The sequence below is a fragment of the Blennius ocellaris genome (assembly GCF_963422515.1).
Source record: "Blennius ocellaris genome assembly, chromosome: 3".
Classification (NCBI taxonomy): Eukaryota; Metazoa; Chordata; class Actinopteri; order Blenniiformes; family Blenniidae; genus Blennius; species Blennius ocellaris.
Window position 1 is genome coordinate 16,423,059 of NC_137652.1, and position 142,967 is coordinate 16,566,025.

The window sequence follows — 142,967 nt, forward strand, 5'->3', positions numbered from 1 at the left end:
GTTTCACAACTCCAGTCCTTTAACCTCTTCAGTGCACATCTTTTAAAAGTACCATCATAAACGCGTCCATCCGTCTGCAGTCGGATTCTGAAACATGGTGCTGTGCCCGAGAGGTTCCCAACCAACTACGGAGGAGGTCACAGGATTATTGTGAGATGTAAAGGTGGAGGGGGAAAAAAAAAAAAAAGTGCTCCATGTGGCTATAGGAAATAAAAGAGTCTCAATGAAGGAGTCCCATCCAGCAGGTTGAGGATCACTGCAGGGAGATCCTTAGATTTCTCACTGTGCTTTGAAGACGAGCACACAAACACACTGGTGCTGAGCTGGCTCAAACTTTTTAGTGGCGCAAAACTTTTTTCTTTCTTTTTTTTTGCCTCACGCAGCAGGGATACTGTCCTATTAGGTGTTTTTGTGCACCTGCCTCAAAACACTGGTGACTTTCAGTATTGGTCGAAACGGAAAGACCTGGAGAACAACAGGCAGTGAAGTCAGGAAAGAGGACCAAGCTTTAACTGAGTTTCTATATTGGGTAGAAAAAAATGTGCAGGGCTGATTGGTTAATGTAATTCTGCTTTAAATTATATGAAGGGGAGAAGTAGAAGGAAAGTGGAATGATTTTCCACCCAATGTCCCGTCAGTTAGCAAAAAACTAAACAACCCTCAAACATATGAATACTTAAATAAAAAGCTTCTTTTAGGCCTGTTAATTTGAATCGACAGACAAGTGTGATTTATGTGAATGAGTTCATCACATCTCGAATGATTTAAAGTTTAGTGCTGCACAGAAATTGACACTGAAATCTTTTTTTTTTTTAACGGTAAATGAGAGATCACTTTTAGTGCGCCTGGAATACTTGAATATTTTTAACCCTGGGATGATATTGAAGGATGTCCTGCTTAGTTATTACTTTCACCCATCTCCTGTTATTTATATATGACGAAACATTACCTATAAGGTAGATCCTTCTGTGGATTTCTGTGTGTGTGTGTGTGTGTGTGCATGCGTGCGTGCGTGCGTGCATCAGGTCCAGGAAGGGAAAAAAAAACAGTTTTTATAATTGTCAGCATTTTCACGAACTACAAATCCAGCAAGGACACCACTCCTCATTCAGCATATCTATTTGTTGGCTGGATAAGTTTACGGTTAGTTTTGGACAAAAAGAAATGCAGAATTTACCAAGTACACTTTCGCCATGAAATTACAGTTGATACTTAACGTTATATCCTTCGATGACCTATTTCATGCAGCCTGGTGGTGCAGTGGTTTGCACCGTCAGCTCGCAGCAGGAACCTGGATCCAACCTGCCCATGAGCTTTTTTCTTTGTAGCGTTTCCATGTTATTCCTGAGCCTGAAAGCTTTTCTTCAGGTTTAGTCCCACATTAATGTATTATTATGATTATTATCAGCACCGTGGAAGTGGATGATATTCAGACTTGGATCTCCTATCTTCCACAGAAACACGGCACCCACCAACGGCGCCGAAACTGTGCGCCTGCCTTACTTCACGCTCGCCACACGACACCACATCAGGCTTCACGCTCTTGTAAACCACGCGACTGCTCACAGCAAGTCCCATGATGCTTTGCTGTTCCGTCTCTTGTCACGCACAAACCCGCGGTGCCAAACAGCCGACGTCGCTCCAGGCCGAGCGGCCGCGCCCCTCCAATATGAACCCGTCGGACTGAAGCCATTCCCGTTTGTTTCTACACGTTTACACATCATCATTGTTCAGAGGCTGAACATGGAGAAAGAAAAAGTGTGTTGCACTTAAATCCTGCAAGTATTGTAGTTTTTATCATGAAATTTGGTGAATTTTGAGGCCTAGATTTTTTTTTTTTTTTCAAACCCACTTTGTCATTTATGTGCAAAGTGAAGAGAAAACAAATGGAGCTGATCTCAGTCTGCCGTGTGGATCTCTACCAAAGTTCTCCCTCACCACTGACCTGTGTTTCCCTTTCGAACACTGGATTTCGCCACTGAAGGGAAGAGAACTGGTTGGTATTTAAATTAAATACTGCTGAAGGGGTATTGTTTTTTATTTTGTTGTTGTTGTTGTTGTTAGTCCCTGATCTGTAGCTCAACATTTACGTTTCAGTAGATAGAGAAAAGTTCCTTCACTGTATTTCTCGAGGACGACCACGAACTCTGGGTTGAACTGAAACTGCTGTGAAGGTTCAGGGGTCACTTTTTTACCGTGTCACAAGATGTTCTGTTTTACTAAAGCGGGGCTATAATGCTGGGTTGATTTGTTATCGGGATTATTCAAGGTATTGATGGTGTAATTGTTGATACTGCGAGTATGAACAGTGTGTTTGTCGCCGGTGGTAAATGTCCATAGCTGTGCTGTGTGTCGATCTGTATCTGGATCCTGTGTGTGTGTGTTTGACACTGCTGTCGAGTCATAATGAACTACTGGTGCAACCTGGAGAGAGAAATGTTGGTTTTTCACCAGGCCACCGACTGTTATTTAGCCTTTAAATCCGTTCGTGGAGTGTTTTCATCTCAAGATGATTGGCCTCTGGCATTCCAACATGTGAAAAAAAACCATCAAAGTTATGGAAACGAAAATAAATTTGCACAATAGTTCAGTTTACAATGTTGTTTTAATGAAGTCCGTGTGTTGAGCATAAAAAAAAAAGGTGGCAAATAACATTTTTAGAGGGAAAAGAATTTCAAAAAGTTGGAACAAGTTCAAATACAACTTAAATATAAAGTGAAAATGGTGAATATACAATGCAAGACTCCATGTAGTGAAGTAAAATGGAACTTTCAAGTCCCACATTTACAAATAGAAGTGAAAAAAACCCAAAATTTTTTCCAAAAAATGCAATGTTAAAGTGAAACATTAAGTATTTATCATTCTGATTTTCTAAAATCGGGACTTTCTTCAATCAAGATACAAAATCACATACAAATATTTTTTTCCCCACACTAACCGATGTTCATTTCTTCCTCGCACTGCGTCAATATTTGTTTTTTTGTCCAGCTGGGAATAAACCAGCCGTGTGCGGTTTTAAAACGCGTCCCTCGCAGCACAGTTTTAACCGAGTTCTGTTTTAAAGACTGATCACTGTTAATGGAAGGAAACTTTACTTTTGTACCGCAGAGTTTTAGGAGTATTGTAGCCCAATCTAAGGGTTCTATCTATCTAGATTTTTATTGAGTAGAACCTGACGGATGTCTGGTGTAAATGGTTCATTTCTATTGAACCGCCTTTCTTGATGTCCAGTAAACAGAATTGATGTTTAACGGTTACAAGTTTTGATTTGGGTTTTTTGTTTTTTTGGTAGTCGTTGCTTCCCTCGTGTGGATGTTAATTTATTTGAAGTAAAGCCTCCGTGTGTGATTCTTTCCTGTCTTGTCTCTATGAAATGAAGTCAAAACTTGCTCTCGGGGCCCGAATCATGGCAGCTCATTCATTGAACGTTGTTTATTTTTTACTCCCGTCGACAAATCTGTGATCGTCTGTCATTTCTTCTATGTAAATAAAACAATTTTCTTTTGTTTTTTAACGAGTCTGAACTTCTTGACGCGACGGCAAACGGCTCGAACAGATCTGTCAAGTGCAATTCAACTTTTCTTATATAATCGTCAAATGTAAAAATGCGAACGAACACTTGCATGAAACTTTTGAGCAAAACAAAGCTCTTCTAGTAAAAACACGAGCGACGGGTCATGTGCAAAACGCAACAAACCTGAGAACCTCACGCCAGCGGAATACGCGTGCAAAGACATCGGTCTTCGTGAAGTCAGGAGGGACATCCCGGGTCCTCCTTTCCTCCTGCTCAACATCACTTCCTTGCCAGCTGCGACAAGCAGCAGCTGGTGCATGTGGTCTGTGGCGATGGAGCTGGACGGCTCGTCTCCGCCCAGGTCCAGCAGTTTGAGATATTCCCCCCGGGGGACGTCGCAAATGACCCTGAATGCGTCAAAAAGACAAGAAAGTGAAGAGCGCTGGAGTTTCGTGGCGTGCCGGGCGAGACATTTTCATATACGCGGCCTACCAGTCCAGTAAGCTCTCCGTGTCGGGGTCCGGGAACACCTGCACCCACCGGCCGATGGACCACAGTCCCGCCATCTTCCCCCGAGAGGCTTCTTTCCTTTTCTCTTCATTCGGAATCTCGTAACACAGGAAGTAGCTTAGAGAGACACAGAGGCACCAGTGAGACGCAGGACAGTGTTTTACGTGAAACGTAAGAGACGTGTAAACACTCACTACTCCGTCTTTTCCGGCTGCTGCTCGTCACTGTCCAAAGGGGGCAGCTGCAGTTCATCGTCCCTGCTGCTGCTGCTGCTGCCTGTCCCGGTCCTGCATGTCCCTGTCCTGCTGCTGCTGCTGCCTGTCCCTGTCCTGTTGCTGCTTGCTGCCTGTCCCTGTCCTGCTGCTGCTGCTGCCTGTCCCTGTCCTGCTGCTGCTGCTGCCTGTCCCTGTCCTGCTGCTGCTGCTGCCTGTCCCTGTCCTGTTGCTGCTGCTGCCTGTCCCTGTCCTGCTGCTGCTGCTGCCTGTCCCTGTCCTGCTGCTGCTGCTGCCTGTCCCTGTCCTGCTGGCTGCTGCTGCTGTCCCTGTCCTGTTGCTGCTGCTGCCTGTCCCTGTCCTGCTGCTGCTGCTGCCTGTCCCCGGTCCTGCTGCTGCTGCTGCCTGTCACTGTCCTGTTGCTGCTGCTGCCTGTCCCTGTCCTGCTGCTGCTGCTGCCTGTCCCTGTCCTGCTGCTGCTGCTGCCTGTCCCTGTCCTGTTGCTGCTGCTGCCTGTCCCTGTCCTGCTGCTGTTGCTGCATGTCCCGGTCCTGCTGCTGCTGCTGCCTGTCACTGTCCTGCTGCTGCTGCTGGTCAATATCCCTGTCCTGTTGTTGCTGCTGGCCAATGTCTCCATCCTGCTGCTGTGGCTGCTGTTGGTCAATGTCCACGTCCTGCTGCTGCTGGTGGTCGCTGTCCCCATCCTTCTTCTCCTGACCGATGTCCCCATCCTTCTGCAGCTGGTCGTGGTCCCCGTCCTTCTGCTGTTGCTCTTGACTCTCCCCATCCTTCTCCTGCTGGGGACGGTCTGGAAGCCTGGCTACGTTCCAGCGCATGCGTTTGAACAGCCCAATGTCGAACTGGACCAAGTATGGAGACAACCTGCAGTAGCGGTAGGCGGTGACCGTCAGCTGGCCCAGCTGACTGCTGCCGATGCAGAAATGAGATATGCTGGTATATTTAAGGGGAAAAAAAACAAAACCCAGAAAAACAAATAGACAGATCAATGTCAATTACTTCATGTGTTTGTAAGAAAAAAACAGTACAGGAGCTTCTATCTATTGCATGCTGACTAGTTTCTTACCAATTTTGCAAAAAAATATTTGGAGAATTTTGTTGGGGACCAAAAAAAACCTTTTTGGTTCACCTTGTTTCTACTCTACTCTAAAATGTTGGTTTTTCTTGCACTTAAAATTGACAGTCGTGTCCAGAATGAATGAATGAATGAGGGATTAAATGCAGTTCGTAGTGTTTACCCCAGCGGGTTGCCCTCGTCCACACTGATGAGGTTTTGTAGGCGCAGGCCAGCAGCAGCTGCTCCATGCTGTCACACAGCTGCTGAGAGAACTGCAGAAGCTGCACACAAAGACACAAACATGATCCAGTTTACATGCAGTGGACACAACCCCCCCCCCCCCCCCCCCCCTCACATTCAGCAACACATGCAGAAAGTTTGAGCACTTCAGATCCTCTTACAGACACTTGAATTTGTGCACACGTGGAAGTATTATTAAGAAAACTACAAAGGTTCAAAGTGATCAGATTTTGTGCAAAAACATTAGTATGAATGTTGAATTTTCAAGAATGTACTTGTGCATTACAAAATTTGTTATCACCCATTAATTTACCTGTGCCGGCCATTAAAAAAACAACAACAACAAACATATATGGCCTCTGCAGTCAAATGTGTTTGAAAAGCCCAGCTTTAATCCTTAGTGCTGAGATAAAATAAACACGTACATGTTTGAATTATATCCCACTTAAAACCTGTAAATTTGACTTTTTTTTCCCCTTGGAAAAACATTCCAGCTGGTCTTTATTTTGTTGTATACAAAACACGCTTCATATTATCAGGAATAAGTGATCAGGAGAGCGTGTACCTTGTTGCAGACCTCCAAGGGCAGATGTTGGGATGTGGTGCTCCTGGCTGAGGACTCCAGGTTGTTGAAGAAGGGCTTAGTGTTGCTGAGCAGCTTCCTGGTGGCCCTGACGAGAAGATCCCTGTTTAACCTTGAATTTGAATCACTGCAAGAAAGAGCACAACAATATAATCATAATCAAAATAAAATACCCACCCGCAGACAAAACAGGTGCATTCATGACTGATCCGCGTGGCTTACCTCCTGATGCCGTTGTACAAGGCACTGGAATGACGGAGGAACGCGCAGAGTCTCCCGTTGACGGTCTGAACTTTTCCTCGCCAGCTGGTCCTCGTACGCCCAGCTGCAGTACGCCCTCTGAACGGGAGATGGCGACCTACTCCCTGGAGACGGCACCGGGGACGCCGCCATCGCTGAGACAAAAATTCACAAATTACAGATTATAATCAAGTTATATCGGGCATGTTTGTGGGGGGGGGGGGGGTGAAGTGGATCACACAGCAAGTCAGAGCAGACACCATGATAATTGTTAAGCCTTCTTTTCTGACCTGTCACATCAGAGAGCATCAGGGTGGCCTCGCTGCTGTAGGAGTCCGCGGCCTCCTGCGGCTCGTTCCCAGGTGAAGAGGGTCCCATGTTTACCTCGTTCCCCGGTGAGCTTTCTTCGCTCATCATCGCAGAAGCCATGCGGTTTGCAGTGGATTGGCCGATATTAGCTAAAAAACTAAAAAAAAAAAATGTTTTTTTTTAAAGTCTCACGCGTGATGCTGGTGACCGAAAGTTTACTTACTGACCGCCTCGATTAATTAAAGATAAAACGAACCAGTGTGACAATATATATGTGTATATTTATAAATAACACCCCCTTTATCAAAACAAGAGTAAACATGTAAAGAAAAAAAAAAAAACCCGTGCAGAAAGAGGCCAGCTCGCGGTGAACGTGTGTCCGGATTCAGCTCATGGTCATCCGACGTGTGGTCCGTTAGCAGTTAGCATTAGCCACCTGGACGGTTCTGCCCCGATGAAGTACGCTTTAAAAAAAAATAGAGTCGTTTTTTACATACATGTATTTTTTTTTATTAACATACATTATTCTACGATAAATAATACAATAAGAAGTTTTGGAAAAGTTACTTAAAAAAAAAAAAAAAAAAAAAAAAAAACCTCCAGGGGTGGATCCGGAGAGTTTTCAGTTGAGGGGCACTGGGGGGGACGAGAGGAAGTTATAGGGGCACCCAAAGTGGTAAACACCTCTCTTTGATATTTAGACTACTGAGATTATAATTTTTTTTATTCAGTAAGTATATTTTTTTATTTTTTATTTTGCTTGTGTTGGCTAAAATGAGTCCTTTCTTTTCCGAACAAGACTCAGACAAACTTGTTCATACAATTACTGCTGTTGTGGATGAGTTTAAGGGATAGAAAGAGAGTAAAGGATAGGACAGAGATAAAGAGCAAGGAGCAAACAGACATGAATCCACTCACTGAAGACTTCCAGTTCCACTGTCAGATCCTGCAGGAAGATACAGCGATAGCACAGGAGAGAGACAGAATGTTAGTGACATGTCATAGTGAAACAAGGTGAGCGACAAAGGAAAGAAGCTCAGTGTAGGTCTGGGACCTGGTTCCACATTAGAGGAGCCTGATAGCTTAAAGCTAAATGTCCTCTAAGTGTGCATTTGATTCCCTCTGTGATTTTCCCAGGGTGCATCCTTCCTTGGCACATGGTCAACCGTGAACAACTCCTGCCCCCGTGACCTTAAGATGGATGGACGAATGTCCCCTTGGATCCATTGTTCTCTTCTCTATCTGCTGCTTCATTGCAATTAATATGCTGTTCAGCAGAAAGCCAGACAGCTTAAGCGGTGCAGAATAACAACACTTTTACCTTTGGCTATCATACAGTTTAAGATTTATGTCAGTTTTTCACAATTTAAAAGTAAATGGACTTAAGTTTTGTCCTACAGTTTCTATTTGAATTAAGTAACACACACACACTTGCTGTCTGTGTCCCCTTTTTCCCTTTTCTTCATTTAGTTATGTCCTATGTGTCTCTTTTTCTTCTTTGTCGTCTTCTTGTTTGTCTCACCTGCTTCAGGATAAATGTATGGATTATATGCTTAGATAGTGCGTGTGCGTGTGTGTGTCGCTCTGTTTTAGGGTTATAGGATTGATAAATGGATGAAAGGGGGAAACTTTACACAACGGGTGACATCACTGGATGTCAGATTGAGTTTGAGGGAGACAAGTGATCATTTTTCAATATATATGTATCGGTGACAAAACTGTTGTACCTTTGCTGTTTGTTTGTGATTATCCATCCATTCATCCCTCTTATTTGCTTTATTCAACCCAGTTTTGCATTGTGTTGTTGGAGCTCATCCCTGCTGACGATGGGCGGAAGATTATACCCTGGACAGTCCATCACAGGTCAAACGCAGAATGACACACGCTTATATTCACTTCCATGGTATGGTGAATGTCGTGGATGTGAATGGTTTGATGCATGTAAAGGTATTCAAAATGGAAAAACTGGCTTACTCTTTCAAGATTCAAAGAGCTCAATTCTGGCAGGTTTGAGGAAATTGATCATTTATGTAACTTTAAATGACTCCAAAGTCTCAAAGCTCTGTCTTTGGATATTGTGGAAATTATTTTGAGGTGCGGATAGGCGTTACCCTCCCTACTTCCCATTTGTTGTCTTTGTGTAAAAATATAAAACACTCAGGATTGATGTTTGTGGATGCAATTGTTATACTCCAACCTGAAAAATAAATATGTACACAAGGAGAATGGAATTCAAAGGAGTTTGACTGGAGACGAATTGGGAACATCTTTCATTAAACTTTACATATTGCACCAGGATGTTAACATTTTTGGTCACCGACACTTCCTGAGAGGTATTTGAAGAGTCATTCCATTTTTATTATGGTTAGCTGATTCAAATATTTCATTTCTTTGAAGAAGTCAAAACGGTTTCTTTACCTTCAGTTTTAACTAACTCCTGACCTTCAATTTGCTCTTTTTCAGTCATTACCATAATGATTACTTTGCTTTTTCCTGCAGCACTATGAATATTTAATGGATTGGTCCAATAGACAAATACATTCATGTCAAGCTAATAGGAAGATTGGCTTTTTATTTTCAAACTGAAACACTGGATGAAGGAGCTCAGGCTGCACAGATTTTCATATCATACATGCACAGGATGTATGGTGCCTATCCTGGAGTGTCACATCAGTCAGTTCCTGCTTCTGTCTTTTCTTTCCACTGGAATATTTTCATTTTGCAAATCACTTATGCAAATGTACTGCAGTTCACCTATCAAATCTGCGGGAGGCTCCCACGCACACCACTGTGACATCAGCTGCAACTGTAATGACTTTCCCCCTCTTTCTCCCACACAGACGCACACAAACTTTGAAATGATCCTTTGTTGACTGTCCAATTGAATGAGATGAAAGTAAGTTGGTTCTGCAGTATTTACACAGGCTGTCAACAAATGAATGAAAGTAAATACAAGGCCCTGGCGAAGGGGAAACGCGTCGATGAAAGAGGAGCAGGATACTGACTGCATTTTAAATCATGGTAGAATCTGTTGCATATATACTGTCTGTTCCTGCTGGTGGACAAGGCGCAGACACTATTGGCTGTTTTCAGTGGATGTATGGTAAAGTCTTCTGTGCACAAACGGACCATTTGCATTTGTGCTTGCTGGGCAGTGTGCTTTCATGTGTTCAGTGATCAGAACCTTCCCACTGTCCTAACAGGAAGTTCCAAGTATGACAGGTCTCAGGGGTATTTTCTGCACTCAAAAGCTGGAACTTCCCCGATCAGTAAAGAATGTACCATCAATCTCAACGTACCTGCCAACCCACTAATATTACCTCAGAGTACAAACATGCAGCGTGTTATTAGCTGTCACTTTAAAAGGTGATGCAGTTTGCACCCATAGGCACAGGCTCCACCGGAAGATAAGACATTGCAGGAAAAGGTCATTGAACAAGATGAATAAATCAAACTTTATTTATGTAGAACTTTTCATACCAGAAAAAAAATCATTTAAAGCCATGCGTGTGCATATGTGAGAATGTGTGTATAACAATTTAGAGCAAAAGAAAACCTATCTGTGACTCTAACCTCTATCTATCTATCTATCTATCTGTCTATCTGTCTATCTGTCTATCTGTCTGTCTGTCTTTAGACTTTGCCTCAACAGTTGGTTAATTAGAAGTTACTCTTGGCAACGGTCGTGGGTCACGTGACTGTTCCTGGCGCGCCCCCGCCGCGCCGCTGACCAATGAGCGGCCGGGCGGCTCGGCTCCGGTGTCGGGCGCGCGCGGCTGGCTCTCTGTACTACAGTGGTGTGATACGCGGTTCCACCGTCAGTTCGCCGCTGTCTGGATGCGTCCGCGTGTCTTTGATTCTGCGGAGCACAAACAAAAAACAAAAAAACAAAAAACAAAAGAAAGGCGTCTTTTCGGATGCGCGTGGAGCTCGGAGGCGCTCGAACGGACAGGCGATCCGTCCTTTGTCCCTGGTTGAAGACTGTGAGCGGCTTTTAGGACCGGCTGACTGACAGGCGGCTGTGTATTTTTTTTTAATTTCCCCCCCTTGGTGGGGCATGTGATACTGACGAGAGGCTGAGGCGTGTTCCGAGTCTCACGGATGTTACCGGGAGAAGAGGAGAGGGATTTCTCTGGTTCTCCCCTGGATGTGAGCGGCGTCACACTGGCTTCTGCTTTCAGCGGGACGTGACGGAGGAGCGAAGCCGCCGGTGCGTTGTTTCAATGGGCTTTTTTTTTTTTTCTTCTTTTTTCTGGCGAGCTGTTGAATGGCAATGGAGAAGAAGAGGATGAACAATGACTCCGGAGCTCACTAGTTTAATTCAATCGCTTTGTTCTAACAAGTTGCGGGCTTTAAAAAAAAAAAAATTGGATATAAATCCTGATCGCATCTTGTATTTTTATTTTATTTTTTATTTTTAGCTTTAGACACCGACACACACAGGGGAGATCGTCGGTTTCAGGCGCGGCCAACAATGCGGATTACCTCTTTGACTGTTTGCCTTTGTGTCAGTTGACCGTTTGCATAAAGTTGAGACAAGAATTCGGTGGACTTACAGAAATAGATCATCGCTCTTAATTACCTCGTGCCATCACAATAAAATAAAAAATAAAAAAAGACGTCTCGTTGACCGGAAGAACAAACCCCGCATGTGCGCCGCACGGTGTGTGTGACCATCACGCACTGAAACGGCAACCGGGACCATCATGGCCAACGACTCTGTTCAAGTAAGTTCATACAGAGTTGGTGACCTGTAACCTGCATGCACACTGTAATCTGACCCATTGTTTAATGACTGCAATCCCAAATAACCTCTTGCTTCTGAGTCATTAAAGTTGACTTGTGTCGTCAGTAATTTGCTTATTTGCATCCCAGTGGTCCACATTTCACACCACAGGTCACCCACCATAAGTATTTTTGTTTTGTTTTGTTTTGCTCCTGGTTGTCTTGTGACCCCTGATCCCCCTAATCCTCATTATAGGGACCAGAAATAATGTAGACCACAGTTCAATAGAGTTGACATTTCTTCCATTTAAGAATATGGTTTAAGCCATTTACATTGTGTTAATCCATATGTCAACTGAGTAACTTCCTGCTTAAATTGCCTCTGATTTGATGTTTAATGTTGATATTTGGCAAATAGCACTGACATTGGATAACTTTGGTTTAGCTAATGTTTGTTTTGGTCACAAAAAAGCTATTGATTCTTAACGAGAATCCACTGGGTGCTGGGGAGTGAAATATTATGAGGGTTTTGGTAGATCCCTGCTGACTTCGCCAACTACCACTCAGCTGGATTGGAAATGGATAGTTGGGCTTTACTTAATAATGTACGAGTGTCCAGGCGGAGGCTTTGCACAGAGCTCCAGCAGCTCTTGTCACCTCTGTTGTTCAGTGTTGTGATGGCTCGGCTGTGATGTGGGTCTCAGTCTACTTGCTGCCTAATGCTTGTGTGTACAGAGTAAAGGCAGGTGCACACTGGCATAATACAGGTGTTTGGTGTAAAACAACCAGAGGTGGCAGAAGTGTACGAGTGTTCAAAGTAAACATACCCATTAATGGGATTGCCTGAAAAAGATGACATGATCTGACACAGTTGGGAGTGTAAAGGTACGACATAGTATTAAGGTTAATATTGCAAAAGTCTTTCTGTTTCCGGGGATGATTAAAGTATTCAAATATCTTCAGAAATGGGAAGTGTGTTAATGGTCTTGCTCTCCACCGTTATTGTGTTGCTAATTTCCAGCTATTCCGCATTCTTACCTCTTTTCCTCCCATGCCACATTCAACAGATGCCCGTTTTCCCATTCTCCCTGTATTATCTAATCTAGTTGGGTATTTTTCATTATTTAAGCCCTTCCCCATATTTTGCATGCATGGCCTGCAACAATGGACACCCAAGTGGATTATCTTTTGTGTTTATAATCCCATTCAATTAGGCTGAAATCAGTGTTGTATATAACAAAGCCAGAAAAATCTTCTCAACTGCAAATTAAAATGAATGTAATGACCTGCTTTGAAATACGTTGAAGTGCAGATCTTTGTGTTAATAGCTGTCTAGTAAAAGTAAATGTATATCACGATGATGATTGTAATGTGTAGTAAATGAAAATCCTGATGACAGACTGCTATGATCGGATGTTGACCAGCTGTGGGGGGAAAAAAATTCATTTTGCGACTGTCTAAGAGCATTAGCATGAAGGAAAAACTGTAAAACATAATTTCCTGATGTTGCAGTAGTTAAGGTAATGTGGTTAGCATGCTGCTCTGCCCTTAAGAGCCGCCTCACACTGAATACAAGTTTCAACTAAAACAAGTAGACTATTATTTAGCTCTTTTTAAGTAGAAGAGGGGAAAAAAATTAGGCGACAGGCACGCTTAGTGAAATTTTGCACCACAGGACTTACGAGGCCATTGTTCTGAGGCCGGCACACTGACATTTAAGTCTGAGCTGGCATTGTGTATCAGCTGACATGCAAGTGTGGAGCTGTGCACAGTTCTTAAACACTGTGTGCAGGTGATGCGGTTTATCGGGTTCTCTCAGTTATAATTCCTATTGGTACTTTTTTTTTTTATGTAGGTGAAATGATGACTAGAGGTTCACAGGGTCGTGTCCCTGATGAGAAGTAGTCAGTTAACAGCGACAAACGTTTGATAACTTGGGTTAGGTTCCTGACAAGGAGTCTTTGAAAGGGCTGGCTGTAATATTGATCGGTGCAAAAATGTTGACGAAACACAACAGTTGTTACTTAGCTCTTTCAGCCCCCCCCCCCCCCCCCCCCCCCCCCACACACACACACACACACACGATCCTCTTCATTCCTGTGTCATTTCCAGATACAGGCAGCCGTATTCTGTTTCCATTACATCTGCATTCCTGTCTGTCTACTGGAAGCTTACAAACACTGGCCAAACATTGCAGTAGCCACCCGAAGTTGTGGGGGCAGCGTTGAAATTAAAAGTGAATCCCAAATGGTGGGATTTTTCAAAGGGCACAAGTGGAAGCGGCCGTCAGTGCTCACACTCAAGGTGCCGCAAAGATGTTGGTTGGTGAGGCTTCACAGACCAGCACTGCCTTCAATCCTCCCCCAGATCGTCTTTTTTTTTTTTCTCTCCATGCCAACACCTAAGCTATCTCCTTCACATTGGTTGCCATTAACTTTGTCTTCTGGCCTTTAGGAAAGAACTCCACTCTTCTTGGCCAATTATGTTCATTTGTAGTGGCAGTCTGGTAAATTGAGTGCCAAATGTTCATTTCATTGACTCATGAAAGTATAAAGAGATGATATTTACACTTAGAAGGGCAAGTTTCTGTTTTTTGTGATGTTGGTACCGCTTAAAGGAGCCATTACCTGGCGACGCAGCTTGCCTTCTTCATGTTTTGTAGCTTGGTGTGACTGAATCAGTGCTGGGGGAAAAAATGTTATTTATTAAAAATAATTTTCACAAGTCTTCGTTGTTGATCGGACAAAACTTGACAGTGATGGGAAATGGCTTCAAACTATGATACTCAATCAAGAGAGTAATTTGCAGACTGTCAGCTGCCTCCCATCATTGACTGCTCCTTTTAATTTCTGCGAGGAAGTCATGAACTCCGGCATGTGTCGGCAGCAAATTTGAGCCGCAGTCTGAGTTTAATTACTCTGCTTCAACAGCAGCGTGGAGTCTGACTGCTATTTTAGAAGCATGCACTTGTTAGGTTTACCACTTCAACCAAGTTTAATTCTAGCTTTAGTGCCTTGATGTTGAAGAGTTGGGAGGCTTGGTCGGAGCCAGAAGTCATCGTATTGTGAGAAACAAGACGTTGTAGGAAAAGGTTTCTGCCAAAATAAATGCAGCTCCATTTGCTTCTTGGACCAGTTTTGGGGAATGTACCATAAAGTCTGAGACGGCTCACACTGTGAATGAGAAGGATTTTTCAGCCCAGTGAATACGTGCTGTACTGGGGCGTCACATGCTCGTTTGGCTCGTGTTGAACCCGCGTCCTCTTATAGGTTCTAAGAAAGATGTTGTTTGTTTTAAAGAAGACTTATTAAGAGTCTCGGTGCATTCATCTGACATGTAACATCAACACTGGGTGTTTTACATGAGCTAGTGTCAGCCCCATCGGCATGTTCAAGGAACAGATGCAGCTGGGAGAAGCACGAGGCGGGTGTCAAATTACAAGGGGTGCGATATGCTTCTGATGGATAAGCAAAATATATCACTTTATCTCAGTAATAAAAAATAAAAAAAAAGCAGATAAAGAGCGGAACGTCTTGCAACTTTGAGTCATCGCTGTGGTCGGTTGGCGTTGTGGTCTGGAAGCAGATTTCAAGATTAGAATATAGAGTTGGAGGAAGTTAGCCTTGTTTTAACTCAACCGATACTTAATGACGGAACTTCAAGAAGACGGTATTAAACAGACGACCCCAACAGGAGCTTGAATGCCGCTGCGTCACACTTCCTCCTGAAGGTTAAAGGGGTGACAAGAATGGATTTGGGGGGGTGGGGGTGGGGGGGGTCTGTACAGCATGTGGCGGGATCTGTGATGTGTCGTGCTTTTTTTTGGCCACGTTTAAAACAGAAGGCAACGTGTTCCGACAAAGAACCCAAACCAGAGGCAAACACTATTTGTCACATATAATATACATAAAAAGATATGCTCATGTTCGCAGTCGCATAGATCTAACAAGTGACACACACATACAGAGTCCAGCCCTCTAGGGAATGCAGGGGAGTACTTCCCATAAGCCCTGCCATGACGTAAGGAGACAGTTATGCACACAAAGTGGGATTTTCTCAGCGCTGCCCCGTGGCCATGTAAGCAGACAGAATCCGCAATAAGGCATCAAGGAGCTGCTGAGCAGCCAGACGTTCGCAAAGCCGATATCCTCATTCACTCAGCCAACCGTCTGTTTTCTGAAAACAATGCGGTCCAACAGGACCGTGTCCTCCGCATCATGTGATGCTGTGTCAAGCACAAATATTTCCCAAACGTAGGTTTGTAACGCGTGACGAGAACCTTCGATTGACTGTTCGCTCTCAACGCTTTGACCCCCGATGACGTCCTGATCCCCTTACTACTTCTGTTTTGTAGATTTAGGTATGATGAGAAGAATTCATCAAAGAATGGTAATGCTAAAATTAGTGTCATATGTTTGGGGGGGGGGGGGGAATCAGCACATTCTTTACAGGATACAAGTACGATGTCATGATTAGGATGAGACGACCTGTGAAAGCCAACGCATCCAGTGAGAGATTAATCATATTTAGAGATTACACTTTTTACACTTTGACGCGTTTTTATTACATATGAATATTTGTGTGCATTTTTGAGATTGACTTTAAAAAGTCACAAAGTTAAACAAAAAAAAAAAAAGCCTAGAACTTGTCCATTTATAAACCTTTCAATGAGTGCCATATATATATATATATATGTCTCAAAACACTGAGGCTTTTAATAACAACAACATGCTGAAGTCGGAGAAGAAAGCGAACCTTTGTTACTGTAGTTTTACGTGTTCATCAGTTGGGAAGATTTTCTTTTCGAATTGTTAAAATTGTATTAATCCCAAACAAGGTTGGATGAATCGGTGTGAAAACACAAAATCCCCCAAAAATATAACTTTACTCTGAGGCCTGAAACTTGAGCAAAATGTCTTCAAATAGGCTGTGTTCACTTTTTCTATCACTGGGACTAAATAAATACCCTCAAATCTTAGTTCATTTTCATTGCAAATCAAAACTTATTTGTCACCCTCTCTATAAAGCGTGGTCAAAAAAGTAGATTTTGTCATCGGCTGTTAAACTAATATCACGGCGAACTTGAACAGATCTGTCATGTTTGTTCACTTTGCTTTTTGGAACTAATGTAGTTCATGTAGTTCACGTGTCTTGTCGTCAAATGACTTTCTGCAGCTTTGGTTCAGAGTGAGCGAGCCGCCGCTTTGAACAATCACCGAATTGTTTGGAGCTGAAAGAGACATTTGACTGTTTCATCCTCTCAAAAGGAGGAAGTTGTCAGCTTTGCCATCTCTTACAAGAAGTCACTACTGCGGATAGAGGTCATCTTTCACCGCTTTCTGTGTTCCGTTTCAAAACATTTCGATTTCATGAAAGTGACACAGTCTATGCGCCACCGTCAAAACGCTTCAAGACGAGTATGAAGGCATTGTGCAATTTAAAAAAACAAATAAACAAATGTTTACTTTTGAAGACCATCTGGTGTAAAAACTAGCCAAGTCTGCGGTGCAGGTTCCAATGACTTGTTGTGGCGATCCCTGTGAAGAGCCTGCAGCTGAACAGATTACTGTACCTTCTAGATTTCGGGAATCTGTACTTTTATACTTTCACTGAAGTGAAGGAGTTGAGGCAACACTCTTGAATCTTAAATTTTTTTTTTTATCAGTACTGCTGTTTATCAATGTCAGTACTTTTGCCGCTTATGGTTTGAAGCTTGTTTTAACATTCTCAATTTTGCATCGACGCATCAATTCAAGTGAGCCAAAAATTCATGTGGAATTCGAGCGATTACATTATTCCTACATTTTGATCATGTCTGGTCAATGCTGCTCGGCGAGAAACGGCTTCGCATTTGGAGGAAGGCTCTGCTTGAGCATTAATGGAGGGGGGGGGGGAGGGCTGAGGGGCGTTATGCTGATGATGAAGCTCTACAGCCAATGCAGCACAATAGGTGGTATTGTCTGACACCAGCAGTCCGGATCGCATTCAGTTCACTCCGAGTTCATTTTCCTCATCCTGACTGCAACACGTGAGCGAACCACACCTTTCCCAACCGTCCCATTCTACCCACAATGCTTGCCCGCCCTCCTCTAACAGTGTCATGGGCTTCTTTTTGTCAATGTTGCGTTGACTCCCTCCGCGTGTTTAAACTGGTTGGGCTTTCTGGTTGGTTTGAGCCTCGCCAGCTGTCGCGATCGTCTCCCCGCGTCTTTATCTGCCTTTCACATCTCGCCTTCCCTCTGTGCAAACTTTCCGTAATTCACATGACCTCATAGCCATGTACCCCTGCATTCCAGCTTCGGATGGACTCCTCCTTCTCCCTTGACACACACACACACACACACACACACACACACACACACACACACACGGGCCAACAACGCTGAGCTCACACACAGTCATGACACCAGCGATCACCCCTGGTCATTAAAACCCAGTTTTTGTTTGTGTGAGCACATGGAGGGTTGGAAAAAGCAACAGTGACGTGACTGATGGACGGAAGCAAGTAGGTCAGGTCAGAGAGTCTGTAACACATTCAACTGCTCGTGTCTGTTTTTCATCCCATAATACTATAATAAATGACAGGCTGAAGTGTTGTCTTCATGTCGACACCAAGTACACTTGTGGTACGGTCGGTTCTCTAATCTACTGGCAGGCATTTCTCATGGATTGCTCTTGGGTCAATGGCGTGACATGTCAACACCAACAACCTTACACTCTGACATACCTTGACCATTGACCCGTCTCTCATAGCACTGTGCACGCCGCCCCCCCCCCCACCCCCCCGAGCCACATAGATTGGCGCATTGATCCCAGCTTCATCATTCAGCAGTGAACTGATGTGCCGTTTAAACAGCCACTCACTTCGGTTCTCGTTCTCTGTTTAACTGTCCGTCAGAGGACCGACGGCCAAACAAAATGCATGTTTTGGAAATGGAGAGCGTGTAAAAGGAGTGAGGGCGTATTCCTTTTTATAAAATATACTGTATGCTCTTAACTGTTGAGACTAATTCTGCAGGGGTAAATGGACTCATGACGTCGACCAGCAAATAAACAAAACTGTTGGACTTGATTCAAAATGTGAAACTCAACACGGAGTTCATGTCAGAAGTTTAGAGACATTTTTAGAGGAAATAAATCCACTGAAAGTAATATGTTTTAATCTCCTGGTTTGAGGAAATGCACTCTTCCCCTTAATAGGACAAGGCATTTCAGAATGTAAGTGGATGCATTTTTAAGCCTAAGATGAGAAATTGGGACGAGAAGGATTCAGCTGAAAGTATGTGGATCGTATTCAAAGTATTCATTGTTCAGACTGATGGAACGCTGGTTCTTATTTTTCATCTTTCGTGCTCACATTTCGACTACCTCCTTTCCCTGCTAGTGTGTTTGGGGGGGGGTTCCATGTTCTCATTCTGCAGAACACACAATGGCGATTCAGTCATGGTGATTTCCCTCACAGCCGGGGGTCTGCTGGTAAACAGTCTACAAACGAGCCAATATCGGCCAACTTAATGGAATATACTTAGCACGGTTCATTGTGTCCAATAGAAAGCTGCAGTGCTGATCTGTGTAAGCCTCATTAGGTAGGTCGAGTGCTCTCCCTCTCTTGAAATCAAACATTCACTTAATTATCGTCTGAATAAAGATAATTTGCGAAAACCACTATGGCACCAGTCAGCTGTTGGTTTATTATTATCATGAAGATGGTGTTTATTTTGCCCTTTATTTTTTTTTAATTTGGCGGAAAAACACTCGTCATATAGTGGTAGAGTGGTTAGCACTCCTACTTCACAGTAAAAAATACTTCCAGTTTGAGTCTGGTTAAGTGTCCTTTTTGTGCTGAGTTTGCAGATATTCCATAGTACAACATTTTCCAAATGCACTGGGTTCTGTGTCCATGTGCACAGGAACACTGCTGCGGTTATGCAACATACGGCACTACACATGCACTCTAAGGTCACAGTCAATAGTTTTTTCTGCACATGTGCGAACAATAATAATGACAGTTTCCAGGATGTTTGTTCTGCTGACTCGTACATTTGCTACGTCATCATCTGGACCAAGTGCAGAGACGCTTTTCTTGCATACACCAGATACTATATGGCAAATAAAGGCTATTGAAAGGAGCTGGAGGGTTTGTCAACTGACTGTTCTCTGCATGCATACATGCCGAGTTGTGTTCCCTCCCCCCCCCAAAAAAAGCAGGGTTGAAGCAAGCTACATTTTTAGCGTGTCTGCTATTTTGGTGTGTGGCGATCGTTCGTGAAATGTTGCATCTCAATGTGAAACCTATCTAATGTAAATGCAGCGTGCCCGTGCCCGTTACAGTTGTTGTTGGTGGTTTTTTCTTCCATTTTTTTTCCCCGGCTTACTACAATATCTTGAAAGGCTTGAACTTCTCTTTTCGACTTTTCTCTTTTCATTCTGGGAGGAGCTCCGATATCTTGATGCTAACGTTATGTGATGGTGTCGAAGGTGGAACCCTTGCTGCCTCCAGCAGATCAATGTAAATCGGTCAGACGGCTGCTCCTTCACTCGGAGAGAAGCCTGCGCACCGAGGGAGAGGCATGCAGCGGACGCAGCCTTCTAACGTGACAATTGGTCGTCAGCACGAGCGACTGTTGAGAAAAGTTTGTACTAATGGTTCAAAGACTGTTATCATCAAACTCTGCGGCAATAAAACCAAGGGTCCGAGCCAGTTGCTTTCCTGAATGATGTGCGGCGATGTGACATGGTAGTACCCTAAGTGGGCCACAGGCGACCCCTGTCCCCATTCAATGTGGGCTTCCAGGCCAATTTTCAGAAGTGATTGGTTATGATTCTGGTCATTTTTAACCAATTTTGAACCTGAAATACTTGTTTATTATAGTATCGATTGAAATGTATCCTTGTCGGACACGTGATCGGTCAGAATTTGATTCTGGCACTGAGGCCAAACATTTTGTGGCCATTAAAACTCAAGTTGGCCATGTTGTCTTCTCTACCCAGAGTCCTCAATCTGTTCCTCCTAAAGCTGCCTCGGTGGTTTCACTCCAGGTATCATCGTTCTTGTACTTTGGTTCCGCCTGCTCCTCCTATACTGTGTCTTCGTCCTGGCTGCCATCCAAAGCTGTTGAAAATGCAGCATGCTAAAGTCTTTGAAGGGCATCTTCAGGGCAGCGGCCAGCATCCGTATCTGGCTTAATTATCCCTTCGGTGTGATCACCGTTTATTGCGCACATCAATAGTTTGACTAACTCGGTTACGTGTCTGCATATTGCATCTAACCTGTTTTTGAGGCAGTTGTGCAGAGCTCAGTGTAACAGAGGGCCCACTTCTTCAGACTTATTTCCGTGTCTTGTATTCGGTCCAATAAGGGAATAAATAATTCCAGTGTGGCGTTTGAGTCATCTTTACATTTCCAAGGAAACACTTTCCGCCCTTGGTTGTTGTAGCCAGACTCCCTTTGACAACTTTTACTGGACCAACAGTGCCGAGAGTAAAGCGATCCACCATGTTAAACTCCTGTTATCGTTCCCTCCCCTCCTTTTTCCTATAGTGTCTCCCACTCTCTCTCTCTCTGTCGCTCCCCCCCCCCCCCCCCTTCCTGCCCATGCTACACACCAGCTGCTGCTCTCCTCCGACCGGCCCCTCGCTCTTCTCCCCGTTTACCCGTTCGGGTGGTTTCCTCTGGGAATAATTAAAAGGGAGACTTTTCCTCTCATGTGATGTTGTTGCTGTTCATCTGCCCAGAGCCAACTAGACTAAACACTTGTAGGATAAACACGGTCACATAGTGAATAATTTCACACGGAGTTGCTTCCCGTGGAGTCGTGTAGTTGTACGTCTTCATCACTGTCGGCTGTACGGGTACAGAAATGCAGCGTGTGGGTGTTTTGTGCACTTTGCCTGCTTGACTCTTGTCAAAATCAAGCAGTTCTTTTATTTCAGTACAAGTGGTCTTTATCAAGGTTTTGCAGTGGATGGGGAGGGTGTGTCTGTGCACTTAGTTTTTTTTGTGTGTGTGTGTGCGTGCGTCATATGCTCAAATGTGACTTGTAGGTTATAAATAGATTATGGGAGTTATTAAAGCCTCCCTACAAACAATCCCTCTCATTACAATGGCCTGGAGATCAAGTTGCACTGATAACATTTGGCCTACTGGGAGTTTCACCAGCTCAGGGACAAAAGCCAAGTATAGATGGATGGAGAGATAGATAGCTGGCTGCAGAGGAATCACTTTAAATCGAATCAGTTCAAAGCGCCAAGGACGCTGAATATTTATGATCATCAGCCTCTTTACCTTGTTTATATCATCGGAATGAGTACATCTTGCTGAAAAAAATTCAGCAAGTCCCAGAATGACAAATGGAGTGTGTGTGTGTGTGTGTGTGTGTGTGTGTGTGTGTGTGTGTGTGTGTGTGTGTGTGTGTGTGTGTGTGTGTGTGTGTGTGTGTGTGTGTGTGTGTGTGTGTGTGTGTGTGTGTGTGTGTGTGTGTGTGTGTGTGTGTGTGTGTGTGTGTGTGTGTGTGTGTGTGTGTGTGTGTGACTTAATACCTTAAGCTCTCGTTTGTATATGAAGTTTCTTTCTATTTGCAGACATGCAAATAAAACAAATTGCTTTCTTCTGAAAATGTGTTGTGGATAGTTTGTGTTAACAAAAAGGAATGAAGAAGTCTTTTGTCCGTCTGTTAAAATGGGTTGCTAACATTTGCCACATTTAAATCATTGATAAACTGAAAAGTCTGCATGTCCTTGCTAAATCAGCTAATTATATCAACTGCTTTGTTTGATTAGGACTGTTAAACAATGCAACTGATTCATATTGATTGCCTTTTGTTTGTTGTTGTTCTGATGTCTTTTGATTGACATTGACCCTAATGAACCAGAGGATGAGAATCATCTCTTAACGGTTTTCAACAGCAGCCTCTCGCAAATTAAAATATTCATTTCAGCGAAGATATTTCGGCTGTCACTTTTCTTAGTACTTTTCTCTAACCCACGTTGAGCTGAGGTGATCTGAGAAATACCACATTGACCAAAATATATTCGAAAAGTATTTGTTAGAGCAGAGCTGTTGAACTCAATTTAGTGCAGGGAGTCACGTACAGACTAATGTTATCTCATCTGGGCCGGGGCCATTAAAGCGCTGGCATTCTCCTTAAATAATAATCTTACCAGACAACATCTCTGGGTACAACTACACACTTTATTAAACAAAAAACAAAAAATCCTTCAAATTGTTGAAGAGTAATTTCAACTTCAAGGTTAATTCTTGCAATGCCTTCCTGCTGAAAAGAATCTGAAATGTACTAAAATCATTTCCTTTATTTCATTGCTATACTCTTTGGCAATGCCTCCTGTAATTAGACTTGTACCGATCACAATTTGGGAACAGCTTGTCACTATAAATAAATGTAAAATCTGAATTTACCCTGCGAATCACTTTCTACAATGCAAGTCATTGCTTCGCCTTAATGTTTCCCTCTTTCTTGTGAGGATACAGTTAAGTTATCAGACAGTCTTACCATAGTTGTCTTTTATTAAAAGGAATTTTCCCACATCTTTCCTGCAGCAGAAGACTTCTCACAGGAGGTGCAGACAACTCAGAGAGACAGTAGTGATCAATGTTGGGATTTCGCGGCGACCTGACAAAGTGTGAGCGTGTCTGTAAATATTTTCCTGTGGAGATGCAGCTGCTATTTTTTTTTTTTTTTTAAACTGCTCGCGTTTTCAAATAAAACAAAGTGGAGCCTTACAGTTTTCTCATGTTCCTCCCCACTGGTTCACGGTCTCAATAAATCAATGATATGAGGCCCAAACACACCAAAAGCTCGCCGTTGTGAGCCCGTTTGAAGTCGACTGAAGCGGTGTTACCTGGAGGCCGGGCTCTCGTAGAAACAGCTGGTAACGGGCTGAGCGCATAGTTTTTCTGCTCCATGATTTATAGACACTCTCCCTTCCAGCCCTGCAGCAATATGATTGTTTCATTAAGGAAGCTGTTTTTTTTTTCCTTTCTATATTGACTAATGGGGCTTTTAGTGATTGTGTACATGATGTAACCATCAAAAATAGCAGTGAGGTCTCCTCTTAATGCTGTTTACATATTACCAATTGTTTTTAGAAGCTTTAATGAGAGTGGACCTTCAGAATGCAATTAAGTAAGCACAGGCCCTTTGAATATTTGGCCCGGTAATGAGTTTTGACTGGAATTATTTTCCGCTGTGCACTTCATCAAACAGTGGTTATCCAATAATTTTTCCCAAATACTTTATATAACCTGATTCACACTCACCAAAATGAGCTTCAACCCCTCTGTATTCAGCCAGCTTTCCTCTCATCCACTTATCAGGGCATCCGTTTTGTCTGTCGTCTCAGTTAATGTGCATTTTTTTTTTTTTTACGTAATTAGAAATTTTGAATTCTAAGTGAACATTGGCTCTTGAAAAGCTTTCGATGTTAACAGACATGATATTTTTCAAAGATATAAACGGCTGCTTGTTTAGCTTGGCAAAAAAATGAAACGGATTATACAGATATATATTTCTGGAGCTCTTCAGGTTGCGTTTGTCTGTTGCTAAAGACATAAAAACATATAGTCACTTTATAGTCGGTGCAGTAAAACGTCAATATAGTGCTCATTGTCAATTAGGAGTAACATAGTTGCATAAAAAAGTTACGATACTGGTTCAGTCACGCAGCTGCAACTACATCACCTTTTCTGCGGAGTTGAACTAGTCTCTACAGGCCTGGTGAGGACGAATGCAGAGACCTGCTGCACTGGTCTCTGCTGCCGCTGCTGCCACACCTGAGCCCCAACTGTCAAAACTGTTAATGCTGTGACACACGCGAATGGCAGTGAATCCCGAGGGCCTCTTCCGTGGCACATTGGCATGCGCTTCCATGCTTCACTTTCCTGCGTCTGACTGGCCACGTACTGCTTTAGTCTTCCCTTGTGTGCTCTTACAACACTAATGTGATGTACCAGGGTGCAACCCAACAGTCACTTGGACACCGTTTAGTACACATGCTTGGTGAACACACCGGTAAAAGAAGTCGCACTATTACAACTTATTTTGTGAAGAGTTCAGTGTGACATATCTGCTTTAGCTCTTCGAGTTGTAGCCATTACCTTTACCAAGCTCTGCTACTTTGGTTTATGATAAAAAAAAAAAAAAAAAAAAAAACCCACAAGTATACTGAACTGTCCCAAAATATTTCTCATCAATCTGACATGATGGCATGCTGCCATTGATTTTTAGCTTCAAGGATTTTCATCCAGCTGCGGCTGTCGACTGTCTTGTCACAAGTGTGATCAGCAATTCTTGGGACTGCTGATAATGTCTAGATGACGCTAATTGGTTTAATTGCTTCCTGCCAATATGGCTGCACGTTTATACTCTTCATTCCACTGATATCATGCAGATAATTGCCACTTTATAGAAAGAAAAAAAAAATACTCAGCTGGCATGTGACCCATGTGTGAGGCACTGACACTCTTCACAGGGAAAGCTGTAAGCTACAGTTGAAACACAAAAAGCCATACATTAAAAAAAAAAAAAAAAGTGTGATATCTATAAACTCATCACATGATGTGGCCTTGACCTCAATTGCTACTTGCATTCCATTAGCAGCATTCAAAACGAAGCAGCGAAATAGAAAATGAGTTTACCAATGTTCCCTGCGACATGTTGATAGAACGGTTGCTGTGTCACTTAATGTCCTAAAACACCATTTATAAACTATTATTCGTCAAGGGGCAAACCATCGCCAAGTTCAGCAGAAAGCCTGATAATGAGCTGCTCATTACAATCAGCCATGTTGAAGCAGGGAGACATGGAAAACATGCAAGGCTGCGGCCCTCCAGGACCTGAGTTTGACAACCCTAACGGCTCTGGAGCCCCATTTCGTTGGAGGCGGGTGTGTGAAATTGTAGCTGAGTGTGTGTATATATATATATATATATATATATACTTTTTAAAGGCTCACAAACTGCAATCTCATTAACGTGCCATTTAAACACTTGCATAATGAACACAAATGGACACCCAATTACTTGGATGACTAATATGCAAATCTGAAGCTTTGACGTGCGTTTATTTAATCATCCTAAGTGATTTTAATCTCTTTGAACATGTCCTATCCCTGCTGCTCTGCGTAATGTGTCAACAGGCCACTTTTTGGAGAAAAGCTCATTTTTCTTTCACATCCAATTAAATTCCAAATACTCCTTGCATCTTGCTGGTTGACATCACTTTGAACCCCCCCCCCCCCCCATGATGGTCACACCCCCCACTCCTGCTTTCTATCGCATACATAGCGAGATGTTTTACCTGCAGGATGTCCTACAGGCATAAGTGAAGTGCTTCCTTAAAAAAAAAAAAAAAAAAAAAGCCCACCGTTGTGTAGAAACCAGTTGGTGGATGAGTTTGAGCGATCAAAACAAGTTAAAGACATGTTGGGGAATTTAAAATGAATGCAGAGCATGTCGAATTGGAACTTGAATGCAATGCTTGTTTTAATTCTTATCTGTGTGCATGTGTGCGTATCAGGTTGGCCTCCAGCAGCAATCCTAATGTGCTCTCACTGAACTCTTCTCCACCCGTGTACAGAGGCTCTCTCTCCTCCTCCTCCTCCTCCTCCTCCTCCTCCTCTGGCCTCATGAGTGTGATGTCTGTGTGTTTGGCAGTGAAGCCGGCCTCCCAGTGTGCTCTCACATGCTCTTTTCTCCATCAATCGCCTGTGGGTCGACTGTCCTCCCTTTCTCCTCCACCTACTTCGTTCTCACTTTTTGGCTGACCATTTCCCGCCCTTTTTGCCTCTCCCCTCCTCCATCCATCTCCTCCTTTCCTTCGGTCTCTCCGTCTTTCCCTCTTTCTGCTCAGAGGCTATCTTGGCCTTCGTCGGTCTCGAGAGGAATGATGGCGGTGGCTTGTGTGTCTTTTCTCCTCCTCCCTGCATCCTCTTCCCTCCCTCTGCTCGCGGAGAAAGAGATGAAAAGGAGTGTCACCAAGGGAACTGGCTTGAAACAAAATGGACATAATTCCCCTGAAGAAAGTCTGTTTTAACTCTGTCGGTGGGAGGAGCACAGTGGGTTCATTGAGTGAAAAATAAACCGTTTGAGTTGGTCCTCTATAGTTATTTTGAAGCTTGATTTCAAACTTGAATGTCGCGGCATATTATTTTTCAGACAGAAGATGCATAGTCACCCCATCTGCATCACTTAGCTCATTTTAAATGAGTTTTCTGGTGGTTATATCGAAGTGGTTTGTTTCTTCAGGAAAAGTATATAGAAAATTGCCCGTAATATGACATTTTAATCAGATTACAAATGGTCAGAAGGGGAGACCCAGGCCTATGCAAATGGGCCCGGGTAAGCGTGATTTCACACAGACACCCCCAGCATGGGCTCAGACTGATTCAACTTGAACAACGGGGCTTTGTGAATCTGCTTTCATAACCCATGTCGAGGTTACAGGAAAGAGGAGACAGACGTCGGGGGACTGAATGGCTCTGAAGGAAGCGTAACCCAAACCCCAGCTCAGGGCGAACATGTGCTCAGTCAGTCTGTCAGATGTTTGAGGGTGGTAAACACAGACAAAAGGTTTTTAGTTTGTCTCTCATCGCAATTATGAAGAGGTTTTGCGTCAGCTTTATCTATAAATATAGTTAGTTATAATTATCAGGAGTAATTCATAATAAATCAAGGTTTGTTTGAATACTATCAAACCAAGCCCCCGATTTTCTTAGTAATGTCTATTTTTATTTGTGCAGGCTTTTTATTAATCACATCCTCCGTCTCCATTAAAAACAGTGTTTCTTATGATCAATATTCAACTTTTTTATCGATTTGCTTTCAACTGAGATGCAGACGGCACTCTCCTGGGCTGAAAAACCCACATCAGATTCATCCATCAACCCCTAACTAACCTCCTTGTACTCCATCAATATCTTATATTCGCCAACCTAGTTTTGCTGCATTAATACTGACGCGTTCACTTGGCTGATTCCTGCTCTGATAGACAGAATGACAGACCTGCGAGAAGGAAAGCAGATGGTGACACAGATCACCCATATGACTTTCCTCTAAGTACTTTGACAAAACGGCACGGCACTAAACAAGAGCCATTAGTTTTAAAGTTTGAAAAAAAGTATAATAAATTGACGTAAAACAACAAATGTAAGGGAAAAAAGTGGATCCATTTGTTGCAACAGAATGAAACGTGTCGCATGAAGTGAAGTTGGTTTCGAGGTGTGATTCAAAAGAAGCTCCTGATTGTTGAAGTTCTGCACGTTGTTCCAAAACGGAGGGATCCTAATAAAGAATGGCTCAGTCAACTTTAATATTCAATCTCAACGTTAGAACAACCAGAAGGGACACCCCCAAGGACTGCGGGCCGCAAATGATCTACTATAAGACCAACCTCTCTGTGATGTATACTATTATAATCATCACGTATGGTACTTAGTTTATTCAAAACAGTGTATACTTGCGATTATGTAGGAAGAAGATATTTGGTTTGTGATGTACCTGTCAAAGTGGGTGGACAAAGGTGTAGTGTTTAGTACTCTGGAATAGAGAATATCCATCGTGACTTTCTGTGTGTTTACATGTTCTTCCTGTGCATGCGAGGATGTGTTTCTTTGAGCTCCCTCGTCTCCTTTCAGTCAAAACAAGCTTTTGCGGTTACTTCTGGACTTCTGGATGGATGGATTTGATCTATGGAAGATGAGTCTAAAAAAAAAAAAAAAACATGACTGGTTCAATAGCTGCATCTCAAACACTGTTGCAATGACAAGTAAAACTTTATCGCCCCGCTGCCTCACTCGTTCTCTCCCGGCCTTACCTTTGCTTTCAGCCCTCCCTCCCTCTCTCTCCTCTCCTTTCCTGCCAGTTCGGCTGTTGTCACTACTCAGGCGTCTGAGGAATGCCTCCAGATGTTTTCTTTGACTCAGCCATACACACACACACACACACACAGTCGCTTAGACACGTTTCCTTTCGCGTTCCCATAAACAGCTTGAAGCAGCCTTGAAGTGGAAGCCTCACTTCTAAATTCTGAACTCAAAAGCCTCATTGGACGAACACGTTGGGGAACCTCTTGCGTCATCCTCTCTTTTCAGGCTTTTTTATCCACAGCGGCTGAACAAAACCGACATCGGATCAGAGCTTCTTACCAAGTCAGCCATGCAAACCCATTTCCATCCCTTTGCTTTAGAGTTAACCCTCTCCCAAGCTGCAGAGAAGTGCAGCCGTATCAGGGGAGTCTGTGCGTCTCTCCAGGGCCGTCTCTCCACGAAGCTCATGTGAGCAGATACCCCAGACCTGTCAGACCAATTACCCACACAGATCTACCAGGGCAAGTCCCATTTGAAGTTCAGTATCACATGCAGACTGTTCACCATGGAAGAGCTGTGTGCTTGTGTTTGTTTCATGTTGAATTTATTATCTGCAGTATCAAGAATGGAGTGGGAGTTTAGGACTTAAAAGTAAACATTTTGTGAATTCTGCTTTGGGTTGTAATATTTTTCCCCATTTTAATATAATATAGCCCTACAACCTATCTACATGTGTGATCGTCAAACCCACACATTACCACAATTTGCAGAATTCTCACTTGTCTTGCTGTACAATTTATGCAGCATTATTTGTGTCTGTGAAAGTGGAGGCTTATCAGTTTATTGTTGTTTGTTGCACTTCAAAGTACCACAGTACAATGGGGGGGGGGGTGATGCCTCTTTTTTTACAGTGAGATTTTACTGCAACATTTTCATTGTTCGTGTTGTCAAATGGCAAAATGCCATAATGAACTCGATCAGGCTCCTTTTTTTTTCCGGGTCGTGGTTGTTCTGACCTTTTCTCCTACTGTGTGTGTTGACTTGGCCTAGAATAGTTGATTTACATTCAGTCTTGCTGCTTTTCTTTTCTCTCCGCTTGTCCTGGCGATGATCACGTTTGACAGGTTTATGTTCAGAGCTGGCTGGCTACTGGAACCCGTATCTCCGTCTCTACAGCCAGTGTTTACATTCCCACCTGGATACATTTCACATTGCTGCTCTGAAAAGGTCACGTCTGCTGAATCGGATGATTTGTCTTGTGGCTCCTCTCCGAGCAGTCTTGTTTTTTTGCTGCTGGGTTTTTTTTTTTTTTTTTTGCATAGTAGTATGAGGATGACAGACAGCTGTCGAGCATCTTCACCGACTCAGCAGGGAGTGGACAGTGACTGATCAGGGTCTGCTCTGCTCGCTAAGCACGTCTGGGACAGACTGTGATTGACGGGCAGCCTGCTGTGCAGATAGTCCTCGACCCCGCAGATGAATGCATCTGGTGTGAATGCCAGCCTCTGTGTATTTATTCTTCTGGGGCCATTTGTTCCATCCTCTCCCCGCTCTTCTCTCCTTCCTGCTTCCTGTTTTTGAACGTTTCAGTGGTTATGGAACCACTTACTGTATGTACAGAGTTGTGTTTACATTCCCAGCTTTAAATGTTTGTCATTTAAATATCTGCCTTTGTGTACTTGGTCACATTCCGGGTCACATATACACCCCATGGGCAAGTTTGAGTTGCAAATAAACCTCAAATGCTTTAATAACTGTCACAACTTATGTTGTTTTTGATATCTGCTGTATCAGCATTTGTCTGAATTTGACGCAAAAGATTATTCATCATCTATTATTTAATATAAATGAAAGTTAGATGATTGAATCCTGGCAGTTTATCTTCATTCAAGTTCACAAGTTGCACTGTCAAAATGTGGAAGATATGTTTGAAGTTGAACTTGCAGTGAAACCTTTAGTAAAGGGTTTCTTTTTCTTTGCTTTTCTTTTTAAAATTTTTTTTTTTTTTTAAAGAGACCGCTAAAGGAGCTGCCCTGAACAATCTTTTTGATTTCAAAGATGTTTGGTCTGTGTACACACTTACTTGAGTTTGGCCAAGACGTTCGACGAAGAATCTCCTCTCAGCCACCAATGAGGTCATGATCATTTGTGTGCAGACATACAGATGCTTGAGACATACCTGGTATTTGTCTGACTCGTGTTGAAGCAGTCCTTTGGTTTTGTGTTTGCTTGACTCAAAACGTGGCCGAGCCCTTTTGTAAATCTTGTTGTCAAACTAGTTGTGCGGCTCCACTGATCATCATCTCGGTGCGATCAAGGCAACTGTTACACACAAGTACGCAGGCTTTGAGAAAGAAGGACTTCTATCACGTCTGCATTGTTTTCTTTATCAATGTTTGCATACTGCAGTATTTGAGCAACAAACCAGGTGTGAATCAGGAACCCATGCTTAAGGTTTGCATAACAAAACAGCCGCTGACTGACATGTCGGGGAGCTGCGGAAACACGAGGAGAGGTTTTGAATCGCCAGGGCATTTTATCCATCAGCTCGTATCTGTAGTAGGAGGGTGGCTTCTTATATAAAAATATATTTTCTTCATCTCAGGTGTACTCGTGGTTGAGTAGTGCCTGAGGCGAAGAGTGTCTCTCACTGCGAGATTGTTTTTGAGCTCCGGCAGATAGGCTTCCAAGTGAGCGGGTAAACAAGAACGAGGTGGAAAGAGGGAGCATGGGTACACAAGAGTGAAAGCAAGATGACACATTGTACAAGGAAAATACTTTTGACTGAAATCCAAATATTTCATCAGTTTTTCACTCTTTTGTGTTGATGCATGCCGTTTAAGATTAGTCTATGCCACCTTTCAGCAAAAGGTCACGTTCGCTTCTTAAAATGCTACAGGCGCCCCTTTGAAGTGACACTATGTGACATAACCAACAGATGATGTCCTTTTTTCATTGTAGGAAATCTAAAATGGTCAGTCTGTTTTAAGATAAATTAGTTTGACAGAAGTGGTTTGAGGAAACTACCATCTTGTGTTGTAACCGGAAGGAGGTGGAATTAATAGCTGTCAGTTTGGCAGCCAATAATAATTATGCCATGTAATTGTGGCTGGTGCATTCTGTGGTTGCCTCTGTGGATTATGCAATTCTTGAAAACTTGATGTGCAGAACCACAGGAGGTTAAAAACGTATTCATGCTCGGCATTAGATAGGGATGTGCTTGGAGCCTTCTGTTTATTTTGTCCTTCCACGAGCCTCCTCCTGGAAGCTCAAAAATATGGACGACGAGTGTGAAGACAGACTTTGTAACTCGTCTTCGTCGTCGCTGTCGACTACCATTGAACGTCAAATACTTATCCCAACACATTGGATGTATGTCGCTATAGAAGCCTTAAAACAAGGGGAGTTTTAAGACGATTGTTAGTTTAAAGGACGAAAACATACAGAGAGCTACCGGGGGAGGATAGTATCTCGTTGAGAGGGAGTGGATGTAACGACGCGAAGACGTTGTCAGCAGGATCGGAAAGATTAAGACGAGCACTGCTTGTCCCTGCCTTGATTTCCGCAACTCTACATGGAGCTTGAAATGTTGTTTAAGGTCATGCAGTCAAATTTATTTGCATTCATCCTTCTTCTCGTCTTTTGTTTTGGGTTTGCAGTTGTAGAACAACTCAAATAACTTGACTGTTTGAGTCATTTTATTGTTTCTTCTTCACAAAAGATGGGTTTTAGTGCTCATCTTTGTCATTTAACAACATATGAAATACTTTCAGACTGTTGGGGAAAATAATACAAGTTGTCCAAAAAAAAAAAAAGTGGCATTAGATAATCATATTTGTGTATTGTTTTTTTTAATTTAACCTCACTCGGAAGCAGTTTTTTTTCCAAGTAAAAATGGTGCAGCAGATATTGAAAATGCCTCTCACAGCCCATACAGTACATGATGTCCTTGTATTGATATCAAAAGATTCACAGTTTCCAGTGAATGTTTTGTCCATTGAAGGCTTTCAGTCTGACTAATAATGGACTCTTTTGTACAACTGGAAAGAAACTGTTGAACGGGAGATAATCTTTTTGATTGCTCCTATTGTCTCTGATTGGTGACGACCTGGTGGTCACCTTTAGTGCTGTAGGAAGTTTGGTTGCTGAGTCATTGCTACTCCCCTGTCAGGCTGTGCCGTCCTCGGCTGCTACACCCGCCTCTCTCCTCCCTCTCTTCCTGTCCCCCTGTGGCTCTCTCTTTGTTTACCTAATCTATCTTTCTTTCCCTCTGAGCCCCATCACTCACCACTATTCTCTTTTCCACGAGTACAACGAGACAAGCTGGTCATTGCTTTTGCCATTGTGTTTCTGTTTGTCTTTATCCCGGCCTGTGTTACAGACTGTCCACTTACTGGCCATAAATTCAATTCAATTCAATTTATCGACGTTTCTGCAAACCTTTGACTCTGCTGTCCAAGCGTACGAGTCTTTCACTTCATGTCTTGTCATCCACGGTCATAAAATAAATGGTAGTGGTAAATAATTTTTTGTTTTGTATTTTCTCGTCGACTGTTTATGGGCATCAAACGCCGTCCAGTTACTGCGCTTGCCCCCTCTCCTCGCCCCCGTGCTCTGCAAGCCAGTCAGTCTGACAAGAGTAGGAAATGTCGCTTCCTGCAGAGTCGTCCTTTTCAACAGAATATCACAAATGGGTCCATGTGGCAGTGGAAGATGTCTGCTGGAAATGACATACAAGCTACTGTGAGCCATTAGCAGACTCATGCTTCTGTTTCTCTGTGTGCGTGTGCGTGTGCGTGTGTGTGTGCTGATGTTTGTTTGGCGTCAACCTGATCCGCCTTGCAGTGGAAGCAGTGTGGCTACAGAGATGGCATCTCTCATACCTGGTTGCCTCTTTCAGTTTGATCCCAACTTGATTTATTTGGTCAGTTGAGAACAATCCACACATAGGAATGTTAGGATTTAGTCCCGACTTTTCATCTCAAGGTTATTCCGTTTTGCCCCGAGACGTCCACATAAATATCTCATGAGCTCTGTGTGAGCTGTTACACTGCCTGGTATCATGGCTCAGTGCGTTGAATACATTGTGGAAAACAAACGATATTTAATTTTCCCGTAAAAACAAAATATTTGGTCGACATTTTTAGTAGTCACGGTGGACGTGCTTGAACCTTCCCCGAGTTTAATACATATAATCAACTAATGCACTGATTTGAAATGGACATCAGAGATGCAGCATAAGCATTTTCATTAGATTCAGTGGTGCGATGAGTCAGTTGACGGTCCTTTCCAAGTTATAACTTACTATTATTAGATACAGAAATTGGGTACTGTGACTAACTAAAAAGAGTACAATTTATAATAAATCGCATGATTAAATTTCAAATCATTGCATTGTTTATTTATCATTACTGGTGAAAGATATAAAATAAAGAAATGGATATTGACAATAATTTACCTTTGATTTCTGCTGAATCATTTAAACAAGCTGATAAATTCTCTTTTATTGCTAATTACCTGATTGGTAGCTATTTGGCTCATTGTTCTCATTCATGATTCACTATCAGGCCAACAGTGACTTGTTCCTCGGCAGCTCCTCACAAGGTTGTGGACCAGCTTGTGTCACAACACGTGTTATAAAACTGACATTTATGCCTCAGCACAGAAGCAAATGTAGGACATGTGTGTTTGGCTGTCTGCTTGAGGGAGGCCTGACTTCATGTAAACAATATTAAGGAAGGTTATTAAAGATTAGTTTGCGTCTTTTGCGTTACGCCCTGAACTACCCGAGACAAACGGGAGGATTTTCTCCCTCCATTACCCTCTCTGAATGAATGAACAAGTATACGTGTTTGCACTCTTTTTTTTTTTTTTTCCCCAAACTTACATTCTTCCATTATCGTCATCCGTTGGTTGAAATGAATCATCTTTTATGGCTTCCTTGTTGAAAATATAACAGCAAATTGAGAAATATCATTATTTTTTGTGACAAATGCCTGTCATTGTCCTCACTCAGCTGTGACTTTGAGCTCATATTTAATCCCTCTGCAATGCTAGGAGTGTCCAGTATTAGTAGCATTGTTCGCTTATGTTCAACAGCCCACACACCACAGTGGACATTGGACTTAGAGTACGATAGTACATTGATCACACCCTCTATAATAACACTGTGTTCTCAGCCACAACTGGGCTGAGCTCTTTGGCCTTTCTCCCCAAGCGACACTTCTTCACTGGAAACTGAGTGGTGTGTGTGTGTGTGTGTGTGTGTGTACTTGTGTGATAATTAAAATGGAATATTTCTTCTATTTTTAGTGTGTGTGTGTGTCTGTGTGTGTGTGTGTGTGTGTCTGTTTCCGTGTCTCTGTGTGTGTCTGTGTCAATCATTATCACTCGGTAAAAAAACTCTGGGCTTTACAGACACACGCCCTCACAAAACAGCACTTCACCCGTGCTCGGTCTTGTCTCTCTACGTACGTCCAGCCCGAGGCTCCTTTACGCCGCTCACGCAGCCTGATTCAGTCGGCCTCGCTCGGCGCTGTCATCTATTGAATTAGCCCGTCATTATTTTCCTGGACACCAGCGCTGAACGTTCCCCCCTGGGCGGGCTCTCTTAACGAGCCGCACGAGATGAGTCATCCCTGCCCGGGAGCTGTCGCCATCTTTGTAGTGTTGCACGGGGTGGGCGGCCAGAGACTGGAGTTTGATTGTTGCCTTGTATCCGTGTCCTCTCTCTTCACTGCCGAGCCCCAGAAAGGTGTCAGTCGGAGTGGAGATCTACTGCGACGGCTCAGATGCCGTGACTGCGCGTGTCCCATCACGTTTTGTCGACAAGCATCTGATGTAGTTGACATGTTTTTCCACACACGTTGCCACCAACTGGAAAAATGACTCATCAGCTCAAAGAAGCTGATTGTTATGCTTGATACTCTCATGATGCAGCAAGACGTACATTTAGCTTCAATTAGTCGGAGGTAATTGTTTCTCGTGAACATTGCTCGAATTCAATACACGTTACAAGTTCTCCGAGGATTAATTTGCACAATTACCATATGGAATGTTGTTTTCCATTCTACAGTCTTATCATACTATTAAAGTAACTTGGAGCTGTAAAAGTACCATAAACTGTAAGAAAATACGGCTCATTCTCACAAAGTAAATATTTTCCCGTATATTACCAATATTGTATTTGTTTGTAGTGGTAGTTGCTTTGATTGGCTTCTCTAAAGTGGAAGAGTGTATGAAGGGAAATCAAGGAGTCCAAACAAGCGTGTCTCAATCAATCAATTCACAATCTCTGTCATTTGTCTGGGAAGCTTTGCAAAAACACAGTGATACTGAAACAGTCCCAACATTATTCCAACAACGGCAGCGCCTCCCACAGTGCCCAGGGCTGGAAATGCACACAAACTTGCCATCGGTGTTTCTAATTACGACACGCATGCATTACGTGCACAAACACTTTAGAATGCAGGGGGAGAATAACTGCAATGAGTTAAAGTGACATCCTGAAAGCCTGAAAGTTTCTTTTCACATTCATCAGGAGGCCGTGTGTGCCAAGAGATGTCAGTCTGCAGCCGGTACACAGCGGGGAGCATCTTGGCAAAGAAAAGAGCATCATAAACATTCAAGCTTATATTAATGTGATACAATCTATATGAGCCATTATGCTTGTGAGCCCATGATGATATTTGGCATCATCAGTAAGTGTACTGTGGTGAAATTCTAAGTAATGGGCTGTTTTATTTAACTATTGGAGCAATGAAAAACGTTCTTGCATGCAACAGTTGTAAATCTGACAAAATCTTTGAGTTATTTTCAGCCTATGCCAAATAAAATGCTTTAATGATTACTATATACAAAAGTAGTTGTTGTTGACCCTGTTTGCCAAATATGTATCCATTACTAGCAAGTGACTAAATATTCAGAGTTCTTGCATCGAGGGGAAAATAAATCAACAGGAGTCCAGACTTTATTGGTTCCTCTCGACAGGATAAGTAAACATTAAAATTAACGGTAAGCGCTCAACAATTTTCAAAAAGTCTTAAATGTTCTCACCCTGCGAAGGGAAATGGGCTATGGGTGTGGCATTTCCAACTCCTGCACACGTGTAAATGTTTGATCGCCCTCATAAAGACGGCGATCAGCGGCGATGGTTACACCTGCTTTCTGTAACCCAGTGACACCTGATGACTTGTTTGCTTTGTCGCAGACTATCTGCACGCTCCGAACCTGTTTGTGATCACACTTCGAGACCCGGTGTGCTTATTCTGGGTTTTTTCTCTTTCTGTTGACTGTGTGACAAATGCCTGCAACTTAAAAAAAAAAAAACACAATACAAGATGGCATCATTACTAAACCAGAACAAAAGTGTAGTGGCTCATCTGATGTTAAGAGAATCTACTATAATGAATGACTGGATTATTTGATGATGCAGCTACAACCCGACATAGAACTAGTATAGAAATGCAATTATTTGAAAAGTTTTAATGAAAGAAAAGAGAACATTGTCAGAAGTGGGGGTGGTGGTTGGGTTGAGGGTTACTGCGATTAATTTAGCTGTTGGTTGCTTGTTGGCGTGACTTCTTGTTTCACTTACTTCTTATCTGGAAAACTTGCAGAGGACAGATTACAACACCACCCACCTACCAGAGTGGAGAAATCTGAAACTCTCGAATTAATACTTTTGAAATGTTAAGGTCTGTTTGTCTTCCTGGAGGAATTTCAAGCACATCCTAGTAAAACTGTATTTAAAAAAAAAAAAAAAAAAAGAGTTGTTCGCAGTATATCCAGATATTCCATATTAACCCCTCCACTGTGATATTGACCGTTGAAAATCCTTCTCCCATTTTGGGTAATTCCACATTTCCAAGCTGCGGCACAGAATCACCGTTTAGTCCCCGTTTACAGTATGCTCTTTTTTTTTTTTTAAGTCAAAAGAATATTTTTAAGGCTACCATCTCCTCTCACGGCTCTTCATATAGAGACATTATATCATGTGCTCACGCAGTCTCTCTATAGGAGAAAGGGGCATGGTAGGAATCAAAACGTCCAGCAGGTCACAAAAAAATGCATCTCAACCGAATTCTCTGGCTTCGATCCAATACTTGGAAAACTCATCCTTCCTTTTGTTTCCGCCTGCAAGATCATATCACCGACCCGAATCAAAGCGGCACAACAAGCTCTCAGAAACTCACTTCTCGCCAGAGCTGATTACGGAGGAAGACTTGACGTGCCTATTGCCTCAGGTTGCCGAAATAATTTATAAAAGCCTCAAGAGGCGGAATATATTGTTTGTCCTCCATTACTCTCTCACTCTCCACTGACAGCAGCAAAATTGCAGAGGAAACAGGAAAGGCCTGAGCAGCTTGGTGTTGGACGGATATCCTCTTTTGGAGGCGTTCCCCCCCCTCCTCCCTCTCTTAACTCTCTCTCTCTTTATCTCTTTTTATCGGTTTTCCCCCCCTGGTCCATTTTTTTTTTCCGCTCTCGGTGTGGCATTAAGTGTTCGTCTGAGCTCAGAAGCACTTTTCTGCTCCTCTCTGGATGTTTTGGTGTCTTCGGGACTGAGTGGACTATGTGTTGGCATGGTGACGAGGAGGATGAGGACAGCTCCGAGGTGAAGTTTGTTTGATTTGTGTGGTCTTGATACAGCCATTTCTAATGGCGGTTTCTCTCTCTCTCTCTCTCTCTCTCTCTCTCTCTTCCCTGCTGGGATCCTGATTCACTTAATCACTTGTGTCTTTTTACAGTAACTTGTAATGGTTAGAGGTGAGAAGACGCGGGGTTTCTCTTTTCACCAGGCAGGAAAGATGCGTGTGGCCCTGTTTTATACTCGTACTTTAATAACTATTAGTGGTTTTCAGGCGAATGAATGCAGCCTTGAGCTGTAGACGAGAAGTGAGATCGTGAGAAAATACTGTCTGAAGACTGTAACACGGGTAATAGGACAGCTTTGTTCACCCACTTTTCTGCTTGTGTATAGTCTGGTTTTTTTGGGGGGGGGCGGGGGGCGGTCGACAGACTGTCCTGAAAACAAACTCTTTAATGGCGTTTTAGAAAGGGTTAATTTTGTAAATGGCCTGGATAGTTCGGGATTATTTTAAAATGTTCAAAACAAAAGCTTCCTTGTTTTTCCTCTACTTTTCCTCTCCCCCCACTACCATCACTGTCGTATCTCGCAGGCCTTTCCTCCCATTACCGCCTTATCTTGGTCACCATCTCTTCCCATTCTGTGTGAATTACCATGTTCCGAGGCTGAGGGGAGCATGTTGCCTTGTCTCGGTATACATTTGTCACTGTTAATTGCTTTGCATTCACGCAAAATATTGGATGAAAATATAAGCTCTCATAAATCACACACCTTTTAGAACAGTTGGTTTTCTTGTTTTTCTGCCTTCTATTCGCAATGTCTTTTTTTTTTGGGGGGGGGGGGGGGGGGGGTCTGTTTTTTGCCCATTTTCACTTGCACATGGTTTCCATTATTGAAACAGAAATGTATGTGCCGGGGGAAAGTAGCACGCTATCACTATAGCCAACCATTTTTGCATTACATTTCCCAAAGACGTATGAGCCAAATTTATGTTTTCCGCGATCTCAAATGAGTGAAAATGGAAAAGTTTTGTGTGTGATTACACAACAACGGTGCTACTGAAAACGCAACCTTTTGAAAACACTGCTACTGCGGGCATGCGCGACCACAGTAGTAAATAGTTCTGGACATGCACGAGTATATGGACAATATCAACAGTGTTGGACACCAGGGTGTCATGTCTTCCGGTCACCGTAATAACAATCCAACTTCTTCCTCTGTCCATACAAATGTCCATGTACTTACTGTTGTTAACGGTTAATCGTGTCCGGTTCTCTACGCATATGTTTGTCTGGTTTCATTACTAAAACAAACGGCACCTACTCGTGGTCCAACGTGAAAAGTAGATCGTTTTAAGCATTTCTGCCCTTTCCATGTAAACGGACATCGTTGCCATGTAAATGCGAAACTTTTGCCACATTGATGTTGAAAACTGCTTCAGTTCTTTCACGCCACAGCCTCACCTTCCTCTCTCTTTGTTCTCCCATTCAGAGTGACCCGGGTGGGCTGTCGGTTCTGGAGCAGCTCGGTCTGGACCAGAACACAGACTTCTCGGACTTCAACGTTCAGCAGCTCCTGGACGAGCAGCGTGAAAGGATCCGCAGGGAGATACGGAAGGAACTGAAGATCAAGGAGGGAGCCGAGAACCTGCGCAGGGCCACGACTGACAAGAGGAATGCACAGCAGGTACGCCACAGTCTCATCCCCCCGACAAGGAGAATCTGCAGATATTTAACTTTTCACAGGGAATAGACAAACTCCACATTACTCTGAAGGAAGATGCATCCGAGACATCAAAGCCCTCATGAATGAGCAAAGCAGGAGTCACTTTAATGTCTCTGAAACAAAGGCTGGCGAGTCAGACGTGTGCTGGTTTACTGGAACTGGAGAGATTTGATCACGTCCTGTTTGTTTTTACAGAAGGTTCAACTTTCTGATAAATCTGAAACTTCATTTGAAACCTCATGCGACAGATGTTTTGACCCAGGGTTTCTCCAGTTCGCAACAAGGTTGTGACGATGTGTAAAATGTAAACTTGACGCGATGACTTGCCAATCTCAAATACTCAAATCATCATGATCCAGAATGGAAGCGATAATTGCATAAGGTTTGACAGTCGCTATAGTCTTGCGTCATTTACATTTTCTACATGAGCTCATGCTTCGTAAACACTGATTTTCTTCCCTTTTGTCCATTGAAAGATAAGTCATGTGGTCTTTAGATGTGTAAAAATGGAATAATACTGGCCTGTTTCACAAGGATACAGCCATACATTGAATTGCTTGTTGAGCAGACGCTTGGGATATTAATCCGCTTTACGTAATAATAATATCTTTAAAAATATCTAACAACAATTTACCTACGCATGGTCTCTTTCTTTTCTATCGTTCTGTTGTCTTGTCTGTTTGTTGGCTTTTCTTTTCTTTTCATTTCTTTTCTCCATTGCAAATTCAGGAAGCAAGTTTATGCCACAAATGCACAAATTCATTAACCGATCTATCAAATAGCAGGAGTGGCTAAATCATTATTATTATTAGTTTGATTTTATTGGCAGAAGCTTCAGACAGTCTGAAGGTGTGTTGGCGCTAACCTGTAATTATTCACATGATATATTACAGTGAACGTGGGATCATAATAATTCATTAGTTCCCTCTTTTGTAAAGAGAAATATTCACCTTCATGATTATACCAAATCTGGACAATGGCATTATTTTTCTATGAAGATCAGTCAACATTAAACTTGTATCAATTCATGGCTAGTTAAAGAATCAAATCAGTTATTAATCGTTTTCCAATGTAAAAATTGTTCAAAGAACGCTTCCTATTCTCTTGCTCATATTCTTCTTTATATCTACGCTTTCCATTAAGTAACCATATTTATTGATTAATAATTAGTATCGTCTCCGGCACATATTTAATGTTTCTGCCTTGTTTGTTCCCTACAGGTGGACAGTCAGCTGAGGTCTTCAAACCGCAAGTTGGACAACCTTCATGCGCAGCTCCAGGAGCTGGACGCTCACATCGTGGTGAAGGGGGGAGAGGAAAACAAAGGTGAGAATCTCACTCTTTCTGCCACGTCTTTGGAATTACTCATGACATCTGTATTGTATCAATGATAGCGAAGAGGCCTGTTTTGTTTTTTTGTTTTTTTTAAATGTCAGCTTGTTTGTCCAGGAAAGTAACTCACTAAATGCCTCGCTGGAACTTCCTCCAGTCTGGTGTAAAAGTCTCTCATTCCCTTTTTCTCAGGCACCAATAACCTGTTTTGTTTTAAACTTGAACAATATTTCATGTGTGGCCACCTGCTACCAAGCACATTTATGAATAGATTTGTGGGGGTCATATAAATAATTGGAAAGTTTGGGGTCCGTGGTCAGTTGAAAACCAATGTGGCTTCAAGAGTTTTATGGGTTTTTTTTTTTCTTTTTGGGGAAAACACCGTTCACAGCAGAAACGTACAAACCACACAAACTGTGACACATTGGAGCTTTTTCCATCTTCATGTATATAAAAGCCTGGTTTGCTGCAGTACAACCCCAGGATATGCAACAAGAATTACCAGACATGGCATGAAATTCCCTCAAGGGCGCTTTCGTTTTCGTGCACACCATGTGAAACCTCATCTTGTTCCTTATTATATCGTCTCCAACCTTTTCCTGTTCCACATAGATGAGTGTCCTCAGTCTCCCGGGGCAGAAAGCCGTACGTCAGCCCACAAGGAACGCATCACTGCCCTGGAGCGGCAGCTCAACATCGAGCTCAAAGTCAAACAGGGGGTTGAGAACATGATTCCCATCTACGCCAATGGATCCACTAAGGTAAAGAAACATCTTCTCTGTCCACATGTAGAGTTGCACTATACTGCTTTTTAAATAAAATTGCTATAATAAACAGTAGGCCACCAGGGAAAAAATAATTTAGTATGGCTCCCTCGCGGCAGATGATTTTGTGTAGCCCCACGTTGAAAACGTGATTTCATATTTGTTCTATAAAATCTTGGTCTCAATGTTTAAAATCTTATCTTTTTCCGTCTGCAGCATTAGAATGTATCTCTGCAGCACAATATGTTGTCCTGTTACCTGAATGTCAACAGGACAAAGGAAATGGGATATACACATAGTAACCCTCCCCCCGGCTGAATGATAACCAGTCGCATGCACGTGTTCATGATCTTGCAATCTGCTGACTCAGGAGATTATTTTTCGAAACGTGTTACACATTAAATCTAAATCGGTCCAAATGCTGACGCTTCTTCACTCACTCAGTTACATTCAATTCCCCCTCCTCTGTTTCTTCAGTCTGTTTGACTTTGTCATTTGACCTTGTTTCTATACCTCCACTTTCTTCATTGTTTCACCGGAAAGGAAAAGAAAGCAGGGATCGGAGAGCCTTCGAGAGCAGTCTTTTTGTATTCCTAATAAAAGCCCTGTTTTCCTGCCATTCAAATCCAAGTCTGTTCCTTGTATTACATCATATTCCTCTTTACTTCCATCGTGTGGTTTACTTTTTTTTTTTTTTTTTTTATGTACTGTATTGGTCTGGATTAACGACGACCCTTTATCTTATGCAGACCAGTTCTTGTTTTTAATGAACACAGATTTGTATGTGTTTTCATGGGTAAAAGACCCAGGAAACAAGACACTTTTCAAACCTGTCTTGTATTTCATTTCTTATATTCGGACCAATTGAGTATTTCTTCCCCCACTATACAGGATAAGAAGATGCTGCAGACAGCCCAGCAGATGCTGCAGGACAACAAAACGAAAATTGACATCATCCGCATGCAAATCCGCAAAGCTGTTCAGGCCACTGAACACAATGACGATATACCAGGTGAGTTTACGACAAAAGACAAATCGGAGCAGAGAGAGATTGTGAAAATAACAGAAGAAGCAAATGCGGTCTCTTATTGAGTAGGCTGTAATTACACAGTCAGTGCTTTAAAGCACTACAGCTTCCAATACTGAGCTCAACGTGAAACCTTCAAATGGTAAGAGAATGGGTCTGTTGGAGATAAATCAATAATGGTACTGAAATTAAATCCAGTTCATTTTCTACTGCACATAAACCCAGAAAAAACAAAGCATACATTTTAATCCCCTGCACCTGAATATCATTTGAATCGGATATTGCAAAAATATTGAGACTGTGGTTCAAGTTACCGGACATCTGGGAGTGACGGGGAGCTTTTAGGCAGCTCGTTTCTCTATATTGGATCTGCTTTCTTCTTCTCTGCACGTTATACAGCAGCTCCAGACAGCAGATGCACAAAAGCATAAACAGATCAATGGCAAGCAAGTGCAGTGTTTTTACCTGGGTCATGTGAAGAGGACAGTTGGGTTTGATCGTGTTTGTGTCTGTGTGTGTGTGTGTGTGTGTGTGTGTGTGTGTGTGCGCGCGCGCGCGTGCGCTTGTGTGTGTGTGTAAATATTGGGGTGAGCAACACAAAGCCTGTGAAATAGCCCACCTGGTGCATTAACACTGTCCATCAAGTCCACACACAGATGCACGACACAAAGAAACAACTGCCCCGGACCAAACAGGTGGGCAGATGAAAAGTGTTTGACGTTAGAAACAGACATAGACGCTCGCGGTATGATCTCGCCTTCTACGGAGGCCAAGCAAAAAGCCCCTTTTTGATGTGGATGTTGCAGTTTTAGGGCCACCGTCGTGCAGATAAAAGCCACATGTAGCTTTTGTTGTTTATGCTTGCAAACATCTTGTCAAAGGTCTTTTTTTTTACCTAATGCACACGTTGCCTTCTGCTTCAGTCACTTTACATGTAGTGGCAGAGTGATCAATGAAAGCGCAGGTAGAAAGGTTTCTGCCGGGCAGTGAGTGGCGTCGTCCATTAGGGCCTGTTGGGGGGGGGGGAATCAGGCCAGTTTATGACGTTCACAGGAGAAGGAGGGTCTGTAGAACGTAGCAGGGAGGGAAACGCGCATTGAAGAGTTGGAGTTAAAACGATGGCCACATCAAACTGAGGGAGCGGATGTAGGGATGTACGATTATTTACAGGCTTTTGATGGAGATTCTCTGCGTCCAGCATGTGGAAATCCAAAAAGGCTTCGCGGTGGTCTGCCGAATTGTATTTCAGAAGTTTTAAATGGTGTAATCTGAAGTGCTCCGGCTGTACCACAGACACTTCTCGAACGTGTTTTTAAATGTGATATGATTGTAGCGAGCTATTGTATACTCCAGCTGAGTTGAGAGAAGACCCGCAGAGCCCTGATGTATGAGTCTTCTTTCAAACAGACACAAGTGACCCAACTTAAGTAAACATGAGCCAACTCCGACATTGTGCAGCTCCCCGTGGATTCACCAAAAATATTTTATACATCGCTAAACTCAACATACGTGTCAACGCTTCTACTTTTCCCCTGGGATCTCTCTTGTTTTATGCTTTTTCCACTCGGTCTTTTAGTTTAAATATGTTTCCTGTACGTATCCCACATTTATAGCTTGGTTCGAGAGAAATGCATGAAGAGGAGCCTGTCCGATGTGTTTCCGGCACTTGCCTCTACTCAAGCAAACTGCAGTATGTCGTTCTTTAGCTGTGAAGTGTTATATACAGTATCAATATATACAATCTTTTGAAAGCGGCATATTCCCCTATGTCTATGTTAGGAACGCTCATGCAGCCTCTTGGCTCATAGATCCCAGCTAATTTGTTCAAATAACTTTAGCCAATAGAGAGTAAGTGAAAAAAGAGAGCAGGAATATAAATGATTCACTACTTTTTCAAAAATTTCTGTTTGTGTGTTTCTAAAATGTGCCGTTTCAGTTTTTCTATTGCCTGCTGCCTTCTTTTAACAATTTATTCTGCAAATCATTATATTTGGTATCTTCTTCCAAACTGACCACAGACAATGAGAACATACATAAGTAGCTGTCGTTTTCCTACTATTAGTAGAATTGTCTCAATTTAAGTTGCTTACCTGTTTACAAATAACAAATTCTGTTATTGGACTGGAGTTGAATGTTTTCAGTTAATTCAGTGAGTCATGTGCCTGATTGACATCACGGTTTGAATTGAGATATCTTTAAGATATTGTTTTGTGGGTTTTTTTTGGTTTTTTTATGCGATTGTGGCAGTATCACAAGTTTATTAGCTACTACACTGTGCTACAACAAAGACTTTATAAACCTGAGTATTATGGTAAGTCTCTCTGCTTTGCTTTCTGGAAAAGATAAACGAAGCTAATCAGTAGCCTTTATCTGCTGAAATACAGTTTGATTAACAGAATGTGGTTGTGGTCCAATGTTTTACCACCTTGAGACTTAATTTTGTCTGATGCCAGAAAATGTTTTCCAAGAAACTTTCTGGTTTAAAAACGTATATCTTCAGGCACAAATATGTTGGTCATCATCAACATGTTTCATCTTCGATTGGTCTTAAAAAAAAAAATTTTTTTTAATTGTATCGCGTATCCTCACAGTGCCCTTTGCAATACCCAATGTGTGTTTTATAAAGGGTGAACAGAAATGGGCCTGCTGGCATTTGGCCTCCAGCCTCATCGTTTGATTGTTTGTCACAGTATTTTTTGAGCAGATGTCTACACAGTGCTCCTCTGTAGTTTGGAGCACCCCCCCCCCCACCCCCCCCGACTAAAGGTCATCAGAACATTTATTAAACTGTCTGGGGAATTTAAAAAAAACAATATTTAATTTTTCTTTGAGTGAACGCTCAAAGCACAGAACAGATTACCGGTAAATCAAAGTATCATGCTATTAATGTCACCATTTCCCACTTTGCCTGCGGTGAATGCAGACACCAGCTCTTGGCAGTGTTAAATAACACACCATTCCACAGATTTCCTTTCCATTTTGCCGTCGTTTCTTCTGGTTTCCCGATATTTCCTGGTGACTTGGTCTCTCGCTCTCTTTTTAAACCACTCGCTATCACAGGGTTGTGTGTATAGTGTACACAGACAGACAGTCTCCAGGCACCACACCCGGTGGAGGGGTCATCTAGCAGAGCCTGGGCTCCAGGCAGAACACCTTATTAGGAGATAAAAGCATGCAGACCACTTTCTACCCTTACCTCCCCCCCCTCTCTATTTTCCTCTCTCCTTTGCAGTGTTGTAAATGGTTCATAAGTCATAAAGATCATCCCCAACCTTTCCCGTCTGTCTTCACTAATCACACATTTTAAAGTCAAATGCACCTTTTTTTGTGAAGCTACTTATCCTATTGCCTTTCTCCTTATCTCTCGCATCCTCTTCCCATGTGGGTGTACTCAATTGTGTTTGGCAGTTACTGTTCCATTAACCTAACCACTTAGCTCTAAATGTGTTTCATTGCTGACCCTGTGTATGTTTATTAACATTTTCTGGCGATTCGATACCCCCGCTTTTGTTTTTCTGCAGTAATATGACCACCATTGACAAGCTCTGACAATTAAGGGATGAATTTAATTTGTATGACTTTTGAGGCTATATTTCTATCTGTATTTATGCATCGCAGTTGGTCAACTGAGTCTTATCTGGCTATTTTACAGTGACAATTCAGCAATTTTGAGAATGATTAAACCAGGACCAACATTTTCTTTTCCTGCTTGCTCTAACCATGGGACACTTGGCCCATTTGGAAACGGTAGAGACGAAGTTAATGTTGCCTGCTGGTGATCACTTAGGCTGTTTACCTCCCTCCAGGCGCTGCTAATGTTTTCTTTGTCTGACTCTTGTGTAATGCATGACACGCATTGATGCATAAACCTAACTTACTGTGCCCAGGGGACTTTGCTAAAACACCTCGCTATCCAAAACAAGAGAGCCGGGCTCACGTCCTGCCAACGGGGAACAAATGGACCCGCTCATTGTTATTTGCCCTTCCTTCCTCCCTCGCAGGTAACCAGGACCTGTTGGAGCTGCGTATCGAGGAGCTGAGGCATCACTACAGGGTCGAGCACGCCGTCGCGGAGGGGGCCAAAAACGTCCTGAGGCTCCTGGGGGCCAGCAAGGTTCAGGACAAGAAAGCTCTGTCTGAGGTGAGCACCAATACACGAGAGTTTCCTTTCGCGGCGGACAAAACATGCTCTCAGACGTGAGGGGGAACCCCGGTGGCATCAGTGACGTCATCACACCGAGACACAAAACACTTTTTTTTCTGCTCTTCTTATTCCTTGACGAGGACTTTGGTGCCGTCAGATTCTCTGAAATGCTTAAATTCTTCTAACGGTTCCTGCGTAGACACACAATATCAAGGGGACATTGAAAACTCTTAAAACAAGTCAGATATTTTCGGATGTCTCTCTGTTCATGATGTCTTTGGGGAGGCATCTTTAGAACAGCAGCTGCAACACGACGCACTGAATAAAAAAAAACAACAACTGTCTGTCTCGTGGCACAGCCTCAAATGGAACCACCTGTTCTGTCCTGATCCTCTTTCATCACTTTTTACTGGGTGAATACGTTGTTCAAAAAAAAAAAAAATCATATTTGACTGCTTTAAACTGACTCTAGAAGTAATTGCCAGCTCATTTCACAACGATATGCGCTAACGCTCATACTCCGCTGTCCATTGGTTAAACCTTGAGTCGTCCAGACCTGGTAAAAACTATGGATCATGAAACATTTCAGACAAGTGAAACATCTGTAAACGTCAAGCAAGACCACGCATGAATAATTATAATCAGACTGATAGAGTTTTAGTTATCAATATTAAGTGTTATTTTTAATCAATTCAATGTCTTTTTTTGTCTTATGATACTGTTTTATAGTTTCCTGCAGAGAAATGACATGCTTCCAGTCTTTTTGCATATTTTCAGAATTTCCTCATCAGGTTTATTTGACCTCAGCAATCATAATAAAAAGACATCGCGAACCTGTATGAAGTGAAAAAAAAAGATTTCTAAATGTGCGTTATTTTTGGTTCAAATAATTTAATGGCGTCTCTGCGTGCGGCTGTTGTGCAGGCGCAGTCTCGTCTGAGCGAGTCATCTCAGCGGTTGGACCTGCTGAGGGACTCTCTGGACCAGCGCCTGGCTGAGCTCCCCAAGGATCATCCGAAAGCAAGCATCATTAAAGAGGAGCTGGTCCTGGCCTCCTCGCCTGCCTTCAGCTCCCGCCACGGCGCCCCCTACCTACACAACCAGTACAGCACTCTCAACAAGCCCTCGCCTCTCACTGGTGCGTCAAACTCAACACACGGACTCAAAAACATCAAAATGACTTTAGATTTTGTTTCTTGCTGTTTAGAAGTCGGACATAAAGGGACATTGATCCATTCATTTTGACTTTCAACAGATGCAAATCGCAGGCAAGGCAAATGTATTCAGACACAAGGCAATTCCCAGAGCGATGCTTGCATCCTCAAGTTAATTGTGGTTGATCATTACAATGATTTTATGCCAATATTTTGTCTTTTCACAGCCCACGTCCAACTTGGCTTTGATTTTTTTTTTTTTTTTTTTTTTTTTTAATGAAAATACTATTGACAAGTTGTGATGGCTTCCATAGTAATTGTTTGGCTTTGTGAAAATCTAGACATTTTCATCGAATATACTCTGCGCCGCAACAAAGAAAAACTTTGCTGTTTGAATTTAAAGGTTATGAAGCCAATGTTTTAACGGTCCTGCCCACTCGAGATGAAATTGAGCTGCATGTGGCCCCGGATCTAAAATGTGATTGACAGTCCTGGTTCAATAGATGCCAGTGAGGAGTGAGTGGGCAGATGTTCAGTGGATAGTATCAAAATGTAAAAAACAGTTTATTTACAAACATTTTGTTAAAGAACCAGTTAAAATTCACCAGATTTAATTTTCTGATCTCGCTTGTTTTGCTCCACAAACCCCTAACAGACTGCCTACTTTCGTTGTTCCTGGTCTTCAGGTACGCTGCAGGTCCAGCTGCTCGGCTGCGTTGGCTTGTTAGAAGTTGTACCAGGTCGCAATAAAGGGACGGCAGTCATGCTGCCCTGCTACAGTCCTGGAGACACCAGATCCTTCATGAGGGGCAGCAAGGGCCTGTACGGCCGCAGCGGCTCGGTGAGCGGGAAGACGCCCAGCAAGACTGAGGACCTGCTCTGTAAGTCTTTGTTTCACTGGGTCTGCGTGAGCTCACTTGGGAGTGAGTGGTTTTTTTTTTTTTTTTTAATTGATACCAAAGACTAAAGACTCTTTGTGCAAATAGATCAGTAGGGAGTGAAATGCTCAAACCGGCCATTTTAGCACAGTTACATTTTAAGTCGTCTTCTTCTTGCACTCAGGCAGGTGGTCTTGATCATTTTAAAATTGCCAAATAGCCACAATAAGCTGAGTCGGTAATGGGATTACATAGTCGAATGTTTCCATTCTGTGTGCTTTCAAGGTCACCTTCAATGGATTTGACTTGAATAGCACGCAATTCCACTTTAGGAGCACCTTTCACTTCATTGTTTAAATCCTCTGAAGCATTTCAGACAGCTATTTTAAAGATGTTGCACTTTCTGCTCCATCTCAGCAAAATCAATACCTCGGCTTGTGTTATGCATTGCAGTGTGAGCATGAAGTGGTTTTGTTTTTATTCTAGTTAAAAGCATTAGCTTCGGGAGATAATTGCTGCTCGTGTCTGTGTCTGTGTGCGTAGCCGAGGTCAGTGCGGTGCTCAAACTGGATAACACGGTGGTGGGACAGACGGCCTGGAAGACCGTGGGTGAGCAGGCCTGGGACCAAACATTCACCGTGGAGCTGGAAAGGGTCAGTAAACATAGAGAGCCTCGTCAGATCGCCACACTTTGAGGACAGAAAATACAAGCATCACCTGTCTTGACACTTGCCCGTGTGCGTTTTAGTCGAGGGAGATGGAGATTGCAGTTTACTGGAAGGACTACCGCTCTCTGTGTGCTCTCAAGTACCTGAAGCTGGAGGAGTTCCTGGACAACCAGAAACACAGAGTTCAGTTGGAGCTGGAGCCTCAGGGCCTGCTGCTGGCTGAGGTAAGACACTACCCACTCGCATAAATGGAGAAAAAGAGGACCTCGGTGCACGAAAGTAGCCTCGGCACATCTGCATACATGACGCGTACATTTCCATAAATATGCAAAGAAATTCACGTTTGCGCGAACACCTACCCACAAGCTGTCGCATCCACCTGTGGTGGGAAAACACTGCTTTGATATGCTGTGGCTGGAAAAAAAAAAGAAGAAGAAGCCTGGATTCAGTGTGAAGTCTAGAAATAAAAATGTGCCTGCTTTTTCTTTTTTATTATTTTCAGGTGACTTTCTTTAACCCCGTTATTGAGCGAGCTCCTCGCCTCCAGAGGCAGAAGAAAGTGTTTTCCAAGCAGCAAGGTGAGAAACGCACAGAGTGGAGGGAATACACTCTCTCCTCTGCTGTTTTTGGATACAAAGATAAAATAAGGCTCCCATTTGATCATAACTGACACTGACGTGATAGAAACTTGTACTCAACCTGGAAAGAAGCATACTTCAGTCAGACGGCTGGCTGTGTTTTTCATTTAGACGACAGCACCCCCTAGTGGGCAATGTTGTTTCACTATCTATAGCACAGAGACAAACAAGCGTTCACACCAACAGGCCACTATTAACCTAAATGGCATGTTTTTAGACTGTCAAGAAAATGTTTGATGTTTCACGACGTGTGTCGTCCGAGATCTGTGTTCAGGTCTGATTTTTCGAAATTGTTTTTTTTTTTTGGGGGGGGGGGGCTCATTTTCTTAATTAGCTCAATCACTGAGCAACATTCTATTTAATCACACTGACTTCATTTACATTGCCAATACCATTTCTTCCATATACTATTCATCATAGTTCAAGATTATTTATTGTATATAATCTATTGTAGTGCAATTTATGAATGACAAGTGTGTATTTTTTTTAATCTTTGTTGGACCAAGAATCATTTCCTCTCTTACAGCTGCATCTGAAAAATTCATTATTTTTGGGAAGCCTACTGTTTTTCAGAATACGTGAACTTAAAAGTCTTGAGACCTTAATGACGGTGTGTCTCTGGTGTGTGTGTTTCCAGGCAAGGCGTTCCTTCGGGCCCGTCAGATGAACGTGGACATCGGGACGTGGGTGAGGCTGCTCCGAAACGCCATCCCCACCGTCAACAACTCCGGAACCTACAGTCCCAACGCACACAGCGTCGCACTCAACGCTGGGTGAGACTCGCCCACCGCCACGACGTGGCCGGCACAAAGTATTAAGTATTACATCTGTGGGTGGCGTTTGATAGCAGTCGGTGTTTCCACGCTATCGAGCAGCAGCTTTCCTTCAACCTCCTCTCCTCGTGTTTCCTGGAAAACACTAAAGCATGGGAGGTTTTCTCCACCCACGTGTCTAATGACCCCTTTGTGTTTTGTTTTGTCCGTCTGTCGGTCTGCATCACTGCGTGGCTCCGTCCCTGTTTGTGTCCGTGTGGATTTTTCAGGGAGATCTCGGTGGAGAAGTTGAGTCTGGACAGCGACTCCCCGATAAGAGGCGATTACAAGAGAGATTCGGACACACACACCCCGGTGAGGCAGACAGAGAGAGACGAAACCTGGGAGACAGGAGAGGTGTGTGCAAACGTGTAAAACTGTATTCTTAATAAAGCTTTCCTTTCAAATCATTGTAGAGAAAAGAGATAAAAAACAAAAAAATAAACAGTAAATAGTCAATAATGTATAAAAAGAAATGAGCGAAATCAACATTTTGACTGTCTACTGTTACTTTAATCCTTACATTATCTAATAATGAGTGATTATAGTTACAAGTTAGGTTTGAATAGTAAGATCGCAGATTTAGTGGGGTTTTCGGTATAAACAAAGAAGTGTACAAATAGCGTTTAACTGCACTTTTTTTAATATATAAAGGCATCTTCTACTTCCAATTTGTCTACTGCGTGAAACGCTGTTTGAGAAGGATTGACTTGTAACGTGACACTGAGACCTGGAACAATTCAGCCGATTGCCACAGGAAGAGCCAGAGAACCTTTTCACCAGTAAAATGACAAAACCTCAAATCCACACTGCAAGGGGGAGATCCGATTGGCTGGTCGTGGCGCCCGCCAACTAAATGAGTTTGACTCTCCTGGTTACGTCCCACATTAAACACAGAAGACCAGAAGACCAAAGAAATCAAGCACGATGTCGAACCATATATTGTTTTGAGCGAGAGTTTTAATCAACGTAGAAACATCTGATGTTAACGTTCACCTCGAGGTCTGTGGCTTCAGTGAAAATGGAATAAAGTGAGCTGAATTGTATTTGAAATTATTTTTAGAATACGTTTTATGGTTATTGCACACTGAGGCTGAAATGTTTAGTTTAGTTGAGCTCTTCTCCCTGTCCAGCTGTCTTCATCAGGCAGATTGACACATTTCTATTATGAGACTTAAGGACGTGTGTGTTACTCCTGCCATGGATTCCGAAAACTGAACCAGAGGCGGGACGGAGAGCGTCGCTTCCATTTCTTCTCATCTTCCGTTGTGTGTCTCATGACCTCCCTCTCTCTGTCTTCGTCTTTTCCTTTGTTTCTCTCCTCGCATGCGCCCGATAGGACCGACTGGCAGTCATCGAGCCCTTCTCCCCCCGAGACCTCACCCCCGAGTCCCCTGTCCGAACCCCGTCTGTTGGCAGGTAGACGCACCAACACGGACGCCTTGTGTCATGCTCATGTATTCCTTCTCCTGCGCAGTATGTTGGTAATTCAAATGACAGGTTAACTGGTCGTGGCCAAGAAAAGAGCATAAATGAATGCAGATTGAGTGCGTAAGTGATTTCTGCCTTGCAAAGTCGAGGAATAAAAGATAAATGTTGGACTTCCATTCCTTTTTGTACTGATCTATACAGATCCTAATTTTTATTTGTGTTATCTGCGAGGAAAAATATCTATGGCCCGCTGCACCAACACCCGCGATTTGTGCTTTCTGCTATAAACTGTGTGTGTGTGTGTGTGTGTCGGTCTCTGCAGCCGGCAGAAGAAAGGTCCTCTGTCTCTGCAGGACTTCAGGCTGATCGCTGTGCTGGGCAGGGGCCACTTTGGAAAGGTGCGACTTTTCAAATTGAACCGATTCTTATTGATTCTGTGACTATAAATCGAGAAAATAATACTTAATAAAACTCAAGTTGAGCTTTTTCCATCCATTTTAATTGCAGTAATTAAAAAAAAAAAAAAAGGGAAAAGTTTGCCTTTGACATTCCTGAAGGTTTTCATTACTTTTGCTCATGAAATCCATAAAACGGACACATTGTTTGTCTTTATGTCTTTAGGTGTTGTTGTCCGAGTACAAGAAGACGGGCACAATGTTTGCCATCAAAGCCCTGAAAAAAGGAGATATTGTAGCACGGGATGAGGTGGAAAGGTTTGTGTGATTGACTGCTGTTTTTTCTGCTCTTGGAGCTTCATGACTGTATTTATCCTCTGTGTTTATTCTTTGGTGCTGTAAACTCTGTGATCAGACTTCATCTGTGGGTGTTCCATCAACCAAATTAAAACTAATTATATAATTATGTGCAAGATGCCCCTGTAATCTTTCTACTCTCCTCTGCATCTTCCTCAGTTTTTTGTTTTTTTTCCCCTCTCTTCATCGTCACTCTCTTGTTTTTCTCACTCACCTCATTTCACCTATTGTTCTTCTTCTCTCTCCTGCAGTCTCATGTGCGAGAAGCGCATCTTTGAGGTCGTGAATCTTTCACACCATCCCTTCCTGGTCAACCTGTTCGCCTGCTTCCAAACACCGGAGCACGTGTGCTTTGTGATGGAGTACACGGCGGGCGGCGACCTGATGATGCACATCCACACGGACGTCTTCACTGAGCCACGAGCCGTGTACGTACTAATCACACTGACCAGCTTCACAACAGACATTTTGGACAGCAAGGAAATGTCGAGCTATAAACGGTATTCGTCATGAAGATTTCTTAGGATAAGTTATCCCGCAAAATCGCAATCTTCACAAAGTTGGGGGAAGTTGGAGAACAGGCCACCTTAATGTTTTTTTTAATTGATTTTAGCTGTTGAGATCGTGCTGCCGGAAGAGTTATCACTGACGCATGGTCTGCTACTGTAACATGTTTTGCACTAAAGCTTGTTTTTAAGCTCCTCAGGACATTTACAAGTCTAATAAATGTGTAATAAAATTGTACGACATTGATGATGATATCCTCTTGATTTGTTTTGGTTATGATTTCTTGAAGACGACCTCATGCTGGGAAAAGGCAGCCCCCTGACCCCTCGCTTTGAAAACTCCTTCCCTAAAAACTTTGGTCATTTGTCATTTTGACAAATAGACTTGTAATTTAAAAAGAACTGTGTTACCATGAGCGTGTGATTGAGCAATGGCATAGATAATCACCTGTACTTGAATGAAATCTGGTTGTTTCAGTCAATTATATTTAAGTTCCCTGTCAATTTAGTAAATTCTTGGTTTGGTCCCATAAATTCCTGTTTATTATCATGGAAAGTTTCAAACATTCAAAATTCAAACAAAAGTTTTGCAACCCTGCTTGGCTCATGTCAGCAGTTTTATTAATGATAACGGCCGTCGGATGTTGTTTAAGCTTTCATTGCACAAACCACAGAGGCTTTTCCTCGCCGGCAGAAGTACAATTCCCCTGCAGTTTGTCAGACCTCTGACAGTCGCTATGATCGCAGGAACCTCTGAGCTGACGGGGTGATTAAAACGTTCATGTTTCATGCTTTCACAGCAAGGTTTCACTCATGTCTTGTTCTTGCTTGGACTTCAGGTTTTATTCAGCCTGCGTGGTTCTCGGACTCCAGTTCCTCCATGAACACAAGATTGTGTACAGGTGAGCAAGGACCCTTTTTTTAAAATGTTATTAGTTGTTCAAGCATCAGAGAGAAACGACACAAAGAAGTGTTTCATTGCTTGTTACTTGGAAATGTCAACATTTTTATTATTTCTTGACTGAGAACATTAGCTATTAGCACTAAACACCACAGTGTGGGTTTTCTTTAATCCACCACTTTTTGTCTAGAATACATCGATAGATTAACATGAAATACTGCACATACATGAATGATAAATCCCACTGACTCTGATCGTCTTAGTATTCGTACATTTTGCACCCTTGAGTTTGGCAATTGTTGTCTCGACACCTCACGGCGCCCCTCAGATGGTCATAGATGTACGTGTTTCCATGTCCTGCCTCACTGACCTCCATCTCCTCTCCTTCAGAGACCTGAAGCTTGACAACCTGCTGCTGGATACAGACGGTTACGTGAAGATCGCAGACTTTGGATTGTGCAAAGAAGGTAGCGTCACGATGTTCCGGCCTCACACATGATGTTTATGCTTAAAAGCGGGAATAAAAAGATATTTCATAATGTGGCGAAGACGATGTATGAAAACAACTGAGTTCGATTTTGTCAACCGTCATCAACTGACTCAAAAAATAGGAATTAAATTCAGCCGCAGTTTCTTTGCTCTGCCTCGGTCTGCAGGAATGGGTTATGGGGACCGGACCAGCACCTTCTGTGGGACGCCGGAGTTTCTGGCCCCAGAGGTCCTCACAGACACGTCCTACACCAGAGCAGTCGACTGGTGGGGCCTGGGGGTCCTCATCTATGAAATGCTGGTGGGAGAGGTGAGAACTGTGAAACGATGTTTCTTTAGATTGTGATTTACTGACAGATTTCCGCGTTTCTGGAACGAGCACAAGACTGAAATCTAAATAACCAAATGCAGCAGGAGAGAAGAAATTCTGAATGTCTTCATTTCGAGATTTTATAAAAACACAAGATTCTTGAATTGAGAAACAAGACAATGCAATTTTCCCCATGACCCATTTTAAGCTCATTATTGTTACATTTTTACTTTCATTTTCAATTTCAGAGCAATGAACTAGCAGAGTTTATAGCTTCATTGTATATTCTTAGTGATTTTCTTTTTAGTTATTTGACTTTAGCTCAGTAGTCGAGCGCCCAGTTTTTAGAGGTTTGACACTGGTCAGAATAAATCTACACGTCTGTGTACAAAATGTGTGTAAAACCTGTAATGAATCCGTCGGAGTGAATCAAAATTACTTTCACCAAACGGTTGAGCAGGCTGTTGAAGGGGTAAGATACATCACAGGAATATCCAGTATTTATAGTATACTTAACATTTAGCGTGAAGGTTTTTTCTTTTCTTTTTTCTGGCTATTGTTTCCGATGTATGTGACTCAGAAACCTCACACGTATTTGCTGGAGATAACGCGTTGATTTGCCAATGTCAGATCTCGAGAATAGATTGTACCGAGTCAAATGTGTGTTTTTGTGGTGTGTGCGTGTGTGTGTGCAGTCCCCATTCCCAGGGGATGATGAAGAGGAGGTGTTTGACAGCATTGTGAATGATGAAGTCCGCTACCCACGCTTCCTCTCCACTGAGGCCATTGGCATCATGAGAAGAGTAAGCGCAACAGAGACACACAAAACTATGGCTAATGCTGCTTCTTACATGCGAGAAGTTAATTTACCACCACATCGAACATGCGCTTAATGGTGACTGACTATAATATGAAGACTTCCTTACTCCTCTGTGTGTGTGTGTGTGTGTGTGTGTGTGTGTGTGTGTGTGTGTGTGTGTGTGTGTGTGTGTGTGTGTGTGTGTGTGTGTGTGTGTGTGTGTGTGTGTGTGTGTGTGTGTGTGTGTGTGTGTGTGTGTGTGTGTGTGTGTGCTCAGCTGCTGAGGAGGAATCCTGAGAGACGATTGGGTTCTGGTGAGAAGGACGCAGAGGAGGTGAAGAAGCAGCCATTTTTTAGAGTAAGTGCACTTGTGGATACGTTCTGGGAACTGCAGACATCTTAACGTTTCACTCCGGCCAACGGTGCCTCATAGCTTTCCTCCCTTTGAACCCCCCCCCCCCCCCCCCCCCCCCAAAAAAAAGCAATTGCAACATTGTGTAATAGTCGTGTTTTCAAATAACTGATTTGTTTTCCTTGATGTGATAAACAAACAGGCTCCAAAAACGTGATTTGTTTCACAATTATCATCCAGAATATGTAATGATTTCAGGGTTTGATGCTTATGAGGCCAAAGCAGCAGGAGGAAGAAAGAAGTGAGACTGAGGAGTGGATTTATTTAATGAAGCGCAGCCTTGATGGGGGGGGGGATTAGCCATCATAATACACCAGGTAGTTTAGGAGAAAGGACAGAAACATGTTTATTATCTGCTGGTTCTGCCGACTACAGTTTTTGCATCGTCTCATCATATTGGACAATATAATGTAAAAACAACCTGACTTGTATTCCAACCATCAAGCTAGATGGAAGCAGAGTATACTGCTAAATTACAGCGTGTAAAACTGAAAAGTAGTCCAAACAATAAACACAAAGTGTGTTTACGTTATTATTTCACAAATAACCTTTAAAAAATAAAAAAATGCTAATATTTACTTACTTCAAAGATTTATCAGACAGGGTTGCTGCGCAGTTTAATCAGTCTGTTATGGTTTTTCTTGTCTGTTTCGACCTTGTAGACATGAGTTTCACTATTAAAACTTCAGTAGATTATTGACTCTCTTCTTCAACGCCGACCCTCGGTGTCCTTGCAGAACGTGGACTGGGATGCGCTGCTGCAGAGGAAGTTGCCCCCTCCGTTCGTCCCCTCCATCGTCGGGAAGGAGGACGTCAGCAACTTCGACGAGGAGTTCACCACCGAGCCGCCGACACTCACGCCGCCGCGCGAGCCCCGCGTGCTCTCGCGCAAAGACCAGGACAGCTTCCGGGACTTTGACTACGTCTCCGACCTCTGTTAACACTCCGAAGGAATGTTGGATTTCGAAGGCGTCGCGACGGGGCTTTTTCTATCCGGAGCGGCGCTGTTACCGGCCGCCTGCGCTCGCCTGCCGTTACCGACACTGTGAAGGAATGTCAGAGAGACGGGAGGCAGACCGTCTGTGTTGTGTGTGTGTGTGTCTGCGGCGTTGGACTGAGATGAGGACCAGGACTGGAGTTAAATGTTTTATCAACAATAGAAGGATAAACAAGACCCCCCCCCCCCAAAATCAGTGTACAACACAGCAGTGAGTTGTGTGTCCAGCAAACATTTGTCTTTACTCCCTCCTCCTGTCCTCCAGTGGGTCACCTGAGGACCTCGCTGTCTCTTTGTAGATTGATTGTTTAGGGGGTTTCTCAGTGGCCTCTCGTACCAATGCCTTACATTTATATTTCGTTCCATGGAAAAGCGTTTTTGCTTTTTTTTTGTTGTTGTTTTTATCGGAGGCCCTTTTCACGCCGCGGAAGCATCGGCAGGAAGAGAAGCGGTGAAAGAAAACATTCAGAGAAGTCTCTGCTCAAATCGTCTGACTTTCACGACTGATGCTCGGGGAATTTTAAGTTAACTACAGGGTAAACAGCCACTGTCTTTTTTCACTCCTGTGTATTTTTCTTCATATGTCCGCTTACTATTTAAAAAAAACAAAACAAAGAAAACTGTGGTGCTTCAATTCTACATCAGAATTTTGGAGACGAGTCTAATTTAATGACAGTAGACTGCTCGGGGGAGCATTATTCAATATTCTTTTCATTTTTTAATTCTGGATTTTAGGAAAGATATCATACCAACATGATGACATGAACGCCATGTGGCTGACTTTTTTTTTTTTTTTAAATCAAAGGAAGGTTTAAACACTAAACTGCAATATAACAAACACATTCATCCCGTTGTCTACATGTTTCAACTTTCTTTCTGAATGTCAGACTTTCAGTTCTTAAACCAGCACTGAGCTTAAAAAAAAAAGAAAAAAAAGAAATGGTTGCATGTTTTGTGTCCACTTCCCTAAACTCACTGATCTAAGCGCGCTGGTGGAAACAGCTGGGGGTCGCCGTACTTGAAACAAACCTCATTAGTAGAACCCAGTAGACATGCCTTACGTCCCCGTCCTCTTGGCAATACATTTCTACAAGGACGATATCATTCGGGGGTGAAAGGAGGACTAATGTTGAAGTTTTCGCTTCACAACCCACACACACACACACACACAAACGCACACACACACCCTGAGCGCTGGAGAGGTTTGTCATGAAGCTGTATGTATGACAGTGTGGATTTTACTTATCTTGTGTACGACAATACGAAACCATGTGAGCGTATGAGATGACTTATTTTATAAAGAAAACCTGGAGTGGATGATTTGTCTGTTTATTGTCAGAGTGGGGGCAGTGGGGGGGTTGGGGGAGGGGGGGGGGGGACACTACAATGAGATGTTTGATCAAACAGCCACAACACTCAAGACTTTGAAATAAGATGCACACCGTGAGTCCAATATTTGTCGGAACTTAGTAGAAGTGCAAAGGACTGGTCGTTCATCAGGTTCAAAGCTGTTTTATCACCGTCATCATGTCTGTTCTTGTTTGTCCTTCTCCGACAGTCAGCTGGGATTGAGTCCTGTCGGCTTAAATTGGATAAAGTTAAGATGGGTGGATAAAATGATCAGCTATCGTTTATCATTAAACTAAATTGTTTGATGTATTTACGAGGATCTGACTTTTTGTATATATTTTTTTTGTAACTGAAAGGAACGGAGCACAAACTTAAAACTCTTTTGGTGAGAGTGCTACTATGTGAGTGATTTAGTCAAATAAAGTTCAAACTGGGCTGTATTTGGTCTACAAGCTAAAAGTTGGACGCATAACACAAGAGAAGTGACATAAATGTGCTTTAAGAAGCTTTCAACACTGGAAATTGACACGAAAGTAAAGGCAGGACATCAATGAGTTGAGCGACAACACAAAATGAAGGAAGCAAAGACACTGGGGGTCTACAAGGGGAAAAGTAACAATCTCACTGTACTGAAAATTAAAACTTAACCTTGGACAAAACAAAAAGTACACTTCAACACACCCTCATCTTGGGCAGTCCACAAAACGGAACAATGGGTTTTTAAAACACGTCTACAAGCGTCATAACTAATGCTGTACCCAATGAAGTGCAAAAAGTTGGAAAACAGCGAGGCTCCAGAAACACTAAGAAAACTATCTGGATCAACATGTGCTGAGGTTGGTGGTTGGAAGATTTGCAGATGTGGACCACCGCAAAGAGCCTCTATGGAGCAGACCTGGGCATTATATGACTCGTCAGCCACATGTGGAAGTCTGGGTGCTCCCGAGCGGCCTGCAGCAGCTCGATGACGACCGAGACTCAAATGGAAATAAGTGGATGGGATGCATGCAATACAGCTGCTTTGCCTTCACTTTGAAGGTGGCAGCTCTGTTTTTCTAATAACTACTATCAGACAACACAGGGAAATGGAAGAAATTGGTGGATTCAAAGAACAACTGGTATATTGAGTAGAATCAGTTTTTATGTGCCTCCCTTGGTACGTTTAATTACTAATCCCTTCCTTACAACTTTACATGGGATGTTTCAAAAAGAGATAGAAATATGAGACTCAAAACAAAAAGGTTCCTGAAAACACACAATGACTCGAAAATAATACACAGCCACATTAACAACAGAGTTCCAAAACAACCACAAGAGGCATGAATGAGGTGGTACAAAGCCAAGCAAAAACAATAAAGAACAGGGAGTCCAAAATAATCACAAAGATTTGTAAACAACCACATAAAGTGGCCACTAACACAAGAAATAATGAGAAGGCAGTGAAAAAGTTTAAGAAACAGCCACAAATCAACTTCCAGGAGGATAAAGACGAACTGCTGGATTCTTGAAGATGTTTTGGGGGCGTTTCCATGTCAGGAACAGGTGATCGAATAATGTGTGTAAATATTTCATGTCTTTAAAACCCTGCTGTGTAAACACAGCACCTGATCACAACCGTGTGTGTGCGTGTGTGCGCGTGTGCGTGTGTCCACCCACCACAGAGGGGAGTCGCGAGCTCTGCTGGGAACTACATGGTGCTCAATTTTTCAAGATGTCGTCGCTGGAACAGAGGCTGTCGCGAATCGAGGAGAAACTAAAGCAGGAGAATGAAGAAGCCCGGAGGAGAATCGACCTCAACATCGACATGAGTCCGCAGCGGTCACGTCCGAGGCCGAGTGAGTGTCCACCGGGGGGGTGGGGGACGGGACGACGGCGGTGTCGGTAACGGGCAGAATAGCCGGTGGGAGAGCGTCGGAGAGGCGGAGGGAGGGAAGGAGCGGGGTTAGCCACATGCTAACAGGCTAGCTACATAAACAAACACCAACCCGGGGCTCTCCGCTCATTTAACCGCTGAATCCGTGACCCGACGAGGAGGACAGAGTGTGGAGAGAGCAACCCGGAGCTGGTTTTTCAGAGCCGGGGCGCTGTCACGAAGCGTCTCGCTGACAGTCAAGTGTCGAAATGTGTTTTGATTCTGTGCTGTCAAACATGCTAGGCTAACGTGCTAGCGGGCTCAGGCCCCGGCGTCAGTGGAGACGTTTCATCTGCTTCTGTCTCTTTTTTTGTCTGATATCACCGGTGTGCCACTCGTCCCCAGCTCGTTTGCAGGCCGATATGACGACCAGAGAGTGTCTCTGTTTATGATTTAAGCGGAGTGAGTTAAGTTTTCGGAGCCGATTTGTGATCCTTTTGACTTTAACGTGTAGCAGCTACACACGGTGAGCTAACGTGTAGCAGCTGTGGTCACGGTGTCACTGGTTTTATTAACACCGCTACGGCTGCCTATCGGGAGGTAAAATGTGGCTTTGCAGCACACATATCGAGCAAGGTCCCTCCCGGGCTTTAGAGGACATCCAGTCCGTGTTGTAGGCGGTGGTGAAGCTGTTAGTTTTGGGCCCTTTGGTGCAGGGAAGTCCCTCAACAGCCGGGCTCCTTCAGGCTCTGTGCCATCCACACAAACAGAAATCATGTTTATTGTCCCATCTTTTTCTTTTCTTGTTGGCACACAACATTATCCTGCCTGTAGATCATCTCCTCTGATCACATGCCTGCTTTCTCTCTGTGTAATGTAATGTACAATATAATGTATTTAATGAATATCTATAAAGTAGCTAAATAGCTGCAGTTTTTCCTCAAATCATTATCAAATCTCAAGACCAGCCAACATAAATAAACTATAACAGAATCCTTCGCCTCATCTGTGTTATGATGAAGCTTCTTTTGCTGTCAAAGTCGAGGGATGCACTCGTCACAATGACTACCATGCTTTATACCAGACATGGGCAACTGGGAGCCCACGAACCCCCTATATGATGGTTGTAAAGGTTCAAAAGACAACCTATATGATCGAACTTGTAGTCTGCGATAAAGGTTCACAAATCCTTGGTTTCATCAGTAATGGTAGGACAATGGTCATTTCATTTTGAACCCGTTGAAATAACTCAAAATTACGCATCATTTCAATGGAGATAATATCAAAAGCATGCATGTCGATTAAAGTCAGGGACATTCATTTAGTATTTGAAGCGCTCAGTCATGATTTGGCCTCCCGATACTATAACGAAGACAGTTTTGCCTCCCTAACAATGATCAACATGGCTTGTCCCTGTTCTATATCTGTTTACAGTATGATGGAGTTGCATTCATTTAGAGTTTACGCTGCTTTCACTCACAGTCAGCTGGGATCACATCCAGCTTGCGGCATACGAGCAATAACTTTCACTTGTTTAACATATTTGAATTTATCAGACCACTGTAACACACAAGAAACTAGACTTTGAACATTTTGGGACAGATATCCATTTCATTTTAGAATGAATTTGTTGGTTATATACTCAGCTTCTGTTTGATCGACATAATAAAAGTTCTAATCAACAGTTTCCAAATCCTGAGAAATAATGTGTATGTCTTTATTTGTTATCTACAAGTTCTTAACTGACGTCTAATCGATTATCAAACAAAAATGTAACTGATGCATTTTTCATTAGATTAATCAGTTGCTTTTAACTGAGGAGTTGCATTAATTTTAAGTCTGGTGAGAAATATTTCTCAAAGTCTGACATGCAGCCTATAGTTTTCTGTTCTGTGGTCACAATCTACAAACAAAATTCACTCAATACATTCCATTTTTACTGGCAAGGTATTCGAATTAGTTTCATATCTCATGTTTTTTATCAAACTCTGTGCTTTCGTGGTAAACGATCTGCCACAGACCTGAAAATCAGTTGTAACAGCAACCTGTCTTCAAGTTGTTCTCCGTAAATTCGACGTGTTTTAACATGTTTCTTCGGAGGGAACAGGTATTGCTGTGATTCCACTGAGCCAGTCGAGCTGTCAGTGGACCAGAAATGATGGGACGAGTTCACCTCTGTTAAACTGTACTGCTTGCATTGAGCAACACAATCTCAATACTACTCATGAAGCCAAATTATAGCCAACCAGTGACACTTTAAGAGGGTAACCTAAAAATACTGGGGGAAAAATGTATCTTTCCAAGGTCATCCTGTGTGCCAGATTTCAACCTCTGGTGGATGGATGTTGAGTCCCCTGTTGCAGAGGATATTGACACTGTGGCCTGTTACATTTCTGTTTCCTTAACATGTTCGATAAAGCACCAAATGTGAGTTAATCTTCCATTGAAAATAGTCCCGGAGAAATGTTTACTTCTCTCTGGATAATGGCAGAGAACAGCTGCCGCAGAGAGTTACTCAACCTTTTTATTTAGGTTTTCTAATTCATTAAAGCTCAATTTGTTTGGAGCTTAAGTGCCGTGGGGAAGAGTGAAGAGTGCTGTGAGCCATCGAGTCTTGTAAATTAGTTCTGGTCTTCTTGAGATTTGTCGAAAATGAAAGAAAACGGGAAAAATTGCAGCTGGTTTTTTTAAAACTTATTATTATTTAAAAGGATTTCTAAATACAGATATTTTGTGCATTTTGTTTGGGTTATTTTTCCGTGTGTGTGTGTGTGTGTGTGTGTGTGTGTGTGTGTGTGTGTGTGTGTGTGTGTGTGTGTGTGTGTGTGTGTGTGTGTGTGTGTGTGTGTGTGTGTGTGTGTGTGTGTGTGTGTGTGTGTGTGTGTGTGTGTGTGTGTGTGTGTGTGTGTGTGTGTGTGTGTGTGTGTGTGTGTGTGTGTGTGTGCCAGTAGAGCAGTGCAGTAATGTGGGCCTGTGTGTGTATATCTTCTTTCCTCTTGTCTAGTCATCGTGATCCAGCTCAGTCCTGCTCCAGCCCCTTCCCAGCGTGCAGGTATCATTTGAATCCATCACTCTCTCTGCCACTGTATCCTCCCCCTCAACACCTGGCGCCTCTCGCCAGCGCCTCTTTTCCTCCTTCATCTCTTCTTTCTGGTCCTTCTTCATTCACGCCACTTTTACATTCTTGTCACTGGACATATGAGGAAGCGCTCTCCTTTTTCCCTCAGCTATCTGTTGCTCTACCAGTGAAGCCTCGGAGGCCTTTAACACCAAACCTTCTTTTATGTTTGATTTGTATTACTTGTATCTGGTACAATTTGAAACTGAGTGTTGTCCTCTCAGTACGTAGATCAACAGCCGGCCAAGCTCGATTGTCAGGAGTCAGGAGGCAAGCGCCTTACTCCCTTTTTTTTTTTTTTTTTTTTTTTTTCCACTCTTCAGGCAGTTTCTGTGACTATGTCTGAGTGAAACTGTTATGAACATAAACAGAGACGACATAGAGTGTGTCTTAAGTAGCAACAGTTAACGTATTGTACAATTACACCATAACTGCTCATCAACATCAGCAGGATTACGAGCGAACGACGTGCTAACACAGTCGCGTATTAACGTGGCGTTGTAGCGTATTAGCATCTATCAGTTCATGTCAGAATTCATTGCTAAAAATTTCAAAATGCACATATTAAGTACATTAAAATCTCTCCTTATGACAACTGATTCAATAAAGCACCAGATTTATGTGTGGCCTCCTTTTAGACTTGTAAAGCACAAAGGGTCTACAACAGATAATAATCCACATTTATGAAACTCCCTTGGCCAGTGGTGATATTCCAACCCTGAAGATATTCACCTCTCTGAACACTCGCATCCTCTCTTCATCTTTCCATCCCTCCCTCTCTCTCCCTCACTCCCTCTATCTCTCTCTCTCTCTCCCCCCCTCCCTCCCTCTGTCTGTGTGTGTGTGTTTGTGCCAGTGGCAGGGCAGTGTTGGTATGTGTTGATGTTCACGGCGTGCGCGTGGACGTACGTGCATCAGACTATTAACCTTTCGTTTTGCTGGAGGCAGAAAATCACGGTGCATGAGGCTTTTTCTGCACGGCACGACGTTCTCGGGTTGTGTTTCCTTTGACACGGTCTCTAATCCAGCATCCCCACCGGTCCGTCTGCAGGAGTGCTGCGAACACTCTGGCCCGTCACTCGTTCTCTCTCTCTCTCTGTCTGTTTTCTTTGTATGCCGACTGAAGACTGGCCTTCCTGTTCCAGTCTCACTGACTGTCTGTCTGACTTCCAGTGTCGTCCATGCTATGCAGTTTTGGCTGAATTCCTCCTCTTTCTGGTCTTTCATCTCTTGCCACCCCCCTCCTCCCTTTTCGCAGAGGCACTGTGTGTGAGCAGGAGGCAGTGCGGCAGTGTCTCTGTCTCTTCTCGCTCTGTCAATCCTCCCATCCGTCCATCTGGAGCCAGTCGAACTATGGAGCTGCAGTCTTGTGCCAGTGACTGCAAAAGTCTTCCTTCCTCTCCACACTAACCCCTCCTGCCCTCCACTAACTTATTCTCCCCTCACAGGCTGACCCATCCAGGTGAACCGATGGATACGGACGCCCATCGGCACTCTCAGAGGAGTCAAACAGTACTAATCGTAATGATGACAGTAACAGCTGCACGGTCTTTGAAATGGTTCGCAAGGTGGTTACAAACGCTTGAGAAAATGGACAGTGTAAACGGTTCCTCCAAGCTGAGGAGTTAAAACACTCGGTGACGGCGTTCGGGGGTCAGTAAGGTTGTTGTAGATGTTCTGTCCTGGGCATTTGTTGCATGACAGATACTAATGCTACTTTAGATTGTTCCTCTGAAGTTCTTTCACACGTCTATTTAATAATGTGCCGGTGCCTGCTCGCACTTGCGCCTGACACCACAGGGCCAGTGGAGTTTTAACGTGTTCTTAAATGCATGATTTAGACCCGTCTTTATATGGGGTGCGACGCATGCTGCATCTTCTGTTTGGATTTTGGATTCCAGTGCCAGTATAATGTATTCTGCACCTACAACTGCAGATCCATGTCATGTATGACTCTCCAACTGTGTGGCTTTGCGTGAATAATATAGCCACCAACGGGATACTACTGTTCATTTCAGCTTGGGTTTTATTTGCATTGCTGAGACATTATTAGGGACTAAGTGCTGAGATCTGGGAACATGTTGAGACATGTGCAACCACGTGGCAAAAAACAAACATGAGCTTGTGCACAGTTTTTCTCTGGTGGCATGACAGTTCACTTATAACCTGCAGTAGTTTTGTCTTTTCACCGATTTCTTGCACAGTAAGAGAGCACAGATGAATTCGCCCTTTCAATAAATTGCATTGTTTGTAGGCATAGTGAGGATGGTTTCAACCGGAAGCAAATTTGATTTATATTCACCTTTCTCCACATCCGCAGCTTAATGCTTCCTAAAATCTGTGAAAAGGGTGAAAGAAATGTTTGAGTGGCCGCCTGAACAGATCGTGTGTCTAATATCAGATTTTTGCTTGCAGATTTAAAACGTAGGCTTCGAAAATGGGTTGCGTTAACTTAATTGTGTGCGTGTTCACTGCTTGTACTTGTTTTCCTTTCGAGTTTTATTCCCGTGAGATCTCAGCACTTACTTTCACAAGCCAAACACTGCAGTTTTTGGTTCAAGTCAGTGCCTGAAGGTGCTAAAATAAAACCCTTGTTTCTGAACACTGTAGTTTTCCTATGAAAACAAACTGTGGACATCCCTGAACTGTTCCTCCCAGGCTGTGGGCTAACGCTGGGCTCTCTCTCTCTCTCTCTCTCTCTCTCTCTCTCTCTCTCTCGCTCTCTCTCGCTCTCTCTCGCTCTCTCTCGCTCTCTCTCGCTCTCTCTCTCTCGCTCTCTGCCTGAGTATGGTGTTGCTTTTGCTTCGAGATAACCACCCTGTTTGTTTTAACACTGGGTCGGGACGTCGGCGAAACAAAAACAAAGCTGTAACTTTTAGGGGAGGAAAAAAAAACAAAACAAGTTCATGCACTGGTTAAATGCTATGCACGGTCTAGATAGCAGGACTGCAGGGAAAGAACTGTTTGACCTCACCGAGGCCAATTACTCTTTATGGTTCACGGGAGATAAGGCAGTACAACTCAGGCGACTCAGAGCTACTTTCATTTCATTTAGTTAAAGGTCCCATATTATGCAAAATTGACTTTATAATGGTAATATGCGTTGCCATTGCCTGTGTACGAGGCACCAGAAGTGGCAGAAGTGTCATCCCCCCCCTCACTTGCTTTCTCCACTTTTTTCGCAAATGTGCACTCATACAGGCGATTTATGAGATTGTCCCTTCATGACCTCATGCCAAGAAATAAAAACTCCTCTGGTAGTGGAGCTCTGCCTTACTTATATACTGAATAACTAATATATGAAAAACAGTTGGACTTACTGTTAGCCGGAGCTGTCGTTAGCTACTTGGTAGTACAGACACAGAAACAGCCTGTTCTTAGTAGAGCTCAACTTGAAGGACTGGAATTCAGGACCCAAGGCTGGTTTTTGGGAAATACACTTTGAATACAATGTTGTTGGCCCTCCGCCAACTGTGTGAAGTTGTTGAAAAACTATATCATATGGGACCTTTTTAAATAGATACCAGGGCATTGAGACAAATGGGTGGATTTAGTGGATCAAAAAATATAAAGGAAGCAAAGCACTTAAGAACTGAAGCAGCATTTCTGTATCCGTTGAGGAGGAGGTCTGGTGTTTCCGTTTCTTCTCCGAGAGAGCTGCGTGTGATTGTCATTCACTTTTCCTCTGGTATGTTCAGTACATTTTAAAATTGACGGCAGCGCCTTCCAATGTGCACACCATGGTCTGACGCCGAAGCGAGAGCAACAGAAACATCCCTCCAGGTCTCCCGCGGGTTAAACCGCTAAAATAATCCATGAATAAACATAGCCATCCCACATGCTGGCCTCTGGCGTGAAACCAACTCCCACCACCTCACCCGGGTCCTCCCGTCCGTGTCTAATGTGTGATGTCTCCCCCCCCCCCCACCGCAGCACTCCAGCTGCCCCTGGCCAACGATGGAGGCAGCCGTTCGTCATCTTCAGAGAGCTCGCCTCAGCACCACCCCTACCCCAGCCGCCCCCGACACATGCTCACCCTGCCCACGCCTCCGTACGGCCTGCAGAAGAGCCTAGAGAAGTATGTTGACTTGCGAGGCGCCTAAACATTTCAGCAATTATTGTTTCGGGTCACAGCCCAACGCGCCGTCTCAGGAACAGACGTCGTATCTGCTTTAGCGAGAGGAAAAATTATGTCGTTTTCTTTGAAATGGGATTCGAGATTTAAATCAACATGTTGAATACAAGATGGTGTTAAGTGGAGGTGTGTACATACAGAGCGAATGAACCATCTGGAAATGAGCCTTTTTACATGCGAGTGAACGCTGGATACGCGGGCTCTGTGGAGCGGGATGAAGGGTCAAACACACACACACACACTCGGAGAGAGTGGGTGGTTGAGATGTACACACTGTGTCTATTTATGAGTCACATGTCCTTCTCTGCTCACCGGAAATACGCTCGATGTGGCTGGCCGGGCTTCAATCGGTGTTTATGGGTTTGTCCTCCACAGTGCAGAGATCGACCAGAAGTTGCAGGAGATAATGAAACAGACGGGTTATCTGAAGATTGACGGACAGGTAAGACGCGTACACGTGTAATTGCAGAAGTACTCGACAGTGATTGGATCCCTCTGATCAATGCTGACTGCTCAGAGACAATCGCTCCAATTCGCACCTCATGGCGAGTTTCAAGGCGCCATGAAATGAAGCCAGTGTCGCGCAGCATGACGCTTGTATTTTCTTTAACCTAAATGTGTCTTTGCCTCAAGCAAGTAGAATAAACTGCAGCGTCTGAAAACAGACTTGTGCTAACTTACGGATTTGTTTTGTGGATATTTTGTGTCAGTATATCATTCAAAGTGTTAAACCACTAATTGTATTGGATTATCGTAGTTTATCTGGGTTATAGGGAACACTCTATTGTGTAAAATTGCATAAAATTTGATTCTTGGTTTCTGAAGTTGTGTTCCAACAGAGAAATCGTGATCCACAACCTGTGAACTTGATTTAGTCGCTTTCTTGGCAACAATCTGATTCTGACCTTCACGTTTGCTTATAAAACCTCTGTTTATCCCCGAAGCGCTGTTTCACTGGATGACATTGTTCATGAGCATCTGATCCCTGTGGGTTCTTCTCTGGATTGACTTCCTTGTGTACATCATCCCGCTGCCTTGTGTTGTGCAGAAATGTATGCGTTTACGCAGATTAATCTAACATAATTGATTATCCTGCACAGTAAGCACTTACAAAGATGCTTAAGAAAATGATGTTACTTTTTCCTGCGCTCCGGGTTGTTTTTCTTCTTTTAACCTCGTCTCATTGGCCCACAGGGATTGCTGCCTCGTTTCAAATAGATGTCGCTCTCTGCACCTTAGTCAGTGTTGTGTGCTGTTATCCTGCAGAAATGGCTGATGGGGGGGGAAACAGCTTAATTATATATCGAAACATTTTGTTTATTAAATGGCCCTGAGGGATTTACTGCTGCTGAATGAACAAGAACAAACTCGAGCTGCACTCTTTTCAGCCGTTACAGCGTCAGGAGTTTATGTCGGACTATAATTCCTGAATCTTGCCAACATTGTGACTCCCGCGTGTGTTTTCCGCAGCGGTATCCAGCTGAGGTAACAGACCTGTTCAGCGAAGGGGAGATCGGCAGTGGCACATGCGGGCAGGTCTTTAAAGTGCGATTCAAGAAGACTGGCCATGTCATCGCCGTCAAGGTACGGCGCTCCTGCACTCACCTGTTTGTTTCCTCACGCTGGCACATTTCCCGACTCTTCTACGAGGCCTCCGGCATAACTCTTGACTCCATCCTGGTGCTTAGCAGGAGTTCACCGGGTTTGTTCCCACAGTGTCCTGTGTGGATGAACGTCAGCTTGTGGCGACAAAGTACACATTTTTGCGTTTGCAGTATATGTGGGAGAGCTTAAAAATATGGTTTAACCTTCATCCACTTTTTAAAAATATAAAATAGTCACAGGATCCTCGTCTCGTATCTCGAGAAGTGAAAAGATTTGGATGTCGGTATATTTACATTGCGGAAAAAGAGGGACTTCGACTGCTTTGTACAGCCATTCGAACATATTTAATTGTGCTTGTCAGGTGGTCTATGAATACCGTTAGGATAGTAGTTTCACATTTGGGGTGGCTCTTGTTGAAATGTTCCTTTGGTTGCATGATATCTACAACAAGTTAGTTTTTAATGCATAATATTGACACTTCCCTGTTGATGCATTTTCTGGAAAGGGATTTTAAGGTGTTTGTAAAGAGACACGAGCTCACTAAAGAGGGATTCTGACCCACGGCGTCTCCGATTAAAAATGGGCAATAGATGGCAGATTCACGAGGAGGTAGAATGGACCTTGTCCATACCCTCCATCTACTTCCATATACTGCAGCTTTTCTCCTGTACATAAATGCCACGAGAACGCCGCCATTCTCTGGCCGCTTGGTTTATTCCCAGAAGGCACTGGCAGTGCATTTCGGTGACGTACGGAATAACAAAAGCCTCAGAGCGACTTCTGTGTCGGCTCGATCGGACTACAATAGGACAGTGATGCTCCCACTCTGTACTTTAATTTTCACGTGCTCTTTAACTGTTTCCAGTTTACCAACACAGGCGTCGATAACCACAAATTACAGCCCCTTTTATTTCAGAATAGACTTAATTGTAGCCGTCCAAGCTGTTGGATAATTACGCAGTCTATTTTCTCACAGCGGGAGTCTTTGTGTTGTGATTTCTTAATGAGTTGTTTTTCAAGTTGTATCCACACACACACACACACACACACACACACACACACACACACACACACACCATGGCGTCTGTTTTATTTCGCGTGTTTGTGTGTCACCAGCAAATGCGTCGTACAGGGAACAAGGACGAGAACAAGAGGATCCTGATGGACCTGGACGTCGTGCTGAAGAGTCACGACTGCCCTTATATCATCCAGTGCTACGGAGCCATCGTGACCAACGTAGGTTCCTCCCAGAAGAATTTACACTTTGTTTAATGACCGACGGTTCAGAACACAGTCACCATGTCGCGCTCGCGGAACTTTCCCTGATGAAAGCTGTGTGCGTTTGCCCGCGCGTACAGACGGATGTATTCATCGCCATGGAGCTGATGGGAACGTGTGCCGAGAAGCTGAAGAAGAGAATCCAGGGCCCCATCCCAGAGCGAATCCTCGGAAAGATGACTGTGGCAGTAAGTCGTCCAAAAAAACAAAAAAAAAACCCCAGAGCCGGTGGAGCGGGGGCTTCTCTCACTCGAACGCTCCGTTGACCGACTCCTTTGTGTCCGTTTCTCGTGTAGATAGTCAAAGCGTTGTTGTACCTGAAGGAGAAACATGGCGTTATCCACCGGGACGTCAAACCTTCCAACATCCTCCTGGACGCTAAAGGTCAGATCAAACTGTGTGACTTCGGGATCAGCGGCCGCCTCGTGGACTCCAAGGCCAAGACTCGCAGCGCCGGCTGTGCCGCCTACATGGCGGTGAGTGAAATCCCACGCAGTGTCTGGAGAGCCCTTGGACTGCTCCCAAACCCGACTCTTGATTCACAACATCGCAAATCCAATCAATCTCTTATTGATAAAAACGTTGAGCAGAAACCACACGTACCTGTGAATTATAGGCGCATAAAGTCGATTACGTTCGTGTTGCCTGTCTTTTGGTCATTGCAGCCTGAAAGGATAGACCCTCCAGATCCCACCAAACCCGACTACGACATCCGAGCAGATGTGTGGAGCCTCGGCATCTCTCTGGTATTTCTGCCACCAACACTTGACAGTGTTCATAGTCGGTGTGACGCTGCGATGTACTGATCAATGACACGTTTTCACACCTCGTTCGCCATCATTACGGAGACCAAAAAAATATTTATTGCCTAAATTATTGCTAAGTTTTGTTGCTTCGTCGCCGTCACTCTTCTATGGTATGAGCTGGAGATCCTGCAGAGCTGTTGTTTTATCTTGACAGTGATATGTAGAGTCAGTCCTCTTCACTTTGCAGACGTTTGGAATTGTTTCCTGGTCCCTGCTGTCCTCCAGGTGGAGTTGGCTACAGGACAGTTTCCCTACAAGAACTGCAAGACGGACTTCGAGGTTCTGACCAAAGTGCTGCAGGAAGACCCGCCTCTCCTGCCTCTCAGCATGGGTTTCTCCCTCGACTTCCAGTCCTTCGTCAAAGACTGGTGAGCTCAAACCTCTCTGTGAAGCCCGACTGAGACGGTCCACCACCGCTGAGGGGCTTACAGACAAGATGTCCTCGTGACTTTACGTTCTCTTTACGAATGCAATTGTGTCATTCGGAAGGAATCGGGATATTTTAATGTCTTCTCAGATTCATAACTAGTTGTATTGTTTGTGTGTGTTTGATTCGCTGCATGAGCACGTGGTGCTTTATTCTTAATGGGTTAGTTTTTTTTTTTTTAAATAATGTGCCATATGCCGCAAAGTACAGCTCGTTTATGATGTGTCGTAGTGAATTTGTTGAATGAAGAAAATGATCTGCGTTGTTAATTTCTGCCACTTCACATTCAGCTCATGTGTTCATCTTTCTTCAGCCTCACAAAGGATCACAGAAAAAGGCCAAAATACCACCAGCTTCTGGTACGTCGCCATTTATACTGAGCACTAAGGGTTTTGCTGAGATGAATAGCGGTAGGAATAAGTAGTAAGAAAAAAAAAAAAAAAAAGGCATGAAAATTTTTTTGGGGGGATAGAATCAAAATTGCTAAAAAATCTAATTTGATTTGAAACCGAAAAGCAGGTAGTTGCAGTGGACTGATGTCAATTTCATCATCGACTGTGGACTTCTGCACCCTCACAATCCATGAATGTCACCTACTACTTTTAACATGCGTTCTATCTTTTACTGGACCATTTTTCTTTCGACATTCATAAATTGAAAAAAAAAATATAAGCTGCTCAATGAATTTGCTCTGTAACTTCTTGAACGTGGCTGCGATCGTTTTCAAAAGCACAGAAAGTAACTGTCTAAAAAAAATGTTTTTGCGTCGCTTGTTTCCGTTCCTACAGGAGCATAGCTTCATCCGGCGTTACGAGGTGCTGGAGGTGGACGTGGCCGGTTGGTTCCAGACGGTGATGGATCGCACCGAGTCGCCTCGCAGCAGCCAGTGTTACAGCCATCAGCACCAGCTCCACTCACTCTTCAGTAGGTAGCCTAGTGTCGACGAGCCAGGCGTCAGCTCTGCCACACGCTAGACTAGCCTAGCTTCAGCTTCGCAAAGCCCAGACTCAGGCTGTCCTAGTCTAGTGGTTCGCAGCTACGCCGAGCGAATAGACCCACCCTGCCTGTCCACCGAAGAGCCTGCAGAGGAGAGGAGAGAGGAGGGGAGGGGGGGGGGGGGGGGGCACGGAGTCTCGTCAGAGGACTCGTGATGGACTGATGGGTTGATGGACGAAGGGATGGACTGGCAGACGGGACGGCGAGGCGGCGTCGGTGGGTTTGTTTATTAGCGTGCCGGATTTGGACAGACAGACACGGGTGGAGGAGAATGAGAACGTGCACCCTGTAGTTAGCGTCTTTTATTTATACACTTTCACGTGTCATCACACTATCACTTCACATCACAGCCCGCACCCTAATATACAAACTGTGTGTGCGCTTTTGTATTTCCTCCACTTAATCTGTTGCCATACGTCCCTTTCCAACATTGATCCACGCCGTTGGGTCAGTTAACAGAGTAGTCACTACACACTGGAACCAAGCAATCTGCTACTTTAAACAAACACAAAACTGCTCGTGTACATAAATGCGGAGGACAAGACAACGTCTGGTGCAATTCTGATTCTTCAGGTGTTTCTACTCCCACACATTTTCAGTTCTGTAGCTCTACATTTGTGGCCGCTTGTGCCAGTGAGCACTTCCTGTGCGCACGCGCGTGCGTGCGACTGCATATAAAGACACTGTTTTTTTAATAGCCACGTCATATTTAATTTTTTTTTAAGTCATTAACTCACCGTCACACTACAGCTCTTAACATGTAAATGAGAACAAATTAATCCGCTGTGTGTTTATTATACAGTAGCCATATTAATTCTCATTCATTTAGGTAGGAAACATGTTCGCTTATCCATGGTGTTATTTCATTGGGGAAAAAAAAAATCCGCAAAAAAATTAGCGTTGCATTGTAGCTCAATAGAAAATGACTGTGGTTTTGTTTTTATTTGCAAAATGAGGCAAAGTAGAGAAGGTTTTAAGAAGAGGAGGGATTGAAAGGACAGAAAAGTTAAGAAGAAGGAATGTTTCGGGCAAGTGAGAGTAGAAGGAAGACGTATAAAGGGAAGGCGTGGTGAGCCCACTGTTAACCATCTGCAGGCCTCAGCAACTGTTATGAGGGAGCGCTCGGAGGTAAAAGTGGGATCGTTTCAACAAAGGGCGACAAAAGATGTAAATGGAGTAGAAGTTTTTAACCTGTGGAGCATGTCTTTACTTCACTCTCAGTTCGTCTACCTCTTGCTCTCCATCTGCCTTTAGTGTGGTTTAGTGCTCCACAGTGTTATCAGACCAAAGGCTGTGTGTGACGTCGTCGTCTTGGTGGTGGAGCCCAAGACATTTGACCTGCACCTGCAAAGTTTCTCACATCTGGAGTGCACGCTGACTTCAAGTCTTGATAAAGCAGGGGTTTTTTTTGTTTTGTTTTTTTTGGTAATGTTTTCATTAAGCTGGAGAAAGGCGTTAAAACTGTCGGCCCGAGGGCTTGTGACGGCTCGCTGCTGCATATTGAGTTTCATTTTCTGTTTTCTACCCGAGTTTTTCTCACAGGCTTTTTAAATGATCAGGATATTTTGGAGTTTATGCTTTAGGTATTTGTTTTTTTTAAGGCACGCACACCCTAAATCAGTTATCAGTCATCGGAGACAGAAAAGCAACACGATTTCACTTTTGACCGTTTGGCCTCAATATTTCTGCTCTAAGATTCACGCCAGCCCCGATGTGCATAATCTTTTTTTTAATTCGTTTTTTTTTTCACTGAAATTCACACAGTCACTATTTATTGTGCGCACCTGAGATATCACAAGCTTGTTATTCTTGTTTCTGAGGCTCTCCAGCCCCGTAACGCAGCATCACACCAGTAACTGAATATTCAACACGGTTATATTGATTTATTTATATCACCACAGAGTCATCCAAAAGCACTTTTACATGAGCATCAGACCCCGAATATAAAACGGCAAGTAAATGGTTAGTTAATTGCATAATGGCTTTTAAATTCTCAACTTTTTTTTTACCCGGGGATTTCCTGGCCGTGGGAACTGGCAGCGCAGCACGCAGCCCCTTCGAGCCTCAGTTTTCAGCCTCACTTGGGACTTGAAAGATGGTTGACATGAAGCGGCGTGTGTTCGATTTGACATACTTGTGTGAACCTGCAGCGTAGAGCCGTTTCTGTGCCGTGTGTGGATATGCGTACGAGACGAGACCGACTGGAGTCGTAACGCCTCCCACCTTGCAGGGCCACAGCCAAAGCCCGCCAGACGAGCAGAATAAGCTCCCACGCATACACACCAAACCAAATCACTGCTAGACGCGGAGAGATGAGGAGCAGCAACGATCATGAGAGGAAACCGTTAAGTGCTAGGGAAAGACAGAGAGAGAGAGAGAGAGGGATCGAGGAATGTTGTAGACATGTAAGCAAAGAGGTAAAACGAGGATTGTGGTGGGAAGGAAGTGGTGCGTGTAAAGGAAGTTGTGTGGCAAGTTTAAAGAAAAGTCAGCGGTGGACTGGAGCTTGATGTTGGAAGTGTGTGAGGAAGGAAAGAGGAAAGGAGATCAACCTGAGCTCTGAGGTTAGCTGGTTACTGTAAAAAGCTTTCATGGTGTTTCACCAACCTACCAATTATGATTCTTTTTTTTTTTAGTGCACGAGTTAGTGTGTTGTTTATGATGTTTACAGTTCTGTTCAGACTGTTATTTATTTATATTGCTATTGCTGCTACTTTTTTCTTCTTTTTTTTTTTATATGCTTTAGACGCTGCTGTCACTTCTTTTCCCCAAAGGACAAATACTTTATTCCTGTTCTTTTAAGCCAAATAAGTGAAATAATGCAATATCTACACGTGTTACCAAATACGGAGGAGTCAAGTCTGAAAAGAGCAAAAGCAAGTAGGGGAGGGTTTTTTTTTTCTTTTCTTTTCTTTTCGGTAGGATTGGCGAGGAAGACGCGGGGAGGTTGGCCTCGCAAACGTACTAACTCACACCATGATAGACACACAACTCACCTCAAGCCTCGCTCCCGTGCATGACGGAAGTCGTCCGTCATTCACAAGCGCCGACGCTACACCTGTACAGCGTCGACGCGATTCGAGGGGGACGTCTGTCTGTCCGTCCAGATGCTTTCGGCCTCGTCCGTCCACTCCTCCGTCCCGTCCATCCCTCCGTCCGTCCGTCCGCAGCTCGCCCGCAGGCTCGACAACCTTGATCGTTCACACCAAAGGTTGACCACAACTCAACGGAAAAAATATGAATTGTTGTTGTTATGACTATTGTTATTGACATTATAATTGATTACTCTCAGCTATGATATATATGGAATCTCTCTAGCTAGTGGGAGAGGACATGTTTGCGTATGTGTATGTGTGGGATTGGTGGTGCTGTATTATAGCAGTGCCGTGTATGTGTCATATATTGTACAGGGGGGGGTGGGGGGGCTACTGGGGCGCTGACACACGGCAGCCGCCAAAGCAACGAGAGCAGCCGACTCGTCCGTCTGCTCAGTAAGTCAAACTCGGCGGGCCTGCGTCAGGGAGGACAGTCGGCTTCATCAGCTGTCTCTGGGTCACCCGGCTTCACAGGAAACATGTAAACTCGCTGCGTAGACTCGGAGAGCGTCGACCTCTAAATAACTGCAACCGCAATCAAATAGGCTTTTCGACAGGAATGTGTCCGTTTTAACTATGTATATTTAACGGCGAGAACGGCCCCCTTAAATATAAGAGCTGGTAAATGTGCTATTTGAACAGGTTTTAGTGAGCTCGCTCCTGTGCTGTATTTACAGGATTAGTTTTGCTTCCCGTCGTTTCGTCTTGTATTCAAATACTGCCACAGTATGAAGTATGAATCCATAGTGAACATCACCGTATCGCTAAAAACTGTACGCCTGCTTTTAAATGATCAAAGCAGCTCTTTCATTCTGACTTTAACAGGATTAACTGAAAACATTGATTTTAGACCAGACGGCATGCTTTTCAACACTGATGTAAATTATGTTGTCGGACTTCCTAAAGATTGCTCGGTGCTTCTGGAGTTACCGTGTTTGTATTTCCATCAGGATGTTGCTCATTTACTATATAAATTATACACACGTGTTTATTCAGCTGCTCTTCTTAGCTGGGGGGGGGGGGGGGGGTGTCACCCCAGAAAGTCATCGCAAAGTTCGGCTCCAACCAGATATCGCAGATGTATAAATGTAAAACAAAATGCATTGTTTAGCGTCTTCCATTCGTAATGATTTGCCACAGGGGACGCAGGGCACCGGCCACAGTGCTCGTCACGTGCAGTGTTGAGCGTCTGCTGCATTCAAGTGACGTCAAACTCCGACCAGAATTAATTCAGAGGTCGGCTCATCAAACGATTTCCAACACCAGAAGGAAATATTTATTATTGTTGTTTATATGCGGCTAAAGGATGTACATGATCGGTAAAGCGCGACGGTTAGTCTTGCTTGTGTGCCGGGAGGCAGTCACCACGGCGACCGTCCCAAAGACAGCTGCTGCTGCTTCCCGATTCAGGCCCCTGAGCAGATGTGGCGCCTTTTGTCTCGTTTTCCCATCGTGGACACCAGATGTGACCAGGAATTTATCCCCCCCCCCCCCCCCCCCCCCCCCCCCCCACACACACACACACACCAACGTTTTTTTTACCGGAGCGACGTCTTTCTCCCCTGCTCCGGCGAACCCTCCCGACCACGGGGTTCAGGGCTCCCGCCTTCCTGCTGAAACTGTTGTACATAGACCTGGATCTGGTGCTCGGCATCCGGCAGCTGATGCTGCTCTGCCAGCGCAGCCCGAGGTGTCCTCGTCGCTGCGGTTTCCCATCGCTGTATTGTAACGAGTCTCACGACAGCGCTCACTGTTCAAACTCTTGAGTGTGTGTGCGTGTGTGTGTGTGTGTGTCGCCGCTAACTTGTGTCCAAAGCTGGATCCAGTCCCCTTGCTGTCAAGGTTCTCTTGTTAATAAGCCGATTTGAATTTCAACCATCACAGATCGCAGACGCTCGCTCGGCCAGGCTGGTTTTGTGAAAGCGGCCAGTCATGTCTTGCATCTGTGTGCGGGGGGGTAGTAGGACTGACGGGGAAACCCGGAATACGATTAGTCATCTGCACCACGGACTACATAAAGATGGATGACATGTTTAATTTCCCTCTAATTTTAAACCTGCAGTATCACACACAGACCCCAAAGTCCCCAAATCACCGGTGACGGCTTCACTCAGAGCAGCTGTGTTTTTATGAGGCGACGCCCCGATTGTTAGAGCATCAGACCAAACCACTGAGAAAACTATCACACAATGACTTCAATTCAATTACCCACCCAAAGAAGTTATTGTTTAAAAAAAACAAAAAAAACCAGATGTTGATTTGTGGGGCAGGGGTCCGGTTTGATTCTGGCAGCTCCTTCTCAACACGTCCGAACAGAGCCTCTGATTATTATTGTGATTGAGCTCCATCTGGAACCTGTTCTCGCCACCAGAGGGCACCGTCGTCCCTCCAGAAACATTTGAAAAATGTTATTTTATGATGATTTACTTTTTTATATTTCCTTTCGATCTTGTGTCCTCCTTGAGGGACCGATCCGCTGTCGTCCATCTTTATCTCCAGTCTGAGCTGCACGCTCCCCAGATGTAAAAAAAAAAAGAAAATGTCCTCCACCTTCTTGAACAGCGCCGGCTTTATGTGTATATCAGTTCTTCGGGTGTACACAAATCGTGAGCGTGAACCTGTGTGTTGCCTTGGCACAGAGCGAGCCAGTGTTTACGTGTGTGTGGGTGTGTGTCATAACCCCATTTGTAAGTAAACCAAATATCATTTTCACTATGCAGTCATTCAAACCATGTCAGCTTGCTGGGATGTGGAAGTAAAAGCCTGGTGTACAAACACAGATTCCCCTAGAGTCGGCTGCAGCCCCCCCCCCCCCCCCCCCCCCCTTTTTAGATCGATCACAGAGAAAAGACAGAGCAAGAGCTATGTTTTGAATGAGCTGACAAATATTTAAGGATTGTATTGGGGCTGGGGTGGGCTGGGCATTAGGCTGGGGTTTATAGTTTTTGTTGTTGTTTGTTTTGTTTTTTGTTTTGGGGGGGGGGGGGTGTGCAGATCAATGCTGTAAAGTTTATTAATTGCATGTTATTGTCACCGCTGTAACTGCCATTGTTTTGTTTTCTGTTTGCTGTCTTCAAGACAATGGTCGGTTGGGACGGGGGATGCACAAAACTTTATCCTTATTTATGATTTTTACGCATATAGTCTGTATTTTTGTTTTGGTTTTTTTTGCAAAACTGTTGAATTATTGTTTATTTAGGAAAAGACACACTTTTTGGCCTTTTTGTTTGGTTTTGTTGATTTTTGCAATAATTTTTTTATTTTCCCCCCCACTGTCACCAGTTGTTGTTGTTGTTGTTGTTGTTGTTGTGGAGGAAAGCGGAGGAGCTGTATCTTTATTAGCAAACAGTGTTTGTTAGAAAAATAGCGTCTCAACGTCCTGTTTCCCCCTCGTTCATGTGCCGTGCGTCTTTTTATTTTTCCAGTTAGCTGTGTGAGCGTGCTGAGAGTGTGAGATGTTTATTCGTCTACCAAAAGTCTTTATTGATGCTGATTATTATGATTATTATTATTATTATTAGCTTTTGTTTGTGTCCATATTTTAGTTTTATTATAATATTTACTATATTACTGATTATTATTATTATTATCATTATTATTATTATTATTTTATTACTATTATTCAGGGCAAAGATGACACCAAATTGAACAAAGAAATAAGTAGGTGAGGCTTGTTTTCTTGGCGAGGTGGAGCAGTTCATCTCTCCGTTACGCCGTCTGCGTCTTTCCACCCGCGTCAAACTGAAAGTCTGATAGTATTTTTTTCATTATTATTATTATTATCATCTATTTTCTTTCGATCAGATATTGTGATCGTTTTGTTTCTCTCGTTATCCCAGTTTGGGTTATAAATTGCTGTGCTGTTTATTTTTCTTCTTTTCTTCACCCTTTTGAGTTTTGTCTTTTTTTTTTTTTCATTCTTTTTTTCCATTTTCTTTTTTTGTGTATCTTTCTGGTGTGTCTGATGCTGTAGTTGTGAGCTGATGGTCAAATGCCAGAGCTTTTTTTTTTTTTTTTTGTAATGCTGAAACTGATGTTGCACTTGTGATGGGTTTTGATTTTGTCCTGTTGTGCAGAGAGGAGAATATCGGGTGTTTTCCTTCATTTCTTAGTCACAGCAGTTATGTTATCGATCACAAACCTGTGGCACACAGCAAGGAAGTGATTCAACAGTGTATTTTTCTCACTGATATTTATTTATTTTCTCATTTGTCTGTTTTGTTTTGTTTTTTGATTTGTTTTGGGTTGGTTTTTTTTAAACGTGTGTTGCTTTTTGTGGAGGGTAAACAGGACTCAAGGTAGAGGAGTAGTCGCTTAATGGTGTTTTACCGTTTTAAAATGTCGTATTTAATCGCCCCTCGAATCACCGCTTGGTGTCATGCAGTGGTTTTCACAGTGTGGCAGTGACCCCCACCAGGAGGCGCAGGAGAGAAGGGGGGCTTATATAATAACAGAATGGATTATTGTTTGTGTAATGCAGACAAATTGAATTATAAAATAGGATTTACAAGAAAATTCTAACAATTACAATAGACTTTTTAAAAATTCAGATCCTCTAACTTTTTGTTCTTCTGCTCCCAACAGCCATTCGTCCATTACAGGACTGATGTCTGTTGGAAGAAACTTTAATCAAGACATAATGACCACCACAAATTTCAAACAGATTTCCTATTTGTGTCAGAAATCCAACAACATTGTATTCAAAGTTTATGTCCCCAAATCTAGACCCGGTCCTGTATTTCCGCCGGTCTAAAAGTCCCTCTAGTGAGCTCTACTGAGAACAGGCTGTTTCTGTGTCTGTACCTTTAAATGCTAGTGAGCTCCGTTTGTCCAATTCTACTCCATGTCTGTTTTCTAGTATTGTTTGTAAGGAAAAAGTATGACATCCTCTCTTAATTTTAGAGGGTGAAGCTTACCTGTTGAGTGGTTGTTTCCCTCAGTGACGTCACGAAGGGAACATCTCTGCTTCACCTGTATGAGCACACATTTGCACGAGGGAGTTGACAGGCCTTCACGTCTGGGGCCTGTTCGAGAAAGTAAATTGGGCCCTCTATTGAAATCTAATGAGAAATAAATCCAGTTGAGACATTTATTAAAGCTATACATCATTAATAGGTGTTACTTTGAGTAGTTTTACCCTTCCCCCCATTATTTTTACATAAATGGTGTTTATTTTCTTGTTTTTGAAAAGACTCTAGGGGCGGCTCGTCCTCCCACACTTTGAAAACCTCTGATTCAGTGCATTAACAAGTGAAAATAGAAACCAGCAGCACAGTAAAAGTGCCGTTTGTGCTTCACTGTGACTGACATCCCTTGTTTTGTTTACTGTTTGCCCTCTCAGAAGGCCGTGACAAACAAACGCCGTCTCTCACGCTCGCTCACCACTCGCAGTCGAAGTGTGTATTGTTTAGAGACCGTTTTGAAATCGGTGAACGCCGCGGACAATGTTTTATTTAAAGTCCCCCCCCCCCCACCCCAAGTCCTGGCTGATGATAAGCTGTTGTGATAGCAGTCTGATTGGCTATGTTATTAACCTGCACTCACTGATGTGGCTGAGATTTGTTGCTTGGTCTTTTGGAAATGTTGGTTTAGATTGCATGACTTTGCTCATTTTGGGTGGTGAGGATGTGGGGGGGGGGGGGGGGGGTTCGGCGCCGTTGCAGTTCAAAAGCTTCTTGTATGTGTACGACAAAACCGTGGAGAAATTGTCTGGCAGTTTGATCAATCAACACAGCTTTACTGTCCCGTTTCTTTTAATTCGAATTGTCTCTTTGTTTAATTTTTGTTTTTTGTTTTTTGTTTTTTGGCTGTATTTTATCCCCTTCCTCCTCCTCCTCCTCCTCCTCCTCCTCCTCCTCCCCAGTCTCATTTCAAACAGAATAAATGCCATTATATTGTGAATACCTCAGGATTTTTTTTGGAGAAAAAAATAATAAAACACTTAAAAATCAAATAAATAAATAAATAAAAAACTCATTAAAAAAAAAAATCTGATTTGTGTCATGGTGGTGTTTTTTGGAGTTTAAGGTTGCCTTCGCTGGGATTTTTAACATTAAACTGAAATTAATTGAATATATTTTTGACACATTTTCTTTCGACAACAGTGATGTAAAGAATTAGTGACACACACACACACACACATGCATATATATATATACTTTTTTTTTTTTTTTTTATCAGATACAGATTTAAAAATGTGTAAATTGGTGAAAATACTGGCAGTATTTTTCTTTTGTGTACATTATTTACAATTTGCTGCAGGAATATGTCCTGATGGATCTCTCATCAGGGTTTTGTCTGTTTAAACCACGTTTATTAAACGCAAGCAACCACACACACACACACACACACACACGATCCCTTTTCATTCTTCATGTTTTTAATAAATTGTCAACTGCAATCCAGAGCTGCCAGAAATTGTTTAATTCAGGAAATGCTAATATACATATATTTTTTTAAATAGATTCCACTGTGAAATAAACTCGTCCACACACATTCACACAAATTCAGTCATCCTGAATTTTTGTTTTTTTTTAGAAAAAAAGAGCAACGTAAAGTTTTCTCATCCACATTGATTATATAATGATGATCAGTGTGTTTTTGCACATTAATTGTCGCTCTGTGGATTCGATGCAGACCGTATACACCAAGTGAAAAGTTTCACTGCAGTATCTTGCTGCAATCTACTGTTCACTTCCTCGTATCTGTGCTGTGTCATGTCTGCTAATCTTACTCAAACTGTGAACCACAATTATAAAATTTGAAGGAAGAAAAAAAAAACTGTTCTGTTAAACTTGTTGATAACTTGAGTTAACATATGCTTTTGTGACATTCAGTCCAATCCTTCCAGCCACAGGTCCGAACCTCTGGGGGCCAGTTTTGTTAAATGTTAAGCATCGTCCACACTTCTAGTCAGCATACTTAGTTTTTATTCTCTACTGAATATCCTGACATGTTTTCCATAATGCCTCCTCGTCTTGCAGCTTCCAGTTTCGTCCACAGTGAGGCGTATGTGTTCTCTTCACCTTGAAGGTTGATGTAAATGTACCTTTACACTAATACAGGAAAGGAGATTTATAATCCGATGCTTTGAATAACCCACAAACACCCTTTTTTGAATGTGGAGTTTGACAACATGTACTTTTAGTGATCCAGCCTCGGCCTGGGCTCGGTCTGCATGGAGTTAAAAATAAAGGTGATGGTCTGGGTTTGTCTTTCCTCCGTCCTCCTGGAGTCTCCAGACTTTTCCCTCTCAGTGCAACGTGACGGGACACGACTCCACTTCAACCTCTGAAATCACACAGCGACAGATCATGCACCCCCCCTGAGGAGCAGTGTTTATGTGTATTACAGGGAGGAAAACAGTGTGATCACTTTACAGTGCGGTGAATAATGATGACTGTCACTGTCCTGAGGAGCGACAGGAAGCTGTGTAATGTAGGTGAGGTGGTGTAACAGCAGACTCTGCCCTGTGGGGTTGAAAATAAAAGACCCAACAGGATCCGCACTCTGTGAACAGTTCTGGAAAAATACAAAACAAAAACCTGACACGCACACTTATACAGACTGATTAGGTTTTCTGTTGTTCAAACTTCAGCCTGCACACATTTGTGCTGAATATTTCCATCATTGGACAACATCCAATTGTTTTCATTACTTTTGACACGTTGCTGTGAAGCCACTCTTTTGGTATTTCATTCATTAGTGTTACTGAGATTTAAAACACAGTCACAAATACAGAAGTTTCCTCCAACAAGTCACATTTGTTGCTTCAAAGCTGTTTCTTTCTGTCCTGCTCTTGTAGAGTTGCTATAACAGCTGCCTGCAAATCATCTTGAAGTATTTTTTTTTTACTTTTCAAACAAGAAACAAAAACACATTAAGATAATACACATATAAAGCACATACCGTTCAGTAAAATCTATTTCTGAAATATTATGTAACGGACAAGTAGATGAACTCTTCATGCGTTCAAGGGTTTGTTGTTATTTTCAGCCACTAATCTGCCACTTCATTGAACAATTGCATTAACATTAATCCCGGGTGTGCATTTCATTGCCTGCAGTGGAAAGTCGTCACAGAGGTGGTGTGAGTGCACACAGCTCACAGTGTTTCATTCAAGCTGCGACATGCTGCTGCTTTTCTATCTGCTCATCTTTGATGTGGGACACATGTGAGGCAGCAGCAGGGCCCGAGCTTGGGCTAATCACAGGCCTCCAAAAGAAACTTTACACCACTGGGGAGGGGGGGGGGGGGGGGGGGGAGTAAACAATAGACACCGCCTCCCTCCACCTCACCACTCTCCTCTCCTGGAAATCTCTTTCTTTCTCTGCTCTTGCCCTTGTTGCCCATATATGGTAGGAAATTAAAGCAAAAGCTGATTGGCTGCAGACCTGTAAAAGGTAAATGCTTCCCCTTGTGTGGGATGTGTTGTTGTGACTCCAAGATTACCTTTCTTTTCTTTATCTGTCCTTATTTTATTGTCAGGTGAGTGTAAATTACATGTATTATTATTATTATTTTTTACTTCAGACTCTCTTTAGTTTGAATATTTGCCATCTACATGTTTTAGACACACTGAACTCTTACTGACGCCATCAAACTGTAAAGAGAAAGTCTCTCGGTCTTTCATAAATGTCCCCTCTGCGTGAACTAATGTGAGCGTCACATTTCCTCCTCACACACACACACCAGGAGTGCCACACCCCAGCTCCTGTTTCAGGTGCAGACAAGGCTCTGCTTCTTCCACAACAACAGTCATCATTTTCTGTTCAACTATAATTCACTGCAGACAAAGCTTTTCCATAACTTTTGACACCTTTTAGAATAAAGGATATCGTGAGTTATATTGTCAAGTTTAATTGGACTAATCCCAGTCCAAATTTTGGTAAGCTAGTTACTATTAGAAGTAGGTTTTTAAGATACATTTTCCTGAAAATGCTAAAAACCTGTATGTCATCAAAATATGCTTATTTCAAATATTAAACACAACAAAATAAATACTTGTACTTATATTCCAAAAAATATGCTGTTCCGCTAAATGATTGATCTTTATTCAAACAATGAACATGCTGTATTATCAACAGCATACTTCAATAATAATAATAATAATAATATAGGTGTGAATAATGAAAAGCAAATAACGTTTTCTTGACTAATTAAAACTAAATAAGTGAAATGATTTATAAAGCTTTATTAACAATACAAATAAGTGAACAGACAATAAATAAAAAATTCTACATTTGATTTTGATTGCAGGTTAAAAATTGGAAGACAGGGAAAAATTAATAATTAAAAAAACTATAATAAATGCAATTTTTTTTGCAGTAGAGCAGGTGATGACTTTCAAACACAGACAATACGATCTGTAAAGGTGTCAATTAATGTTAAATTACCAGAAAAGCACAACACACGGCAGGGTATTTTTGAATTTTATTTTTCAAACTGTTTAAAGGTGTTTTCATTGTTTGTCTCGTTTCTCCGTGTTTTTACTCGGAGCTCCTGAACGCAGCACTCCACGCGGAAGGAGGAGGAGGTGGAAGGGGGCGTGGCTCCCAGCTCACCTGTAAAAAAAAAAAAAAAAAAAAAAAAGTCAAAGAGGGCGGATAAAAGGTGCGAAGCGTCCATCCTGAGCGAGCCGCGCCTCAGCAGCTGGACGGCCGGAGGACTTTTCTCTCTCTCTCTCGCGTTCTTCTTCTTCTTGTTCGTTTCTCTGCAGCCTCTCCTTCAGTCGCGCGGAGCCGCAGCTGCTGCAGACACGGACTCAGACCCTCAGCTCACCTCCAGTGCCTGCGGCTGAACACCAGGTGAGTTTCTGCTCCGGGGCTCCTCGAGACCGCGCAACACCTCCCGCAGGTGGAAAGAGACCACCTGGTAGACGGAACGAGTGTGTACCGACTTGATTGAGTTGTGCTGGAGCAGAGCCGCGTGCCTCACCTGGCCAAGTGTTTCTCATCAAGGAGCTTTAAACCAGAAACTGTTGGCAATTTAAATCAAATTATTTATTTATTTATTTTAACACAAACGTCCACTGTCATGCTCAGCAATGTCAAATTCATGGTCTTGTCACACTTTCTTCTTGAACTAATGAATTTATATCGATTCACTGCTCTGTTTAGACCCAGCTTGTGTTGTCTGGTTTAACAGTTGCATTAAATGCGCTTGCTTAAAGGATTATTTTTAATTTCGGTTGACCTTTTTTGAAGTACGCATTGTGACAGTGGATGTGCAACAGGACCTGTTAAACAGGACCTTCCCGCATTATGAAAAATTCATGTTTTCATCTCTGGTATTTACTGTTTCCATTTTGATGTTCGCTTCTTGTCATCTTTCTTGACATGGTGCATCTTTTTAGATAGTTTGAGGTGAGCTTTTCTTTAAAACAAGCAACACACACACACACACACACACACCCTGCTGCCATGTCCTCCCCCGGGCTACAAACTTGGCATGCAGTCAGTCACTGTCTGGCACTGATGTTGATAATCCAGGACTGATTGGGATCTGTACAAGCATTTCTCAGCTGTTGCATGTTTCCAAACATGAACTGTCAAATGTTCACTGATCTCAATGCTGTCTTCCTCTTTTTTTTTTTTTTTTTTTACCACAAAGTTGCAACAGAAATGCCCTCCTGAAGCCACTTGACGTTAACCTCTCCTGCTCACAGAGTTGAGTTGCGGCGCCCTTCTTCTCTTTGCTCCACCTGAAGCCTTCAGTGTTTTCAGGTGTGAGCCGTTGATTCGCTCACACTTTGACTCGAATGTCTGCGTTTCGGCAGCCAGGCCACAGATGGCGAGGCTCATGCGCCGTGCTTTTTTGTAAGAGCCTGGATAAATCGGATTGACTGGCAGTTCCAGAGCAGGAAGGGAGAGCTGAGAGGCTGCAGAGAACGTGCTGGAGAACAGAAGAGGGCCGGATTAGATTTGCCCGTGCAGACAATGGAGGATCTGACTGGTCATCTCCTGTCCTCGGCAGAGGTTTTCAGGGTGTCATGGTGAACCACAGGGTGTCCAAATGTGCACGGGCAGACTTTGCGTAACTTCTCGAGGAAGTTGGCCCATGAGGCAGCTTCAACAGCAGAGCCGCAATGCATGCGACTATCACAAGATGCTCAGGCTTCGCGTTCGGTACCGACCCAGTCCTGCAGGACTTCAAAGCTCGGTAATAGAAACGTCAGTGTGTTCCTCTTCCTCTCCCCAGCTGATCTCCAAGAGTCTGAGCACATAATGAACTTAAGAGAGACACAGATGACACCTTGTGCACTGATCCTTTTATCCCCCGCTCTATAAACACTCACCAGCTCTCTCCGCACTCGCTTTGCTTTTATCAGAGGACGTCGCTCCTCCACTGAAATGTTTCAGACTCTTTTATTATATATATGTATACACACACGTGTGTGTATAAAATAAACATTAGACGTCAAAGAAAACAAGTTTCTACCTTCATTGTAGTATCAGATCACTTTTCCTTTTGAAAATAAACAATAGTACATATTTATCTGAAAACTGGATGATTCACATCACAGTTTAGACTTTGTCTGTGTCTACACTTGTTGTGTTCTACATGGAAATGCCATCAGAAGCCAAACAATCGATTTTTAATCTTTAAATTTTTTGAATCTTCAGGCATTTTTTTTTTTTTATATAATTGAAATTCTTCACTAAGCGTATCTTCAGGGTGTGGCGGGGGAGAGTCATGACATTTCTCTCTCTGCCTGGACTTGCTCCACATTCCTGCTCCTCAACCTCCACCTAACTCAGACAGATGCTGAAAAACCATGCCGTCTGTCGGAGCTGTACATTTCTGACCCCCGGAGGAAGTCGCCAGACGTGATCGGAGGTCATCAATAATGAGCAGGAGTTGGGGGGGGGGGGGGGGGGGGAATTTAAGGAATTCTGTGTAATGAGTTGGTGAGGAAGGAATGTGGGTCAGACACGGAATAAAGGGTGGACAGGTAGAAGGAATAGGGGGAGTTCAGCTGGACGGGGGCCAGTCGGTCTATTTCAGTGTGTCAAGTTCTTCTGAAATCTGCCTGCTGTTGAAGGGAAGTCCTAACACTTTCAGTATTCCTCCTTGTTGCTCCAGCTGCTCTGCAGAGTTTTAATATCGACCATCTCATCCTTGGGGTGCAGGAAGATGTCGCCAAGAACTCATCTCGTGCACATCTGGCGCCCAGTAAACCGAATGCATTAAGCTGTAACTTGGACGCGGTTGTCCGACAGCTGCTTGACTGAGTCTCAGGTGGGAGAGGTGATTGTTAGTCGCTCAGCCGAAGTGCAAAGTACTTATTCTCTTTGGTGTATGACTTCTGCCAGACCAACATCCCTGACTGTGTGAGGAGCCGTCGCCTGAGCAGCTTCACGGTCAACTCGGTGTTGAAGATGATTATAAGGGCAGGATTGGCTTAATAAAATGAACTTGGGGAGGGGGTCTGTTTTTTTGAACATGAACTTCACCACCCCAAACCTGCGTGTGAAACCGACGCACACAAGGTGCACTTCATCTTCTGCCACCCAGCATCTGCGTGGTTTGCGTCTTTTGGTGTAAAGTTAAAATGAGCAGGTTGGACGCTGGAGATCCAACATGAAGGGTGCCACTTTTCCCCTTTTGACTTCATATGAATGAGTTTATTTGATCAGCTGTTGCTGCTGTACGACCTGAAATACAAGGTGTGTCCCTGCATGTCAACACAGCTTCTCCCAACAAAGTCTCAGGATTTTGATTGAAGATGAATCTATATACGTTAATAGGTTTAATAGTATTTTTGTGGTTTTTCTATTTGAATTTTTTTCTGTTTTTTTTTAATCGAGGCTTTACTGTGTGAACACCTCCATCCTAATTTGATAGTCCATCAGCACCATAGTGTGTGGCAGATGTTTAGTGACACATCATCTCTGGACTCCACTTGCTCTGTTGAAACCACAGATGATTAAAGATGACTTCATGCAGGATGAGGTTTCATAGCGCTGTAGACCTGAATATACTTTGCACATTTGCTAAGCGAGTCCTGTGTGACTTGTTTGAGGTGTTCGATTCACCGCCGAGGCTTCAGGAGCAACACTGCAACAGGTGGAGACAAAAAATGTTGTCTCATCACAAAACACATTTTGTTCGCCTGCTCAATAAATAACCCAAACGAAAAGCTTACTCTTGGAGGTTAATTGATAAATAATCATGTTCTGAGTTTCTCCATGGCTTTATATTTTGAATCTGCTCTTGTGCCATGTTTTTATAGCGACCATGACGGACGCAGACAAGTTCCTGTATGGGGACCGCAGCTCGGCAAGCAACCCTCTGGCCCAGGCCGACTGGGCCACCAAGAAGCTGGTGTGGATCCCCAGCGAGAAGATGGGCTTCGAGGCCGGCTCCGTCAAGGAGGAGCAGGGAGACGAGTGTGTGGTGGAGCTGGCGGACAATGGAAAGAAGGTGCCGGTCTCCTCTCGTGTGAATGAGTTTCACCTTCCGTCACATTTTGTTCACGTCTTTATTTGCGTCACCGTCAGGTGAAGGTCAACAAGGACGACATCCAGAAGATGAATCCACCCAAGTTCAACAAGGTGGAGGACATGGCAGAGCTCACCTGTCTGAACGAGGCCTCCGTGCTTCACAACCTCAAGGAGAGATATTACTCCGGACTCATCTACGTGAGTTTGCGTGAAGCGACCTCCTCGACGAGGAGAGTCGGCGTAAATAAACCAAAAAATCTCAACGTTGCCATTCCTGCAGATATTTCTGTGATTGGTTTTCTGCTCCCGTCTCTTTCAGACGTACTCCGGTCTTTTCTGCGTGGTGGTCAACCCATACAAGTACCTGCCCATCTACACCGAGGAGATAGTGAACATGTACAAGGGCAAGAAGAGACACGAGATGCCCCCGCACATCTACGCCATCACGGATACGGCGTACAGGAGCATGATGCAGGGTATCTGTCGTGTTTGTGTTGCAGTGATCAGGACTAAATCCTTCAGCATTAATGTTATCCAAAATATATCATTAAAGTACTGTAGGTCCCAAAACTAAGGCATCGTAAATGAATAGGCAAAATGATTTTTTTTTTTTTTTCCCCCCAATTCTGTTGTACAATCACACCACATCAGTGTTGAAATTACTGATCTTCACTCCAGCTGTTTGTGTGTTTCAGATCGTGAGGACCAGTCCATTCTGTGCACGTACGTCTTCTTCTTTAATAAACTGAAGATTAAAAACATCATTTCTAAAAGGCCTGGTGTGTAGGAATCAGTGCCATCTTGCAATGTGTTGCAAGACGGCCGAGGGTCGAGAAAGTTTGGATTAGCTGTTTTGGTTTTGATTGCTTGAAATTTGGGCATTGTCTCATTAACTGACTGTTTTTGATGGAGTTAGACTTGGTTACTTAAATCCATTTGGATCATATTAAAAATGACTAATATAATCTGGAGTTTGAAAGTAAAGGAAATCCTTGCACTCTGTGCTCGTGACGCTACGAGTCACTATTGGAACTGATTCAAGATGAACTATTATTGCTGATTGAAGTAAACCCTTAACTTTTTCTTCTTAAACACTCGACTGTTGATGCATTTGAGTTGTGAAATCTTTTTTTGTATGTTTGTATGAAATCCTGGTTTTGTACAGTGGCGAGTCGGGAGCAGGAAAAACGGAAAATACAAAGAAAGTCATTCAGTACCTTGCACACGTCGCCTCGTCATTCAAGTCCAAGAAAGATCAGGTTAGTAAGGGTATCTTTCTTTTCACAATTTATCTTTGTTGTTCTGCTGACTGTAAAATCCAAGAGGGGGACGCGCCCCTGTATTTTTTATTTTTTTCCTGTTTATGATTTCCACATTAGTCCATCGGTACGATGTAGTGTACCGAGACCACAGAGCATTCCTGGTTCAGGCCCCGACGTGCCTGCCTCACCTCAGCTTTCACTAAAAACGAAGCAAAATTCAGACTGTATGTTGTCACATTTAAATGTAGGTTACTGTGCAAGACCCAACAGGAAAGATTTCATGAATCACCTCTGTGATCCAGTGGGTGACACCAGGTTTCATCTGCAGTTATGCAATTTGTGTGATGTTCAGTTGTGCTGAATTGTATTCATTTGAATTCTTTTACCTCTTCTTACAGGGCAGCGCTGTGTTGTCACATGTGAGTTGATCTCTGTGTCCATACTACACTACTAACAAAGTATTTAGTTCAGCTTGTCTGGGCACTACAGGGAATGTCGTCCTGATTATTTGTACACGGCTAAGTGTTTTTGCGATGTAAAGATGGAACTCGTGTCTGTGCACTAGTGGGCAAAAATGGCTGGTCCAGCTCTCAAAAGAACAAACTCCACCCAGTTGAACTTTTAAAGCCAACATGTTGTGTCTCGTTCGTTTAATCTGTGCACAAGTGTACAAACCAGGCGGCTGCCTCAATCCTCATGAAATCGCAAGTCATTTTCACTCAAGGTTCTTTAAACCCCCCCCCCTATTTTTTTTTTTTAAGACACACCCAAGCGAGTAATCTCCTCTTCTGATCATTCCCAGTGTTTATGCTTAAGCTAAACTCGTCATCTCCTGACTTTAGTTTCACATTTATGGTTATAATTAACAAACAAACAAAAAAAGATGCACCTCCATGGGGAAAGAGAACTTCCTGAACGCACAGTATTATTTACTCTACACTAATGTTACAGGAGTTAAATATTTTCATAAAAACGGGTTTTCCAGCCATCTTTGTCTGGCTTGGGGGAACGAAAAGAGATTTTCACAGCTGAGGCGTAACTTGATCAGAGTGTGTTTGTGGCTCTTTCCAGAGCTTGATCAGGTGACGGGTTGCCCCCCCCCCCCCCCCAGTCTTGAAATGTCATTGTTGTGTAATGTTGCTAGCTTATTGTTGCTGATGGGACATTGGCACTGTTGCATTTGTTTTTGGGGTATCTTGGCCGGCCTGCCTGCTTCTTGTATTGTCTTGTTTGTGCCTGCATAGACGGTCGACCTTGCAGGGTTTTGTGCTTGAGTGGGCTTGCTGTGCTGCGGGAATGTGTGCAGGAATGTGCAGGAGTCAGTTTTTGCTTGTGCGTCTGGCTCGTTGGGCAACGATAACATCCCCTCAGGTCCTCCTTTTGTGCGTTTTGCAGCCGGAATCGTTTTTAATGGGCTGACAAGTCCTTGCACATACGTAGTCTCCAGTAACGACAGATCTGCAGTGCTTCAAGAAAGTGCATGATTTCCAGTTGTGCTTGCTTAACCGGGCTCCTTCTGGGTGTCACAGCAAAGTGCTATTGGAGTCTAATACTTTGTTTCTTTGTCAGGGGGAACTGGAGAAGCAGCTGCTGCAGGCCAACCCCATCCTGGAGGCCTTCGGCAACGCAAAGACCGTCAAAAACGACAACTCCTCCCGATTTGTAAGAAATCTGGGCTTCTTTACATGAACCAAGTTGTCAGATAATGCAAGGCTCCATAGTGGCTCCATATTGGACCTGACATTGAGACTCAATCACCTCATCGACACAGTTATTAACACCCCAGTTCTTTAAGTGTTATGTGATGTGTAACCACATATTATAACTTGAGGCAGACACGCAGGTCTTTTAAAACATTAGAGCATTTTCCAACTTGTGCAGACCTTTTAAAAGGGGAGCCTGACAATAATCCTGGACTCTGAAGTTGCTTGCGATACAGAGATCTCGGTTTTGTGCTTGTATCACGATGCATGTCATTGGCATCCCTCAGTGTCCTGATAAGGAACTGACACAACTCTGTAAGCTGAGCTGCTTGTTAACAACTACCCCTATTGTTGGACATTTTACCTTTCTAACATATTCAGTCCTATGAATAAGTTTGAGTTTGTCTGCCTTCATGTTTGATTGCATTTGTAGTTCATTCATATTTCTGCCCCCCCCCCCCCCCCCAACCATGCGTCCTTTGTTTGCGTCACGCCCACATCTGTAAATATTAAGTTGTTTTTGCATGTGGATATTATTCATGTTTTTCTTTTTTTAGGGAAAGTTTATCAGGATCAACTTTGACGTGAATGGATACATCGTTGGAGCCAACATCGAAACTTGCATCCTTTTTAGATCCATTTCTTGGTGCCATGATTTTATCTGCCCAGTGGCCACAGAGATGGCGCACTAAGTTTGTTTTGCATATTTACTAAAATGCATATAAGGCCCCCCCCGGCATGTTTACAAAGATATTATTTTTGAACTCAAACCACATTTATTTCACAAAATTTGCATGAAGACTGACGCTTGCTGAATATTTCCATTCGACAACTCTGCTCCAAATTCATGCAAATTGTAGGTGATGCTCTCGTCAAACCTGGCCAATTTTCATTTGGTCCGATCGTAAGGTGTGTCTGTGTGGTTGCTCCATGTTTTTCTCCTTGACTGAAATGCCGTCAGATCTGCTGGAGAAGTCTCGAGCCATCAGACAAGCGAAAGAGGAGAGGAGCTTCCACATCTTCTACTACATGTTGACCGGCGCAGGAGACAAGCTGCGCTGTGAGCACCGATTCCTTACAACACTTAATGAAAGGCGCAGCGCAGTTTGCATTGATGGCTGAACATAATCCGTCTTTAAGATTTTATTCGAGGGTTTGAATTGAGAAATTTCAGTCAAACTGAGTCAGATTTGTTTACGGGATGTCTTCTATAAATCAAATTTTATAATCAATCGTTTCTCCTCCTCCAGCTGAGTTGTGTCTGGAAGATTACAGCAAGTATCGCTTCCTGTCCAATGGAAACGTGACGATTCCCGGGCAGCAGGACAAAGACCTGTTCACTGAAACTATGGAGGCCTTTCAGATCATGAGCATCCCGGAGGAGGAAAGAATAGGTAACTTTCTTTTTCTTAACTTTGTCAAACGGAAGACAAATTCATTCAACGTGATTATTTGACTTGGAAAGAATGTTACAAAATAACTTTGCATTTGTGACAAACGCACTAAATTGCCTTAAAGTAAATTAATATACTTGCTTTCATTTTGCACAGATGTTGATGAAACAAATGTTGGAATTTATAGGACACTATTTCATGTCAAACAAAGTTCAGAAGGCTGAGGAACTGGCTTTCAATAAGCATTCGATTCTTTTCTGAGAACGTTAATGACTTCAGCGAAGAAGTTGAGACGGATTTGGCTGAATTCTGACTTGTGTAATTATAATGGTATATATTCTGATCGTGACATATGGACATCAATGAATAAAATCCACTTTTCGGGTTTCGTGCTTGATCTTTTTTCATTCTACTTTTAGAATTTAAAATTGTCTAAAGAGTAAAGCACACAAAACGGACGTTTTAATTACACATAAGGGTATCAAATCAGATTTCTCAAATGTGCGCCAACTTATAGTTCTCTGTGTTTAAACCAGTGAGTTGTAAAGCGTCCCTCTCTCCCACTCAGGTCTGCTGAAGGTGGTGTCCGCTGTGCTGCAGCTGGGGAACATGACCTTCAAGAAGGAGCGTCACTCCGACCAGGCGTCCATGCCCGACGACACTGGTACACTCCTCCACGCCACCGTCTCGGTCGTCCTCTTTACTTCCTGGATGCTGCCGCTCTCCCAGTGTTCATCAGCGTTTGCATCATGTTTTCACCTCCACAGCTGCACAGAAAGTGTGTCATCTGCTGAGCATCAATGTGACGGATTTCACACGAGCCATTCTGTCGCCCAGAATCAAGGTGTGCAACTTCTGCGTGGAGCACAATACTCTCATTTCAGCCATTCGAAGACCTTTTCGTGTGTTTCTTTTGAGTCACAACTTTGCATAAAAAGCATTCTGCAAGTCATGTTTCATGCAGTGAATGTGTCGCACGCTTGTTTCCAGGTGGGCAGAGACTACGTCCAGAAGGCTCAGACCCAGGAGCAGGCCGAGTTCGCCGTGGAGGCTCTGGCCAAAGCGTCTTACGAGAGGATGTTTCGCTGGTTGGTCATGAGAATCAACAAGGCCCTGGACAAAACCAAGAGACAGGGCGCCTCCTTCATCGGCATCCTAGACATCGCTGGGTTTGAGATCTTTGAGGTGAGCCGTCCACTTTGACATGTGAAGTCAGTGCATTGTGAAAATAACCTCCTGTCTGAAAATGAAACATTGGCTTTCCTTTGTAGTTGCGTAGTTCTAACGGTCCCTCAGGGAGGCCTTATTTAAACATGTTCAAGATCCTTTTGTGGCTGAGACATTAAAGCATGTTGTGTAACCACTGCACGTGTGGGTGGGGCAGCACAAATAACACTCGAGTGCCAAATGTCTACAAGAGTCGGATAAATGCTGCATCTTATTGGTCGATATTTCTGAGTTCAGTTACCCTGTAGGATTTCGAAGTCTTTTTACTCAAATAAGCTTATTGCAATGACTGGGTTGTCATTAAATGTTGCAGAAGCCTGGCAGGAGGCCTCTCTTTTGAATTTGATACTTTAAAGGACCAGCTTTTACCATGAAGTGATCTATTAATATTCACTTCCCCTCCTGCAGCTGAACTCCTTCGAGCAGCTGTGTATCAACTACACCAACGAGAAGCTGCAGCAGCTCTTCAACCACACCATGTTCATCCTGGAGCAGGAGGAGTACCAGAGGGAGGGCATCGAGTGGAGCTTCATCGACTTCGGCCTGGATCTGCAGCCCTGCATCGAACTCATTGAAAAGCCTGTATGTTGCTTTTTTTTTTGTTGTTGTTCCTCCTCAGTCTTCACCTGAAGTAACTCATGCATTTTGATTGTTGGTTGCAACCCGCCTGCAGGCGTTTCCGCTTGTTTATTCTGCAACAAACTGCCGTGCCAAACAAGTTGAAGCTCATTATTTGACCCCGAGCCGCACGCCGACGTGTCCTCATGCCGTTTGCTCTTCACAGGCCGGACCTCCAGGCATCCTGGCTCTGCTGGATGAAGAGTGCTGGTTCCCCAAAGCCACGGACAAGACCTTTGTGGAGAAGGTGGTCCAGGAGCAGGGAACCCACCCCAAGTTCCAGAAACCAAAGAGTTTCAAGGACGAGGCTGATTTCTGCATCATGCACTACGCAGGAAAGGTCCGAATACTTTGTATTTCTGTCTCATTTTCCATGTGAGGTGTGTGACCTTTAATATTTAGAAAGGGACAACAGTTACTGTGTCTTCAGTGAATGATAAAGAGTACGATTGACGTTATGGTTTGTCCTTGAGAAACTGATTTCTATCAGGAAAAATATGCTTTGGCCTTTTTTGGCAAGTTTAATATTTGACGTAATGCACACGCATATGATCAATATGATTCCATCACTACAGAAGCAAGTTAAATTGTTCTGAGAATATCCAATCTCCATTTCTAGAGTGACAAAGCTAAATTCTGGTGGGGTTAATCACCTCTACATCTCCATGTGGAATAAACTGGCTTTTGTGTAAATTCTTATCAATAATTTTAGAAAATGTAGACTGCTTAAAAAAAACAACTATTGGCAATTATCAATGTAGGGGAGTACTTAATAAGGTAATTAGTTTAACTGCCTGAAGAGAGAGAGAATACTTTAACTTCATTGAATGGAAGCTAAATGTTGGATGACATTTTCAATAAAAAAAATTTTTCACATTTGCTCACTAAATTGAGTAAATTTTCCTTAACCTGTTGCAACAATGATATTGGTTTTTGTAAAAATCCGGGTACGTGTAAATGTGCCCTGAGGCTATCGACTTTGGTCCAAAAATGCTGTATTCAATGTGAAAGTGTTGAAAAGCTGTATAACATAGTCTTATGAATGAGGCCGTCCAAGAAAGATTTCTTTTTCTTTGGGCATTTGTATTTGAATAAATGCACATCAATGCAAGAACAAAAATAACATATCTGGCATCTCAGCAGTACCGTGCAATTCAAAGATGCAAAAAAATTAAAATATAGTAAATAATTATAAAGTCCCCCGTTAAGAGTTGATTTGGGGCGTCTTGGTCCTCTGGACGACTCTTTTTTGAAGCAACACGATGAGGGACTAGAAAGTTGCAGCTAAAACTGATTGCTGTGTTGCTCCTGCTGCAGGTGGACTACAAAGCTGTTGACTGGTTGCTGAAAAACATGGACCCTCTGAATGAGTGTGTTGCCACTTTACTCAACCAGTCCACTGACAAGTTCACAGCCGACCTGTGGAGGGACAGTAAGTCACGTCCAACATGGTTTATTTTTTTTTGTCTTTATTTGTAAGATGCTGATGTTTTCATCCTTGGTTTGATTCAGCAGAACATTTCTTCACTATGACAGAGTTTTTGTATGAAATGGCCTAGAATATTTGCTGACCTCTGTGTTGCACAGTGGACCGCATCGTCGGCCTGGATAAAGTGGCGGGAATGTCGGACTCCATGCACGGTGCGTTCAAGACCCGTAAAGGGATGTTTCGCACCGTCGGCCAGCTCTACAAGGAGCAGCTGGGAAACCTCATGGCCACGCTCCGAAATACCAACCCGAACTTTGTCCGCTGCATCATCCCCAACCACGAAAAGAAGGTATGGGGGGGAAAAAAAACGTTTGCATTTACCGTATTTATCTGTAAAGCAGCTGGAGGGAAGCGAATATTCAACGATGGGAGGAAATTCCTAAAAACGTCTCGTCTTACCAATGTTTATATTCACAAATTAATTTCAAGGAAATATTTCAATATAGCTTTTCTAGTTTTGGTCAGGTAAATTACATTTATTTCACTGTTGAGGATTTGAAGGTCTGCCAAGAAAGTGTTAGTTTTGATTGCAGCAACCCAGTGAAAGTGTTCTAAAAAGATTTTGTTCAGCAAGACCACTTTTTCCTTTTTCAATATCAAACTGTGGATTTCAAAGGGAAAGTCATTCAAAGGACTTTTTTTTTTTTTCATAACTGTGTCCCTTATTTTTCCCGCCAGGCTGGAAAACTGGAGCCTCACCTAGTCCTGGACCAGCTTCGGTGTAACGGGGTCTTGGAAGGGATTCGTATCTGCAGACAGGGCTTCCCAAACCGAATAGTCTTCCAGGAGTTCAGACAGAGGTAACGAACAAGAGCAGATGTATTTAAAATGCAGCTAAGGCCGAATTAAAATGAAAAAAATTTGCACATTCAATGTCAAAGATGAGCCCTTCTACTCGTATAATTTTGCTTTTTGATCTCTCAGATATGAAATCCTCACTCCTAATGCAATCCCCAAGGGCTTCATGGATGGCAAACAAGCCTGCGTGCTCATGGTAAGAACAAACAATTCAGGAGCTCTGCAGCAGGTCATCTTGCCTCTAGTTTAATTTTTTCCCCTTCATGCGTCACTGACTTTTTTTTTTTTTTTTTCTCCCTCCCATGTCAGATCAAAGCTCTCGAGCTCGACCCAAATCTTTACCGTATCGGCCAAAGTAAAGTGTTCTTCAGAGCCGGAGTCCTGGCCCACCTGGAGGAGGAGAGAGACATGAAGATCACAGATGTCATCATCAGCTTCCAGGCCTGGTGCAGAGGATATGTGGCTCGCAAGTATGCCGGACCAGCTTGTCATTCAAAATGTCTGCGTGTGACCAATCAACGGCTTAAAATGCAGCATATACAAGTATTTTCTCACTTGAAGTGTGTAAATCTTTGCACTGAGTGAATTTTTTTTTTTTTGTACTTCAGAGCCTTTGCCAAGAGACAGCAGCAACTGACAGCCATGAAAGTGATCCAGAGAAACTGTGTAGCTTACCTCAAACTCAGGAACTGGCAGTGGTGGAGACTTTTCACTAAGGTAGGAAACAAAGGTAGTAAAGTTGGTCAAAGTCATGTTTTCAAACAAAGATGAAACACCCGGACAAGTCGCGTTAAACCAGCTTTCCGTCACGTTGCGCTCTGCAGTTCAGGATCATCTGATCAGCGTTATGGTTGCTAATTGTTTTAACATTTAGACGAATAAAATCTTAAGATTACAGGAAGATCTGCTCCATTTCATCAGTCTACATGTCCACTTCCCATAAATAAAGTGTGCAACAGAACGGTCATTGCTAAGCGATTAATAACACCTTATTAATGTATTGCCCATCAGGCTTAACCTTGAGTGTTGATTTCTCGTTGTGGCAGAAATTGTATTTGGCCAAAAATCTAGTTGACTCTACAGTTTAACGCTGGAATAAGCAACTGAAGAGCCACGTTCTGGTTCTCGGTGTGATGTACAGCATACAAGTTCAACAACATTCATGCAAAACTCTTTAAATTATTACATTTTATCCTTGCATGCAGTTCTAATGATCATTTAAATTAGAAAATTTGTATCCATGTTCTGATTGATGAATTCATGCTGTGAATGATTATAAAACTTTAACAATTTATCCAGCCACTGCAGTGGTCAGTAAGTGTTTTGGCATTTTCATCGGCTCGGAATCATTTTTGAATCAATTATGTGGCTCATTTTTACAAGTTTGCTCTCAATTTTCAAATTCTTTACTTGTGGAAAAGACGTGCTTGTATTAAAGCCGATTTTCACGTTGCCGCTGTAGGTGAAGCCTCTGCTGCAAGTGACCCGGCAGGAGGAAGAGATGGTGGCGAAAGAAGAGGAGCTGATTAAGGTGAAGGAGAGACAGCTACTGGCCGAGGAGCAGATCAGAGAGTTTGAAGCCAAGCAGCAACAGGTAAGGGTCACAGGGAACTGAAACCTTTCACCGCTTTGCACGAACCGATTCTATCAAAGCTACAATCTCTTTAACGTGGTCTTATTTTGAATCTGCCAGCTGTCTGTTGAGAAGCTGGCCCTTCAGGAGCAGCTCCAAGCAGAAGCGGAGTTGTGTGCAGAGGCGGAGGAGATGAGGTCCCGCCTGGCCACCAGGAAGCAGGAGCTGGAGGAGATCCTGCACGACCTGGAGTCTCGCCTTGAGGAAGAGGAGGACCGAGTCACCCAGATGCAGACGGAGAGGAAGAAGATGCAGCAAAACATCACTGTCCGTAAAGTCCTGATCAGACTTTGTCAAGTATTTACTAATAGTACACTTGGCCTTTAATATTGTAAATTGATCATGAGTATAGGACCTGGAGCAGCAGCTGGACGAAGAGGAAGGTGCCAGGCAAAAGCTTCAGATGGAGAAGGTCACAACGGACGCAAAGCTGAAGAAAATGGAAGAGGACATCATGGTGCTGGACGACCACAACAACAAGCTAAACAAGGTCTCGCATAGTGTTTTTATTGTGCAGAACAATGATGGAGACTAAAGCAATTTCCGTAACCCTGACATGTTTAAACTCGAGTGCATTGTAAGCAGTGTTGTACCCGTTTGTATGTCTGCCCTTTAGGAGAAGAAACAGCTGGAGGAGAGGATCTCTGAGTTTACCACCAACTTGACTGAGGAGGAAGAAAAGTCCAAAAGTTTGCAAAAACTCAAGAACAAGCATGAAGCCATGATCACAGACTTGGAGGGTGAGTGTTCTTTTTCTTTTTTTAAATATTTACATCACTGTAAAATTTATTTGCCATACATTTTTAAGTTGATTTTGACATTTTCTCTGCAAACAGAGCGTCTAAGAAAAGAGGAGAAGCAGCGTCAGGAGTTGGAGAAGAATCGACGTAAACTTGAGGGAGACTCGACTGAGCTCAGTGACCTGATCGCAGACCTGCAGGCTCAGATCGCAGAACTCCGAGCTCAGCTGGCCAAGAAGGAGGAGGAACTCCTCACTGCGTTGGCCAGGTTAACATCCAATATAGTTTCAGTGAGAATTTAGAGTTCGTTTCCCCAGCATCTGCAGTATCTAAAGTCTCCTCTCTTCAGGATCGAGGAGGAGGCTGCAGCTAAAAACACAGCCCAGAAGAAAATCCGGGAACTGGAGGCCCAGATCTCAGAGCTGCAGGAGGACTTGGAGCTGGAGCGACAGGCTCGCTCCAAGGCGGAGAAACACCGCAGGGACCTGGGAGAGGAGCTGGAGGCTCTGAAGACCGAGCTGGAGGACACTTTGGATTCCACTGCAGCTCAGCAGGAGCTCAGGTATCGACAGTGCTTTGGAAGACTCGATTGTTTTTGTGAAAAGGCGTCTGCTATTGGAAAAACAAAATTATTCTTAAAACCTCTCACTGGGTAAACATGCAAATTCGTTATTTTCTTGTCAATCCAGGTCCAAGAGGGAGACGGAGGTTGCTCATTTAAAAAAGACGCTTGATGAAGAGGCCAAGTTTCATGAGGAACAGGTGGATGACATGAAGCAAAAACACAAGCAAGCCTTTGATGAGATCAATGAGCAGCTGGAGCAAGCCAAAAAGGTAATTTAATGCAGGTAGATGGAGCAAAAGGTCCCACCAAACATATGATCAACACTACTAATACGTTTCCGGTCTTGGTGCTGCAGAGCAAAGTGTCTGTGGAGAAAACCAAGCAGGCCCTGGAGAGCCAGCTGAGCGAGCTGCAGATTGAGCTGGATACTCTGACAAAAGGCAAAAGCGACTCTGAGCACCGGCGCAAGAAGGCTGAATCTCAGCTTCAAGAGCTGCAGATCAAACATGAGGAAAGTGAGAGACAGAGGCAGGACCTGGATGCGAAGACCGCCAAGATGCAGGTACGGATGAGGTGGTTTCCGAGTTGGATGGATTAAAGCATATGAACAAATGTGTGAAGGGGGAGACCATGATTAAATATGGTGTCGTGGTTCTTTTCTAGAAAGAGTTGGAGAATGCAAACATCCTTCTGAGTGAAGCCGACGGCAAAAACATCAAATCCAGCAAGGACCTTTCTTCTGTTGAGTCTCAGCTGCAGGATTCGCAGGTACGAAAACACATGTGCTTATTTGTAATGTTATGTCATTATTACCTGGTGGATATAAATCTTGAGTCACTGCACTGAATTGACAGAGTTCATCAAAATGTAATTCTGTTTTTTTTTTTTAAATGAAACCCGCATTTTTATGTCTCTTTAAAGAATCTATATTCTACAATGCAAAAGTTCGGTCAGATATGAATTGCTACAGATTTTTTTGTTGCCGTTTTGCTACGCCCAGGTAAAACTAATGCAAAATATTAACATCTTCAGCATACATCAGCAGTTATTTCAAATAAAAAAAAAAAAAGATGATTAATGACCGAGTGAACACCCTTTTTGCATCATAAAGGTTTCTTCACTTTAATATACACGGGGTTGAACTGTATTTGTCTCACTGATCTGCAGGAGTTGCTCGAAGAGGAGAATCGTCAGAAGCTCGGGCTGTCGAGTCGCCTCAGGCAGCTGGAGGACGAGCAGAACAACCTGCGGGAGATGCTGGAGGAAGAGGAGGAGAGCAAGAAGAATGTGGAGAAGCAGGTTGCCTCCCTGCAGGCTCAGGTCAGTCCCCAGTGTCATGCTTGGAAGAAAGTAATTCATTCCTTATTTTTTTAAATCTCCTGGTAGAGTGACTCATAAACTGTTCTCTCGTACGGCGATTGATGATCAGAATGTGTGTCGCTGGTTTGTTTTCAGTGAGTCGTGGAGCTTTGACAAAAAATAAATAAATTTGTTTAAGGTCTATTAATTTGACTCATATCACAAGGCATTATTCGCGCAAATAACTGCCACCCTTTCACACTGAAGAACTCTGGTCAGATGCTAATTGAACGTGGCAAAACACAGGTTGTCGCATATCATTTGTAGTTTTAGGCACAACAAAATATTCTGCTTTATTCTCTCGGGTTGAAACTGCATCCTAAGATTTTAAACGTTGAAGATTCATCTTGATTCGGTCCATGACGGTAATAAACAATGGAGCCTTTCTGGACACTTTACTGGAAATATGGGAAGGAACAGCCCAGCAGATCAGGAATAATCACTGCTCAATTGTTAAAGTAAAGGAAAAACAGTGAACCCTTAAACTAATGACAGACGTGTGGAGACGAGGCTGGACAATTTCAGCGAAAAGGGAAGAAAACCCTCCTTTGCGGTTGATATCACTGATCTACCAAGAGTCAAACATTTCTCAGAATTTAAGTTAATGCCCATTAATTGATACTGTAACACAAGTCTTGTTTTCATTCCGGTCTCCAGCTGGCAGAGCAGAAGAAGCTGGTGGAGCAGGAGACCATATCTCGAGAGGAAACCGAGGAGACCCGCAAGAAGGTCCAGCGGGAAATGGACAACATCACACTGCAGCTAGAGGAGAAGACGGCGGCCTACGACAAACTGGAAAAAACCAAGACCCGTTTACAACAGGAGCTTGACGACATGATGGTGGACCAGGACCAGCTGAGGCAGATTGTCTCAAACCTGGAGAGGAAGCAGAAGAAGTTTGATCAGGTCAGCAGTTTGAAGACTCCTCAGTTGTCCGGTATAAACCAAAGGCTGAAAATAGCTCGCTTTTTTTTCCTACCAAATTATGTTGCAGGAAGGATCTCTTGCCAAAACCACAATCAGTTGTTCTGATTTTCACTAAACTGTTAAAGTTGTAGATCAACAGATGTTTTTGGAAAATGTCAGTTTATTTGAAACTGCATTTCAGTCTTGCTACTATTAAATTAACCAATAGGTTAACATTAAGACAAACTTTTGTGCTGTAAAAAAAATAAAATAAAGGTATGCGGCCCACAGCCCATTTAAAAAAAGTGACTCGGCCACAAAACTTTCACAATCGTCCACTTGCAGAATCACGATGATGGTGAGTGAAAAATGGCAAATGCATTTTCATTCATTTCCCCTTTTTGTCGTCAGATGCTGGCAGAGGAGAAAACCATTTCCAGTCAGTACGCCGACGAGCGTGACAAGGCTGAGGCCGAGGCCAGAGAGAAGGAAACGCGGGCTCTGAATCTGGCCCACGAGCTGGAATCCATGATGGACCTGAAGGACGAGCTGGACCGCACCAACAAAACGCTCAAAGCCGAAATGGAGGACTTGGTCTCCTCCAAGGACGACGTTGGCAAAAGTGTAAGAACGACACTCCTCACAGTTGAAGGACAAACCAGGTGGCAATAAAGAGCGTTTAAGATTCTTGACCTCTGCAGGTTCATGAGCTGGAGAGATCGAAGCGTGCCATGGACCAGCAGCTGGAGGAGATGAGGACTCAGCTGGAGGAGCTGGAGGACGAGCTGCAGGCCACAGAAGACGCTAAACTGCGTCTGGAGGTCAACATGCAGGCCATGAAGGCCCAGTTTGACAGAGACCTGCAGGCCAGAGACGAGCAGGGGGAGGAACGGCGAAAGCAGCTCGTCAAACAGGTGTGACGGCAAACACTTCTGAATATAGGATTTTTTTTTTTTTTTTAATCCTCAATTTCACTCAAGGTTTGTATTTAAATGGCTGCGTGAAAACGTTGAAATAAACCATTTTACTGCACAGGTGCGGGAGATGGAGGTTGAGCTTGAGGATGAGCGCAGGCAGCGCAGCCAGGCTCTCTCGTCCAAGAAGAAACTGGAGATGGACCTGGCCGAGCTTGAAGTCCAGATCGATGCTGCCAACAAGGGACGCGATGAGGCCCTCAAACAGCTGAAGAAACTCCAGGTAAAGCCTGTTTAAAAAAAAACAACAAAACAAAACTGTGTATATGCTGCAGTAATTTTGGTTCTGACGTAGCGTAGATTTTACAGTCAAACCAGCGATTGAACTAGGCAAACAGAAACTGCATGGGAACAAACAATGTCTTCATCATTTGAATATTTCTAATGTTGTAACCAACATTGAATGGAAAAGTCTTTTTGATATACTTGACAAACTGCATTTCAGACAGTTGTCATAACTAAAGTTGGTTGTATTGCTTCGGTTATGTGATTATAGTCATGCATTTATTGGTTCACATGAAATAGTTTGTTTGGGAAAGCAAACTGTCTTAACACCGATATCTGCAGGCTCAGATGAAAGAGCTGATGAGGGAGCTGGACGAGCTTCGTTTGTCCAGAGATGAAGCCGTCAACGCGGCCAAGGAGACCGAGAGGAAGCTCAAGGCTCTGGAGGCAGACAACCTGCATGTGCAGGAGGTATGTGAACACCGACTGACTTTAGTATTCCTCTGGATGAAACCTTTTTATGTGAAAACTTAAATGTATTGTAAAAAGAAATAGTCTGATAAAAGTATATTTGCATATATAGATCTCGGGCGGGGAATTGAAGTACTTTTCTTTCATACTTTGCGTTTATAGAAAGTACGTTGACGTCCTCTTTAGTATCACGCTTGTTAATGAACTTGGTTATTTTTTTTGCGTCCTCCAGGATCTGGCTACTGCAGAAAGACTCAAGCGGCAAATTCAGATGGAGAGAGATGAAATTCAGGATGAACTTAACAGCAGCAACACAAAGAAGTATGACGGCGATATCTTGATGCTGATGATTTGTACTGTAGTAATTCTACCATTCGTCATTTAAATGCATGGTCGGCCTTTGCAGTTGAATGTTTTCCATGCTTGAATGAATCAACCGTTTTCTGTTTAGTTCTCAGCTGACGGATGAGAAGAGACGGCTGGAGGCTCGCATCGCCCAGCTGGAGGAGGATCTGGAAGAAGAGCAGCTCAACACAGAGATGGTCAATGATCGTCTGAAGAGAGCCACACTGCAGGTATGAATGGAGCAATGTTAACAGTATAGACCCAATATCTCTGCTCGTCACTGCTCTTCATCCTGTGAAACCCTCGCCTGTGTTCCACTTCAGTCGGAGCAGCTGACCACCGAGCTGTCGTCGGAGCGCAGCACCTCCCAGCGCCTGGAGGGGGCGCGTTCGCACCTGGACCGGCAGAACAAAGAGCTCAAGCTGAAGCAGCAGGAGCTGGAGGGGACCATCAAGTCCAAGTACAAGTCCACCATCGCCACCCTGGAGGCCAAGATCGTTCAGCTGGAGGAGCAACTCGACGTGGAGTCAAAGTGAGTGACGTGGACGGGACAGTGGTTTGCTTCTAAATTCTACACCGCGCACAGATTACCTCATCCCCTCAGGAAAGTTTGGTTTCCGTCATAAGAAGTGTGGCTCATTGGGTTTTGTAACTTGTATCTCTGCTGCTGATTTCAGGGAGCGTCAGCAGGCCTCCAGGCTGGCCAGACGAACGGAGAAGAAACTGAAAGAGGTGCTGCTGCAGGTTGACGATGAGAGGCGCAACACGGAGCAATACAAAGACCAGGTCAGCATCTACTATGACCCTGAACCAAAATATGCACGCATGTAAACGTGAGCTCCCGAGATCTGAAATACTCACAAATGGAAGGCCAGAGGAAGTCTCCCTGCAGTTTCAACCTGTCCTGGGGTTTTTTGTAAACGGATTTCGATTGTGGGCTCTAATATGGGCTTGAATATGAGTAAATACTCCTCTTACACTGCAGTACAGATTCACCACATTGTTTTACATAATAGATTCAGTCTTGGATAGGTTTCACTTTAAGAGAAACCTCGAATGCATTTCTGAATGTGGTATGTTTTTCTTCCAAAGTATAAAAACAAAACTATTTATATCAACTACGCTTTTTTTTTTAACCTGAAGAACTGACTCGCATTGTTAATACACCCCCTTTTTTCCCCCCCTTATCATTAAAATGAGCATCAGGGCTTGTTGTTGTGACTTGCTTGAGAAAAACGGATGACGAGAGGGCACTGAATGTCTGCTTGTTGTTTGGGGTGGATTTTTCTGGATTGTAAGATCTTGTGAATGTTGTTTATGGCTCATTAAAGCTTTGTTTGCCCGATGATGGGGAGGTGGGCCAACGACAAAACAACATAGACCACCCTGAGTTCAGTTGGATCGCTATATAAAGATGCATCCCTGCTTGTATGCTGAGAGATGCGTGTGTGTGTGCAGGCGGATAAGACGAACAGCCGGATGCGTCAGCTGAAACGTCAGCTTGAAGAGACGGAGGAGGAGCTGACGAGGGCCAACGCCTACCGCAGGAAGCTGCAGAGGGAGCTGGACGATGCCACCGAGTCGGCAGACTCCATGAACCGTGAAGTCAGCACTCTGAAGAGCAAGCTGAGGTAAAGACGTCAAACACGAGTATCCAAAAGGAGTATGAGCTACTGTTATCAAGTCGATTGGAAGGATATTGGGTTTCATGCACTCTGGACTCTTTATAGGCTGGTTTCATGTGAGCATGAAGGAGAAAATAGTTTAAGGTGTTCTAATCACATGCACACCTTTGTGCAAATATGATTCATGGATGTACAGTTTTCATTTAATTCAGTTCTTGCTATGAATTTCACATTAATCAGTTTGTTTTAAATTTTGGCACTTTGAGGATTGTGAAAGTCACAAAAACCTCGTTTTCAATGCCACACTTTGCCGTCCTTGGTTTACTCCATTGGGTTCAGACTTAAAAATGTCCGAGCACCAATGCTCAGACATGCAAACTGCTTTAGAAAGCACTTTTTCACTCTGTTGCAAGTACTTAAGCTCATATGACCTCAGCTCAGACCACAACTGCAAAAACGGTGAAACTCAACTTTCCTCAAATCTCGGCGCTTGACATTTAAAAATGTACTTATGACTTTTGTGTGGTTTGCTGATGAGGTTGTATTAAATATAGAAGGTTCCTTTCTTCTAAATCATGACCTTTTGAGTTGCTACATGAAGTCCAAGTGACGACATGGCGAACGTGATTTTGGAAACCTTCAACACGTCTCTCACCTCTTGTTTTAACTTGTTCCAGGACTGGACTGCCTTACAGCTACAAGCGGACCGTGAATCGCAGCGGCCTGGAGAGCGATGAAGACGTGGAGGTGTCGGTGGAGGCCGAGCCGGAGCCGGCTGCTGAGTGAGCGCTGAGAACGGGGAGAAAAAGAGAACCAACTTCATGACCACTGTCAAAATGCAAATAAAGCAATAAGTCGGCTGTGCAGCAAATCAAATGGGTTTTTAGTTGTTGTTTTTTTGCCTTATATTCACATTGTCCATGCAAATCTGTATTTGGCCAAATCCTCATTGTCAGTGAATGTAGTCTTTTTTTTTTCTTTCTTTTTCTTCTACAAATACTTTTCTAGCTCCAATTTTCTACTGAATGGTATATCATGTCATAAAATATTGCTCTTATAATAAGGAATTGGAGTATAAATTTGCTCTGGCTTGAGGTTCATGTGCTGATTGTTCTTTGGGACACAAATCACATCATTTAAAGCTTTTTTTTGCACACAGATGTTTTGCTGAAGTTGGGGAAAACACACTTCACGTTCAGTGGTATCGATAAGAATCTGCACCGCTACTGTATTGTAACTTTCTCTTCACTGTCATTACCTCAACCAAAATGGTTCAATGCCAACTCAAACAGAACGGGCACAAGTGGAAATATGTTTCAAAGCACTCCAATGATATTGGTGAAAATGTTAGGGTAACTGGATCTGAGACCGTTTATGTATCCTCTCGCTGGTTTTACACGTCATGGGTGGTGGGGTCATTGTATTGTAGCCTCCTGTGCAGTAGAAGAGGTCTGTATCAACATGCAAGTCCCGAAAGGTTGAATCCAGCTTATTTTAGAAACTCGTACGCTCCGACTGTATTATCAAACGAACTATACATCACTTATGCCAACGCTGTGAGGCTCTTCTGTATTTTATGAAATGCCTTAATAAAATGACAAAATATGTAATGCAATTGACAATCTTGTCTCTTTTTTAGGTGTTTTTTTTTTATCTTTACATTTAATTTTTTTTTTGTCTTTTTTTAAGACCTTTATGCTCCTTGAGGTTCTATTTTGTAATTTTACGTTTTCTGTAGTCTGTTTCCTTTGCATCTTTCTGGTTTCATCTTGGGTCACTCTGAATCACTTAGACTTTAGGAATGTATAAGTTTATTTGCGTGTTCTGTTTTAATATAAGGGAAAAAAATCCAATTGCAATATAGTGTCGAAATTGTATCTCAAAAATACCTGAACGTTCTGAACACAAATTGTCTTGGGAGTTTGTTCATTTATAGCATTGTATTGTTTATAAACTAGTCTGTGCGGGGTAACACCGCCATCGTGAGGCCAATTAACAGAACTGCACGGGGGTTATAAATATGGGTTCGCGCGTGCACGTGCTCGCTCCCCTGCCCCGGAGGTGAACTGGGCTACTGCTAACAGAAGCTATCGGCTAACTGTCACACGGATAACACCGGCAAACCTCGACAGCTTCGTCCGGGGGACGTTTTACTGCCCGTGTGAAACATCTCTCCGAAGAACACGCTGCCCCGGTCTGAATTCTGACCAGGATATGAACTCGATCACAGCTTGAAATTTCAAATGAGCGGCGACGTGAAGTTTTATAACTTATCTAAGTGCGCTGGCTAACAGCATTTGCTAACGAGCCTCTGTAGAGGGTTCTGGGGTGTTTGTTTTTTTGTTTTACTAACTACTGCCTGTTTCAAGTTTAAACGGTCTTCTACCGTGAGGGTGGTGATAAATATGAGCTGTGGTGAACCAGTAGAGGTGAGGGTCACCTCCAGCAGCCCCTGACAGACTTCAGCATCAGGTAAAGAGAACTTGCACTGCTGCGTTAGCCCGTTAGCTTGGAGTTAAGCTGTCGCAACTGACAAGTTCCTCTTTAGTTCCAGAGACGCCTGTGTCAAACAGTCTCTTAAACATTGCGCTTTGACTCAGGACGGACGAACGTCTTCGTTAGATTCTCCTTTAATGCTGACGTAACTTCACTCTGACAGCTAGCTTGGTAAATTAGCATACTTGAAGTCAGCTTGTGGTTCGACAGTTGAGGGGCGCGCGCTCCAAAGATTCACGGTCCTTAAATACAATTAAGATTAAAACTCCCATGTGATTCTTTAAAATCTGAATTTATTCAGGATATTAGCAATATGTGATCAAGAATGTCTTGTTTTCTGGTTTTATTTAGTTTTTGTTCAGATTCATCCTAATTTATTAAAACAGGTTCGAGTAAACTGAAATTTACATTTATTTTTTATTTTACCACTTTTTCACAAATACAATGGTTGCATCAACAATCAGAAACCCATCTGACGGATAAATTGATCCAGATGTGAGGATAATGGTTTTTAACCCGGACCTGAGGAGTTTTTCATCTTTAAAATCTAAAATCTAAATGTTAACAGAGCAGTGGTTTGTATAGTTTGGGTGTGCTTCAGCCTCCGGAGGGTTGAACCAGTGCTAAATATTTCGTGTAATATGTGGAAAAGTATTATTTTTTAAAATAAATAGGTTGCAAAACAAACTATTGAATTAAAACACACATAGCCAGAGCGGAATGGATTTCCACTTCAACATAAACAGTTAGGAATATTAAATGGGGCTGTTATTTTATTCTATATATTAAAGGTTGCTTACCAGCACAAGATGAAATACATAAGATCGCTTTCTTTTGTGCTTCTGATTTTGGTCTCTAACATGAGTAAATTAAAAGTTCTGTTGTCAGAAGGGCATAAAAAACCTACAGCAGGAAAAGCATGCGGTATGAAAGCTGAACAGAAAATCCACCTTTCTGCATCATGCTGCTTTCAGACACTTTCTTGATCAGAGATAGGACTCCTGATTGGTCGTCTGTGATTTTTTTTTTCTCCCATTTTGTTTCAGTTCACTTGGCTGAACTTAACCGGCTCTAAAACTGCAGCAGAAGCAGGGGGAGAAACTGGACTCATCCGGCTCTGCATCCGGCTCGAAGATGGAGTTAGCGGTGAGTCCAGATGATATTTGGTCATCAGACAGATTGTCACTGCGTTACAACAGGGTTAAACTATATAATACCATAGAGTCATAAATTAAAACTGAAGTGATCCACTGACATGACTTCCTTCAGTCCAGACTGTTGCGCGCTGTCTTGGGATTAAACCTTAAGGAAATTAACTGAGACATACTTCTTTCATTTGTAAACTGCTCCAAACTCTGCTCCACAACATCACAGTGATCATTAGCAATGATAATCCACGCCTCCACGCCTTTTATGTATCTATTGTTGCAAGATTTTCACCCGACTTCAGAATATATATCATCAAATTACGGAGGGAAAGAAACTAACATTTACATTTAAAGATGCCCAATAATCTCAAATGCATATTTTTGGACGGGGAGAGTAAAATTGAGGAAGAGCATGCAAACTCCACACAGAGATCCCTCTTCTTTTTTCTGTGGTTTGAGGAAGAATTAGAGGTGAAGAACTCGAGTGTATGCATGAAGGCAGATATCTTTAGGCCGGATGTTAAAACAAACAAATAATGGTGTATCCTTTCAACTTTGAGTGATTTCTACTGTAAGTCGAGTAATCATATTTTACCATAAATACAACCTCTGTGTTTGAATCCAGATGTTAGAAACGTCATTGGTAACCACGAAACAATAAACATGGGGCTCAATTATGTGTCATTTTCGCCTCGAGAATACCACACGACTGTCTGTCGAATAAATCGTGCAAATCGCCTCGATTAGACACACATTTTCTATGACCCACATGTAGCCACATAAGTGTGTACACACACACACGCACACACACACGCACCACCTCATGACTCATGCCATTTGACAAAGATGCAATTCAATGGCGAGCGTTCAGAGGAGCGCAGAGCCGAGTACAGATGTGTGAGCGTGTCTCTGAAAGATAAAGATAGAAGCTCATGGAGAAACGCAGGCTGGATTAAGCTTCTGCTTTGGCTGTGAAACCGGGTGGGGGTGGAGGGAGGACCAGAAGAAAGCCATTGTAGCCTGGCGAGCGAGCGAGAGAGAGAGAGGGAAAGAGGGAAAGAGGGGAGGAAGGGTAGGTTTGTGAGAGAGATGGAGGTTTATTTCGTAATATGCCATTTGTAGAGGCAGCAGCGTCACAGAGAGCGGGAGGTGAAAGGGGGCAGAATGCAGGAAAAGCGGGACTCTCAGAGCCGAACCCCGGGTAGCCTGGGGAAGGTAGGAGCAAGAGCACCTTCACTTTGTGTGTAATAGTGTGTCTGTGTGTGTGTTACAGTGGCACGTGTGTCTGGGTACTTCATCATATTGTTGAATGTTTACAACATGCTGTTCATGTGTGTTTTGTTTTTTTGTTGCTTTTGTTTTCATTTATTGCTGAGAGTGATTCCATGTCATTTCTGTAAACGTGTTGGCGTCTGTCTGTGTGCCTGGTGGACCAGGAGGCATGTAGGCACAGATAATGTTCAGCCTCAGTTTAATTCTATCCAACAGCTCCATTCAGTGTGTGTGTGGTGTGACCTGTCTCCGTGTATCTCCATCATCTCCATCGTCTTCTGCTTGGGGCTGCAGGCTTTTTCCAAAACCACAATGTCACAGAAGCACACTTGGGTCCGGCTTATTTGATCTATCTTAGGTATTGACGTGTTTGTGTTTGTGTTGTTGTGCCGATATTCAGCAAGAGGCGAGCAGAAGAAGGAAGTTGAGTGCCACATTGTTCACGTCGGGTCTTTTTGGTTTCACTCTGACTCATCCTCACGCTTTGCTCTTCTTTTGCGCTTTGTCCTCTTCTCTTGTCTACAATTTGTAAACACTTTCCCCTGTCTCCGTCCACCATTTTATTCCTCCCGGTGCTTCGCCCCTCGTTCGTTCGTTCGCTTCCTTCCCTCCCGTGCCATCCCTCCTCACGTCTCTCTCTCTCTCGCTCTCTCTCTCTCAGGCTCACCCGGCTCTCAAAGCCTTCATGTGCGGCTCTCTCAGTGGCACCTGCTCCACGCTGCTCTTCCAGCCTCTGGACCTGGTGAAGACACGGCTGCAGACCCTGCAGAACACCGCCAAGCCAGGGTACACACACACACACACCAGATGTTCACATCAACAAGCAGACCAACAATCCTCCCCAACACCGACCACCAAAATATCTTTTAACAGAGTGAACGTACTTATGTGCAAAAGACCAACCAAAACAACGTGTGAGCAGACAGGTGAGCAGATGACTTTAAAGAAGCTCGAATATAAATCAAATTCTCAGAAAGGACATTTGTATATGTTTAGTCTCACTTGGACAGTGGACAATAATGGGATTGTGAATCATTTAGGAATTCACTGTAATTACAACGTTTGGTTTGCAAAAATGGGACTAATTGTTGTACGTTAACTCTTAATATCTGTTGAAATGATTTAAAACTGTAGAAGAAAAGTGAAAAATTGGAGTAAGGATGTATTGTTTCAATTCTGTGGCTCCTTTTTGAATATTTATATTGCTTTTATTTATATATATCCAAAAAATAGTATTGTACTGTAACTGTGATTAAGTCCCCTTATCTTTTGTTCTGATGGTAAAATGCCACCGAAGAGTTGCATTGTGTTGCTCACTTGTTTCGGACTGAGCCAGAGTGACCCACAGCCTCGGGCGAAAACCACACGCTAATGTTCAGATTTATCTTGTTAGTACTGCTTCCTGTTAAATAAAATAAAAAAAAAAATTTAAAAAAAACAACTCGGTGTTTAGTGTAAGGACATTTGACTTTAACGTGACAAGTGTTCATGTCTGCGTGTCACAGAAACGATTCAAACATTTCTCGTTAACAGCATGCCTCTGGTGTGATCTTTCTTTAGCTGCCCTTTTTTTTTTCTTTTTCCCTTTTCTCTGTCTTTAACACACACACACACACACACACACACACACACACACACACACACACACACACACACACACACGGGGCATAGCAGGGCAGAATTTGCCGGCAGTGCCCGCCTCGGTCTGTTGTTATGACCCACATAGGACAATTAGTCACAGCAGCACCATCTCATCATGGTGTCAGGCTGCCGGGTTGTAATTACCGCCGCCGAAAGCAGGGACAAGGAAACGCGGAGGTCTAAAAGCGGAGCTCTCCGGATGCACGGCGCGTAATCTCTGTGGGTTATTCACGACTGTCACTCGGCACGGTAACAAACGCCCTCTGGCCTTTTCTAGGTTGATAAAAGTCTTAACGTGTCGCCGTAACGAGACTCTGCTCTCTTGTTGCAGCGCGCCGAAGGTGGGCATGTTCACCGTGCTGGTCAACGTGATCAGGACAGAGAATTTCTTCAGCCTCTGGAAAGGAGTTTCCCCTGTAAGTGGCTGACCTCGTCACCTCGTCGTCCCTGCAGGCGTCACACTCGCCATTTGCTTGTTTTTCGCGTCAGCAGTTGTCACGTTGGCAGCATTTGTCCACCCGCAGCACAGCTTCTCCCGACGCTCTCTTGTCTTCCAGCTCACGTTAACGTCCCCCCCCCCCCCATGTCATTGGTCCAGTTCCGAGTTTTATCCAGCACACAGAATTTAAAAAAGAAAAGAAACACGTGCGCAGCGAGAATAGAATAGAACTTTATTTATATAGCACCTTTCACAAATCATGCAACTCCTAAGTCCAGATTCAAACCCACAACAGTCAGTCAGGTTAAAAATGTACGTTTATGCTGCTGCTCGGTCTAAATGCTGCGGCGTCACGTTGACGTTTTATCTCTGTTCTTTTCTCCCTCCGCCCAGTCGTTTGTGCGTTGTATCCCCGGGGTGGGGATCTACTTCAGCACCTTCTACTCCCTGAAGCAGCACTTCTTCCTGGACCGAGACCCCAACGCGGGCGAGGCCGTCCTGCTCGGAGCCGGCGCCAGGGCCGTGGCCGGAGTCTGCATGCTCCCGTTCACCGTCATCAAAACGCGCTTTGAGGTGAACGTCCATTTCTTAAGACCCACGGCAGATCGAGGTCGCAGTGTCTGTCTGCGATTAAGAGAAATGTATAACCTGGTGTGTGTGTTTTCATTCAGTCAGGGTTCGGGAATGTTATTCACACACACACACACACACACACACACACACACACACACACACACACACACACACACACACACACACACACACACACACACACACACACACACACACACACACACACACACACACACACACACACACACACACACACACACAGTCCAAAACCACTAGAACAATCAATCTGACCAAAGTCCAGCTTCCAGAGTTGCTAAAAAAAAAAAATTCCAATAACTAATTGTTTATATTCATTTTTTTTACATCATGTGTTTTGAGTCACTTTGAGTAGTAGCGTTTCCTCCTGCAGGTTTTATGGGTACAACAACAACAACATCTATTTAAATGTGAGTTTAAAATGTTTAGATCATCAAAACTGTATTTTATGAAGCACCCACGTTCTATAAATCTAAATTTGTTCTGACTTTTAAATGAAGGTGTGCTTTCTCCTCAACACCTTCTTCTAAGCAGAATGAGTGTCAACAGAGTATTTAAAAAGATAACCTATCACTCCATTCAGTATAAAACTAGTGTCCCGCGGGTGTGGTTTTCGCAGAGCGGACGCTACAACTACGCGAGCGTGGCCGGAGCCCTGAGGAGTGTGTATGAGACGGAGGGGGTCCGGGCTCTGTTCTCCGGGTTGACGGCCACACTGCTCCGAGACGCCCCGTTCTCCGGCATCTACGTCATGTTCTACAGTCAGGCCAAGAGAGCGCTGCCTCCCGGTGAGAGACCTTTCATACGTTTGTACCTTCATGTGTCTGATTTATTTATTCATTTTCCAACATCTCACACCTGATCCCCTCCCCCCCCCGATTGGTGTTCCCTCTAGAGGTGAGCGCCACGGCCTACGTGCCCATTCTGAACTTCGGCTGCGGCATGGTGGCGGGCATCATGGCGTCGGTGGCCACGCAGCCCGCAGACGTGGTCAAGACGCACATTCAAGTCAGACCGTCGCACTGCGGCACCACGGAGGCCATCCGCCACATCTACATGGTGAGCGCCCTTATTTAAGTTCACCAGCCATAACGTTATGACCAATATCGCGTGGCTCCAGCTCTTTTTTCTGCGCAAATCTGTGAAGGTGTCCTGTGATAACTGCTACCACGATGTTAGGAGCAGGTTCTTTAATTCCTGGAAGTCGTGAGGCGAGGGAGTCCATGAGCTTGAATAAATACGTCCAGATTTGCACCCCCAAGGCCAATAACGATACTCGGTCTGCTCATGTCGGACTCCAGCATCGCACCGATGTGGTGACCCAGGAAGAAAACGGCAGTAACTGAAGAATGTTCTTGATTCCTTCTTGTAGCATGAGCTCTTTAAATCATTTTTGCCTGGTAGATGCGGCATAACATGGAGTGATACAACGGTACAGCGTTGATGCAGAAATGCTCCCACGCTGATCTGTCCTTCTCCGTCCTCATCCGTCCTCATCTGTCCTGCTCTGTCCTCCTCCTCAGGTGTACGGAATAGGCGGCTTCTTCCGCGGAGCGGTGCCAAGATCTCTGCGCCGCACCCTGATGGCTGCTATGGCTTGGACTGTCTATGAACAGCTGATGGCTCGAATGGGCCTCAAATCATGAAGCGTAACCACGTGGATCCAGGGGGGGGGGGGGATGGAAAAGATTCAGAGATAATAATATATTTTTTCACCGAAAGCCTCATGGACGAAGGGAACGGAGCCGCGGAGCCTTTATAGACGACGAGCCACCCGGACGCTGATCTGAGAAAACCGCTGGATGATGAAGGGCATTGGGGGGCGGGGGGGGGGGGTGCTTCGTGGGTGTTTGCCGTTATTTAAATGTTTCGTGAAAATGTGACCGTTTTGTGTCTTTAGTAAGTTTTGAGGTTGTGACGTTCCACCTGACTCTCGCCTCTGTCGGTCTCAGACTTGTAGTGACGCTCCCCTGCTGTGAAATGAACCGTTTCCTCTCCCCGGCCTGAAAGAATGAGCTCGGTAGTCAAGCAGCCGTCAGCGAACAGACGTGCTTCGCTTCTGCCGAGAAACTGAAAACACTGCGAGGAGCTCCGACTTCTGCCTCGCGTTGGCAACCTACATGTGATTGAGCAATGTTTGATCCTTGCTGGTTGATGATAAACTGATTTTTTTTTTTTTTTTGAAGGCTGAGACAATCAGACTAATTCACACAGGTGTATAATGGGAAGAAAAACTAGGGTACACCTCCGTTGCTAATACTTCTTGAAGCTATGCTTCTGCTTTTTTTTTTTTTTAATTTAAACTTGGTTGGCACTAACCACATCTGTAGTGAAAGCTAATTCAGGATTTTGTGAAAGTTTTCGTTGTTTTTTTTAATTCAAAGTCGTTCAGGTTCAAGATTGTCAGGGTGTCCTGTGGAGTTCCTGACTGCGAGTCGTTGATGTGGGTCATAGATTTTATGAACGGGACATGATTTCCAGTTTTCTGCACATCAGCAGAGTAGAAAGATGAAGGCAAACATATAAAATATTGTGGAAGGTGCCAAACACTGGACATAAACCGAGAACGCTCCGAAGTGACCCTTCCTCACTTCAGATTAGCATTTTCACACAGAGGTTTGGTTTTTCTTTTTTTTTATTCTGTTAATTAGTTGACATCGTTCCAGCATTTCAGCTCTTCTTGCAGGTGAAGCATTGCTTAATCATTGTGTGGATGTGTTGAATGAGTTTACACTGTCCAGGTCAGTGTTGATCTGCTGCCTCCTGCTGCTTCTGCCCGACTTTGTAAATATTTGTTTGAGCGCACAAAACCTGGGGGGAAGAAAATGGCCAAATTATCCTGTTACTCGTAGAGGGTATCTGTTTTTTTTATAAATATTATTTATTTGTCAATATAAGAAAATGTTTGTGTGATTGTTTCTTTAAAAAAAACAAAATGCCAACTGGACGATTAGTGAATGGAGTGACAAGAGCACTGATTTTGTACCTGACAGGAGGACGAGGCGTTCACTGTCTCCCCAGAATAATGGGAGAAATTAGGTGGTGTACGAGTGTTTAAAAAAAAAAAAAAACTCCAACCCCTACAGGTGCCATCAAACTCGCAGTCATTGTCATTTCTGTTTTCATTGCTGCTGTAAATATCTCAGTCTGTGCATGTTTGCTCAGACAGATGCTTGGTTTTTAACGTCATTAAAGCCCCCCCCCCCCCCCCCCCAAAAAAAAACCAACACATTTTGACTTTTTGTTGTTAAGGGTAAAATGTTGCACAGTTTGCTTTTTTTGGTCTCGAGTTGTTCCGTTGGAATAAAATACAAAAAGTTCATGAAGTGTGAGGCAGACCTGTGGTGAAAATGTCACCTATGCTCAAATTGGATGTGTACATTTCTCCACTGAAAATAAAACAATAAAATACTTCTAATCATTTGAAAAATGAAGTCAAACTTGATTTTTTAAATAAATTTTTTTTTATTTAATTTAAATGGCTTGGTTACATTTTAGTTTCCAAAATATATTTTGATAGCTGTGGTGTTTTTTGTCACTTTACAGTAAATAGGTTAAAACAGAGGTGTTTAACCTGCAGCTCTGGAGCCACATGTGGCTCTTTAGCACTTTTGTAGAGGTTTGCTGAAGCTTTCACAAATGTATACTTAAATAAACATTTTTATCATATTTTTAATTTTATTTTGACACCAGTCATTTTTGAAGTGACTTATCTCTTGGAGAAACAAGGCTTTTTAAATAAAAAGCACAATAATTAAAATGGGGAGAATTTTCTTTTTTTTAATATGCTTAGTTTCAAAATGTTCAAATGCCCCTAACCTCCCGAGGCCATAACTCCTCCCTGTTTGCTGTTTTGTAGTTATTCCCTTTCCTTTATGTGCTTGTATTGGTGACTGTTAAACCTTGTAGAGCTTAATAGTTCTTTTTTTATTAATTCATTTCAGACATGTGACACTTGTGCACTCACATATGTACAACGATGTACGTTTATCCATACTCGATACACAAATGGACATACCTAAATAATTATAGTAAAAATAATTAAATTCGTATTTTACGAGAATATATTTAGAGAAAATAGAACATCTATGTTTGAAAATACCCACACATACTTGTATACACATATATGAGTCATATGTCTAATTAACATGCCTGAAAAGGGCAGGAAGGCGTAAAACTTACCTAATTCTGCCCCTTCAATATTCAATTGTCCTATCTATAGTTATCTATCTGTAGTTATCAAGTGAATAACTTATTTGATTTGTATCTGTTTATAGATTCAACTTTCTTTGTATTCTGTGTGCATAAAGGAATTTCCGTCTGGGCTAAATAAAGTATTCTATTCTATCAAAATTGCCTGAAAAATGCTGAAAAGGAAGAACAAAAGCACTTAAAATTGAGTACAAAACTGCTGAAAATGTAATTAAATGTTAAAATTCCTAAATTGTGAAACTTCATAAACGTGACATAACTTGTAGTTTGTGTACACGTTTGAAAACTACTCGATATGAATCTGTGTCAGCCTCGTTTTCAAGGTTAAGCGTGAAATCGGCTGCAGGTAACTTTGATTTGGAGGAAAATCACACAAAAAAACCCTGCTTATTCGAGTCATAAACGTTGCAGACCATGCATTACAAACAAACACCGAAAAGCTATATCACAACTTGAACGGGGATCTAATCGCAGATGAAGAAGAGTTCCTCCGCACAGTCTCTGTTTTCCCACAGTCCTGCTGCGCTCAGAGCTCCGCAGACTTTGTGCGCCGGACAGAGTCGCTCCTTCTCGTTCCCGTCCCAGGCCTCAAACTGCAGCGCGCTGCCGTCCACCCAGAGCCAGCGATCCCCCAGGAAGCGCATCCCGATCCACACCGGCTCCTGGATCCCGCTCCACTCCACGGCGTCCACGGCCACCTGCTGCTCAGCCTTCGAGGAGAAGCTCTGGAGCGAGGCCAGTCTCTCCGCGCAGTCACGCAGCGCGCTCTCCCAGGACAGCCTGCGCGTTGCCGCCCAGTCAAAGCGCACGCAGAAAAAAGGATAGAGATTCAATGGGTTGGAGTCGCGCAGTCCCATCCAGCCACAATCCCAGCAAGCAGAACCCGCACTGTGAGCCATCCTGGTGGGTTCGTATTGATCCCACGTGATTTTCCCCGCCGGTTCCCCTCCCGACCACCGCCATCCGGACTCGTTGACGTAGAGACCGATCCAGAATCGGCCCGATACTACACGACTTGCTGCAGCCCTCAGTGGTTCTTTACCCCACTCTAAAGATACGGGGGACAGATCAGTGTAATTACTTCTGCAAAACCGCTGCGCATCGCGCCACGTTTTTTTCTCTTCCACATAAAAACGATTTTTGAATTTGATCGTGGATGCGGTTAAAACGAAGAGCGCCACAAAGATCACAATCCTCATGGTGCTGCTGCTTCTGACAGGGAGACGTGGAGAAGTTCCGCTACAGAGCCTGTTCCTCTGTCTCTGTCCTTTTAGCCACCTGGAAACAAACGTCTATTGATGTAAATACATGCAAAGTAGTGAGTCTTTTATTTAATTCTCGGCAGCGACATTGCAGCTCAATCAACCTTTTATTCTGACGTGAGAGTTAACGCAAACATCTGACACTGTTTATCCTTTAATTCGTAGTTTTAATTTCCCATAGTGGCTGAAATGCCTGTGTTTGTTTGTTTTTTCAGTGGTTTATTTAGATAATTTTTTTTATGTGTGAAGATTATAATTCGTTGGCTAGTTAATTAATAAATACACCAAAAAGACATGTATTTCTTTCTTTATTTTTTTTTTAACTAAGCCGTGTGATGTGATTCAGCCAATCACTGCAGCGCATGCATTAACCTTAGAACGTGCAACTTCCTGTTATTAGGAGCGCATTTTCCCCTGGTAACTTACTAATAGTAATGAAACATGGAAGGCTTTTTGTAAAATAAATAAATAAAATAAAAATAAGGGAAAACAATCGCTGATGCCCTTGCTCTGAAGAACAACAACAACCAATGTGTCGTTTTATTCTGACATCTCGTGGTGAGTGATGATTATTGCCTAGTTGGTGTTTTAGACTCTGAATTTTACGTTAACGTCTGGGAGCAGAGTCAAACTCTCGATTTTCAAAATAATGGACAATTTGAAATGATATTGTTTTCACGTTTGTAACCACCAGCCCCAGGGAGCTAATAAATGTAGTAGTACGCTGGGGCGGGGCCTGGATTCAATTAGTAACACCTTGTTTTACCCAAATATAATTTTTTCTCCGAAATGGAAAAAAAGCTAATTAATGGAAAAAGAAAAGTAAACTAAACAATATGGATTTAATTTAGTTGACTCCAATAAAAGCAGGAGAATCATATAAAATCATCGGCACCCATGAAGGAAACACGGTTTGTTCCACGCAAATCAAATATCCTCCCAGGCATCGTGGTAACCTAGATTTAGTGATTGTTTGGCCAGTGATGAACTGGCAAACTGTTCAAGGTGTGATCGAGAAGATGTGTCAAAGCTCAGTAGACATCACCAACTGCTTGTTTTTAGTTCCTATGAGGAATGAATATTTTCAACAAAACATAATGTTATTCAGCTCTCTGTGTGTCATTACCTGTGTTCGACAAATCTCAGCAAATAAGAACTCCAATGTAAAACCACATTTAGATGAAGCAGGATGGGTCACAGGGTGGATTAAATCCCGTTAGGCTTCACCACCAACAGTAAAATAAATCAGGATACTTGTTTTATTATATTTGCAAGCCTGATTCCCTGAAGCGAGAAGCAGCTTATTAAACAACTTTGCAAGGGAAATGTATTTCCCTATCACCTTGAGAGGAAAAATGTTCTGTTTGACTGGACCAGAAACCTTTTCACAGTTTATCTGACTACAGTGAAACATTTTGTGGGAGAATTGAATCCTTTTTTTTTGCATGAAAAGCAGCCACTTCTGAAGTGGGAGTTATGGATGAGGTGTGATGACCTTGTGGAAAGTTAAGTTTCCGAGAACATATGAAACAAGGAGTAGAATTCACTTGAATCTATATTTAAAAAAACCAAACCACAGCAATGTTTCCTTTCTATACTATAAATAACATGCAGACTGTGTTTAAGGCATTTTGTCAGCAATAAGTATTAACATTTGATGAAAAAATGAAAATAAAAGTATCATTTCAGAACCCACTTGTGTCTTCATCCTGCCGTGATCACGCTGATTGATGAGTGATTCATTGATTACTTTATCTTGTGAACTTCTAACTTGTATGTTCAGTCAAACCAATGAACTTTTATATGGGTTAATGTATATTTGTTCCATTAAACAGGTTTTTGTTTAACTTACTTTTATTTTTATGCTTGTCTTTCAATGAGAGTGAAATATTTAAAGAATGTGATTATCACTGGATTGAAAAACATGTTTTATATTGAAAGTTAAATAGCTGAATAACCCCAATTAATTGGTTCATTTGTGGCCTGAGCCCTGGCATTGCACAGGACCCTGTTGAAACAGAGGGGATTATTGTTATTATTTTTGTCAGCTCTAACAGACACGTTTTTGAAGAGGCTTGGAATACATTACTTTGTGTCAAACTTTGCACAGTCATCAGGTCCAGCGGAAATTTTGATAATTTGGGAGTTACACGTGAGGTGTAAAATGGCTCAACAGCGCCACCTGCAAAATTGCAGAAAGGTAGCCCCAGTCCAAATCTCAACATCTCATGCTAAAGCAATAAAGCTATTATGTACCTAATAAATAACACATCATAAGCACACAACTGCACTTAACAAACAAAGAAAAAAAGATAATAAAAACGGGTTACAAAAATCGGCGGAAAGCTGCCCAATCTGGCAACACCTTGCAAGTTGGAACATCCGGTTCCATAAAGAAGGAGCTCCAACGCAGCCGTTTGCTGATTGGTCAGTGACGATCCTCGGTCTCAGCAAGACCGCCATATTTAAATAGCTCATCGTCTCGTGAGCCTTTCCGTTGTTGTTCTTGTACGCAGCTTTGCGCACGCTTGTTGTTCTCCCGTGTTTTTGAAATGTCGGCGCACCATGCAGAAACCTTGTCTTCCGAAGAGGTGCAGACGTTCCTCCCCATTGTCGGCGAACAGCAGATTCAGCGGAAGGTTTTCCAAGTTGTGTCGCGGAGACTCGAGGCTCACGACTTTGGCTCTCGGACGCCTACACATTGCCGCCGCCGCGCCCTGTGGAGAAGGAGGGGCGGCAACCGGAGAGTGAGGGGCCACAACAGCCTGAGTGGAGCCCAGGGGGGAAACTTGCCGTTTTTCGACACAACGGGCGCCGTTCATTGTCACAGACCGGCGTGTCTGGTGAGAGAAGGTGGCCTGGACACTGCTGCGAACCTGGTCGACTCTCCGGTCGAGGAGGACGGTACGTTTTATGTCCTGAACTGTGCTCATTGTAGTGTAGTTATGGGGTAATATATTTGCCACTCAATCCCGAGCTTTTATTTTAACATTGACGTTCAAAGCGGTGCAATACCTCACTTGTTTGATTAGTTTTGCTCGCTAGCCTCTCGCTCGAGCCATAGATGTAAAACACCGGATGTCTCATTTCGCCGCATTTGGCGTGCCTACAGCGCCGCCATCTTGGGGCGGTCTCCCGCTTGTGCTAAACGTAGAGGTCCCAGGCTAGACAATTCACAAAAACAGTTGTAGCTCGCTTGCTAGTCCACATAGCAACACAAACAATACCTAATTTTAAGAGGGTGTTTGTGGGTTTTCTAACCTGGGTTCTATGTTTAGAAGAAGCGGAAGACCTCACCAAGATGGCAGCATTTATATCTCTAAACAGGAGCACCCAGCTGAGCAGTCACAACCGGAAGTTGAGGGGGCGGGATATTCTGTCATATTGGACGAAAGACATTGGCAAGTCGCGATATAAGAACGTCGGAAAAGTTTGAAAATGGATCGAGCGGTAGTTGCTGTAGTTGTTGGGGCAATGTCTGTTGAAGCCGAGTTGGAAGCAGCACGACTGCGGAGGCAGAACTTCGAGAAGAGCCAGGATGCGAAGGAGGAGGTGGATAATGAGGCGGGCTTTGTTGGCTTACCTGTCGAGTTCGATAGGCGAGTCTGAAACCTGGCTGATTTGATCGTCACAAAATAGGACGATGCTACAATGTAGGGAAATGTATGAGAAGACTACCTTTTCTGTCACACACATTCTGTGTATATTACAATGTTACTATTACTTCTCGCCTCCCTGCAGGGACCACAGAAGTTTATCAGAATTAGAAGGTGATCAGAAATTTCCTTCTAATTCAGCAATTATACTGTTTTTACTGAAGATCCCTGATGTATATCAAATGAATTAACCGGTACTCTACATACTCGCCAGCCTTGTCATCCTTCAGGTCATGTCATGATGTGTGTGTGATTAGTCGCTGCTTCATCAGTGATGTAGATTATGGTGGGTTTAAACGGAATTCACACGAACCCTGACGTCGTGTGTTGTCGATATATTGTCTGTCTACTCGTTTGCTGTTGTCTTACCAGAGCTGTCAGAGTTGACGTGTGATTTGTGTTGCATTTCAGAAGGAGAAAGTGTTTCGAGCAACACCGATCTGCCCACCTCCCCTGAGGAAGAACTTGTAAGGTCCTGCATTCTGCCACCATCAACCATGCCATCCACACGGTCTCCAGCGATGCCAAGGCTCCTCGGAGAGGGACAAGCTCCTACCACAATGTTCAGCACACGGCTTCGCTCAGGCATGGGTAAAAACCTTGCACATTAATAGGCTTGTTGTGTTGAATTTAAATAAACCATTAATTCATTCATTCATTCATTCATTCATTGAATTGTGCTGCACTACAGTATTTACCATATTTGGTCATATCTTCTCAAGCAAATGCACATTTACATTCACTGCTGCTACTCCTGTATCTGAATACTGTTAGAAATATTAACATTAGATACAGTCGAGTGTGGATGTGCACTACTGCAGTAAATAATAGCTGCTACTGTGAAGATCCGTTTTGCTTGGCAAACTTCCAGCTGGAGTTGTCGGGAATAGGTACAGCCAATCAATGCCAGTGCTTTGCTTAACAGCGCCCCTGTCTTGTGTTGCTGTTTAGCCAGGAGGAGGCGGGATCATGACAATGACATGCTGGTGTGTCTGAGGGAGATGCAGGCCTTGGAGCAAAGGTATATGGATCGCTCCCTGGAGATACAACGCCGTTCCCTGGAGATACAGGAATCAGATGCAGCGAGGCAGTTTTCTGAGAGAGAAGACTTGGGTGACAAATTTCTGCAGGGCATTGCTCTGCTGGTGAAGGCTCTCAGACCCCAGCGTGACTTGGCTGCAGAACCTACAGATTGATTGCCTGGTATTGTAAAGTTACATAGCATTGTAAATAAAATAAAAAAACAAAAAACACTTTTGTTATACCTCGTGTTTGTTTAACAGTACATGCTCAACATCGACACAGGAATGTTTTTCCATACCACCAAAGCAGTGATAAAAGTTTTAGCACAGAAATAACATTGAAACTGATTTGTCATTATTTTTTGGACCACAAGTGACGCATATCCACCCTTCTTTTGGCTGGGAAGCTAAAGCTTTTTTTCACATCAGACCCATGTGCTACCAATTTGGATATTTTTCAAACTTTTCACTTCATTTCATGCATTTGTGTGTTTTGAGTCAGACAGGCAGCCTTCATTCTGCCGACTCCTGCTTGCAGTCACGTCCTTGTTCACACATCAACGCCCATTGTTCTTGAGTATCGGGGAAAGGCATGGAAGGCAGCTCATTTGTTGCATCTTCTCCTGGACCGTAAATGTAATATGTTCAAGAACCAACAATTGACAAGCAGCATCCCAGTTGGATCAGGGTTGCAAGTTTCCACTAAGCAATGGCTCCTCTTCTTCAGAGGGTCACACACAGGGAAGTTTGCATCCTGCCCCCCCGTTGCTGGATGAACCACCCACTTAACTGGGAAAGCTTCTTTTGTCTCCTCAGAAACCAGATCAAGAAGGACTGACCACAGGCTGGATAGATCATATTTATTATATTCAGTATAATGAAGAGACATGAAGACCTGCTCCGTGTGAGAAATGCCCTGAGATTCTATGATTCAGCTCTGCATTAATGAAACTGAGCTGAACATTGTAAAAAGGGGAGATTTGTGCAGAGAATTTAAAGCATTTTTAAAAAGTGATTTAGTGTGAGAAGCAGAGGCAGTTGTGATGAGGGCATTGATCCTGGCACTATGGAAGGAACAGCTGAGCTGTTGCAAGAAGGTGAACAATCAAGCAGTATTTCCAATATATGAGAAGTTTCTCTACAGTACATTTGATTAAAAACAGATATTGTCATAAACGCAGTGGCAGAGACCAGTGCACTGCTCAGGGGTTGTTCATGCTTTAGTATTGATCATGTATGTTTCTTTGAAAAACATGATAGTGTTATAAGAAAGTCAATTTTTTTAAATGCTGTAGTTTGTCTCATATTGTGTTTTTTTCATTTGAAGGTATTTGAAATATAGATTCTGTAATAATAATAAAAAAAACATGATCTGCGATTTTTTTTGACTGGGAACAAGAGACGTTTAAAGTGACCACTCAAAAAAGGAGGTGAATTACGAGGCCGTCTATGCAATTCATGCCCCCAAAGTGTCAAAAACTCAACATCACTGCGTGCAGAAGGTGGTCTAACTGTGCGCGATGACAGTTTTTATGCGCTTGGGTTTTTGGCACTAAAATGACGTCACACTACCATCTATTGCCGACCACTTTTCAATCACTCTGCCTGCAAGAATGTTTTATGTCTGAACATTTAACGTCTTACTGATGATGGGGAAGTTTTTCATTCACAAAAATAAAATGTATGAAGACTAAGCCAAATTTCTAAATTTTTCACAAAGAGCTTTGTATGTACTTTAAATCTATAATTTATGAAGAAGAAAAATAGTATATGGTTATATAATGTAAAAGAATGTAAACTCAATGTTTTTTAATGATTTATTTTTGGTTTCTGTTTGTTTTGTTCAGTTTTATCTTATGGTTGGGTTAGGGTTAGGGTTAGGCTGATGTCTTCTATGTTTGGGCTGTATTATCAAAGTTGTTGTCATTGCTTGTTGCTTGGGAGTTTTGTTAATATAAAAAAAACAACAACAAAAAACAAAAAACAACTTCTCAACGGCTCTGTGGTCACTTCCGGATCCGTCGCTTCGACTCCATTTTGATGAAACAGCGAGGAGCGGAACGGAACGGCGCTTTCGGGATAACTGTCGTGGATTATAAGGATTAAATTCGAAGGTTCATCTGGATACACCACCTTCTTTTTTTCTGGATTCACATAACTGCGGATAAAGGAGGAATCTCGACGTGCTGACTGGATTGTGCCATATTTTTGTTCCAGCATTGTTAGCATAGCCGCGTTAGCTTTTGTTAGGCCTCAGCAGTTCGCAGTAGCGCGAGGCAGTGGTAGCTTGGTAGCCTCGACTGGAGCTAATTTAATATTTACATATACCGTTGCGGTTTCACAGGGACATTTTTTTTTAAGGTTACACGATATTAGCGTTGACTTTGTGGACTTGCTACGCATTTCTATTGACTTTTTTTGTGTGTGGCTGCTGCACAACAAGCTTCGAAAAGACTCGTTCTCGGGAAGCGCCAGACCCGCTGCTCGGGCTTTTCCCATCAAGGACAATTCACGGTGGACTTGGCCTCATTCACAGCCATCTAATACGGGTTACTCTTTGTTGCATGGAATGCTTTTGGTTTGAAGGCACCCCGGTGTGGTTCCTCGGACTGAAGTAAGAACTGACGGGCCTCACGGCGCCGCTCCGTGGCGCTCTGGCCTCGCACTATTTTTCTCCGCCTCCCTTAAAGGACACTGGACATCTGCCAGCTCGTTCTTTCCCCTTCTATATCCCAGCATCTATAAAGAAGGGTTACTTGTTAAAAGTAACCGGATTTAGCCCTCTGTGTTTAGTGTTGACGCTGTTCTATTTGGTTACGTCGGGCCTGTTGTTATTTCCCCTTTGTGCTTGGTTGATGCGTGCTTAAGAGCTGTTAAACATGTCGTGTGTTCACTATAAGTTTTCTTCCAAACTGGACTACAACACAGTCACGTTTGATGGGCTGCATATAACACTTAGTGAGCTTAAAAGGCAGATTATGGCCCGAGAGCGCCTCAAGGCCACAGACTGCGACCTGCAGATCACGAATGCGCAGACTCGAGAAGGTATGTTGTCATCTGATGCAACCGTACGGAACCGTGTGTGTGTGTGCGTGTGGGTGTGTGTGTGTTTTGAATTAGTCTAATGTGCTACTAAGATTTAATTCCAGGATGTCACACACCATACTGTATCAGCATCAGGATAGAGGACATATGGGATATATATATACAACAGTACCAAAACAATTTATTTCTAAACTGAGTTAGCTCCTGCATTTGCATTCAAATAGTGTGTATGGTGTCTCAATTACTTTCTTGTAACATACTTTTTGCACAACTTCATATTCAGGTTATATAATATAACTATATCTTAACACACAAATGTAAGTGTTCAGGTTTTTTTTTTAGTTTACAAACCTACTTGGTTAATGTCACCCTTTAACTGAGAGATACATTGTGTTGTGCTGTGTGTTTTTCTAATGGTCTCTTGTCCCATCTCGTTCAGAATACACAGATGACGAAGCCCACATCCCAAAGCACTCATCTGTGATCGTTCGTCGGACTCCCATTGGTGGAGTCAAACCTGCTGGCAGGACGTTCATAGTGTATGTACACTTCAATTGTTGGCCTCATCTGTATCTTTAATAAAAAAAAAAAAAAAAAGTCAGTGAACATTTATGTTAATTAAAATGTGTAATAGCTTCTTTTTTTCCAAAATGTTCTGTGTAGTGAGTTTGAACATCATTTGAGTGTCACATTTCCGTTTTCTTCCTGCAGAGATCGTTCTGACACAGCAGTGGTGGGATCATCTCGACCCGTATGTAAAACAAACCCACCAACACTCTCACCTCCTCCTCACCTCTCTCTTTACCCCCCTCCTCCCCCCTCTCTTACTTCAGCCACTTTTCTCAAGAACATTCTGTCAACAATGATCAAGTTGTAACTTCTGTTCACTGTGTGTTGGTTACATTTTTGTGTCGAAATTTCAATCTTTGTGTTATTTGATGTCTGTTTTCGGGGGAGAGTTTCTTGCAGTCATCACAGTTGAGTCTGTTATTTTTGTCAGAAAACCTTGGTTTTCTTCTTCAATTTTGAATGAGATGGAGGTCAATGGGAGAAACGGCCGAGAAGTCTTCCTTAATGTTTTTTAATGCTTTTGAACTGACCAACTGTTGAAGTGTTGACGCATTTAACTGACTGGGAAATAATTTTTAATTGTTAATGACTGTATTTCATAATGAAATGGTTTGTAGCCTACTTCAGGCCTGACAAATGTATTTTTTTAAGGGGTTTGTAAAAGGAAAATGTGGTATTTTTGTACTGATAATTCACTGTTATTTGTTTTCTGTGAAAACTATTTTCTGTGGTTTGACAATTTAAAAGAAGTAACCTCTGACTGGGATTGATATTAACTTTGATAACGATTACACAACTAAAGTGTGCGTGGAATATATTTTCAGATTATATTGATTTGAAAATCCTACCTTGCTTAAACCACTCTGATCTGTTTTTCAATAACATTTACAAATGTCAATTGTTTTGTCCTGTACACTATTTCATCATGAAGCCCTTCTGTTCTTATTGATTGTGGACTGCACTTATCCTTTAAACCTATAAGAGTTGCATTCACTTTGAAAGTTACTCAATACTCTTCAGTTCCTGTTTTGCTAAGAATCGCATACTAGCTTCAAATGCATTGTTACTTCTGTGGTCCTTTGGGATCAGAAAGAAACCAGTTTTGATAGTGACATACTGTGACTTTCCACAAAGCACCAAGCGCCTAGCTCGATAAAATAAATATCAATCTCTGGAGATCTCTCTACGGTTGCTGCAGTGAGACGTATACTGGTGTAGTGTGTCCTGTAAGCTGTGAGCTGCAGAACCTGTCAATAAAGTTATTGAGTGGTTTCCTGTCAGAACCACTTGCACCAGATCCCTGTGTGTTCCCTCCACAGCATTCTGCAATACCCGGCGTTTCCTTTGAGACAGACTTCCACCCTACCTGTTTGTTTACTAACAGATCTTCATTAGACGCATTTAAGCTGAGCTGCCTTCTTTACTGCATTTGTACCCGACTTCCTGGAAGATTAAATTATTGCGCGAGTTTCATTTTTGGCTTGTCATGCCAAAACATATTTGCCGCCTCGCAACGAGTTCCCCTTTCAAGGTGGACTGGCATCATGTCATGTGAGGTCATTAGTTTACAGAAAGCAATCTGGAATAGTTTTTTGATGAGTTGTACAGTAGCCATGACCTCTACTCTTGACAAACCAGTGCTAAAAACTCAAATCCCTGTGGCCTGGTGAAGGGAAACTGCATCCCAAAAAATTAAATGTCAAATCTCTCTCTGCCACCTGGAACCAGGGAAACGTTCAACGATCGACTGGTTGGCCACTACAATACATTTAGAATTGGCTGACGAGTTCAAAAAGAACTCTCGGAAGTATTTGAGCCGTAGGTTTTTTTGGTATGAAAACAACAGTCTTGTCTTTGGATTTGAAGCAATTCTCGAATAAAGTATGAAACAAGCAGTGGTTGTTGAACTTAAGGTTACTTGTTGCATGTTTATGCTGTTCAGCAGTGTTTAAACATTTTAATATAGATGCTCATTAAATCGTTTCATTTTGATATCTCGTGAATGTGGAAAAGTACATCTGAAAGTGTAAAATAATACTACTGGATATTTCACTGAGTGACAGTAGATCTTACGTTTTGTAATAAGTCATCTTCCATGATTTCATTGCAACCAGAGATTACGTATATTAAAAGAAAAACTACTCTTTTACATGGTTTACACTGCTGGAAGCCTAAATGTCTCCTGATTTGAGGAATTGCCATAGTGAGAAGGCCAGCAGTTGCACTAATTGCCAATAACGTGTGTCTTGAATTACATCCTTTCTCTTGTATACCTGCGTTATGGACTCCCTACTATGGATTAGGCACAGACGTGATGGGGAAACTGTCTGGGCTCTAATCTCCCACTGTATGTTCACCAGGTGATCTGTTAACACCTTTAATATATGTACTCTGGTTTTCCTGCAGACGGATTCTTCTCCTTCTTTGTCTCTCGCCCAACTTGCCAAGGTACTGTCTCTGTACACGCGTAGTTCCTGTAGCTGAACCCCAGTTGATAATAGTCCCCCCCCCCTTTAAATTCCTTTTCGTGGTTATCAAGTGTCCCCTTTTGAGGTTTGTTCTTTCCGCTGTGTGTTTTTAGACTGCGAACCTGGTCGATGCAAATGCATCAGAAGAGGACAAGATTAGAGCCATGATGTCTCAGTCAAACCATGAATATGATCCAATACAGTTAGTACACGCAAGCTCCTATTTAAACACCTGATTGATGTCCGGTTACTGTGAAACTAAAGTCCCAGTTTTTTCCCTTTCCTGTATTGTTCTTTGTCTTTATTGCAACTCGCCTTCTTTGCAGTTACTCCAAGAAGGCAGTCGGGCCGCCACCTGCTCACTATACCTGCTATCGGTGTGGAAAGGCGGGCCATTACATTCGGCAATGCCCCATGCTGGCGGTACGAATTATGCGCCATCTTCATGTCTGTCTCGTTTACACCATCGTGTTGCTTTCCTGAAAGTAACTGTTTTCATGGTTTTGGTAACGTTTATTTTGTTCATGTCTCAGGTGCAGGACAAGAGTGTGGAGGGTCCTAAGCCAGTGAGAATCAGTAAAGGCATCCCTCAGAGCTTCATGGTGAAAGCGGAGCCAGGCACCAAAGGTGCCATGTTAACCAGCACCGGAGAGTATGCCATACCTGCTATAGATGCGTAAGTTTCATCCCAATAACGTGCACAAAGAACCTTTAGTACGCGTGCAGCACAATGAATCGTACGCCCACTTTGTGTCTTCAGCCTCTTTTGCATTTTGCCTGTAGCTTGTCTGAATTAACCAAATATTTCTCCACAGGGAGGCGTATGCCCAAGGAAAGAAGGAACGACCTCCATTCGTCCCACATGATCAGTCTTCCTCTGAGGATGATACAGACCCAATACCGGACGAGCTCTTGTGTCCTATCTGTAACGACCTGATGACGGACGCTGTGGTGATACCCTGCTGTGGAAACAGTTACTGTGACGATTGTGAGTTCTGACTCGATCGTCTTTAGAAAAGCAATTCCCAATTTGTACAGTGAATTAAAACTAATTTTATCTAATGAAGCCTAGATTTGATTGCTACAGTTTGAGCGTGTTCGGATAACTTTTTGGAGGCACATTTTCAGGACTGAATATCTTTGTTCTTAGGTATCAGGACAGCCTTGCTGGACACAGAGGAGCACATCTGCTTCACGTGCCAACAATACGATGTCTCTCCCGACAACCTCATCGCCAACAAGTTTCTTCGTCAGGTAACGTTTTCACATGCGTTCTCTTTTTTTTTTACGCTGACTTGGGTAGATTTTTTTATCTGAACCGTTTTTGTGATCAAGTGTGTTTTTCTCCCTATGTAGGCGGTCAACAACTTTAGGAATGAGACTGGGTACACCAAACACGCGCGCAAACAGCTGCAGCATGCAGCGCCACCTCCGCCGCGGCCCCAGTTGGTCAGGCCTCTGCACTCGAGACAGCGGGACCCACTGATGGCCAACGTCTCCTCACCTCCCTCGACAAGCACACCCATGCCTGCCCCTCAGGCGCAAGCCCCACCTCCTGCACCCGCTGCCGCTGCGAGTGCTGCTCCCGCTCCTGCTCCGCCTGCCGCTCCCACCCCTCCTCATGCTGCTTCTACCGAGGGGCAGGACGGATCACCAGCACCTGCGCCTGTTGTTGACCACCACTCTCCTGGACACACCAGCAACCACGGCGAACCACCCCCACCGGGGTAAGTTTAGTTGAGAACAGGTCATGATTGCGTTTACGTAATACGTAATGCCACATTTACCAGCCATAGTGTCTCTTTGTGTTTCAGTGAGCCGGATCCTGAACCTGCAGTGACCCCAGCATCATCAGGAACCTCAGAAAGTGGCTCACAGGTAGGTTCATCTTCACAGCAGTTGTATTATTCTGGCTCACTGACCTTTTAAAAGCAGAAATTGAACCTGGCGGTGTACTTATTACATAATTCATTCACTTTATGCATAGTAAATTCAGTTGAAGGGCAAAGTTGACATTTATAAGGTCGGCCACTGAGGACAAGTACATTTAAACTGCATCTAAACAAATGCATTATCACTACCGTGAACTTAATTACTTAATTAACATTTCTATCAGATATTCATGGCTCCTTTAAAGTAGTCTGGAATGTCCCCTGAAGGTAAAAAATGTGTTTGTTTTTATTCTTGCAGAGTGGCTACAATTTGCCTGTGACTTTCCATCCCCCAGCTGTAAGGCCAACTCATTCATCAGGTAAGATCCTCAGTGCTATTGATTTATGGAGATTTGTCTTGACCTTGATTGACATTCAGCAGCTAACAAATGGCCTCATTGCTCCATTAGGCCACCAGTCACGACCCAGCCACTCACACAGAGGGGGAGGCAGACACTGGTAAGAACTGCCAAAGAAACTCTCTGATCCATTTAAAATGTATATTGAAAGGTTAGTATAATGCATTTTTATTTATTTTTTGCCGTCTCTTTAAAATTAGGTATAGGAATAGAGGAGAGCACCCGTCTGCCCGTCTCCATGCAGGTCCACCTCCTGTGCCTGCTCCCCCCGTGTACCCGTCCCCTGCCCTTTACGCCCCCCCTCCACAGCCCTACCTACCTCCATACACCTCTGGCCCTGGTCTTATCCCCCCACCTGCCCTCAGTTACCAGCCCCAGCCAGTTTATGCCCCTGGACCGCCAGGACTAACCCCTCCCTGGTTGCCCCCAGGTGCCCAGCCCCCTCTCCTACCTCTCCCACCTTCTCTCCAGCAACCCCCTTCTCTTTCAAAAGACGACTTCTACAGGCAGAGACACCATCGACAAGACAAGTGAGTTTGTTTGTTTAATTAATTTTGGGGCATCACCCACCCACTGGAGCCCCAATTTCATTCGGACATTGACAGGATTTATTACATCGCAATCAAGTTTCTCTTTCAAAGTGTACTTGACCTTGTGTACACAGAGTCACATCCAAACTGGATGAATTCACAAAAGACTTCCACAAAGAGCTCATGAAGTACAGAAATGCGCCAAAGCGACGAAGACCGTCTTATTCCAGGTAATTATATTAAGCAGTCACAACAAATGAATCCTCGCAGTTCCATTAACTATGGCTAAATAATACCTCATATGTCCTCAATTACAATTTTATAGTCTTAATTGTTCTCCTGTTTTTTTGTCCGTTCACAATCATTTGATTTTCCAGGTCCCGATCATACAGTCGCTCTCCATTCAGCCGCTCTCCTTACTCCCGTTCCAGATCAAGGTCCAGATCAAGATCCAGGTCATACTCTTACACTCCGAGTCGTTCCCGCTCCCGATCTCACGGCAGGTCTTACCCCAGGTCCCCTTTCTCTCGTCGCAATGGACGCAGTTACGGGCGCTCGAGGTCACGGTCTCGCTCTCGTTCAAGATCTTATGGTTACAGGCGCTCTGGCTCACCGCGATCTCCGTCATACCGTGGAGCAGGCTGGGAAGGAGCAGAAGGACCAGGGCCCTATAGGTCAAGATCCAGGTCTCGATCCCCTGGTGGATTCCGTAGCCGTAGCCCCGGTGGTCGAAAGCCGCCGCCTCGGGATCTAGTGCCGTATGAACTGAAAGGTCCAAGCCCTGGAGGTCATGACCGCTGGGAGAGAGAAAGGTGGGAGAAGGAATATGCAGACTGGTATAACAAGTACTACAAGGACTATGACAACCAACATCCTCCACTGCACCACAGAGGCCATGGCAGCAGGGACAGAGACAGAGATCGAATGTCGCCAATGTCCCGAGATTACTCGCCACATGGGAGGGGAAGAAGAGGGAGGGAAGACAGAGGTGGTGGTCCGCACCACCCCCCGTCCTCTTCCTCATCAGGGACTAAGTCCAGCACCAAAGTCCTGAAAAACAAAAAGGTTAAAAGGAAGAAGACGGATGAAGCTGAGCAATCACAGCAGTCGGTGGACAGAGGTGATGCCACTCCAGTCAGAGACGAACCTATGGATGAGATTCCTTCTCAAAGCAAGACGCCTCCCGTTTCCTCCAGACCGCCATCTGGTGCTGCAGCCTCTAAAGCACCAGCCTCTAAAAGCACTAGTGCATCCAAACCTTCAACCAAGTCAACAACAAAGATCCCAGTTGATAAAACCAAGAAAGATAAAGCTCCAAAGGTAAAAGCTAAAGTAAAGACGGAAAGTGTGAGACTGAAGAGTGATAAGGCGAGGAAAAAGAGTGGAGACACGGTGGTGACCAAGAAGAAAGAGTCGTCGTCATCTTCATCATCTGCTGCTGCAAAACCATCAAGAACCATCAAGACCAAACCAGAAGAGGCCTCTAACTTGAACACACCTAAAAGAGACAAGATGAAAAGTTCAACTGGGAGGCCTCCATTAATAAAGACTCCTCCTCTGTCCTCCCAGAGTCTGCCTCCACCTCATCCTTCTCTTCATGACCTTCCTCGGCTCGGACATGACATGCGGGGAAGAAGAGATCTTCCACCGGGTGGCGGTCTCCTTCCGCTTCCTCTTCCCCTTCCTCATCCTCATCCTCATCCACATCCTCATCCACATTCTCATCCTCATCCTCATCCACATCCACACCCACACCCACACCCTCATGGACCGATACACCTCCATCGTCCTCCTTCCCCAGCTGATGGCCGGAGGAGGATGGAAGAGGGCCGCTCTCTGCTTGGACCTCCTCCTGGGAAGTTGAGGAGAATAGATGGCCTGGTTACTGGCGATGTTCTGTCACTCCCTCATCTGCCTCACCAGCCTCCTCTGCACCGACTCCCACCCTCTTCTGACCGACCAAGCTTTGTTACACTTCCAGGGAGCCGTGATATTAGCCGCGGAGAAGCGGACCGAGTAACTATCAAACCTCTGATGGACATTGAGGTAGGTCTTCATTGAATGAATTCTAAGGAATTCTTGCAGGCTTGTTTCTTAAATTGTTCTCTTTATTTTTTATTTTTGTCCACGTGCAGTTCAAGCCAGTGAGGAGGATCAAGTTGAACAGAGATCTGGGCGGAAGAGGCAGCACTGAGTCAATGGCATCAGACAGACATCCGCCAGGTCCTGATAGGACAACTTCCAGCTCAGATCGATCAGCCTCCAACGTTGCTGAAGGAGACCGACCCAGTAGCACAGCTGAAGGAACTGGACAGAAGGAGAGATCAACATCAGAAGACAAGACTGCGTCCAGAGAGAGACCAAGCAGTGCTGGAGAACGACAGCATGGCTCAGACAGAGACCAGGACAGAAGCTCCGGGCCAGACCGAGATCGAGATAGACCTTCTGGTTCTGACAGAGACCGAGATAGAGACAGAGACAAAGGTCAGGGGACAGACCGGGAGAGAGACCGGGACAGGGCCAGGAGCTCAGGGTCCAGCTCACAGAAGGTAGTGGAGAGAGAACCTGAGGGAGAAAGGTCATCTCGGACAGAGCGAAGGAACTCCAGTGGTGGAAGTGGAGGATCGAGGTCGGTCTGTCTGGATAAAATGACCATTGCGGAGAAATCGGCCATCGCAAGGAAACAGGCAGACCACCAAGACAAACCCAGCACATCCTGGAAGGAGAGAGGGGAGGCCTCCGAAAGAGCCACCAAATCTGACAGGTAATATTCAGTTTATCCATTTTATATCCAGCACTTCCATAACCAAGAAGGCAAGAGGATGCAGTTCTGTCTGTAAACATAGTTGTTGATAGCTGTAATTATGTTCCATCCCTTCCCAGGAGTGTGTCCAAGGACAGAGCGGAGAGGAGTTTGCCCTCAGGAGAGAAATCAGCTTCTACTCACAGAGACGGTAATTTTAGTCCCCGAAAGAGGTTACTTAGATTTTGTCTTGTGTCATGTAATTAAGCATTGATTAAGCTTTACTTTTGTTTTCTCCTGTTTCCACAGGGGCCAAAGACGTTCAAGAGGCGGCTGCGAAGCGGAAACCCCGGATCAGTCGGAAGGTTCTTACGAGTCACTCTGCCAACTCCTCAAGGTGAGCCTGCCGCCTGTCGTATCAGAGACCTTTTGAGGATTGGTTTGGTTTTTTTAATGTGCTTTTAGTTCTTTTAGGTACAGAAAGATTACATAAAAATGGCATTATTTCTTTTTATTTTTTCTAATGGAACAGTTATAAATTCAACCTGGGTAGTGCCTCCCAATCACCCAAAGTACATAAATAAAATAAATTTGTAATACTGGTACAAATAGCAACCAACATCATTTAACAAGTATGAGTAATTAAACATAAAAAAGACAAATATATGAGGAGGTTGGTTAGGAGGTCACTTTCAAAGGAGGTTTGGTAAACACGCCGGGGCCCAAACGCTCCACCAGGAGCTCAGAGAGCAACTTTACCGGGTCCTTACTGTTCTCGCTGCCCTCCGAGATGTTCACTATTCTTAGGTTGGATCTGCGTGATCTGTTTTCCAAGTCGTCTATGTGGTCCCACAGTACGTCATTCCAGGCTTGGAGAGAGTTCACTGTAGCTTCCATTTGATGTCTCTAACTTGACGCTCGATGTGAGGTGTAAATGAGTGTGTGTGGTTGTCAGTCTCTGTGTTTTCCCTGTGATGGAATTTAACAAATGCAATTCTTTGCCTCAAATCTTGGAACTGTAGCGTCCGATGTCACACAATATCGATACTACAGGAATGAGATTGTTTTTGCTGATGATCTTATGCTTGAAAAGTAATTGAGGCTGCGGAACAAATGTTGCTGTTTTAACCTGTTAAATCAAACCCTGAACATAAAAATGAGTTTTACCATCCACCAGCTATTCTGACTCATTTATGCAACAATAAATTATCGTGTTCATATTAAGTGCATAGTAAAATCATCCGTTCTACGGATACCAAAATAGCGGTGAGCTTTATTACTAGTGTTTGAACAACACAGAACTGAGATCCACAAATGGTTGGAAGTCTGGTCTCCAAGAAATTCGAATTAGTTTGTTGTTTTCTGTGTTTTTTTGAATCTTAATTGTTGTGAAGTAATGTAAATTATTATTCAAAGCAAGGCAAAAGAAATTCAGTCATTCTGTGATGGTTTAGATTTTCAGATAGGAGTAGGTGTGAAAATGTTAACCTGAAAAATGTTTGTGTGATGATTGCAAATGTGACCGTCAGTGTGTTTTTTTTTTTTTGTCTCCGGTAGGTCGTCTCAAGAGACAAAGCAGGACTCTGAGAAAGACCCGAAGACTGTGTCCTCCAAGCCTGCAGAGCCGGCCCCGTTGAGCCCCGTCAACCGCGTCCGCAGTCCGTCGGTCAGTCCCAACGTCAGCCCGGTCAGAGAGGAGCCGCTCATTCAGGCTCCTCCTCGCTCCAAGTGGGAGCGAGAAGACGACGAGGAGGGCCAGGAAAACGGGCTGAATGCACCAAAAGAGCCGTCTCCAGTGCTGCCGAGGCCCCGAGGCAGAGAGGTGCTGCATGAGGCTCCGAAACTAATCAGGAACGAAGGCAGGGAAGCTCCCAGGGACGAGAGGAGAGGAGCCGTGAGGGAGGAGAAGAAAGGTAGAGCAGTACGGGAAGAGGGGAAGAGCAGCAGGATGACGCACAGCAACTCGGACAAATCAACCAAAACAAAAGCGGCGAAAGAGGAGAGCAGGGCGTCAAGAGACGACGACCGAGCCGCGAGGGAAGACGAGAAGAGGGGCGCGGGGAGAGACGAGGGCCGGGGAGTGCCGGCCAAGGAGGAGAGAGCGGTAGAGGGCCGAAGCGGGGGAGGACGAGAGGAGAGTCGAGGCCCGGAGCCCAGGAGGCAGCGCCTGTGCTCCGACCTGGGCCGCGAGATGGACGAGGCTGCCTTTGTGCCCGACTACAGCGAGGGCGAAGGCTCCGAGCCGGAGAAAGGCCGGAGTGGCAGCGGCAGCGGCAGCCCGTCGCTCAGCCAGGCCTCCCACAGCCCCAGCAATAGCAACCGCAGTGGCTCGGCCAACACCGACAAGAAGAAGAAGAAGAAACACAAGAAACACAAGAAGCACAAGAAGCACAAGAAGCACGACGGCCAGGAGAAAGAGGGCCAACACAAGGAGCACAAGCACAAACACAAGAAGAAGAAACACAAAAAGAGCAAAGACAAAGACACCGAGGTGGAGGAACAGGCGGAGAAAGCCGAGGAGGCCACCTGCTAGTGCACAAGCTTTTGTTGAGACGAGGATTTCTCAAAACAAAGACAAGAATTTCGTAACTCTGAATTGGCCGCTCGGTGGCACAGTGGTTGGCACTCTACATGTGTGTGTGTGTGTCTCTGTGTGTGTTTGTGTGTGTGTGTGGGTTTCCCCAAAACATGCACTGTGGGTCCCTGAGGAAGACCCCTGGTCCCCACCGGTGGGTCAGTTTGGTGAAGGAATTTCCCCCAAGGGGATTAATACAATACAATAAAATGAAAATAATAATAATTATAACAAAAAAAAAGACTAATACTGACGTCGTGCTTCGTGCAGCACTCGGAGAACAAACTTGGTCTCAGACTGACGTTTGAAGGAAACTGCCTGGCTGCTCCCCGCGCTCTCCCCCCCCCCCCCCCCCCCAAACCCACTCACTCCAAATGGTTTTTGTTATGACCGTTGCTGAAGCCTCTTAATATTTCATGTCGGCCTCTTTGCTCACTTCAGGCCGGGAAGAACTACCGAGTGATGACGGTGATGGTGATGATGATGATGTGCTGCACTGCTGTGATCAAACTGAACCTGACCAGTAATCACTTGATGGTAATGAGTGATCACCCAGCAGCGGCTCTCAGTGATAGAAATAATAACACTGTACTCAGGGATGTGATTGCTTCTTTGTGGAGGAGGAATTGCTTTTCCTCTGGGTTGGACTCATTTGTAAATAGAACTGAAATCTTGGTTGACAAAATAATTTCTCCCGAGTTTGTTTTGCTCGCGTCCCTGAAGCCTCCGTCGCTGCGAGGGCCACCCTGAGCCCTCCGTCGAAGGACCCTCAGGCACTTTTGCACGTTTTAGCGCATTACCTGCAAAATATAGTTTATTTCGTTCTTATCCTTGCGTCGACTTCTGCGGATTTAGTTCACGCCTCTACAGTTTTGGGCTCAGTCTTAAAAAGAAAGGCATTGAATGTTTTAGGATAGACAATCTATCTGAACAGTTTCACGTACTCAAGTTTTTTTTCTCTCTCTTACAATCCAGCAGCTTACAGGCTCATTGTTAATATCTTTGAAAACAAAGCATTTGTGATTAACAGACTAAAACTTACAGAATCGCTTGTATGGTTCCTAATGCAGACCATCCTGCTACACTGGATTGTACAAATCTCTGGTATGTTTGTTGGTTAAATTAAATCAGTCTGCATGTTTTTGTCATAGCTGTTTATCACAACGTGTAAGTGAGTGAATGTGTTTCCAGTTGAGACAATACATTATGACTTGGTAAATTCAGAGGACAGGTGTACCCTCCCATTTAATTGTTGGTTTGTTTTTTTGTTTGTTTTTTAATTAAATAAATGTTTTGACCTGATAAAAAGCCTCCAGTCTTTTCTTGATATTTCCATTTTTTTTTTTTTTTTTTTTACTGTAGTAATAAGGTTGTAGCCACCAATTCTGCACTTTTAATGATAAAAGGACTTAAAGTACTAGTGAATGAGGCCAGTTAATGGTTTGCTGTTCATATTCAAATGTAATGTGATGGAGAGTAATGGCTGTTCCTGCACGGTGGCTGCACACTGCTCTTTGGGGATTTATGAACTTCAGGGACGGGATTTTAACTGCTTTACTGGGTCCATTCAATCATTAGTACCAAGTTCATTCAGCTCAGGGTTGCTTGGTGCTCCAGTCCACCCAGCTGACTGTGGGTCAGAGAGGGCACTCGCCGCCGTGCAGCTTCTGCATTATTGCGTGCGAAAGAAATGTTGATGACCAGTGTGCGGATCCACTGTCACACTGGCCTGAAGCTATAGATCAATAATATTTCTGAAATCTCTTGACTGCAATGAAAGTAAAAGCAAAGTAAGGCAGTTGAAGTAATCGAGGCGTCATTTGATCAAACCATGTGACTGAGCCTCAAAAATGCAAAATACATCACTTAAGTATTTAAGTTTTCCAAGGGTTGTTTATGTAGCAGTATATTCACAATTATATTAGATTTTACTGTCAATATGGTTAAAGGGTCAACATCTAGACCTATCATTCCATTAATTATTAGAACTTAGCACTTAGAAATAAAAAGTAATCAAGCCGAGACAAAAGTGGTTTTCATAACACTTTTCATAAGTATTCTTTCGTAACATTTTTTTTTTTTTAGTTTATCTAATTCAAATCGGCAGTGATATAATAACATTACAGCCTCAACATCATGACTATTACAGTATTTGCTGAGGTGATACAAACTTCTCTGAGAGTCTCATGCACATAATTCAATAAACCTAAACATTTAAAAAAAAATACAAATGTAAAATGAGTACTAATCAGCATATACTAAAATCATTTTTAAATCTTGATTTTTGTGACAAAGTGTTTCTTCTCGGCTGCACAGTGGAGTCTGTAGCACTCTCGCCTCACAGTGAGAGATTCCCTTGTTTGGAGTTTTGCATGTTCTCCCCGTGTGTCGCTGGGTTTTCTATGTGGCCCGCAGAAGATGGATGTGCTCTGTATGTGGTCGAAGACCGAAGATGAACTGAAGCGTGTGGCCTGTCACAGACATTAGGAAGGCGCTGGATTTCACAGAGAGTGGATTATGAAATGATAAAGTGCCGGCTCAGACACAACAGTGAGTTCCCAGGTCCGTGGCAGTTCCAACATGAATGATTAAAGCGACGTGTCCCAAAAGGACTCCTGCAGTGAGGCAGACTCGACACTGTGTGGCGCTCTAATTCCAACAGCTTGAAACCTGGGAGAGGAACCACATTAACCAATAAAAAAAAAAAATCTTCTCTCATATGCTTCAGCTCCAAATTACAACTGCACATGTCACTACCCCTCACACACACACACACGCACACACGCACGCACTGGATTCAGAGATCACTGAGACCTCTAAAGCAGATTAATATATTGTTTCAACCCATGCTCAGATTATCATCACAGCTCATTATTTCTATCGCCCAACATGCAGCAACAATTCGCCCCTGTGTGTGCACACCTGTTTTCTGTCTGTGCACTTGTGTGTCTGTCTGTGTTTTGTCTTACAGGCGTGACATCACATCCTGTCGCCAAGGCCAAAGGTTGCTAAGCAACTTCACTCCTGCCTCCTGTCAGAAAAGATGCTTCCCCGCTGACTGGCTCACAACCTTAACTGTCTTATCGTCTGTCATAAAATGTAAAGTCTCACAGAAGACGCTGCCTGTTGTGTGCATGACTGCTCATGCATCCGAATAGACCAGTGTGCTCACAAACAGAGGGAGCGATGTAGAGCCGGCGCGCTCTGTGTAATAGATTTCAATTTTTCTTGCCTACTAATAAAAAAGATGACTCAGTATCGCTGCTATAAGACTGATTCACATTAGAACACAGCGTTTGTGAGCTTGAGCTGCTGCCGTGCTTGATTTGTTACTGTCGACCAGACCTGGGCGAGGGGCAGCCCGCAGGCCACACGAGGCTCTTTGGTTGTCCCTCGCAAGGGTTCAAGGAATTTTGAAGCGGATGAGAACTTCTTAAGGTGGCAGCTTTATTGTTTCGGTGAGTACACGCTTACCCGCCTTCATGTGTCGAAAGATTTGAATCACCATTATCAGACAAAACAACAAAGAAGTACAAAAACGTGACTGATGCCGAGCACGAAATGGGTACAGAAATGAGGAGAACTTGTGGCTCAGACATCCGAAGATGTTTGGGGAAATTGTCAGGCAGCAGTCAAAGGTTTATTTTATCATCGAAACCTGAAAAATACATATGAAGTAACGATTCAGTGCAGAATGACGATAGTGGAAACATTTTGCACAAACTTAGAATCAGTTGATCGATAAAGATAACACAGTTTATCTCAGCCATTATTGATCCATTATTAAGTGTGTTGACAGGAATAACCGTGTTTTTATTTTGTTTTTCTTTTCAAAACAAAACAAAACAAATGATTCAATGGCAGTTTTTTTTTTTTAATCATAATACCATATTAAAATGTGTAATACTGGCTCAGGTGGTGGCCAAAAATTCTTATAAGACATTTTTGAGTGACTGATCTTGTACTGGGCCTCAGGCGTCAGTGGTTTGCA

General features: G+C 43.5%; 6 protein-coding genes across 10 annotated transcripts; 5 read left to right on the plus strand and 1 right to left on the minus strand.

The window, feature by feature from the left end:
- The first annotated feature begins 10,581 nt into the window (after positions 1-10,581).
- pkn1a (protein kinase N1a) lies at positions 10,582-58,861 on the plus strand. 2 transcript variants are annotated; one of them, XM_080520599.1, is made up of 23 exons: positions 10,582-11,410; positions 39,310-39,504; positions 40,764-40,869; positions 41,488-41,636; positions 42,531-42,651; positions 46,668-46,807; positions 47,735-47,948; positions 48,651-48,845; positions 49,386-49,495; positions 49,591-49,734; positions 50,013-50,088; positions 50,786-50,921; positions 51,191-51,317; positions 52,300-52,379; positions 52,714-52,789; positions 53,013-53,104; positions 53,395-53,571; positions 54,489-54,551; positions 54,941-55,017; positions 55,207-55,349; positions 56,045-56,152; positions 56,426-56,506; positions 57,298-58,861. In XM_080520599.1, the coding sequence occupies exons 1-23, from the start codon at positions 11,390-11,392 to the stop codon at positions 57,499-57,501; spliced, it is 2,835 nt and encodes a 944-aa protein (XP_080376725.1). In that variant the 5' UTR covers positions 10,582-11,389; the 3' UTR covers positions 57,502-58,861. The 2 variants fall into 2 exon arrangements, with proteins under 2 accessions (XP_080376725.1, XP_080376726.1); XM_080520600.1 differs by having other exon boundaries at positions 51,191-51,275.
- A 1,737-nt stretch (positions 58,862-60,598) lies between these two features.
- map2k7 (mitogen-activated protein kinase kinase 7) lies at positions 60,599-73,106 on the plus strand (the record flags this gene model as incomplete). The annotated part of the gene is given in 13 exon segments (XM_080521196.1): positions 60,599-60,611; positions 60,614-60,742; positions 63,764-63,811; positions 67,811-67,955; positions 68,388-68,454; positions 69,483-69,596; positions 70,734-70,853; positions 70,976-71,083; positions 71,192-71,371; positions 71,561-71,641; positions 71,927-72,069; positions 72,442-72,487; positions 72,917-73,106. Coding segments are annotated over 13 exon segments (1,338 nt in total). The 3' UTR covers positions 73,061-73,106.
- A 12,785-nt stretch (positions 73,107-85,891) lies between these two features.
- Positions 85,892-108,578, plus strand: LOC308147547 (myosin-9-like). The gene is made up of 43 exons (XM_080519759.1): positions 85,892-86,025; positions 89,454-89,644; positions 89,722-89,862; positions 89,984-90,140; positions 90,360-90,387; positions 90,830-90,923; positions 91,325-91,345; positions 92,496-92,588; positions 93,187-93,250; positions 93,591-93,689; positions 93,880-94,023; positions 94,592-94,687; positions 94,791-94,867; positions 95,014-95,208; positions 95,659-95,832; positions 96,035-96,208; positions 97,186-97,300; positions 97,456-97,646; positions 98,036-98,157; positions 98,282-98,351; positions 98,465-98,625; positions 98,764-98,872; positions 99,618-99,749; positions 99,849-100,055; positions 100,141-100,278; positions 100,405-100,528; positions 100,625-100,796; positions 100,878-101,090; positions 101,218-101,362; positions 101,449-101,655; positions 101,757-101,861; positions 102,261-102,413; positions 103,110-103,358; positions 103,770-103,982; positions 104,060-104,272; positions 104,394-104,555; positions 104,900-105,028; positions 105,261-105,349; positions 105,480-105,603; positions 105,697-105,905; positions 106,051-106,159; positions 106,832-107,004; positions 107,676-108,578. Exons 2-43 carry the CDS (start codon positions 89,459-89,461, stop codon positions 107,782-107,784), a joined length of 5,886 nt encoding a protein of 1,961 aa, XP_080375885.1. The 5' UTR covers positions 85,892-86,025; positions 89,454-89,458; the 3' UTR covers positions 107,785-108,578.
- Positions 108,579-109,062: 484 nt separating this feature from the next.
- On the plus strand, positions 109,063-116,261 carry LOC308149369 (mitochondrial glycine transporter B-like). Of its 4 annotated transcripts, none has more exons than XM_080521082.1 (8): positions 109,063-109,192; positions 110,541-110,640; positions 112,576-112,700; positions 113,887-113,971; positions 114,388-114,567; positions 115,223-115,391; positions 115,499-115,662; positions 116,127-116,261. In XM_080521082.1, the coding sequence occupies exons 2-8, from the start codon at positions 110,629-110,631 to the stop codon at positions 116,247-116,249; spliced, it is 858 nt and encodes a 285-aa protein (XP_080377208.1). In that variant the 5' UTR covers positions 109,063-109,192; positions 110,541-110,628; the 3' UTR covers positions 116,250-116,261. The 4 variants fall into 4 exon arrangements, with proteins under 4 accessions (XP_080377208.1, XP_080377206.1, XP_080377207.1 ...); XM_080521080.1 differs by having other exon boundaries at positions 109,065-109,470; XM_080521081.1 differs by lacking the exon at positions 109,063-109,192 and having other exon boundaries at positions 109,809-110,640.
- Positions 116,262-119,279: 3,018 nt separating this feature from the next.
- Positions 119,280-119,672, minus strand: LOC308144453 (dromaiocalcin-1-like; the record flags this gene model as incomplete). Its single annotated transcript, XM_080515572.1, has 1 exon — positions 119,280-119,672. One exon carries the CDS (start codon positions 119,670-119,672, stop codon positions 119,280-119,282), a length of 393 nt encoding a protein of 130 aa, XP_080371698.1.
- Positions 119,673-126,786: 7,114 nt separating this feature from the next.
- LOC308148815 (uncharacterized protein) lies at positions 126,787-140,272 on the plus strand. The gene is made up of 20 exons (XM_080520345.1): positions 126,787-127,800; positions 128,240-128,339; positions 128,512-128,551; positions 130,777-130,818; positions 130,952-131,040; positions 131,165-131,261; positions 131,372-131,514; positions 131,654-131,826; positions 131,989-132,092; positions 132,195-132,565; positions 132,653-132,716; positions 133,029-133,089; positions 133,180-133,228; positions 133,329-133,658; positions 133,793-133,888; positions 134,036-135,704; positions 135,794-136,422; positions 136,542-136,612; positions 136,711-136,798; positions 137,959-140,272. Exons 1-20 carry the CDS (start codon positions 127,635-127,637, stop codon positions 138,932-138,934), a joined length of 5,358 nt encoding a protein of 1,785 aa, XP_080376471.1. The 5' UTR covers positions 126,787-127,634; the 3' UTR covers positions 138,935-140,272.
- The last annotated feature ends 2,695 nt before the right edge of the window (positions 140,273-142,967 follow it).

Coding starts and splice junctions, on each gene's coding strand:
- pkn1a (XM_080520599.1), top strand. CDS start 11,390: ATGGCCAACGACTCTGTTCAA. Junction 49,496..49,590: donor TCACCGTGGAGCTGGAAAGG/GTCAGTAAACAT, acceptor TGTGCGTTTTAG/TCGAGGGAGATGGAGATTGC. Junction 50,089..50,785: donor AGTGTTTTCCAAGCAGCAAG/GTGAGAAACGCA, acceptor GTGTGTTTCCAG/GCAAGGCGTTCCTTCGGGCC.
- LOC308147547 (XM_080519759.1), top strand. CDS start 89,459: ATGACGGACGCAGACAAGTTCCTGTATGGGGACCGCAGCTCGGCAAGC. Junction 93,251..93,590: donor TGGAGCCAACATCGAAACTT/GCATCCTTTTTA, acceptor AAATGCCGTCAG/ATCTGCTGGAGAAGTCTCGA. Junction 103,359..103,769: donor AGCAGAAGAAGTTTGATCAG/GTCAGCAGTTTG, acceptor TTTTGTCGTCAG/ATGCTGGCAGAGGAGAAAAC.
- LOC308149369 (XM_080521082.1), top strand. Junction 115,392..115,498: donor CAAGAGAGCGCTGCCTCCCG/GTGAGAGACCTT, acceptor TGTTCCCTCTAG/AGGTGAGCGCCACGGCCTAC. Junction 115,663..116,126: donor CCATCCGCCACATCTACATG/GTGAGCGCCCTT, acceptor CCTCCTCCTCAG/GTGTACGGAATAGGCGGCTT.
- LOC308148815 (XM_080520345.1), top strand. CDS start 127,635: ATGTCGTGTGTTCACTATAAGTTTTCTTCCAAACTGGACTACAACACA. Junction 128,552..130,776: donor TGGTGGGATCATCTCGACCC/GTATGTAAAACA, acceptor GTTTTCCTGCAG/ACGGATTCTTCTCCTTCTTT. Junction 132,717..133,028: donor CCTCAGAAAGTGGCTCACAG/GTAGGTTCATCT, acceptor TTATTCTTGCAG/AGTGGCTACAATTTGCCTGT.